Here is a 144,179-nt window from a genome sequence, read left to right on the forward strand (position 1 = left end):
ACTCTGCATCTTATCTCCAGAACATAGACCCTCCTTAACAGCCTTGGGTGTCAGGCCAGGCTCAGTGTGTAACTCATGTCCTTGGATGTCATGAGAGTCAGGAAGAGATAAGGAAGAGGGGAGTATAATTCAGCTTTAACAGCCTCAGGTGCCAGGAAGAAATCAGGGAGAAGGGAGTGACGACTGGCTCCTTAGCACAAGGCCATTTGGCTTGTCAGGGTGGGAGAGAGTGAAAAGCTCGCTTTCTCATGGTATGGTCTCCAACACCCAGAGGTGCACAAATGGGTAGGGCCTAACATTAATAGTCACTAATTAAGAAAATGCCCTACAATCTTGCCTACAGATTACTTTTGTGGAGGCATTTCTTAAAAATTATGGTTCACTCTACCGGCTTGTGTCAAGTTCATATATGGAAAGAGATAGATGAATAAATAAATAAATTTACCCAGGAAACCCTGGTTTCATACTCAATACCACAAAATAGGAAAGTAGATAATGGTTGACAAATATAGATTATAGATGAAAGTGGTGGATAATAGAAGACAGATGACCAGGTAGATATATTCATAGATAAATTATAGATAGATAGATAGATAGATAGATAGATAGATAGATAGCTCTCTACCTAGATTGATAGACAAGATGATAGAAAATAATGATATAGGTGATAGGTAAAAGACAATAGAAGAGAGATGGATGACAGATACGATACTATCTATAGATGATAGGGAATAATAAGGTACATGACCGGCAGATGAAGAGATAATAAAAGAGAAGACAGAGCTAGATAGATAATAAAGACAAGAGATAAATGAAATAGCCAAGCATGGTAGCCTGATTCTTTAATCACAGTACTCAGGGGCCAAAGTCAATAGGATGTTTGTGAGTTCAAAGCCAGCCTAATCTAAATACTGAGTGCTAGGATAGGCAGGGCTATTCAGAGAAAGCTTGTCTTGAAAAACTAAAAATAGGTGCGTGGGACCTGAGACTGCATTAGTTAGGGAAGCAGAAAACCGGCCTGAGTAGGGCCACAGGCCTCTTCCGGCCTGAACAGCACCGGGGTAGCTAGAGCGCAGGGTCGGCTGACACCCGCCAGCTACCCACGACACCCACCACAGGATTTTGAGACTTCTGGTGAGTGGAACACAGCTTCTGCTCCAGTCCAATCAAGCGGGACCTGAGACTGCTTTGGTTGGGGAGGCAGAAATCCGGCCTGAGTAGGGCCACAAGCCTCTTCCAGTCAGAAAAGCACCGGGGTAGCTAGGGGGCAGGGTCGGCTGACACTCGCCAGCTACCCACAACACCCACCACAGGATCTTAAGACTTCTGGTGAGTGGAACACAGCTTCTGCTCCAATCCAATTGCGCACAGGACCTGAGACTGCATTAGTTAGGGAAGCAGAAAACCGGCCTGAGTAGGGCCACAGGCCTCTTCCGGCCGGACCAGCACTGGGGTAGCTAGAGCACAGGGTCGGCTGACACCCGCCAGCTACCCACGACACCCGCCACAGGATTTTGAGACTTCGGGTAAGTGGAACACAGAGTCTGCTCCAATCTTTAAACAGTGACAACGATAACAACTAACCCCAGAGATTACCAGATGGCGAAAGGTAAACGTAATAATCTTACTAACAGAAACCAAGACCACTCACCATCATCAGAACCCAGCACTCCCACTTCGCCCAGTCCATGGCACCCCAACACACTGGAAAAGCTAGACACGGATCTAAAAGCATATCTCATGATGATGGTAAAGGACATCAAGAAGGACTTTAATAACTCACTTAAAGAATTACAGGAGAACATGGCTAAAGAGTTACAAGTCCTTAAAGAAAAACAGGATAACACAATCAAACAGGTAGAAGTCCTTAAAGAAAAACAGGATAACACAATCAAACAGGTAGAAGTCCTTAAAGAAAAACAGGAAAACACATCCAAACAGATGATGGAAATGAACAAAACCATACTAGACCTAAAAAGGGAAGTAGACACAATAAAGAAAACCCAAAATGAGGCAACACTGGAGATAGAAACCCTAGGAAAGAAATCTGGAACCATAGATATGAGCATCAGCAACAGAATACAAGAGATGGAAGAGAGAATCTCAGGTGCAGAAGATTCCATAGAGAACATCGGCACAACAATCAAGGAAAATGTAAAACACAAAAAGATCCTAACTCAAAACATCCAAGAAATACAGGACACAATGAGAAGACCAAACCTACGGATAATAGGAGTGGATGAGAATGAAGATTTTCAACTCAAAGGACCAGCAAACATCTTCAACAAAATTATAGAAGAAAACTTCCCAAACCTAAAGAAAGAGATGCCCATGAACATACAAGAAGCCTAAAGAACTCCAAATAGACTGGACCAGAAAACAAATACCTCCCGACACATAATAATCAGAACAACAAATGCACTAAATAAAGATAGAATACTAAAAGCAGTAAGAGAAAAAGGCCAAGTAACATATAAAGGCAAGCCTATCAGAATTACACCAGATTTTTCACCAGAGACTATAAAAGCCAGAAGATCCTGGACAGATGTTATACAGACACTAAAAGAACACAAATTCCAGCCCAGGCTACTATACCCAGCCAAACTCTCAATTAACATAGATGGAGAAACCAAAGTATTCCACGACAAAACCAAATTCACACATTATCTCTCCACGAATCCAGCCCTTCAAAGGATAATAAAAGGAAAAAACCAATACAAGGACAGGAACCACGCCCTAGAAACAACAAGAAGGTAATCCCTCAACAAACCTAAAAGAAGACAGCCACAAGAACAGAATGCCAACTTTAACACCAAAAATAACAGGAAACAACAATTACTTTTCCTTAATATCGCTTAATATCAATGGACTCAACTCCCCGATAAAAAGGCATAGACTAACAAACTGGCTACACAAACAAGACCCTACATTTTGCTGCTTACAGGAAACTCATCTCAGAGAAAAAGATAGACACTACCTCAGAATGAAAGGCTGGAAAACAATTTTCCAAGCAAATGGTATGAAGAAACAAGCTGGAGTAGCCATTCTAATATCTGATAAGATTGACTTCCAACCCAAAGTCATCAAAAAAGACAGGGAGGGGCACTTCATACTCATCAAAGGTAAAATCCTCCAAGAGGAACTATCAATCCTGAATATCTATGCTCCAAATACAAAGGCAGCCACATTCATTAAAGAAACTTTAGTAAATCTCAAAGGACACATTGCACCTCATACAATAATAGTGGGAGACTTCAACACACCACTTTCACCAATGGACAGATCATGAAACAGAAACTAAACAGGGACACAGTGAAACTAAGAGAAATTATGAATCAAATGGATCTGGCAGATATCTACAGAACATTCTATCCTAAAACAAAAGGATATACCTTCTTCTCAGCACCTCATGGTACCTTCTCCAAAATTGACCACATAATTGGTCACAAAACAGGCCTCAACAGATACAATAATATTGAAATTGTCCCATGCATCCTATCAGATCACCATGGACTAAGGCTGATCTTCAATAACAAAATAAATAATAGAAAGCCAACATTCACGTGGAAACTGAACAACACTCTTCTCAATGATACCTTGGTCAAGGAAGGAATAAAGAAAGAAATTAAGGACTTTTTAGAGTTCAATGAAAATGAAGCCACAACATACCCAAACTTATGGGACGCAATGAAAGCATTTCTAAGAGGAAAACTCATAGCTCTGAGTGCCTCCAAAAAGAAACTAGAGAGAGCACACATTAGCAACTTGACAACACACCTAAATGCACTAGAACAAAAGGAAGCAAACTCACCCGAGAGGAGTAGACGGCAGGAAATAATCAAACTCAGGGGCGAAATCAACCAAGTGGAAACAAGAAAAACTATTCAAAGAATCAACCAATCAAGGAGCTGGTTCTTTGAGAAAATCAACAAGATAGATAAACCCTTAGCCAGACTCACTAGAGGGCACAGGGAAAGCATCCTAATTAACAAAATCAGAAATGAAAAAGGAGACATAACAACAGATCCTGAAGACATCCAAAACACCATCAGATCCTTCTACCAAAGGCTATACTCAACAAAACTGGAGAACCTGGATGAAATGGAGAAGTTCCTAGACAGATACCAGGTACCAAAGTTGAATCAAGATCAGGTTAATGATCTAAACAGCCCTATATCCCCCAAAGAAATAGAAGCAGTCATTAATAGTCTCCCAACCAAAAAAAGCCCAGGACCAGATGGGTTTAGTGCAGAGTTCTATCAGACCTTCAAAGAAGATCTAATCCCAGTTCTTCACAAACTATTCCACAAAATAGAAACAGAAGGTACTCTACCCAACTCATTCTATGAAGCCACAATTACTCTGATACCTAAACCACAAAAAGACCCAACAAAGATAGAAAACTTCAGACCAATATCCCTTATGAATATTGATGCAAAAATCCACAATAAAGTTCTTGCTAACCGAATCCAAGAACACATCAAAACAATCATCCATCCTGACCAAGTAGGTTTCATCCCAGGGATGCAGGGATGGTTCAATATACGGAAATCCATCAACGTAATCCAGTATATAAACAAACTCAAAGACAAAAACCACATGGTCATCTCGTTAGATGCGGAAAAAGCATTTGACAAGATCCAACACCCATTCATGATAAAAGTCTTGGAAAGATCAGGAATTCAAGGCCCATACCTAAACATGATAAAAGCAATCTACAGCAAACCAGTAGCCAACATCAAAGTAAATGGTGAGAAGCTTGAAGCAATCCCTCTCAAATCAGGGACTAGACAAGGCTGTCCACTTTCTCCATACCTATTCAACATTGTACTTGAAGTCCTAGCCAGAGCAATTCGACAACAAAAGGAGATCAAAGGGATACAAATTGGAAAAGATGAAGTCAAAATATCACTTTTTGCAGATGATATGATAGTATATATAAGTGACCCTAAAAATTCCACCAGAGAACTCCTAAACCGGATAAACAGCTTCGGTGAAGTAGCTAGATATAAAATTAACTCAAACAAATCAATGGCCTTTCTCTACGCAAAGAATAAACAGGCTGAGAAAGGAATTAGGGAAACAACACCCTTCTCAACAGTCACAAATAATATAAAATATCTTGGAGTGACTCTAACTAAGGAAGTGAAAGATCTGTATAATAAAAACTTCAAGTCTCTGAAGAAAGAAATTATAGAAGATCTCAGAAGATGGAAAGATCTCCCATGCTCATGGATTGGCAGGATCAACATTGTAAAAATGGCTATCTTGCCAAAAGCAATCTACAGATTCAATGCAATCCCCATCAAAATTCCAACTCAATTCTTCAACGAATTAGAAAGTGCAATCTGCAAATTCATCTGGAATAACAAAAAAACCTAGGATAGCAAAAACTCTTCTCAAGGATAAAAGAACCTCTGGTGGAATCACCATGCAGGACCTAAAGCTTTACTACAGAGCAATTGTGATAAAAACTGCGTGGTACTGGTATAGTGACAGACAAATAGACCAATGGAATAGAATTGAAGACCCAGAAATGAACCCACACACCTACAGTCACTTGATCTTTGGGCTAAAAGGGAGCTAAAAACATCCAGTGGAAGAAAGACAGCATTGTCAACAAATGGTGCTGGCACAACTGGTTGTTAACATGTAGAAGAATGCAAATCGGTCCATTCCTATCTCCTTGTACTAAGGTCAAGTCTAAGTGGATCAAGGAACTTCACATAAAACCAGAGACACTGAAACTTATAGAGGAGAAAGTGGGGATAAGCCTTGAAGATATGGGCACAGGGGAAAAATTCTTGAATAGAAAATCAATGGCTTGTGCTGTAAGATCGAGAATTGACAAGTGGGACCTCATGAAACTGCAAAGCTTCTGCAAGGCTAAAGACACCATCAATAAGACAAAAAATCCACCAACAGATTGGGAAAGGATCTTTACCTATCCTTAATCAGATAAGGGACTAATATCCAATATATATAAAGAACTCAAGAAGGTGGACTCCAGAAAGTCAAATAACCCCATTAAAAAATGGGGCTCAGAACTGAACAAAGAATTCTCACCTGAAGAATACCGAATGGCAGAGAAGCACCTGAAAAAATGTTCAACATCCTTAATCATCAGGGAAATGCAAATCAAAACAACCCTGAGATTCCACCTCACACCAGTCAGAATGGCTAAGATCAAAAATTCAGGTGACAGCAGATGCTGGCGAGGATGTGCAGAAAGAGGAACACTCCTCCATTGTTGGTGGGATTGCAAGCTTGTACAACCACTCTGGAAATCAGTCTGGAGGTTCCTCAGAAAATTGGACATAGTACTACCAGAGGATCCAGCAATACCTCTCCTGGGCATATATCCAGAAGATGTCCCAACCGGTAAGAAGGACACATGCTCCACTATGTTCATAGCAGCCCTATTTATTATAGCCAGAAGCTGGAAAGAACCCACATGTCCCTCAACAGAGAAATGGATACAGAAATTATGGTACATTTACACAATGGAGTACTACTCAGCTATTAAAAAGAATGAATTTATGAAATTCCTAGCCAAATGGATGGACCTGGAGGGCATCATCTTGAGTGAGGTAACACAATCACAAAGGAACTCACACAATATGTATTCACTGATAAGTGGATATTAGCCCAAAACTTAGGATACCCAAGATATAAGATACAATTTGCTAAACGCATGAAACTCAAGAAGAATGAAGACCAAAGTGTGGACACTGTGCCCCTTCTTAGAATTGGGAACAAAACACCCATGGAAGGAGTTACAGAGACAAAGTTTGGAGCTGTGATGAAAGGGTGGACCATCTAGAGACTGCCGTATCCAGGGATCCATCCCATAATCAGCTTCTAAACGCAGACACCATTGCATACACTAGCAAGATTTTGCTGAAAGGACCCAAATTTAGCTGTCTCTTGTGAGACTATGCAGGGGCCTAGCAAACACAGGAGTGGATGCTCACAGTCAGCTATTGGATGTATCACAGGGCTCCCAATGGAGAAGCTAGAGAAAGTACCCAAGGAGCTAAAGGGATCTCCAACCCTATAGTTGGAACAACATGATGAACTAACCAGTACCCCGGAGCTCTTGTCTCTAGCTGCATATGTATCGAAAGATGGCCTAATCGGCCATCACGGGAAAGAGAGGCCCATTGGACTTGCAAACTTTATATGCCCCAATATAGGGGAATGCCAGGGCCAAAAGAATGGGAATGGCTGGGTAGGGAAGTGGGGGGCGCTATGGGGGACTTTTGGGATAGCATTGGAATTGTAATTGAGGAAAATATGTACTAAAAAATATTAAAAAAAAACTAAAAATAAAACAAAACCAAAATGCAGATGAAATAGATGACACATCTAGATCATAGAGGAAGATATCACAGAGATTGATTGTCATACAGGAGATCTGTAGTTAATAGAGACAGATACTAGAAGATAATTTTAGCTGGATAAGTAGATGAAAATAGAATGAATGTAAGGGAAGGTCTGGTAAGGGAGCATTGGAATTGTTAGACCACAGAATGAGAGGACAGCCTAGTTGGAACTGGGCAAGCATTCCACATTTGTCCTTTCATAAGGACAGCAGTCATATTAGTTACTTCCTATTGCTGAGGAAAAAACCCACCATGACCAGCAGTCGAGAGCTCATGTCTATCTTTTTCTCCATTTTTCCACAATAGTTTTCTTTTTTTTTTTTAAAGAAAATATTCGTTTTCATTGTAGTGCACTGGTATTTCACCTGCATGAATGTCTGTGTTAGGATGTCTGATCTCCTCGAGCTAGAGTTACAGACAGTCGTGAACTGCCATGTGGGTGCTCACCTCAGGATTCATTCCATCAACAGCAGCCCCACGTTATTTCAGAAGTATAATCCAAGGATGGGCTATAAACTCCAGCACACAGAATAGTCCAGCAATATCTCCCCTCAACACCTGTTGAGAATGCTGTGTCTTTTCTCATGGCCGGCCTAGACCTCTCCACTCTTGGATTGACATAGGTACAGTCCTCAGCATCTTTTCTCACCTACTGGTTGCAATGACCATGGTCAAAGCCATGATCATATCTTTGGATGTGATCCCGTGCCAGAGCTGCCATGCTGCTGAATTAAAATTCCTCTCCACATGTGTGATCGGCTTTGAACTCAAGTCATGCTTGCCCAATAAGTACACTTGCCCTGACCCCATTTTCCAAATCTAGATTCTGGGAGGCCTTATTTAGACCTTTAAAATTAGTCTTCAGGAGAGGAGCTCAGGTAGCTTGTATGCTTAATAGGATTTCCAGGATTTTCCATCAAACAAAATTCAGAAGCTTTATGTGGCAGTTAGGTGGAGAAGCTCAAAGCCAGAGTGTTGGGAATTTCTTTATGAGTGTAGGCAGGCATGGGGTCATTCTTGGAGGTAAGTGAGCAGTGAGCCCATTCCAGAGCCCACAATCCAGCAAACCTCTGAGGATTCATCTACAAAATAATGACTCAAGAACAAACATGGCCAAAAAGTAGGGAAAAACACTTGCCACAAAGCCTGGTGACCTAAGTTCAGTTCTCAGAACCAACATGGTAGAAGAGAGAACCAAGTCATGAAGAGTGTTCTCTATTTCCACATTAGTGCATGCTCACACAAACATAATGAGAAAAAATTTTAAGACCAAAAGTGTTCCCAGTGGAGCTGAAAGTGTCTAATATCCATGCTTGGATCACTCCTTTGCTCTTCTGGTATGTGTTTGAGGCAGAGGGATTTGCTTGTATGATTTTGAGCTACCTGTAAGTGGAAGCAATGCTCAAATCACAGAGGCGACCTAGTCCCTACAGACTGTTTTCTCAGTGCAGTGGAATTCCTAGTGTCTGATGCCCTGGGGTTGGGGGGCTCTCTTTGCAAAAAGCGTATAGATTGTTTTCCTGAGGCTTTTTGATTTGCTTGGAAAACTAACTCTAACAGCCTGAGGGTTGGGCATAATTCTCCCAGACAGCATTGGGGAACCAGGCACTTTGCCCCCAAACTTTCCCTTTTTTGTTAGTGCTTAAAAAACAGGGTTACATTCCTTTTCTGTTTGTTCCAGTACTCCTCTCCTCTCTCTCCTGACCTCTCCAACTCAGCTTGGGCTTCACAGCCAATGCTGATCTCACTGGCTGACTCTGCATTGCATTTTGGTGAGTCCCACTTACTAGTGCCAAGAAGTGAACGCAGAAGCAGCTAGCTCCTGTCCTGGTCAAAGTTTCCTAAGGGTTCCCAGCCTTCCCAGGGTCATGCCCTGAACCCTCCCATGGGTAGAACCCCTGAGTGTGGCAAAGAAGGTCCCTGCATGGGCCAGACCCGTAGAAATGTCTGGTTAGGCAGGCTCTCTGGGTCCCTCTGAGTAATTAGCTGGAGATCGCAGTCCAGCAAGGCCAAGACCAAGGGATTTGACATCAGGGTTGCCAGATGATCAATGTGGTCTTTGTTCCTTGTTCCAAAAAAGATAGCACAGTGATCCAGCCTGGAGCTTTTAGGAACAAGCAGCATCCCTGGAAGATGCTGCTCACTACTGTGAACCAGGAAGAGCACTGATGGCAAGCCAGGAATAACCTCCATCCTTCATGTCTCAGGGGAATCATCACACATATAAGCAGGCTACTCACTTGTCTGAAGTCTGATCCTACAGATCCTGTCCTGGATAGTTTTATGTCAACTTAACACAAGCTAGAGTCATCTGAGAGGAGAAATCTAGATTTAGAAAATGCTTCCATAAGATCCAGCTGTAACGCATTTTCTTAATGAAGAAATTAAGGCAATTTCATAATTAGATGTGGGAGGGCCCAGCCAATTGAGGGTGCTGTCATCTCTGGGCTGGCAGTCCTGGGTTCTATAAGAAAGCCGGCTGAGCAAGCCAGGAGGAGCAAACCAATAACTAGCACTCTCTCCTTCATGACCTCTGCATCAGCTCCTGACTCCAGGTTTCTGCCCTGCTCAAGTTCCTGTTCTGACTTCCTTTGATGATGAACCGTGAGGTGGAAGCCTAAGCCAAATAAGCCCTTTTCTCCCCCAAGATGCTTTGGTCATGCTGTTTCATCACAGTAATGGTACCCCTGACTTGAACGGGTCCCTTGTCAGATTAACTACTTGGTTCAGTAAAACATGTTGACTTTCACGGAGGTCCCAGTGGTTGCCAACCCACAGGGAGTGGACACTTCTCCTGCCCACTGTTCACTGTCTTTGTTCTTCTCCCTCTAGTTATCTAAGCAGAAGCTTCAGCACCACTTTCCGGGCTCTTCCTCTTCAACTAATGACAATCAGTTGGCAACGAATCCACGTGTCATTGGATTGGATATTTCAGTTTATTATCCACAGACATTGTAGTCCTGAGCTTTCATTTCCCACTGTGCCCTTATCCATTTCGGTCTCTACTCATCTGCAAGTGTTATTTTATAATAAATCTTCCTATCTCTGGGTTAATCAAGTTTCCAATCACCCTGTTTACTGGGTGTCAGACTCTTTCCCATAGTGACCCTTCTAAAAAGCAAATGTAGTTTTAAGTGGCTCAAAATCTTCCAGGGTCTCCCTAAAGTCTACGAATAAACCCCAAATTCTTCAATATGCTCTAAGAGATCCTTCATGGCCCAGAATGCCTGACTGTGCTGCCTCACTTCTCCTTCAACCTTGCTTGTACCCAGAGATTGAACCATAGTCTATTGACTCAGGCATTTCCTCATTCAGTTCCTGCTTTATTTCTTTTAAAGGTGTATCTACTTATTGTATGTATATGAGTACACTGTAGCTGTCTTCAGACACATTAGGAGAGGGCATCAGAATTCATTACAGATGGTTGTGAGCCACCATGTGGTTGCTTGAAATTGAACTCAGGTCCCCTGGAAGAGCAGTTAGTGCTCTTAACCACTGAGCCATCTATCAAGCCCCAGTTCCTGCTTTATTTATCATTACACAATTAGTGTTTGGGAGTTGGGGGGCTGGAGCATACATATTAGGGAGTGTGCATTTGCCCTAGCATGAGGTCAGAGGGCAACTTGCAGGAATTGGTTGTTCTATCTTCCCAAGATTTAGGTCACAGGATCAAACTCAGGTTGTCTGCTCATGGAAAGTCACCAAACCACTTCAAGAAGGTTTGCATTTTCAAAGTATCTTCCTGATTGGGAATGAAAGAACATTTTGAAATGCAGTCATAGTGGTACATGCCTTGAATCCCAGCACTTGAGAGGCAGAGGCAGATAGATCTCTGTGAGTTTGAGTCCAGCCTGATCTCCATAGTGAGTTCCAGGTCAATCGGGGCTACATAGTGAGACACTGTCCCGAGAAAACAAAAAACAAAAAAGAACGCCTTGAACCCAGATTACCACATGGTGTTCTGTGCTCAACAGAAGCCAACCAACCTTTCATCCACTAGGGCTGACTTCCACTTCAGTCTACCTGATGAATTCATTCCCACAGTTCAAAACTCAGCTTGCAAGCTTTAAAATTCAAGAGCACTCCTTCCCTTGCCATGTTGAGCATATCTGAGGCACTTCCCATAGTACCTTGTTCTATTATAGCATGTGGTAGTTTAGATGTGAAATGTCTGCCAAAGAACCAAGTTTTGAAGAATTGCTCCTCTAGGTGTGGCCTGAGGAAGAAAGTTAGATCACTGGGAACATGCCTTTGAGACACTGTTGGGACCTTGCTCCCCTTTCCTTCCCGGCTTCTCTGCCATGGTAAACCTGCTACAAGCTGCTACCATGATGCACTAAGTTGCTAGATGCCCAAAGCTACAGGGCCAAGCAACCATGGACTGAAACCATGAGCCAAAAACTAACTCTTTCCTCCTAAATTGATTCTTTCATTTCATCACAGTGATGTAAATATGAGTGACATACAGCACTCTCCACTCACAGGTCTGTCTTTGTCACTAGATGAGTTTGCAGCAGATCAGGTATATAATCCTTTCAGCTTCCCTAAAACCCAGCACTTGATTTAATTGTATCCTTTGAATGGATACATTTATACGTGTGTGTGTGTGTGTGTGTGTGTGTGTGTGTGTGTGTGTGTGTGTGTGTGTGGTGAGAGTACAGAAAGATCCTCCTTTAAATCATAGAAAATGCCTTTATTCACTGTCTTTCTCTACTGGAGGACACTGTCCATCTAAGTCCCAAAAATATTGTAAGGGATAGGTGGACCCTGTGTGTTGCTCAATATTCCACAAACAGGCTTCTACAGGAAAGGGGAAGAGGGTTTATTTTTATTGAGTTGGTTAGGTTTGGCTGCTGCTGTTGTTGTCCTGGGGAGTCAAACCCAGGGTCTTCAGCTTGCCAGACAAGCACTCTGCCATTGAGCTGTTCCTTAGCCCAAGGAGGGGGGGTTTTGAGCATTCTCCCAATATTGCATGATTTGGAATAGAAGTCTCTTGAACACAGACCTACATGAGAGGTGTAAACTCACAGTAGGCTTTAGTGAAGCAGGGCAAAAGGCCATGCAGACTGTGTCATGGAACTATGGGGAGGAAGGGTCCCCTTGTCCTTCACATTTGGCAAGATTGACCTGCAGATTTCCTGGGCTACATGGCCTATGGGTGACATTGGAAATAAGAGAAATAGATAAGTTTGCCATGATGAAAACAGCTCCCCATGGCCTAGACATAGTAAAGATTGTGAGGTTTGAAAACCAGAAGGTGTAGTTGGGTGAGAAGCTTGATTGAATTTGTGAGTAAATTCTGTCAGTCTTTAGTTGAGATTAATCAGTTTAGGAAGAAGCAGGTTGGGACTCAAACTCGAAATGCACCTAACATCTTTGCTGATGGATGTAAAAGGAAGTGTGATGTAAAAGGATGTAAAGGATGAAATGTAAAATGGATGTAAAAGGAAGTGTAAAAGGCTGTGGATGTAAAAGGAAGTGTGGTCAGAACAGTAAAGCTCATGGTGGAGGGAGCACTTGGTATCCAGGCTCTTAACTCTTTCGAGATCTGTTCAGCGAACAAATGCACGTCTGACTGACTGGGGTTAGAGCTCAGTTGGTAGAGTGCTCACTCAGTCCTGGCTTCAAGTCCCAGCACTGCACAATGTGGGAGTGGGGATGGTACAGGCCTGTCATTCCAGCCCTTGGAGGGTGGAGGCAAGTTCAAAGTTCAAGGCCATTTTCCTCCTTGCAGCAAGTTGGAGGTCAGCCATAGTTATATTGAGATCCTATTATTACAAACAAACAAATATAGAATACAGTTTGTATTTACATTACATACCAGGACTCCCCTGGGATACACTCCCTAGTCATTAGGGATCTATTTTACATGAAACCTGTTACCCTAGGCTCTCTACTGTTATGGATGCTTTAGTGTGGTCTATGGTGTTCATGTCTAAGGGGTTTGCTACCATTCAAATTTATTATGCTTTCAAAAGTACTTGGTAGATGGGATTGCTTTCAATCTTTTAATTTCATAGCTATCTTTTGAAAAGAGTTTAGCATATATAAAATAATTATACTAAGCAGCCTGATGATTATTCCTTCATGATAAACATCTGCTTACAAGGATCAGTTCTTGTATAGAGTAATGCTAAGTTTTCCATGTCTGGAACACAAATTCTCAGAAAGAAAAAAAAAAAGACGGGATTACTGGGTGACAAAATTTTTTGGTGCAAAAACATTGGTGTCCAAGCCTCTGTCATCAGGCTTACCAAAGTGCTGGACTCAAAGATGAAGAACAGTTGGCATGAGAAGTAGAAAGGAGCCTTCAGAAGATAGACCTGGGTCATTCAGTCCCACACCTGTTGCTGCTACTGTGAATGGTACTGATCTCTGACCCTAACCCAGAGGGCTGGATCCCAAGGACTAAGCTGAATAGCAGGAAACATGGTACTGGAATGCTGGCCAGAGGGCCTTTAGCAGGTGAACATTGTTGTAGAACACAGCCCTCTGAACAAAAGAGACATCATCTTTATCTTGCATTCTCCCTCATCAACCATGCATTCTCTCAGGGGACCATCAGAAGCAACCTGTGGAATGCTAGCCCTCCCTCAGAAAAGGAGTCCCTGGACCCTTAGGTGATATTCCAGGTTCTCCTTGCAGGCATTTAATTCAATTCTGCCCCAGTTGTACTTAGTCTGGGGCTTAGGGATTACTAAAGCACAATGGCTGAGGAGGGGATGTAGTTAGATGGGATGTATCAGATGTGCTGTGTGAAGAGTTTCCAGTGCGCCTTCTTAGGGGTCACCCGTGTACCTGCTTGTAACTCTTCACCCCCACACTGTAAGGAAATTGTTTGCTTCGTTTGTTTTCTATTGGTGGGATAGACTGCCATTAAAGGAAGTGACTTGGGGAGGAAAGGGTTTATTTCATCATACAGCTTGTAGTCTATCTTGACAGGTAGTCGGGGCAGAACTAAAAGCAGGGACCTGTAAGCAGGAACTGAAAAAGAAGCCATAGAAGTATGCCGCTTACTGGCTTGCTCCCATGGATTGCTCAACCTCTTTTCTTATGCTGTTCAAGAGCATGTGCTTAGGGGAACACCATCCAAGGTGGGCTGGGTCGTCCTCTCTCAATTATCATTCAAGAAAACCCTACAGATTTGCGTATAGTAAATCTGATGGAGGCATTTTCTCAATTGTGGTTCTTTCTGTTTGACTCCAGCTTGTGTCAAGTTGAGAAGAAACTAACCAGGACATAACCTCAGTAAACTCATTGGTTCTGCTGGATGATCCTCAGTAGAAACCTATGTTGGTTTGTCATTGGGGACTTAGGAGGAGGGAGTAGATGCTGCTTATGTTTCTCCAGAGAGAAACCAAGGCCTATCATTGCATATCTAGCCATACAGTAAAAAGGAGGAATTTCCAAGGTAATAAGTCTAAGCTGGCACACTAAGCCTCATAGAAGCAAAAATCTATGTTCTGTGTTTTTCCCCATCAATTCCTTAGAAAGCAGATCCCTTGGGATGATAGAAAGGGAAAGTGGGTTCATTGCTTTTCTGTTGCTATAACAAAACCCCTCACCAAAAGCAACTCATGGAAGACAGGGTTCATTTTAGCTCATAGCTACAGTGGGATACAAGTCTCCCATGGCAGGAAGGCACAGCAACAAGTGACAGGCACAGAAGGAGGAAGAGGAGGTTGAAAGATCACATCTTCAACTCCATTCAGAAAGAGGACAAGAGCAAAAGTGGAAGTGGAGAGCATTTATAAACTCTGAAAGCCCACCCCTATGCTATGCTTGCTCCATCAAAGCTATACCTCCTGAACTTCCTCTGACAGCACCAACTGGAGATTTGCTGTTTAAATCCCTGAACCTATAGGGCAGTGGTTCTCAAGCCCTGGGTGGCGACCCCTTGTGGGGAGTCACATGATCTTTTCATATGGATCACATATGAGATATTTACATTATGATTCACTACAGTAGCAAAATTACAGTTATGAATTAGCAGTGAAATACTTTTATGGTTGGGGGTCCCCACAACATGAGGAACTGTATTAAAGGGTTACAGTATCAGGATGGTTGAGAAGCACTGCTCTAGGGGATATTTCTCTTTCAAACCGCCACAGAAATGAAGTGTGGCCTGTGTTCTGTCATACTTCACCATTTTAACTATCTGAGAAGTAGGCTTTCCTCGCACACCTTACAAACAAGAGTCAGCTGGCTCTGTGAGCTAACATTACTTCAAAGTGGTGCTCGCCCTTCTGCAAGCACAGGAGCTTCCCTGCTGTCTGGTTGTCCTTCTGTGAATGTTCTATATAAGTCAGACTCTAAAGATCAGGGTCCATATGGAGGTGATATAACCTAAGCTAAAGGAATATGTCTTTTTAGGTTTCAAACTAAGCTGGCTGCACAGTGCACAGTGCACCTTCCTTGGCAAGGGAATAAAAACAAGCTGCTTAAATTAGATGGGAGAAGCCACAGCCTTATTTGGTTTGTCCATGGGAGGAACATGCCAGAAGCCTACCTGCTCTTGGAGATAGCACTTCAGAGCCCTCCTTACCATCTTGATAACTACCAAGAAGAAGGATAGTGATACAAAAATGCCACTTCTCCCAGAAAAAAAGTCAGGAGTAGGCCTGGCCTTGCAGCCTGGCCACCCCCACGGACCTCCCTCTTCCTAGCTTGAGCATTAAAGATTTCTCTGTGGAAGCTGGATGGTCAGTCAGTCCCACTGAGACTATTTACAGCTGCATGCCTGGGTTGACTAAAATAGAATGTGATCTCAAATAGGACTCAGCAACCAGCTTGCTCCATTGTCATGGTCACAAGGTGAAGATGTCCAGGGTTGCTCTGCAAAAAAAAGGACCAGCACAGGGCTCTGCCCACATCAGGGAGGTATTTGTTTCATCTCCTGCTGTTAAAGTTCTTTGTATAAACTGCTCTGATCACAGATGATTAACAAAAGCCACATAGGAGAGTAACAAGAGCCAAGGGCACTGAGGTCCCTCCACAGCCCACAGGAGAGACTTTGGGGGTCTAAGTGAGTTTGGGAGGTTTCCACAGAGTTGGCAGATCCCAGACTTGGGTCACCAGAGGGGTCTGGGCCAGGGATAGTCCAGCCAGAAAGACAGAATTAAAACATGGCAAGGTCTTTGCCAAGGGCACGCTAATAGCTCCCACCTATCACCCAGGGAAGGCAATGTCTGGGAAGAGATAATTGACTTTTCATGGAACAGATGAAGTTTTACATGCCATGCTTCCTGAGTGACAGCTTTGCCTTGGGACAGCAGCAGCATGCAGGAGGGAAAGCATGTCCAAACTCTCATCCTATCCTCAGGCTGGGGTCTAACTTAGACCTGCAAGGTTATTTCCATCACTTAGACCCCAAACTCCATCTGTCTTTGTAGTCATCCCAAAAAATGCAATGGTCCCCACATTCCAGTCCACAAATTGCTATTACTTATTGTCTTAGTTAGGGTTTTACTGCTGTGAACAGACACGATGACCAAGGCAAGTCTTATTAAAAAAAAAAACCCAACATTTAATTGGGGCTGGCTTACAGGTTCAGAGGTTCAGTCAATAATCATCAAGGTGGGAGCATGGCAGCATCCAGGCAGGCATGGTGCAGGAGGAGCTGAGAGTTCTATGTCTTCATCCAAAGGCTTCTAGTGGAAGACTGACTTCTAGGCAATGAGGGTGAGGATCTTATACCCACACCCACAGTGACACACCCATTCCAACCAGGCCACACCTATTCCAACAAGGCCACACCTCCAGATGGTGCCACTCCCTGGTCTGAGAATATACAAACCATCACACTTATATTTTCAGGTTTCTGTAAAAATGTGCTTACACATTTTGTACCTTTTTATTGCTACCCTATTAACAGATATGCAAATGGTATGCAATGAGTGACAAGATTTTATCTGGATTATGTGTAGGTAGACAAAATTGTGGCGGGCACTAATATGCCCTCTGAATTTCAGAAAGGCAAAGTGGCACACTCATTGTTGCAAAGCAAAGGTGGGCTTGACCTCATCCTTCAGTTCTCAAGCTCTGCCTAGACACTGTGCCCCAATTCAGCCCACAGGTAAGAAATGCCTCCATACCTGATGCTCAAGGGTCATGTGACAAAGCTACCTGCCCATTATCCTCAATGTTTGTCATGAGCTGCGGGAAGCAGGTACGGACCAGGCCCCATGAAACCCACTTGTTTACTGCCTTGCCCTAGCATGCACAGTGAGGCTGCATGAGTGGGCTGCCTGCCAGGCTGGACAGTTCCTGGTGATCCAGACATGTCAGCCTATCTGTGAATGACCTAAGCTTGTGCCTGGAGCGTGTGTGAATTCTGATTGGATGAGGTGGGGTGGGGCTAGAAGGAGGTGAGTTGGTGTGAGTAGTGAGGAGGTGTTATTTTAGCCCTTGCCCTAGGTAGAAGGCAGAAGTAGAGTAGTGAGTAGTTTTAGCCCTTGCCATGAGTAGAAGTAGTAGAAAGTAAAGAGGTTGCTGTGTGAACCCAACTTGGTGTCCATGTCGTTCGTGTCACTGCTGGCTCGGAGGACTAACGACAAATGGTGGCCAGTATGGGAATGGGGAACTCATCGCGTCGGTCGGCAAAGGTAAGTAAGAAAATTTTAGTAAGCAGAGGTAAGGAAATTTTGGTAAGAATAGCGATAGGAAAAACCTTAGTAAACAACAGTAGGAAATTTTAGTAAACAGCAGTAAGGAAACCTTAGTAAACAATTGTAGGAAATTTTGGTAAACAGAGGTAAGGAAACCTTAGTAAACAGCGTAAGCAACAGTATTTAAAGAAAGCACAGGCCTGTAAGTTTCCCTGGAAAAAGGGGACGAAGCATTAAGGTTCTCAGGAATAGAGACAAAGCATTAAGGTTCTCAGGAATAGAGACGAAGCATTAAGCTTCTCAGGTATAGAGACGAAGCACTAAGGTTCTCAGGAATAGAGACGAAGGGAATTTCGGAACTAAAGAAATCATAGGCCTGACAGGTTCCCTGGGAAAAAGGGGGATGGAGCACCAAGGTTCTCAGGAATAGAGACGAAGGGAAAAGCATAAGCCTAACAGGTTCCCCAGAAAAAAGGGGACAGAACATTAAGGTTCTCAGGAATAGAGACGAAGGCAATTAAAGAAAGCATAGGCCTGATAGGTTCCCTGGAAAAAAAGGGGATGGAGCACTAAGGACCTCAGGAATAGAGACAAAGGGAATTTCAGTAACATGGGTTCAACTCCGACTAAAATGAAAGTAAAAATGTTAGTCATCTGGATCTTGGTCAGGGCATGCTTGAAGGATGCCAGTGGAAAGTACAGTGGGTCTCTCCTGTCTTTTCCCGAGCTTGGTGAGGCACCAGATCACCCTACCTGTCCTTCCTGTCACCTTCCAACCTCACAGCTGGGCTCTCAGAGTCACCCAAAGGGACATTTATATCTCTGTTCAGACTTCTGGAACTCCTGAAGCTGGGCCAACCAGTCTGATTTTTCTAACAATAGAGGTTTTGCCTCTGTGTTACTGTAAGCACCTTATTTGGATAAGGACTTCACACAGTATCTTATATAATCAGCAGTAAACAACTGAGGATTAGAGGGTGTTCCTAGAAAGGACCACACTTGGAACAGGGACACAACACAGGGACACAGCATAGGAGCACCTAGGAGATGTGCTGGGTGACAGAACACATATGAGAATGTCCCTTTAGGCTCCAACACCTCCCAGGAGTCTCCTCTTCCTACCAGTTCACACTGCTCAGCATTCCACATACTGTCTAAAATCCCTCTGTATTAGTCAGGGCTCTTTCTGTTCTGAGAGATCAAAGTCCTATTCTAAGGGACTTAATTACAGAAACATATGTTGATTGGCTTTCATGCCTACCTGCCCACTAAGGAGTGCTGACAGGGGAGTCACAGAGAGGCTACCACATGCCTGGCTTCCTGAGGCAAGACCTAGGAGTTGCACTCAGTTATGGGGGAATGAAGAGGCAGAATAATAATAGGATGTGTGGCACTGATTGTTCTGAATTCTGGCTTTGATGTCATCACCACACATGGGCATGCAGGGCAGCCTACTGCTGTCTCTCTGGGTGGATCATCATAACATCCCCCCAGTGGATGTTAAGGACTTTCTATAGGACTTCCCTAGTTAAGGTAAGGAGAGAGGGAAACACTCCCAACAAGGAGAGGAGGTAAAGTGGTCAAGAATGCTCACCCAGAGCAAGTCATTTACAAGAAAACCCTCCTCCATGTGGATATCATTTTCTTCCTGTTAAGGAATCAAGGAGAGAGCTTCAGGACCAGGGCTGCCCTGGATAATTTACACTTGGGGCCAGATATCAGAGAACTGCTTCCTGTAATTTGTTGTGGCTTCCCCTTTGTCAACATGGGATTTCCCCCATTCAAAGAGGTTGATACAAACCAGCAGCATTTCCTAGAAAACCCATGGAAACCCAGGATAAGGTGATGAAACCAAGGTTGACATCCATTAGTCTGTGCTTGGCATGAAGTACTGTGGTTTACAGCTGATGTGTTCCTGTTGCCTGTGTGTATAGGAGGGACACATTTACCATCACTGTACATTCAGGCAGTATTCATCACAACAGATCAGGATGTGCTGGAGGCCCATAGAAACCTTGGCTGCTTCCTCTGCTTCTCCACCCAACCACTGCACACAGAGGGCTCCAAGCATGAGTGAAGACACTGCATCTTGCTGCCTGGTTGTCCCCACAGAGACATCCTCTATGTGACCCTGGCAAGTCTCTAACTCTTTCTGAGCCCTGGTTCTTCCTTTGGGAGGCTAGGAAACTTGGTGGTACAACAACACAGAAGTGTGTTGTACATAGACCTGGAGGCAGATGTTTAGGACATACCACTATCCCGATCAGCTCATGTTTACTGATTGTCTCCTCCAATAACAGTATCATCCACCTCCTACATTAGAAAGGTTAAGTGAAGGGCTGGAAAGAAGGCACAGTAGTCAGGAACACTAGCTGTTCTTTCAAAGGACCTGGGTTCAATTCCTAGCACCTGCATGGCCCTTCACAACCATCTGTAACTCCAGGTCCAGGGGATCCTATGCCTTCTTCTGACCCCAGCAGTCAGCAGACACTTGAGTGGAGCAAAGCCATACATGCAAGCAAGACACCCATCCACAAAAAAATAAATAAAATCTAAGTAAATTTTTATCCATCAGGTACAGTTAGAGCAGTGGCTCTCAACCTTCCTAATGCTGCCATCCTTAAATATAGTTCACCTTAAATACAGTTCCTTATATGGTGGCGACTCCCAACTATATTTGTTACTATTTCATAACTAATTTTTTCTACTGTTGCAAAATGTAGTGTAAATATTTTTGGATATAGAGGTTTGCCAAATGGGTAATGACCTGACCCACAAGTTGAGACCTGCTACTCTAGATAGACACTGCATCTTGCTGCCTGGTTGTCCCCACAGAGACATCCTCTATGTGACCCTGTCAAATCTCTAACCCTTTCTGAGCCCTGGTTCTTCCTTTGGGAGGCTAGGAAACTTGGTTGTACAACACACAGAACTGTGTTGTACATATAGTAAATGTTTCATAAGGGGACTCAGGATTATCTATTATACTGGTACAGAAAGTGATTTGCCTAGAAGCACAGCAGACTGTAGACACAGCATCTTTTCTAAATAGCCCTGGGAAAGCTCTTTCCCTTTCCCACCAGGGCCAGGCTCTTTACCACCCACCCTCACTCTGGGCCCAGGACCATGACACAAGATGCTAATGGGAAGATCAACTGGGAGCTTTGGGTGTGTTTCCCCTCATTGGCTTAAGTTAGATGGGCTGATGGCTGTTTGAGAAAATAACAGCTGCATTCTTCCTGTGTTTTCCCCATCAAAACATGTCTGTTTCTTTCTCTTTTAAAGGACACCCATGAGTCACTTAACAGGAACAAAGATGTCTCAGTCTGCGACTTCCCCGGCGATTCAGCTTCAACAGTGTGTGTGCATAGAATCTTTTAAGATCTGAAAACATGCCCCAGAGATTCCCACAGGCACCTGAGAGCAGGGGATGTCCTAACAGACCATGACAGAGGTGACATCAGAATTCTCAGCATCCTTTACTCACAGCTGTTGTCTGGCAGGGAAGCAGTCACAGGCAGCCTGCTTGTTCTGTCAGGGAAGAAAGACAGACACAATGTGTTTCCCCAGGCTAACTCACTGGGTAAGATACAATGTGTTAAGCTGGGCAGTGGTGGCATCATGCTCTCAGGATGGTCTCCACTCTTTTGGGGGAAAACTCTCCTCTCAGTCCCCAGGATTAATAAAGACACCTAAGGCAGATGGAATGAGAGGAGATAGAATAAAATCCAGACTGTTCCCTGGGCCTCTGATACCTTCACCCTATATATCTCAAGCAGGCTTCCAGTTGAGGGTTCCCTGGACACCTGTTCCATACTCCACTCGATCATGTATTGGCTGGGAGAGCCCAGAGGTCAAGAGCACAAGTTGGATGCTGGTTTTCCTCACTGACCTTATGATCAGACCCCGTTTCAGGGTTTCAAGAAAAGCACGGTCCCTTATCTGATACAGAAGAAGCTCAGAACAGAGGTTACATGCTGTTCTCAAGAGCATGTTGTCCTGACTGCCTCTACTATCAACAACAGTAACACCAACACCGCCAACACCACTAACACCACCACCACCACCCAATTTTTTCCTCCTCTTCTCAGCAATTGGAACTCATTCTCTGCTCCCTAAGGTCATGTGTATGCTGGTGACCTTATGTCAACTTGACACAGGGTAGAGTCATCCTTGGGCATGGGGTAACCTCCATTGAGAAAATGCCTCCATCTGTAAGGCAGTTTCTTAATTAATGATTGATAGAGAAGGGCCCAGCCCATTGTAAGTGGTAGCTTTCCCACAAGCTGATGGTCTTGGGATCTATAAGAAAGCAGGCTGAGCAAGCCATGAGAAGCAAGCAAGAAAGCAGCATTCTTTCATGGCTGCTGCATCAGGCCCTGCCTCCAGGGTTCAGATCGGTTTTTGCGTTCCTGTCTTGAATTCCTCTGATGATGAACTAACTACATGTGCCAAACAAACTCTTTCCTCCCCAAATTGCTTTTAGTCATGGTGTCCTAACCAGGACCATGTGTGATCTCATCTCCCTAAAACCATCAGGAAAATAACACAAGCGTCTGTGCATGGCTTACTGCACCTTCCATTCTCTGACTCACTTGCTCATTCTTTCACTGACTTACACATTTGTTCACAAAACTCCAGAACACGGTGAGGCACTGTGTTCATCCAAGGCAACAGAGCTATAGAATGTCCCTATCTGCCTCTTTGAGCTGAGGTGACACATTCTAAAGTACAAACTGTTATCTGTAGGATAGGTGATGGAGGGAGCAGGGCAGTAACCAGCAAAAGTGACCTGGATGGAGACTGAGCCTGGATCCCAGGAATCTCCTAGAGAGTGTCCTGAAGTTCTGCGGATGCCCATTGACTCCCTCAATCTTCCATACCTTATCCAAGGACTAAAGAACTATAATCTGTGCTCTCTATTTGGCACAAGCATCTTCCCTATTGAATCTTGCTGGCTCTTCCAGCCTCCCTGGCCTTTGCTCCTTCATCCTCACCATGGTCCATGCCCTCTGAAGCTCACCCAACCTACTCTAGAATCTTTCATTGCTTGCTTCCTTATGTTTCCTTGGTCCCTTGTCTGTCTCCACCAGACTGTGAAATCCCTGGGGGAAGGGACTGTCTCACTGGTGTCTGGATCCTGGGAGCTATACAGCCATTGTAAGGAGAGTTCTGTTCTCAGGAATTACTGACCCAATGGCTAAGTGGTCTGGGGGCAACAAGATTATTCACTGCAGGTTACACAGTTTGTTCTGGCTAAACCTAATTTTAAAGAGCAAATAATACAGTCTTGTCTCAGTTTTTGTTAATGTCCCTGGATCCCTCTTGAGAAATGAAGTATGTTGGGGATTTGTTGTTAGGCAAACCAGTGTGATTTTCTAACTATTCAGTAGCCAGGAAGCCTAGGCACAAATATCTCAATGAACAAGTCCTGATGAGAAAGAGACTCCTGGAATCACCTCTATTTGAAGATATATCTGCAGTCAATCCTAGTATGGTGGATTGAATGAAAATGGCTCCTATAGTCCCATATATTTAAATACTTGGGCTCCAGTTGATGGAACTTCTTGAGAAGGATTAGGAGGTGTGGATTTGTTGGATGAGGTGTGTTTATGGGGTTGGTCTTAAAGCTTCAGAAGTCTCCTGCCATTCCCAGTGTTTCTTCTCTGCCTCTTACTTGCAAAATCAAGATGCAATCTTCCAGCAGCTGTCTCAGTGGTCTGTTTCCATCCTTCACTCTACCAGCATAGCTTCCAACCCTCTATAAGTTGTCTTGGTCATGGTATTTAGCACAGTGATAGAAAGGTAACTAAGCCCCTTTAACAGCCAGCAGTGACATGGCTGCCAGGCCCGGTGACTTGCACCTGCAGACTCAAAACTTGGGAACCTGAAGCAGAAACATTGTCACAAGTTGAACGCCAGCCTGGGCTACATGAGGAAGTCCCACACCAGCCTAGCCTGGCTGCAGAGTGTAACTGTCTCAAGCAAAAACAAAAAGATGAAGCCTGGAGATTCTGTTGGTATTGATGAGACACTGCACAAATTCTGGGGCCTGTCTGCTTTCATCTCTGCAGAGCAGGAGACCCCAGCGAAAGGATAAAATCTAAAATTAACTAACGATCCTAGGAATCCTTGCCCACCATATATCCCTGTGCTCTGGAGCCAAACACTTCACATTCTGGCATTTCCCCAGTCTAGGGTATGCTTGTTATGCCAACTACACGCAATGCTGATGCAGGAGGATTGCAATTTCAAGGCAAGTCTAGGCAACATAGTGAGCCTTATTTGTCTTATTTATCTCAAGATAAATAAAAATGAGCACAAGGGTATAGCTCAGGGGTAGTGCACTTGCATAGTGCACATGAGGCCATGCGTTCATTTCCTGATACCACCAAAAGACAAACAGTGCCTGGATTTCAATTTCCTTTTCTGTAGCATGGATCAAGAGTCCTTTGAAGTGAGAGAAATCATCCATGCAAAGTGTATGTAATGACAACAGCTTGCTTTCCCTTGGGCTGCTGTGGCAGACAGGCCCTGGTTCCTCTAGCAAATGGCCTGTTCCCCAGGCTACTGTCACTCAGCTACTGAGAGCCGAGCATGGTGCTCACCAAGGGCCTCTGCTTACTCTGAGCCACTTTACATCCTCGTGATTATGACTCTAAGTCCATGATTTTATTATGCATCTGCAGGCAGTAAACCCGTGGTGTAAATAGTGTTATACAGAAGCAGCAACTTCATCTTAGAGCAGAGGTTCTCAATGCTGCGACCCTTTGATGCAGCTCCTCACATTGCGGTGACCCCCCACCCACCATCAAATTATTTTGTTGCTGCTTCATAACTGTCATTTTGCTATGTTATGAATTTGTTTGTTTGTTTGTTTGTTTGAAGACAGGGTTTCTTTGTATAGTCCTGGCTGTCCTGGAACTAACTTTGTAGACCAGGCTGGCCTGGCACTTAGAAATCAGACTGCATCTGCCTCCCAAGTGCTGGGATTAAAGGCAAGCGCCACCATGCCTGGCTTATGTTATGAATCTTGATGCAAGTATCTGATAGGCAGGATATCTGATTGGGGGTCATGACCCACAGTTTGAGCACCACCGCCTTAGATGAAAGAATGTGGACAGCTGCCTTTGAGCACTGATCAAGCCAGCCACCTCTCCAGCCATCTCTCAAGCCGTATCTCCATCCACCTCTTCAGCCATCTCCCCCTGTTCTTAGACATTTATTTTAACTGTAAATGCACATTTACTCATCTGGTCAGTGTGTTACCATGGCAATAGCAAAGTAACTACGGCACTGTCTTCTTCCCACAAGTGGTCATGGCCCTGGTTCCCCATTTGAAACTCCAGAGTGCTCACAGTGAGGAACACTTCCTTTTTGTCCCTACGAGGGATTCTCCTATGCTGACAACATTCAGATGACTGAGATGAGAGTATACTTTTGAAGTGAAAGATAATGTTGAAGACAGGTAGAGAGGACTGGAGCTATGGCTAAGCAGTGAGGAGACATTTTTTTTTCTGCTCTTGTAGAGGAACCAGGTTCAGTTCCCACATCCATATGGCAGCTCACAACTATTGGCCATTCCAGCTTCGATGAGCAGATGTGCTCTTCTGGCCTCCACAGGCACCAAGCACACACATGGTGCACATACATACATGCATCAAGACACACAGACACATAAAGGATTTTTTCCTTTAAAAGAGAGAGAGAGAAGAAAAGAAAATTAGCAGCTTCAGTCTCATATTTTTGTCTCTGTCTTCCTATGAGGAAACAGACTAGGGAACAAAGCATGGCTCCACCAGTATCCAGATGCTAACTAGATGCTAACTAGCTGTCATGGCTGGCCTAATGCAGTGTATGCACTTGGCTACTGATGAGTCATATGTCTCTTGGGGCATCTGCATGGCTGCAGTTTGGAAGCCCATCCTCCCCAATGCTGAATTAAGAGTTCCACGATGGATCTAGGTCCTATTTATCCATGGCAGGTTTTCAATTAGTTTCCATTTTTGAAAAATGGTCATAGCAGCTTGGGCCATTATCTTGATATGAAGCTTCAGAATACTTCCTTTCTAAAAGGAAGACTTGTCAAAGGAAAGTATCTGTGAAGATGGTTATGGATGTTGTCAGCATAGGAGAGTCCTTGTTGGGAGGAGAAGGAAGTGGTCTTCAACTCAGTGTCAAATGAGGGATAGGTGTCATGACCCAAGAAGACAATGTCCTAGTTATGTTTCCATTGCTGTGATAAAACATGGAACAAAAACAACTTAGGGAGGATAGGGTTCATCCAGGCTACAGTTTATTCTCCATCTTGAAGGGCAGTCAGGGCAAGAACTCAAGGCAGGAACTTGGGGGAAGAACTGAAGTGGAGACCATGGAGGAATGATGCTTACTGGCTTTCTCCCTTTGGTGGTAGTTTGCCTGCTTATACACCCCAGGACCATCTGTCTAGGGATGGGACTGTGGGGCCTTCCAATCAATCACCAATCAAGAAAATGCCCCACAGACTTGCCACAGTTAATCTGATGTGGGCATCATGTCAACTGAGGTGCGGCTTCCCAGATAACTCTAGCTTATGTCAATCAGAAAATTTGGCCCCTGTCAACTTGATAACCAACACACTACTATTAAGCCAGAACTCTTCCTTCCTTCTTTATCCTCAATATTTCATATATTAATGTCAATATTACAACATGACTAACTTTAAAAGTCCCACCATCTTTAACTTTTCCAAGACTTTTAGTCCAAAATCTTTTTAAAAATACAGCATTTTTTTAAAAGTTCAATGTCTTTAAACTGTAGACTCCTATGAAACAAAAATAATAATAATAATATTTTCTCATTTCATGAGAGAAGACCCAGTATTTAGCCACAGTCTGATCAAAGCAAAGCTAAACTCCAACCATGCAAATAACTCATGACCTTCTGGGCTCAAGAGATTCTATGCAACTCCACTTCTTGGGTTCTGACATTTTTTTTTTCTATTTGTCTTTCTGACTTTGCTTTATTCACATGACAGGAAGTTCCCCCAATGTCTTCTGTCTTCCTGCAAATGACAACATTTTGCCCTAATTCACAGCTACATAAAACCACATGGGGAAGTAGCACCACATCTCCTTTATCCATTCATCTATTGATGGGCACCAAGGCTGGTTCCCATTCTTTTTTTTTTTTTTTTTAATATTTTTATTACATATTTTCCTCAATTACATTTCCAATACTATCCCAAAAGTCCCCCATAGCGCCCCCCACTTCCCTACCCACCCATTCCCATTCTTTTGGCCCTGGCATTCCCCTATATTGGGGCATATAAAGTTTGCAAGTCCAATGGGCCTCTCTTTCCATTGATGGCCGACTAGGCCATCTTTCGATACATATGCAGCTAGAGACAAGAGCTCCAGGGTTCTGGTTAGTACATCATGTTGTTCCAACAATAGGGTTGCAGATCCCTTTAGCTCCTTGGGTACTTTCTCTAGCTTCTCCATTGGGAGCCCTGTGATACATCCAATAGCTGACTGTGAACATCCACTCCTGTGTTTGCTAGGCCCCGGCATCGTCTCACAAGAGACAGCTATATTTGGGTCCTTTCAGCAAAATCTTGCTAGTGTATGCAATGGTGTCAGCGTTTAGAAGCTGATTATGGGACGGATCCCTGGATACAGCAGTCTCTAAATGGTCCATCCTTTCATCACAGCTACGAACTTTGTCTCTGTAACTCCTTCCCTGGGTGTTTTGTTCCCAATTCTAAGAAGGTGCACAGTGTCCACACTTTGGTCTTCATTCTTCTTGAGTTTCATGCGTTTATCAAATTGTATCTTATATCTTGGGTATCCTAAGTTTTGGGCTAATATCCACTTATCAGTGAATACATATTGTATGAGTTCTTTTGTGATTGTGTTACTTCACTCAAGATGATGCCCTCCAGGTCCATCCATTTGGCTAGGAATTTCATAAATTCATTCTTTTTAATAGCTGAGTAGTACTCCATTGTGTAAATGTACCATAATTTCTGTATCCATTCCTCTGTTGAGGGACATCTGGGTTCTTTCCAGCTTCTGGCTATTATAAATAGGGCTGCTATGAACATAGTGGAGCATGTGTCCTTTTTACCGGTTGGGACATCTTCTGGATATATGCCCAGGAGAGGTATTGCTGGATCCTCCTGTAGTACTATGTCCAATTTTCTGAGGAACCGCCAGACTGATTTCCAGAGTGGTTGTACAAGCTTGCAATCCCACCAACAATGGAGGAGTGTTCCTCTTTCTCCACATCCTCGCCAGCATCTGCTGTCACCTGAATTTTTGATCTTAGCCATTCTGACTGGTGTGAGGTGGAATCTCAGGGTTGTTTTGATTTGCATTTCCCTGATGATTAAGGATGTTGAACATTTTTTCAGGTGCTTCTCTGCCATTCGGTATTCTTCAGGTGAGAATTCTTTGTTCAGTTCTGAGCCCCATTTTTTAATGGGGTTATTTGACTTTCTGGAGTCCACCTTCTTGAGTTCTTTATATATATTGGATATTAGTCCCTTATCTGATTTAGGATAGGTGAAGATCCTTTCCCAATCTGTTGGTGGTTTTTTTGTCTTATTGATGGTGTCTTTTGCCTTGCAGAAGCTTTGTAGTTTCATGAGGTCCCACTTGTCAATTCTCGATCTTACAGCACAAGCCATTACTGTTCTATTCAGGAATTTTTCCCCTGTGCCCATATCTTCAAGGCTTTTCCCCACTTTCTCCTCTATAAGTTTCAGTGTCTCTGGTTTTATGTGAAGTTCCTTGATCCACTTAGACTTGACCTTAGTACAAGGAGATAGGAATGGATCGATTCGCATTCTTCTACATGTTAACAACCAGTTGTGCCAGCACCATTTGTTGAAAATGCTGTCTTTCTTCCACTGGATGTTTTTAGCTCCCTTGTCGAAGATCAAGTGACCATAGGTGTGTGGGTTCATTTCTGGGTCTTCAATTCTATTCCATTGGTCTATTTGTCTGTCACTATACCAGTACCATGCAGTTTTTATCACAATTGCTCTGTAGTAGAGCTTTAGGTCCTGCATGGTGATTCCACCAGAGGTTCTTTTATCCTTGAGAAGAGTTTTTGCTATCCTAGGTTTTTTGTTATTCCAGATGAATTTGCAGATTGCACTTTCTAATTCGTTGAAGAATTGATTTGGAATTTTGATGGGGATTGCATTGAATCTGTAGATTGCTTTTGGCAAGATAGCCATTTTTACAATGTTGATCCTGCCAATCCATGAGCATGGGAGATCTTTCCATCTTCTGAGATCTTCTATAATTTCTTTCTTCAGAGACTTGAAGTTTTTATTATACAGATCTTTCACTTCCTTAGTTAGAGTCACGCCAAGATATTTTATATTATTTGTGACTATTGAGAAGGGTGTTGTTTCCCTAATTTCTTTCTCAGCCTGTTTATTCTTTGTGTAGAGAAAGGCCATTGATTTGTTTGAGTTAATTTTATATCCAGCTACTTCACCGAAGCTGTTTATCAGGCTTAGGAGTTCTCTGGTGGAATTTTTAGGGTCACTTATATATACTATCATATCATCTGCAAAAAGTGATATTTTGGCTTCATCTTTTCCAATTTGTATCCCTTTGATCTCCTTTTGTTGTCGAATTGCTCTGGCTAGGACTTCAAGTACAATGTTGAATAGGTATGGAGAAAGTGGACAGCCTTGTCTAGTCCCTGATTTGAGAGGGATTGCTTCAAGCTTCTCACCATTTACTTTGATGTTGGCTACTGGTTTGCTGTAGATTGCTTTTATCATGTTTAGGTATGGGCCTTGAATTCCTGATCTTTCCAAGACTTTTATCATGAATGGGTGTTGGATCTTGTCAAATGCTTTTTCCGCATCTAACGAGATGACCATGTGGTTTTTGTCTTTGAGTTTGTTTATATACTGGATTACGTTGATGGATTTCCGTATATTGAACCATCCCTGCATCCCTGGGATGAAACCTACTTGGTCAGGATGGATGATTGTTTTGATGTGTTCTTGGATTCGGTTAGCAAGAACTTTATTGAGGATTTTTGCATCAATATTCATAAGGGATATTGGTCTGAAGTTTTCTATCTTTGTTGGGTCTTTTTGTGGTTTAGGTATCAGAGTAATTGTGGCTTCATAGAATGAGTTGGGTAAAGAACCTTCTGTTTCTATTTTGTGGAATAGTTTGTGAAGAACTGGGATTAGATCTTCTTTGAAGGTCTGATAGAACTCTGCACTAAACCCATCTGGTCCTGGGCTTTTTTTAGTTGGAAGACTATTAATGACTGCTTCTATTTCTTTGGGGGATATAGGGCTGTTTAGATCATTAACCTGATCTTGATTCAACTTTGGTACCTGGTATCTGTCTAGGAACTTCTCCATTTCATCCAGGTTCTCCAGTTTTGTTGAGTATAGCCTTTGGTAGAAGGATCTGATGGTGTTTTGGATGTCTTCAGGATCTGTTGTTATGTCTCCTTTTTCATTTCTGATTTTGTTAATTAGGATGCTTTCCCTGTGCCCTCTAGTGAGTCTGGCTTAGGGTTTATCTATCTTGTTGATTTTCTCAAAGAACCAGGTCCTTGATTGGTTGATTCTTTGAATAGTTTTTCTTGTTTCCACTTGGTTGATTTCACCCCTGAGTTTGATTATTTCCTGCCGTCTACTCCTCTTGGGTGAATTTGCTTCCTTTTGTTCTAGTGCTTTTAGGTGTGTTGTCAAGCTGCTAATGTGTGCTCTCTCTAGTTTCCTTTTGGAGGCACTCAGAGCTATGAGTTTTCCTCTTAGAAATGCTTTCATTGCGTCCCATAAGTTTGGGTATGTTGTGGCTTCATTTTCATTGAACTCTAAAAAGTCCTTAATTTCTTTCTTTATTCCTTCCTTGACCAAGGTATCATTGAGAAGAGTGTTGTTCAGTTTCCACGTGAAGGTTGGCTTTCTATTATTTATTTTGTTATTGAAGATCAGCCTTAGTCCATGGTGATCTGATAGGATGCATGGGACAATTTCAATATTTTTATATCTGTTGAGGCCTGCTTTGTGACCAATTATGTGGTCAATTTTGGAGAAGGTACCATGAGGTGCTGAGAAGAAGGTATATCCTTTTGTTTTAGGATAGAATGTTCTGTAGATATCTGCCAGATCCATTTGATTCATAATTTCTCTTAGTTTCACTGTGTCCCTGTTTAGTTTCTGTTTCCATGATCTGTCCATTGGTGAAAGTGGTGTGTTGAAGTCTCCCACTATTATTGTATGAGGTGCAATGTGTGCTTTGAGATTTACTAAAGTTTCTTTAATGAATGTGGCTGCCTTTGTATTTGGAGCATAGATATTCAGGATTGATAGTTCCTCTTGGAGGATTTTACCTTTGATGAGTATGAAGTGTCCCTCCCTGTCTTTTTTAATGACTTTGGGTTGGAAGTCAATCTTATCAGATATTAGAATGGCTACTCCAGCTTGTTTCTTCATGCCATTTGCTTGGAAAATTGTTTTCCAGCCTTTCATTCTGAGGTAGTGTCTATCCTTTTCTCTGAGATGAGTTTCCTGTATGCAGCAAAATGTTGGGTCTTGTTTGTGTAGCCAGTTTGTTAGTCTATGTCTTTTTATTGGGGAGTTGAGTCCATTGATATTAAGAGATATTAAGGAAAAGTAATTGTTGTTTCCTGTTATTTTTGTTGTTAAAGTTGGCATTTTGTTTTTGTGGCTGTCTTCTTTTAGGTTTGTTGAGGGATTACCTTCTTGTTGTTTCTAGGGCGTGGTTCCTGTCCTTGTATTGGTTTTTTTCTGTTATTATCCTTTGAAGGGCTGGATTCGTGGAGAGATAATGTGTGAATTTGGTTTTGTCGTGGAATACTTTGGTTTCTCCATCTATGTTAATTGAGAGTTTGGCTGGGTATAGTAGCCTGGGCTGGAATTTGTGTTCTTTTAGTGTCTGTATAACATCTGTCCAGGATCTTCTGGCTTTCATAGTCTCTGGTGAAAAATCTGGTGTAATTCTGATAGGCTTGCCTTTATATGTTACTTGGCCTTTTTCTCTTACTGCTTTTAGTATTCTATCTTTATTTAGAGCATTTGTTGCTCTGATTATTATGTGTCGGGAGGTATTTCTTTTCTGGTCCAGTCTATTTGGAGTTCTGTAGGCTTCTTGTATGTTCATGGGCATCTCTTTCTTTAGATTTGGGGAGTTTTCTTCTATAATTTTGTTGAAGATGTTTGCTGGTCCTTTGAGTTGAAAATCTTCATTCTCATCCACTCCTATTATCCGTAGGTTTGGTCTTCTCATTGTGTCCTGTATTTCTTGGATGTTTTGAGTTAGGATCTTTTTGCATTTTACATTTTCCTTGATTGTTGTGCCGATGTTCTCTATGGAATCTTCTGCACCTGAGATTCTCTCTTCCATCTCTTGTATTCTGTTGCTGATGCTCGTATCTATGGTTCCAGATTTCTTTCCTAGGGTTTCTATCTCCAGTGTTGCCTCATTTTGGGTTTTCTTTATTGTGTCTACTTCCCTTTTTAGGTCTAGTATGGTTTTGTTCATTTCCATCATCTGTTTGGATGTGTTTTCCTGTGTTTCTGTAAGGACTTCTACCTGTTTGATTATGTTATCGTGTTTTTCTTTAAGGATTTGTAACTCTTTAGCAGTGTTCTCCTGCAATTCTTTAAGGGATTTTTGTGCTTCCTCTTTATTGTCTTCTGCCTGTTTAGCCGTGTTCTCCTGCATTTCTTTAAGTGTGTTATTAAAGTCCTTCTTGAAGTCCTCTATCATCATCAGGAGATATGCTTTTAAATTCGTGTCTAGCTTTTCCGGTGTGTTGGGGTGCCCTGGACTGGGCGAAGTGGGCGTGCTGGGTTCTGATGATGGTGAGTGGTCTTGGTTTCTGTTAGTAAGATTATTACGTTTACCTTTCGCCATCTGGTAATCTCTGGGGTTATTTGTTATCATTGTCACTGTTTAAAGATTGGAGCAGAAGCTGTGTTCCACTCACCAGCAGTCTCTAAATCCTGCGGAGGGGGTCGTGGGTAGCTGACGGTACCCCGGTGCTGGTCCAGCCGGAAGAGGCCTGTGGTCCTACTCAGGCCGTTTTTCTGCTTCCCATACTAATGCAGTCTCTGGTCCCGCGTGCAATTGGATTGGAGCAGAAGCTGTGTTCCACTCTCCAGAAGTCTTAAGATCCAGAAGTCTTAAGATCCTGTGGCGGGTGTTGTGGGTAGCTGGCGAGTGTCAGCAGACCCTGCGCCCCAGCTGCCCCGGTGCTTTTCTGACCTGAAGAGCGGGTTCTGACATTTCTAACACACACAATTCAACTCAACTCATAGGCTCAGGCCAGCTCCACTCTACAGCCTCTGCTCTTACGGGCAGTGGCCTCACCTTCCTTACATATCCATCTGCTGGGGCCTCCAAAAGCTGCACCTTCACATAGCCTCCTGGTCTCTCTTCAGGGACCCTGACCCTGACATATGGAGCCAAGCCTCAGACTCCCTCCATGACTCCTTCAGTCTTTGTGTTCCCACCATAGCTGAGACTTCACTTTCACAGATGACCTCTGCTGGCCTCTCAGAGTGCCAAGCTTCAGCTGTTTCCATGACCCCACAGTGTCTTCAAATCCATTAAATGTGAGAGACTCTGAATCATTACTGAGTTTGGCTAGCAGCATGACCTATGGGCTTGGCACCCTCTGAACAACAGCTTTAGTGTGCTTACTCTAAGGAAACACTCCCAAACCTCACCTCAACGATGATGGTCTCTTCTTAATCACCACTAATTTCTCAGTTCCAGCTACTTTTGTTCAGTTCTCTATTTTCCCAGTAAAGCAAAAGTTTCAGTTTAGTAGTACTGGTTTCTTATTAATCACACAAGATTTTTCAACTCCAATTGACAAGACCCACAGATTCATGAATGAAATATATCATACAAACTACTCTGATAGAATCTTCAAGGGATTCTCAAATATCTCTCTGAAACCCCACAAGCCAGGCCTCCATTGTCTGCATTGCTCTCAGTATTCCCTTCCAAGCTCCCATAGGACAGCTCACTAAGTCCCTACTACTTGATGGTTCTATTAAAAATACATTTTTATACATTTATTATTATTGTAAGATGTGTGACAAAATCCCTGTCTGATGTTTGTTTTTTGTCTACTTGACACAAGCTAGAGTCTTCTTGAGAAGAGGGAACTTCAACTGAAAAAAATGCCTCTATCAGACTGCCTATAAGCAAGACCATCAAGCATGTGCTTGATTTCAATTGATGTGATGCTGGGGGATATACAAAAGCAAACTGAGCAACCCAAGGGGAGCAAGCCAGGAAGCAGTCCACAACCCCCAGGTTCCTGCCTTGGGTTGGTGGCCTGACGTCCCTTCCAGATGGCCCATAAACTGTAAGCTGAAATAAACACTGTTTTTGGTCAGCATTATATCATACTAACAGAAAAGTAACTAAGATAGAAACTGAAATTGGTACCAGAAGTAGGGTAGTGTTAAGAGCTGGCCCCCTGTTTTGGGAAGGATTGTGGAAGGAGTTTGAAACACTGGGATAGAAAAGCTACTGGGTACTTAATGGGGCTAACTGAGATGTTATGTGGGGCCTGTTATGTGAGGTAGAGAATGGTCCTGAGCTGGGACCATTCACTGATTGAGCTTGGATAACATGTACTGCTGATTCTCATGGCTGTCACACCAGAACTCTGAGGTTGGGTCTCCTCTCCCTGCTTAATGTTTCTATGTTTGGCCTTAAGAAAATAAATGGCCCTGTAGAGCCTGTGAGACTGCCCAGAGATAAAGATACTTGCTGCACAGACCTGACACCCGAGTTCCATCTCAGAACTCACATGGTAGAAGGAGGGTACCTACTCCTGAAAGTTGTCCTCTTACTTCAATGTACCACAGTACATGCATTCACACATGTATACATGCATGCACAAAGAAACAAACACACAAATAGTAATACAACAAATTTTTAAATGGCCTTGAAAACTCAGAGGTAGGGAAAGGATGCTCACTTGATACTTTTTTTTTCTTTCCGAGACAGGTTTCTCTTTCCAAGACAGACTTCTCTATGTAGCCCTGGCTGTCCTGGAGCTCACTGTGAAGTCCAGGCTGGCTTTGAACTCACAAATATGGCTGCCTCTGCCTCCCAAGTGCTGTTATTAAAGGCATGCGCCACCAGTGCCCGGCTCATTTGATAATTATTGATAATAATAGAAACATTCACATATTTTAAATTCAATTCTTGGGCCATGTATCATGACATGTGCTTTTAATCCCAGCACTTGAGAAGCAGAGACAGGCAGATTTCTGTGAGTTCCAGGCTAGTCAATGTTCTATAGAGAGAACCTGTCTCAGAAAGAAATAAAATCAATTATTGAAAGGGAGTCAGGATGTAGTTAAATGGAGTGAATGCTAAGCATACCTGAGGCTCTGACCTCTACCCTCAGCACTGTATTTATAAGGCATAGTGGCCAGACTGGGTTATATAGACCCTGTCTCACTATAGATAGATAGATAGATAGATAGATAGATAGATAGATAGATAGATAGATAGATAGATAGATAGAAAGAAAGATAGATAGATAGATAGATAGATAGATAGATAGATAGATAGATAGATAGATAGATAGTTGGATATATACCTGCCACCTGTGTCTCCTACACAAACTCTAGGAAACCTTCAACTCAGAAGACAGTGACCAACAATCAGTGAGTGCAGGTCCCGGTTCCCCTTGTCAGCAGCTTGTTCAAACAGTACAGAGCTGAAACTTAGAACCTAGTCTTGTCACTGTAATCCTGGACTCCCTGAATGCACTCTGTGCTTACACCCAGAAATCATTTAACATCCTGTATTCCCCAGAGAAGAGCTATGAAGAAATTGGCCCTAGTGCCTTAGTGTGTTGCCTTATTTAGAAATAAGATCTTGGCTGAAGTGAGCACAGTGTGTCTGTCCTAATAGTATCCGTGCCTTTCTGAGAAGAAAAATTTGCCTTTCTTATTTTTCATTTTCAGTTTGGTTTAAAAGCCATTTCAATCAAGGACTTATAAAAATTAGTTTTTAATGTATGAGGCGGGGGTTATCTCACTGAAGTTGGTGCTAGGCAGGTGGCCAGTGCTCTCAGTGATCCTCATGTCTCCACCCACCACAGTGCTGGGCTTACAGGGCCACTCCTGGCTTCTTATGCTGGTCCTGGGAAAAGAATCCCAGACGTCAAGCTCCCACACCAAGCATTCTGTCCACCGTGTCATCACTTCAGCCTGCTCCATTTGTTTCATAGGAAAGGCAATTTGGACACAGCAGCAAATAGGGATAGAAGAAGGAAGACACAGGAAGATGGCTAAACACAAGCCAAAGAAAGGCTTGGGCAAATTTTGGCCTCCAGGCTTGTCTTATTTAGGGTTTCTATTCCTGCCCAAAACATCATGACCAAGAAGCAAGTTGGGGAGTTCAGGATTTATTCAGCTTACACTTCCACATTTCTGTTCATCACCAAGGAAGTTAGGACTGGAACTCAAGCAGGTCAGGAAGCAGGAGTTGATGCCGAGGCCATGGAGGGGTGGTACTTACTGGCTTGCTTCCCTGGCTTGCTCAGCTTCCTTTCTTATAGAACCCAAGACCACCAGCCCAGGGATGGCACCACCCACAGTGGATCCTCTCAACTTGATCCTCAACTGAGAAAATGCCACACAGCTGGATCTCATGGAGGCATTTTCCCAAGTGAATCTACTTTCTCTGTGATAACCCTAGCCAAGTTGACAACACAAAACCAGCCAGTACATGGCCTCACATGGAATCAACCCCTTCAGCACATTGCTCTTGGCCCTTAGCGTCTAGAATGCTAAGATGATACATTACCATGTGAGTCATCCTAACTGTTGACATTATTTTTCTTTTTTTTTAAATAGCCCCAGGATGTGAAGAAGACACTGATGAATGGTACAGTCATCTTAAACTAACTACTGTTATGGGAGACGCTGGGGCTTTGTGTTTGTTTGTTGTATTTGAAACAGAGTCTTATGCATCCCAGGCTGGTCTGATATAAAGATAATCTTGAGCTGGACAGTGATGGTGCAGGACTTTAATCCCAACACTCAGGAGGCAGAGGCAGCTGAATCTCTGATTTGCAGGCCAGCCTGGTCTACAGAGTGAGTTCCAGGATAGCCATTGCTACATAGAGAAACCTTGTCTTGAAAAACAAACAATAACAAACTGCTTGCAAGTGCTAGCATCAGAGGCATGTACCTCCAAACCCATTTTATATGGTGCTGGAACCCAGGGCTAAGCAAGAAGGACAGCAGAGTCTGGCTGTTCCCCACAAGCGTGACTACCAGCAAGGCCATTGCAAGAACAAGGTCCCTTGACTGCATGTCCAGTGCTCCCACTAACGAGGATCACCACCTACTCACTGATGGCTCTGTGACGGTGGATAATGATTGTCAACTTGATGGAATCTAGAATTACCTAGACTATAAACCTGTGGACACATCTGCAGGAGAATTTCTAGGTAACACCATATAAAAGGAAAAACTCACCCTAAGTGTTGGTAGCACCCTTCTGAGGTTTGGATTCCTGGGCTGAATAAAATGGAGAAAGCAACTGAGCACCAGGATCCATCTCTCTCTGCTCCTGACTACAGATGGGTTTAGGTTTGGCGGTCATGGTCAAGATTCAGCCCGTGGTTGACCCATCCTTGTCTCTTCTCAGCACACAACCCTTCCCCATATCTGTCCTGCAGTCTGGCAGCACTAGAGACAGAGTCCTGTTCTGGCTAGTGTCAGGGTCCCAGCACTTTCCCTATGTCGACTTGAAATTCCTGGTGAAAATTCCAGTTCTTTGGGGGTCCATTGTCACAGTCCTCAGAAAGCTGAAGGGAGGGCACAAGTGTGTCTTTAGAACAACCTTGGTATTGCCACGACAGTCACAGTTTCTTCCTGCTTTCCAATCTGATAACTCCCACAGAGTTTGCATCTCCAACCTGCCCTATCTACACAATGAACTCTGTGCTTTTCTAGTGGGGTGCAATCTAGAGTGATTGCTCTGGGCTCCCTCTTCTCAGAACAATGCTCCTGTCCTCTAGTATCCTATGGTCTCCACTCCCATCCTCACAAATCAATGGCTCTTGAATAAACCACTTGGCTATCCAGCTTCAGTTTTCTCATTGAAAAATGAAATTTTTTATGTTGGGAGACTTCAGTCTCTTCATTAGGAGAGCCCTGCCTTCTCAAGGACTGCTCCAGGCTTGCATTGAAGGCTAAGACCAGGGCTCTCAAGATTCAGCTCCCAAAGGAATTGCCGCAGGAGAGCTGTAGGAATCCAGGTGCCACTCCAGTACTGTGATGCTCTGGCCTGGGGCCAGGCCCAAGAAGCTGCATTCCAGGAGATCCAACCTCAGGCACATAGCTACCTCTCTGCCTACTGAAGACTGACAAGTCTACAGGCCAGGAGATGGGTGGAAGAACACCCAGAACCCTCCCTAGATCTGAGCATGCTCTTCAGACTGGCTGGTCCCATGAAGGACAAGTGTTTTTTTTTTTTTTTTTTTTGCTTTGTTATTTTGCTGCTTCCTCTGACTTCACAGCCAACGGGCTCTCTGTTCCAAGGAAGCAGCATCCTTTTTGGCTAATGGAAGTAGTATGGGAGTTTATTTGTGAGATCTGGGTGACTCTCAGATCTCCAGAGGGGCTCAGACTAGGTCAGGCACTACACAGCCAGAACCACAGTCCACTGTGTACAGAGGTGTTTGTCCTCTCAGGACCCTGCTGCCCAGCTGTGGCTTCTGAACATTCTCTGATGGTAGACGGGGGTAGTTAAATCTTTCTGCAGATGTCTGCTATCCCAGGGAGGATTCTTGCCTCCTTTTCACAATAACATCCCAGTTCAGGTCCAGGGCCAGGACCTAGGCACTGTACAAGGTGGCTGGGACCGTAGTTCTGGGATTCCAGTATAAAACCCAGAAGGGTTTTTGCTTAAACAATGAATCAGTGGCAGACAGATACAGGTACAGAAACGTCTGCTTTATAGGGCAGAAGAAAGCTTGTCACTAGCCCTACTGCCTCCCTTGACAGCAGAATCTACCTTCCAGAGTCCAGGCCCCCCTGCTCAGGGGGAAGACATGAGCACACCATCCAAGAATAGACTTAGGGTCTGTAGGAGACCAGGGAGGAGTGTTGTGCAGTGCCTGTGGCTCCTCCCAGCTCTCCCAGCATCCCTCAGTACTTATGGCTCCTCCCAGCTCTCCTAGCATCCCTCAGTACCTATGGCTCCTCCCAGCTCTCCCAGCATCTCTCAGTACCTATGGTTCCTCCTAGCACTTCTCATCTCATCCCCTACCCTAAACTTCTCTTTCCTGGGAGCTAGACCTTAGAATCCCTTCCCCAAGCCTGATTCCTGTATAACTCAGCCATTTGGTTTACGCTGTTCTCTTGGCCCTGGCCACCTCTCTTGGTCAGTGATTCTCTCTCTCTCTCTCTCTCTCTCTCTCTCTCTCTCTCTCTCTCTCTCCTCACATGGTTTAGTCTGTCCGCAAGTTCACTCTGTCCTCTTTCCTCTGTCTTCTGTCTTCCTTATAGCTACAATAAAAACCTTCCCCATGCTTTAGGAGTCATTAGGCCCCCTGTACTATTTAATTTTTCATTCAGATTGTGAAGTTGATTTTCATCCTTGAAGCCATACTAGAATTACCCAGATGATTTAAACATTCCCAGCATGTGGGGATTGGACCAGAACCTTGGGACCTGGAACCTGCCCATGGTATGTCTTTTTTTTTTTTTTTAACATTTTGCTTATGTATTTGTATACATGGGTGGTGTGCATGGTCAAAGGACAACTTGCTAGAGTCCCTTCTTTCCTTCCTGTACATTTGTCCACAGGATCAATTAAGCTTGGTAATAAGCTCCTTTGCCCACTAAAGCCATCTTGCCAGGCCTCATGAATATTCTTCAATATTCTACTTAACTGATCTTAGCTCACATCAGGGCTGGGAGTCATGTGTCTGAGTGTGAAAATCTATGTTGACTGTTCACTAGGGAAGGAGGATTAGAAAAGTAAGGGACTGGGGAGCAATGCTCCTGAGTTAGAAGGAAGAAAACAGCTGGGTAGGGCACCTGAGAAGGGGCATTGGGGTGGGCCTGTCTTTGCATTCCTGTGCCTGAGCCCCAGGTCCAAACAGACGCCAGTGAGAGCTATTTAGTTTCCCACTAGGTGGATCTGACTCAGCTTACAGAGTTTATACATTCTCAGGCACAGGGAACAGTCAAAGTTTTTTCCATGTTTGACAGAGACAGATTCAGTCTGGATATGGAAATCAGTGATCAGAGAGAGTCCTTGTAGCCTGAAAGAAACTTGTGATTTGCACCTTAGAAAGGGTGGCCAGATAGACCGGACAGACAACTGGACAGATAGAAGACATCAGCTGTACAACAGACACACATTCTGGGATTCTGACATCCATCGATATTTAGTCTGTGGTGAGTTGCAACACCCTGTAAGGGTTCCAGCTTGCTCACCTGTACAACAAGATTGATTCTCTTAGCTCTTTTATAGGGGGTATGCTGGTTAGTGGTTTTGACAGCTTAACATGTGTTAGAGTCATCTAAGAATCAAGAACTTGAATTAAGAAAATGCCTTTATCAGATGTCCTGTAGGCAAGTCTGTGAGACATTCTACTGATTAATGGTTGATGTGTGGGAAGGCCCAGCCACTGTGATTAGTGGGACTGGCTTGTATAAAAAAATGCTATCTGAGGAGATGGAGAGATGGCTCAGTGGTTAACACTGGCTGCTCCTCTAAAGGACCAGGTTTCAACTCCCAGAATCCACATGGTGGCTCACAAACATTTGTTGTTCCAGTTTCAGGGGATCTGGAGACCTCTCATGGCTGCTTTGGATATAGCATGTACATCTTATGCAGAGAAGCAATAAGTAAGTAAATAAATAAATAAATAAATGCACTAAAATAAGTAAGTCTCAAAAAAAAAAAAAAAAAAAAAAAAAAAAAAAAAAAAGCAAGCCGAGCACATTGTGAGGAGCAAGACCATAAGCAGCCCTCCTCCATGGTCTCTGCTTCAGTTCCTGCCTCTTGGTCCCCGCCTTGTTTGAGTTTCTGCCTTCTTTTCCTTCATAATGGACTGTGAGCTGCCAAATGAAATGAAATTATGCCTCCCCAAGTTGCTTCTGATCATAGCGTTGCAAGCAATTGAGTGCAGTGCACAAGGAAGGTAAAGAGGCAATTGGTTTCCTGGAGCTGGCCTTACACTTGGTTGGGAGCTGCCTGATGGAGGTGTTGGGAACTGAACTCCTGTCCTCTGGAAGAGCCTAAAATGCTGTTAACCACTGAGCCATCTCTCTAGCCCCTTCTCTTTGTTTTTAATCAAATAAACCCCATAGTTAATTATCATTGCAAAATGGTTAAAATAAAAACAGTGACACACCAAACACTGGCAAAGGTTCACAGTGACTGAATTTCTCATAAATTGTGGGTGTGGATATACAATGTCCCAGCCACCTGTAATGGCAGCTTTTGGTTGTCAACTTGACTTCATCTGGAATGAAGTAAAACCCAAGCTGCTGGGAACACCTGTGAGACCTTTTTTTCTTTGAAGTGGGAAGTCTCATTTTTAATCCAGGTTTTCCAAGGTGGGAAGACCAGCTCGTAATCTAGATCCTTTGAGATGAGAAGGTCCACCTTTTATCTGGCTACACTTTCCCATGGCAGCCTATAGAAAGAACATGGAAAAGGGAAGCTCTTTTGCTCGTTTCCTGCTTGCCCTTGCTCTCACTGGCAAGTTCATTCATTCACTGGCATTGGAGTCTATGTCTTCAGGATTCCAGAGTCTACTGAAGACCAGCTGAGAGGCCCATCATCATGAACTGAAAAACTACTAGATTCCTGGACCAGTAGACAGCCATTGTTGGACTAACTACACCACAGCCTGGAATACACTATAATAAATCCCCCTTTTATGTCTCTGTATAGGTTCGCTATCTGTTCAGGTCTCCTAATACACCCTCCTAGAAAACAGTTCAGCTGTTTTGTAAGAAACAAAACATAGCACACTGTGGGGACTAAAGGGGGGCAAGGGAAGGAGGGAGAAGGGAGGATAGCACATGTCCGGCCAGAGTTCCTCCTATGCTCTGGGCATGCAGACATGGGAGGGCTACCAGACGCTTTCCACCCAGACCCGGGTGGGCATCTAAGCCACTGACCCCACTCGAAGGGGTGTTGGTGGTGGTGGTGGATGAAAAGGGACAGCCCCTGACCTGGGGCCCAGGGACGACACCCTGTAGCACTGGGTTTATGGGAGTGAGGGCTGAGGGAGAGAGGTTCCAATGCAGGTGAGAGTAAGCACAGCAGGCCTAGATGAACAGAGACAGTCTATGGTTTTAGAGCTTTATTTTCGAAAGGCAGGGAGAATGAGAAAAGGTAGAAAGAGAGAGAGACCAGCCATGGCCAAGAGGAGAGAAGGGGGAAAAGGAGAGAGGGAAGAAAGTCAGAGTAAGAGGGAGTGAGTAAGAGGTTAGAGAGAGAGAAGAGAGGAGAGGAGAGGAGAGGAGAGAGAGGGAGGAGAGGAGAGGAGAGGAGAGGAGAGGAGAGGAGAGGAGAGGAGAGGAGAGGAGAGGAGAGGAGAGGAGAGGAGAGGAGAGGAGAGGAGAGGAGAGGAGAGGAGAGGAGAGGAGAGGAGAGGAGAGGAGAGGAGAGGAGAGGAGAGGAGAGGAGAGGAGAGGAGAGGAGAGGAGAGGAGAGGAGAGGAGAGGAGAGGAGAGGAGAGGAGAGGAGAGGAGAGGAGAGGAGAGGAGAGGAGAGGAGAGGAGAGGAGAGGAGAGGAGAGAGTAAGTTTAAGGGGAGTAAGAGCAAGAGAGCAAGAGAATGAGGAGGGGCCAAACAGCCCCTCTTATGGTATGCTGTTATCTTTACTGTTGCTAGGTAACTGGGGAGGAGTTTAACCTGAAAGTCAGAAGCTTGGGGCATTGCCTATTTGACTAAAGCCATGCTTCTCTTTTGAGGGCTGTGAGGGCTGTAACTTTGACAGGAGCCAGAGTTCCAGGAGACATGAGAGAACTTCTGTCCCATGTAAGTCAATTATCACCACTGGGTCCCGGGGTTACACCTCAGCTTGACTGGAGACCAGACTGTCAGTGTATAGCCCAATGCCCAACAGCACACAGGCTGGTAAGATGGCTAAGTGGGTAATGATGCTTGATAACCTGAGGCTAAAACCCAGGATCAATGTAGCAAAACTGACTCCTTCAATTTGTCTTCTGACCTCCACATTCATACACTCCACCTATGTAAGAAGTAAATGAATAAAATTTTAAAACAAACAATTGAGCTGAGCATACAATTGCTGTGAAGTCCAACCATCATGCTCCTGGACAGTTATCCCACATACATGGAAACTCATGTTCACAGATACACCTTTTTGTAAGTGTTCACAATGATTGTGTATAATGGCCATAAGGGCTGACCAGATGTCCTTCAATAGTGACTTGGTAACGCAGCTGCCATGCACTGGTGCTGTGGAATGCAGCTTAGCCATAAAGAGTTCTAGGGAATTCTATGGAGTGAAAAAAATATCCCAAAAAGGAAGAGAGGAAGAGAGAGAGAGAGAGAGAGAGAGAGAGAGAGAGAGAGAGAGAGAGAGAGAGAGAAGGGAGAGGGGAGAGGAGGGAGAAAGGGAACATTGGGCTGAAGTAAAGAAATGGCCCACTCATCCCATCCTATTTCCCGCCATGCCAACTGCTGGTCTCCAACACAGACTGGCCAGCAAGTAATGGAGGGAGAATCAGTCCCAAGAGTTTCTCAAGACATACTGAGATAGGTGCTCAGTGCTCTCACCTTCTGTCTGTCTGTCTGTCTGTCTATCTGTCTGTCTGTCTGTCTGTCTGTCTGTCTCTGTCTCTGTCTCTGTCTCTCACATTCACACACACACACACACACACACAAACACACACACACGCACAGGAGCCCATCTCACTGCCTCCTCTGCCCACTCGCCTACTCCAGAGTTGATAGTGAGGTGGGCCTGCCTGTCTGAGAACTGGGATCAGCAGAGGAGGCACAGCAATTGACTGTCTATGGGTTATGTATGAGAAAAGAGAAACTTTTGGTCTCAGAAAGGATGGCATTGCTAGGAGTACCGGGGTGGAATGGGCTCCCATCCTTGCAGGGACTATGGGGAAGTCACCTCCCTCAGGGTGGGGAGAGGGCCCTTAGGGAGCTCACCTGGGACTGCAGTTGTCCCTCTGCTGTGTGCTCTGAGGCCAGGTTGGAACCTTTGGGAGCTTCTGTTGGACACACTTTTCTCTTTTGAGCTACTCACTTGCAGCTGAGAAAGCACCTTTCTTCCCTAGTAGCAAGACCTAGAAGTGGGGTATTCCAAGACAGCAACATGTCCTTATTGCCATCATCAGAAAAGATTCAGAACACCTTCAACTAAACAAAGTGGCACAGACCTAGGTAATTCCCAGCTTCCACTTTCCCCAAAAAGCGAGCTCAGTGACATTTCCCAAGTGAGGAGGCAGGAGAGGAAGTGATGTCAGTCTAGACTAAACTGATGAATAGGCTATCTCAGCACACTCATGGCAGCATGTGTGGATACTGACATGTGGGGCTGCTTCTTGACATTGCCCCAGAAGATACAAGCCCCACAGAGCCTCACCCAAGAGCCTGAGTACAACTAAGTATTAACTAACTCTCTCTTCCTTACTCACAGATACAGCTCAGTCATGGGCAGAACAGACATGCTCATGGGAATTCAGGAGGGAAAACTGTTAGCAATGAGATTGGTCCTATCTTCATGAGGGAGCTGGTTACAAAATTCAGGCAAGACAACCTCTGAAAAACAAACATGTCATGCTTATGCAACAAGGAGAGACCTTGCCCTGATAGAGCCAAAGAGGATGTTTGGAGTAGGAGAGGGACAGAGAAGATAATAAAGAGACTTGTAGATGGGTATGCACAGGAACACCAGCAGCAAATACATCTTCCAGCAACTGATACATCTTCCAGCAGCAGATACATCTTCCAGCAACTGATATATCTTCCAGCAGCAGGTACATCTTCCAGAAGTTGATATATCTTCCAGCAGCAGATACATCTTCTAGCAGCAGATACATCTTCCAGTATCTGAAACATCTTCCAGCAGCAGATACATCTTCCAGTATCTGAAACATCTTCTAGCAGCAGATACATCTTCCAGCAGCAGATACATCTTCCAGCAGTAGATACATCTTCCAGCAGCAGATATATCTTCTAGCAACTGATACATCTTCCAGCGGCAGATACAACTTCCAGTATCTGAAGCATCTTCCAGCAGCAGATACATCTTCCAGTATTTGAAACATCTTCCAGCAGCAGATACATCTTCCAGCAGCAGATACATCTTCCAGCAGCAGATATATCTTCTAGCAACTGATATATCTTCCAGCATCAGATACATCTTCGAGTATTTGAAACATCTTCCAGCAGCAGATACATCTTCCAGCAGCAGATATATCTTCTAGCAACTGATACATCTTCCAGCAGTTAATACATCTTTCGGCAGCCAGGGATTTCAGAAAGAGGCGAGGGCAAAGAACAAGAACCCGTGCCTACAGTTCGTGAGGTACAGACATCCTTGGGGCTTTTGAGGCTGCAGGTGACTCTCAGAAACCATGTGTCGCTAACCCAGGTGGAGATGGAAGTTGTTGGGTAGAAATTTAGAAGTCCTCATTTGCAATAGAAGTGTCTGCCTTCTCACCACCCCTTAGCAGCCCAAGAAAGTTCTTCAGGCTCCAGCTTAGCAAGGCTTAAGCAACTGCTACTAATATGAAGAGGTTTATTTTTAAAGCAAAATCTCCCTTGTAGTTACAAAAATAAATCATATTCGGGCTGGCATGTAGCAAATTTGGTCGAGGGCTTGCCTAACTTTCATGACACCCTGGGTGGGGTACTCAGTGCTACATAAAACTAGGCATGGTTGCACACATCTATAGTCCCAGAACTCAGAGGTGGAGCAGGAGGATCATAAATTTAAGGTCATCGTCATCCTCTGAACAGCAAGCATGAAGTTTGGCTCTCTCTCTCTCTCTCTCTCTCTCTCTCTCTCTCTCTCTCTCTCTCTCTCTCTCTCTCTCTCTCTCTCTCTCTCTCTCTCTTTCTCTCTTTCTCTCCCTCTCTCAACGCAGTCCAGGTCTCTCTATAATGTAACTTTGGCTGTCCTAGAACTCGCTATGTAGATACAGGCTGTCAATCAGGCTGTATCTTTGTGTGCTGGGATTAAAAGTATATGCCACTGTGCCTGGTTTCTGCTTTTTTTTTTTAAGGGTTTGTTTAATTTTATGTGTATAAGCATTGGTCTGCATGTATGTAGGTGTGCCACATGAGTGCAGTACCTATGAAAACCAGAAGAGGGAGTCACTGGAGAAACTGACAGTTGTGAGATGCTGTGTGAGTGCTGGGAACCAAATGGGGTTGTCTGCAAGAGCAGCCAGTGCTCTGAATCACTGAGCCATCTCTCCAGCCTGTCTTATTTTTGTTTTAAATATTGTCTGTAAGTGTTGAAGAGCTCTTAGTGACTGTCAGCAGCCCAGGACTTCTCAGGAAGCAGTCACATTCCCCATGGGTCCCCACCGATGTGCCTTCAGACAGTGGACCTCCTCCCAAGGTTACCCTTAAACTCTTAGTGTTTGCTCTCCCAGCATTCCTGTCGCTCAGGAATGCAGTAGTAATTCGGCTGGTTCAAAATCTGGGCTGTGGCCAGGGCAGCTTTCTCTTTGTGTGTTTTCAGGTGGCACCTGGCAGGCCCTGGTTCTTGTGGGCTGTTGCTAACTGGGCCTCTTTATAGGGCTGCTAACACTGGCAGGTAGCCTCCCTCCTCATAATGAGTGGGCAATAAGTTGATAGAGACCAATTCAGGGGCCTGTTTTATCACCAGATCTTAGAAGTAACCCTTAGCTTGAGGTTGGAACCCTTGAAGACCCCTAAGGAGGTTGCCTCTCATCTCTCTCCTTTATTTATTTATTTATTTATTTATTTATTTATTTATTTATTTATTTAAGAAAGATAGGGTTTCTCTGGGTAGCCTTGTCTGTTTGGGAACTCACTCTGTCCACCAGGCTGGCCTCAAACTCAGAGATTCAGCTATTGCTGCCTCATGTTGGGATGAAAGCCATAATCTACCATTGCCTGGTGCCTTATTCTGATATACAGAAGCATGCCAAGCCTTTTCAGGTCGCTATTTAGATATATCTTAAGTCTTGTGACTATATGTAACTATGTCTGTGTATCACACATTCTGCATACTGCATTCCATACCCCAAAATTGCTTGACTGCATCTCTCAGGATTGATGTTCAGTTCTTGTGACAAAGAATGCTCTAGTGAGCGTTAGCCAGTCCTGTCTGTGTGGCTGAGGGAAAAAGCTCCGATGTCAATCTAGTCTCCTTCCTTCCTCCCTCTGACCTCTAACTGACCTGAACCCTGGCTCATCTCATAGCTTGTTAACAAATACCAGCAAGGCCCAGACAGTTGTCTCTCCTCCAACTCCTCTCATCCCCTCCCCTTTCCTTCCCCTCCCCTCTTCCTCCCCTTTCCCACCCTTCCCCTCCACTTTCCCTCCCCTTTCCTCCCCTCCCTTCCCACTGATCATCTTACCTCTATTTTATGCTTCTTGTTCTTCCCCTCGTTGCAACCTAAGCTCCATACCTCCCCGTACCAGCTTCAGGCAACCTGTATGAACATTCCAGGTCAAGCTGGGCATCTCTCTTCCAGGTCCCACAGTGACCTGAGCAGGGTTCCATTCAGAACTTGGAGGCTACCTCAGGACTATCTGCCATGTCTCTCTTTCTGGGCCTGGGAGATCTCTGAAAAAGTAAAACGTAATAACAAAATTCTAGGCCTTTAGGCCCAGGCTTGGGAATGTGACCTTTGTGATGCAATGCTCCAAGGTATGCTAATCATAAAACAGATAGTGACATCTCTCCATCCACCCGCTTCCTGGGTTCAAAGAGTGTTAATTCAAAGAATGTGCTATTGTTAGGGGCTCTTAGAAACTGTCTTAAGAGATAACCTGAACAATTACCAGGTATTCCTTGTGACACTTGTGACTTTGTACTTCCTTGTGACTCTTAACTGGTATCTTTGGTATTTTCCAACAATGCCTTCCCCACTTCCTTGAGTTGTGGTTTCTTCCTTTAAATACCCCCTTACCCAGCTACTTGGCGCACCACGGTCCTGTACTCCTGCATGGTGTGTGACTGTGGGCCCAAGAGCACTCTTGAATAAAAATCCTCTTGCTGTTTGCAGCAAGAACATTTCTTGTGGGTGATTTTGGGGTGTCGCCTCTCCTGAGTCAGAACGTGGGGGAATCCTCACGCTGTGGGTCTTTCATCTCCACTAGCAGGTATCAACTGAAACTTTGAATGGAAGCCTTGTATAGTCCTGGCCTTAGCTGCCATGCTCTGACAGCTAGTGCAGGAATAATGGATCAACCACACCTTGAACATGAACACTGTTGTTAACAGAGTTGCCTTTCAAGTCTGGAGACAAACATAGGGAACAGTCAGTTCTAAGTACTTGTGCAGAGTAATTGCATCTCTGGACTGTGGCTCTCTGACCTCCATTCCTTTTCCATGCAGCCCTGAGCACAATAGAGTTTTCTTTGTCCTTTGGTCCTCTGACATTAATTCTGCTATGGAGTCCAGGTTGTCCCAGAACTCATGACTTATCTGCCTCAGCCACCCCTTTCTGTGCTCTTATTTCTGCCCCTCACTGTACTCTCACATCTTGTGTGACATTGAGTTCTCCATTTGAGAAGACTCCCAAGGCTGGAGAGATGGCTCAGTTATTAAGAGCACTGACTGCTCTACCTAAGGTCCTGAGTTACAATCCCAGGAATCACATGTTGGCAGAGAGAGAGGGAGAGGGAGAGGGAGAGGGAGAGGGAGAGGGAGAGGGAGAGGGAGAGGGAGAGGGAGAGGGAGAGGGAGAGGGAGAGGGAGAAGGAGAAAGAGAAAAAGAGAGAAGTCTTCATAACTGGGCAGACACATCCATCCATCCTCTTATTCCCCATTATTTGAATAAGTGATCCTGAACTTGCTGTGTAACCTTCCCTCAGCCTGAAGCTGGCTGAGCCAGACCTTGACCTTGCTGCCACTAAGGAGATTACCTAGGGTGGAGTCTTCCTCCCTGGATCACTCAATTGTTCAGCCACTGTTGCTGTTCCTCTTCAAGATACTGCTACCTGCTGAGAATGCCCAGGAGCTATTCCAGAGACTATGCCCTATCCTGCACATAATCACCTGCAGCTGGTTTCAGGCTCCAAGAATGAATGGGTGGGAATGGGCCTACGCCCTCCTTTATAAGTGCATTTGTCATTAAACATTTGAACCTTGATCAGAACATTGTCTTGGCTCCATTTCTCTCTCATCCACCTAGTTTCCCTTTCTTTAAGTGCCGGCCGACCACTCAGGTGTACCCCCTCCAAGTGAACTGCTGGATGGCTTGCAAGATTGGTGGTTGACATTAGCCAAGACACATATTTGGCCCTGAGGTACTGCTTCTGTCCAATATCTAAAACACCTTCTAGCCAACAGCACCTTTCTCCTTGAGGTGAGGTGGGAGCAAAGACAATGTCTGGCCAATCTCAGAGTCTCCATTGCTCACCCAGGACAGGTGCTCAGTGGGTGCTTCCTGAACATCATCAGACGGTCTGGGGCTCAGACTACAGGTTCTGTGGCTTAAAGCAGGAGGGCCAATGGCCTTGCTGTGTGTGAAGCCCACTGAGTGGGGAAAGGCTGGCATGTACTCCTCTCTGACAAATTCTCGGCTGTTCCAGACATTCAAGGACTTTCCCCATGTCTACCACTTATCTCCTTCATCCCCACACTCACTGGAGAGAGAACCATGAACAGGGTGCTTGGGGCAACACAGGAAACTCACAGACCTTGGTTTATTTGATCATTTTAATATGCCAGGCCAATGGAAAGCAAGGACATAACACACAGGAACACCTGTGTTTGCAGGACAGAGGGCAGATGTCCACAGCCCTGGGCATGCATGTATCTCCTGTGTAATTAGGCAAATGAATACATAAATACCACAGCACAGCCAGACTTTGGGGTGGGGAGAATCACAGGTCACAGGGGACCATGCTATAAAGGTAGTCAGAGGCTTTAAATACAGGGGCTGAACCTTCTCACTTTATACAAAACGTATATATTAAAAGTAAGGATACCACGGTATATACATGCAAGCAGCTTTGGTCAGAGAAAATAAACAAGGGAGGTGGAGCCACGCACAGGAAGGGCTTGCCTGTCTGCTCTCCATGTTCTTCATCCTCACAAAGTCAGCTGGGATCATCGAATAAATCAGCTGGTCTCAGTAAGATACTGAAATGTCCTGTCTGGTGTCCTTAAGGGCCTCCAGGCCCTCTGTGGGCAGGAAAGGAGCCCTACAGCTGAGAACACTTGAAACCTTGGAAGGAACCAGCCTGGACTGGATGGGGAGAGACATCTATCAAATCTGATAGAGGAGGGAGCTGCATCCAGCCAGACCAGGTGAATTTGATGTGCTGCCTGAACCCAGGTCCCTAGAGAGCAGGAGAAATCACGGAGAAATCCACTTTTGCAAACAAAGCTGAAGATGGCAGGTCAAGCCTGTGTTTCTCACAACTGTGTAAAGCCCATTCCCCTCAGATCTGGCTAGCACTGCTGGGATCACACTGCAGCAACCGGACAATGGATGGGTCGCTCTTGGCACCTTTGTTGAATTCTTCCAGGGACATTTTGCCTGAGGAATGGAAGAGGGAGACTTAGGATTAGCCAGTGCTCTGGATAAGTCTGGAAACCTCTGGAAAATGGACAATGTCCAGTCTCTTCTCTCTCTCTCTCTCTCCCTGTCTCTCTACCTCCCTCCTTCTCTCCCTCCTTTCCTCCCTTTTGTTTTGCTTATTGAAACAGGGTTTCCTCTGTGTACAGCCCTGGCTGTTCTAGAACTCACTTTTTAGACCAGGTTAGCCCTGAACTCACAGAGAGCCTCCTGTCTCCTATGAGCTCCGATTAAAGACATGTGCCACCATGCCTGACCAGAGGGTATTTTCTTAACTAGTGATTGATGGAGCAGAGCCCAGCCCAGTGTAGGTGGTACAACTCTGGGCTAGTGATCCTGAGTTCTATAAGAAAGAAGGCTGAGCAAGCCATGGGGAGCAAGCCAGGAAGTAGCAACCCTTTCATGGTCTCTATATCAGCTCCTGCCTTCAGATTCCTGCCATGTTTGAGTCCTGCCCTCACTGCTTTTGATGATGAACAGTTATATGGAAACTGTGAGTGAATAAACCCTTTCCTCCCCAAGTTGCTTGTGGCCATGGTGTGTCATCACAGCAATGGAAACCCTAACTCAGACAACGGGGATGAAGCCTGAAGGTCAGAGGGTCTACTGACATGCCCATGGTTATAGAGTCCTAGGAAGGGTACAGGATGCAAGCTAGGCGTACCTGACCCTAAATTCTAGTCTCCCTCCCTCAATCAGAGCTGAATCAAGTGGGCTAGAAAAGGGCAAGCCTATATAGGGCAGAGGGTATATCCCAAACACCTCTGTGCCATCAACAGTTTCACAGGCTCATCTACTCCCCTCTCCCCACCTCACCCCCTCTCCCAATACCCTCTTCCCACCCGACCTGCTCACTCCTGCCATGTTTCCTACCATCATTGTTAGTGTCCATGTGCCTGAAGATCTTGTCTGTTTGCTTCTCGGGCATGGACTCGTCCCCAGGCATCTTCATCATGGAGGACACCATCTTGTAGATGGCCTGCAAAGGGGCATCTGTGAGTGTGCTCTGGAGGATGGAGGGTGGGTTATGGTCTTCTCTCAGCTAACCAAGAAGCATGGACAGGGCAGAGTCAGGACCCTTCTCTCATCAGAACAAGTTTCACAGACAAGGAGCTGGGAAAAAGGAGCCAGGAAAGTTTAAGTGACGTTCAAGAGCACAGGATACAGCTGGGGCATGGAAGAATGGAGGGCTCCTTGGTTCGGAGTAGAGGGGAGGTTGTGGGGCAAAGCGTCTGTCTGAAAGGAGGATCTTTGGTGGGGAGCTGGGAAATCCTGGAGGGAAGGTCTTAGGGGAAATACATTGAGCCCTGCCCACCCATGGGTCCTGAATCTGCAGATCCAACAAACTACAGGTGGGAAATAGTCTAGAAAATGAAACTGGAGGTACACAGACAGTTTCCTGTTATTTCCCAAATAATACAAATTTTATTAACATCTATAGCCATTGTATTAGGCACTGTATATAACTACTTTACTTATTTTATGGATGTATGTAATTATTTATTTGGGGGAGGTGATCTCATGTGGAATTCAGTGGACAACTTGTGGAAGCTGGTTCTCTTTTCCTACCATGTGGGTCTTAGGGATCAAACCCAGGCTGCCAGGCTTGGTAGCAAGCACATTTACCCACAGAGTCAGCCCACTGGACAAAATACAGAGATGGTTTAGAGCATGGAGCAGGAAGGGTGCAGGGTGCACATAAGCATCGCTCCTGTGAAGAACTGACTGCTGACTCATCCTTTACTGTGTCATTCTGATTTCTATAGGAAGCCCTATAGACAACTAATGTGTATGCAGATGAACACCCACCCGTGCAGAGGCCAAACAGGAAACCGGTGTTTACAATATTCCCTTTACCCTCTCACTGAACCCGTCTGGGGCTTACCATTTTATCTAGGTTGCCTGCTCAGCAAGCTTCTGGGACTCACTTGTCCCCTAGTTCTAGGGTTTCGGGCATGCTCAGCCACTCCTGACTTTTCCATGGGTGTTGGGATCAGAACTCAGGTCCTCATGCTGGGTATCAAGTCTTCTTCCCCACTGAGTCATTTTCCCAGTTCTTGCTTTGACAATTCTTAATCACCTATCTGAGCCTCATATCTCATTAGAGGTTAAAAAAAAAAGACCCAGTTTATAGAATTGTGTGAATAAACCTGATGGATGAGCTCAGCTGGAGCCTGATGTTCAGCATGCAATTCATAGATGCTTGGTTTTTATCTTTACTCTCTGCAAAGACATGCATTCCTTTAGTACACCCAGGTAGCAAGTGGGCAGAGGAATGACCTGGTGTATGGGGCCAAGGATGCGGGTCCTGGATCCCTGCACCCCCCATGTGCCAGGCCCTGTCAAGTGTAGGTACCTGCACTATCTCCACCATTTCACTGCTGCTGATGTAGCCATTGCTGTCTAGGTCGGACATGCTGAAGGCCCACTTGAGCTTCTATTCCAGCTTGCCCCAAGAGGTCAGGCTCAGAGCAATGATGAACACTCAGAAGTCGATGGTGCTGTCACTGTTGGTGTCAAAGGTGTGGAAAACCTGTTCAGCGAACTTAGAGGCTTCTCTGTAGGGGAAAAAATGGCCTATCTTGAAATTGTCCACAGTTAGGTGGCCAGTGGGACAGTCATTGAGGAAGCTCTTGTACCACTCCTGAAGCTCATGGTCGGTGAAATCCCTGTGTTTCCACATTTCCTGCAGCACCTCAGAACCCAGCTTGATGTTCTGCTTGCCCATGGCAGCTGGCAGTGGAGACTAAACCTGCAAGGCCAAGACACAAGGTGAGCTGTGGATACCTGAAACCCCAAGTCTGACTTCCTATCACAACCTAGCACCATGCTGGCTAAGCAATATCCTCTGTATGTCCAGTGACATCCATAACAGCAGTGGTTCTCAGCCTTCCTAAAGCTGCAACCCCTTAATACAGTTCTTCATGTTGTGGTGAACCCCCAGCTATAAAGTCATTTTTGTTGCTACTTCATAACTGTAATTTTGCTATGGTTCTATATAACATGGCAAAACCCAGAACACTCTAGGAAAGATAGCAAGAATATCTTTTTATGGCTAAATACAGTCTACTTGGAGCATGCATGCAGAATCATGGTATAAGAGGACAGGGAGAGACAACCTAAAATCAGTGGAATGAAGCTTTGTCAAATGTCCTGTGAGGCTTAAACAAGAGGCAGGATTGAGACAAAACCCTCAGCTCATCAGCTTGGGGAAAAGGGGTCTCGTGGACCCAATCCTGACTCTTCACTTTGAACAGCTCGTTCTTTTTCTCGTGGGGGACCCAGTGTGTTTGTTTCCTGGTCACAGATACATTTGCTGATGCTGTATAGTAAATTAATCCTGCCTGCATAGGCGGATGTCAGTGGTTCACATTCTTACCTAACACAGCTAGGGTAGATGTAGAACTAGGTTGACACCCATCCTGAGTGGACTCAGGGATGATACCAGAGAACAGGAACATGGCTTTGGCCCTTCAAAGTTCAACTTCATTTGTCAGCAACCCTAATTTTATAAATTACATTTAAAAACCCCATTCTTACCCAGATTTCTGGGTTAATCTGGGTAAGTAGGATTTCATGAGGACCCAGGTATTAAAGCTTTGAAGCATGTTGACAGGGGGCTTTTAGACCCCCCCCCCCCAAGACCTCCCTGTCCCCCTTCATATAATACTGGGAGAAGTTACCAGCACATGCCATGCTGTTTTAACCTTAGAAGAGACAGCTGGGGACCCTATGGGAGTCCCCACTCTTTATTATGCTTATGAGATATTGTTCTGCCAGGGAGATCTAGAATTGACATCAATCAGTTGGTGAATGTACATGTGAATGTTAACAGCTGAAACAGCCCCAATGGAAATTCAGGACTGTGCTTCATTGGCCAGCACACCCCACTGCAGTCTCCCACAAGGTCCAAGTGTGAGATCCTGCAGTGATTGGCCACTGGACATTAATACTCATTCACTTCCCTACCTCAATTTTGGTTTCTTTCTTTCACAGTAACACACCTGCATAGCTCAGTATTTTTGAAATGTGTAGAAGAACTAGTGTGGGTGAGTCTCCTCTACCCAAGTCCCAAAGGAAACCACTCTGAACTGCTCAGAGGCTTATGAATTCTAAGCTCTAGGTGCTAGGTCCTGTTAAGGAAGAGGAGACATGCACTCAGTATTACCTGCTACCGCCCTTGTCTTCTTCACCTCTTTCCCAGGCTGTTAGCGTTTTATGTACATATTTTATTTACTTATCTAGATGACTAGGAGATATTTAAAGTTCCTTGTTCAACACAGACATGTGGCAGCTTGATATTGCCTTGCAAAGCACACATTTACTTATCTAAACACGTCCTCCCCTTTACAAACAACCGACTCAAATGTCCACAGTATCTTGATCAGAAATAATCATCAAGTCAGGTAGCCGTGTGCCACACATCTGTAATTCCAGAACTGGAGGGTGGGGGCAGCAGGATCAGGAGTTCAAGGTCATCTATGACTATATAACAAGTTCATGGCGAGCCTGAGCTACATGAGAACCTGTCTAACAAAGTTATATTAGAAGAAAGAGAACAGGAAGGCCAGTAGTGGTGCATGCCTTTAACCCCAGCACTCAGTGACAGTGCAGACAGATAGGAGCTCAAGGAAGGCTACCCTGGACTACAGAGCAAGTTATAGGATAGCCAGGACTACACAGAGAAACCCTGGCTCTCTCTCAGAGACATACACACAAACACCACCCCCCCCACACACAAACACACAGAGAGACAGACAGAGAGAAAGAGAGACAGAGACAGACAGAGAGAAAGAGAGACAGAGAAAGACAGAGAGACAGAGAGACAACAAATGGAAGAAGATTATGCACAAGGGCATGTGGCCATTGCTGCCATCTGTGAGAACTGGTCAGATGGGTTTGTGAGTGGAGGCCTCCTGTGGAAGAACTTACTGGAAAGGTAAAGTTGACTGAAGTGGGGAATTGGCTGGATGGACCTTGTAAGATCTTTTGTCTTGTTTTCCTTTGTAATTTTATTTATTTGTTTTCTGAGATAGAGTCTCATGTAGCTTAGGCTGGCTTCAAACTTACTATGTAGCTGAGGACTAACCTCACCCTTACCTTCCTGCCTCCCCTGTCTAGCCGTCACAGGTGTGAGCCACAATGCCTGGCTCATTTGCAGGGTTTTTAGTTTGTTTTTTGTTGTTTTTGTTGTTTTTATTTTTTTATTTTTTTTGGTTTTTGAGACAGGGTTTCTCTGTATAACCCTGGCTGTCCTGGAACTCACTTTGTAGACCATGCTGGCCTCCAACTCAGAAATCCCCCTGACTCTGCCTCCCAAGTGCTGGGATTAAAGGTCATTTGCAGTTTTAAGTTGTCAAAATGTGTCCATGTGTTCTTTTCTTTTTTCTCTTTCAAAGCTTTAAGAATATTTATTTATATAGTATGTAACAAATGTTTTTCTTCTTATATAATACATTGTGAGATTGCCTGGTACCTGCAGAGGCCTGAATAGTATGTCAGATCCCTGGAACTGGAGTTACAGAAGTTGTGAGCCACCATGTGGGTGTAGGGAACAGGACTGAACTGGGGTCCTCTGCAAGAACAGCAAGAGCCCTCTCTCCAGGATCCCAGTCCCCTTAGATATTATTTTCTACTTAAAGAAGAAGCTTCCCCAAATCACAGTGTCCCAGCCTCTATCTCTTGACTGGTGGCATGTCTAAGAACCTCTGAGTTGATAGAACACTATAGGCTAAGCCCTGTCTGGGAGGAGCTTCAGGAACAAGAAATAGAGACAGAGCCTTGGTTCTGGCACACAGCTCTAATCCCAGCAGTCAAAAGGCAGAGGCAGCCAGATAACTTTGAGCTCCAGGCCAGCCTGGTTTACAGAGAGAGGACCCTGTCTCGAAAACAAAAAATCAACTGAAACACAGAACTAAGGTCCTGGAGGACCTGCATAGAAGGGCACAGGCTCTCTTAAGTCCCCCAGTGATGGCTGACTGCCAGATACTCTGTTTTCTTGCTACACTCACTTCCTACCTCACAGCCTTGGTTCTACCAAGGTTTAGTGTCCTCTTTCCTTATCACCTACAGCCTGGGCTTCAACCACGAGTCAGCCAACCTCTCCCTTGCTTACTGGACATTAAGCTTGGCAGGGTGGCCAGTGCTGGCCGGAAGTACCCCCAGAAGCTAGCTACATCCAGCTCTGAACAGAAGCCCACAAAATCAACTTCTCCAGCCACAGAGAGTCTGCCGTAAGAGGACAAATGTGACTACTGGTGGCTGAGGGGTCACCACAGGCCTAGGATAAGCATACAGATGAAGAGCTAGCTGCTCTCCATGGAGCCCACTACCCAGGGCTCTAATCCACACCCCAACACAGAGTAGGAGCATATCATGACTCTTTGGGAAGGGATAGAAATGCCCTAGTTTTATTGTAGGTAATTCATTTTGGAAACTCAATTAACCAGACATATGTAAAATTGAAACACACTGTGTTCCTGGGAACACAGAAGTGGAGGTAAGAATAGGGTAGCCAACAGTGGGAGGGTGGTACACCTGGTGATGGTTGGTCCATAGAATCCCTTAGTGGAGCAGGACAAGAGGTGCAAAAAGAGATATCTGGGGATAATCCAGGAATATTGATGGGGAAGGAAGGGAGGAAAGAAGGAAGGAAGGAAGGAAGGAAGGAAGGAAGGAAGGAAGGAAGGAAGGAAGGAAGAAGGAAGGAAGGGAAAAAGGGAGGAAGGAAGGAAGGAAGGAAGGAAGGAAGGAAGGAAGGAAGGAAGGAAGGAAGGAAGGGAAAAAGGGAGGAAGGAAGGAAGGAAGGAAGGAAGGAAGGAAGGAAGGAAGAAGGAAGGAAGGGAAAAAGGGAGGGAGGAAGGAAGGAAGGAAGGAAGGAAGGAAGGGAAAAAGGGAGGAAGGAAGGAAGGGAAAAAGGGAGGAAGGAAGGAAGGAAGGAAGGAGGAAGGAAGGAGGAAGGTGGCAATGAAGAAGGAAGGAAGAAGGGAGGAAGGAAGGAAGGAAGGAAGGAAGGAAGGAAGAAAGGAAGGAAGGAAGGAAGAAGGAAGGAAAAAAGGGAGGAAGGAAGGAAGGAAGGAAGGAAGGAAGGAAGGAAGGAAGGAAGGGAAAAAGGGAGGAAGGAAGGAAGGAAGAAGGAAGGAAGGGAAAAAGGGAGGAAGGAAGGAAGGAAGGAGGAAGGAAGGAGGAAGGAAGGAGGAAGGTGGCAATGAAGAAGGAAGGAAGAAGGGAGGAAGGAAGGAAAGAAGGAAGGAAGAAGGAAGGAAGGAAGGGAAAAAGGGAGGAAGGAAGGAAGGAAGGAAGGAGGAAGGAAGGAGGAAGGTGGCAATGAAGAAGGAAGGAAGAAGGGAGGAAGGAAGGAAGGAAGGAAGGAAGGAAGGAAGGAAGGAAGGAAGAAGGAAGGAAGGAAGGGAAAAGGGAGGAAGGAAGGAAGGAAGGAGGAAGGAAGGAGGAAGGTGGCAATGAAGAAGGAAGGAAGAAGGGAGGAAGGAAGGAAGGAAGGAAGAAGGAAGGAAGGAAGAAGGGAAAAAGGGAGGGAGGAAGGAAGGAAGGAAGGAAGGAAAGAGGAAGGAAGGAAGGAAGGAAGGAAGGAGGAAGGTGGCAATGAAGAAGGAAGGAAGAAGGGTGGAAGGGAAAAAGGGAGGAAGGAAGGAAGGAAGGAAGGAAGGAAGGAAGGAAGGAAGGAAGAAGGAAGGAGGAAGGAAGGAAGAAGGAAGGAAGGAAGGAAGGAGGAAGGAAGGAGGAAGGAAGGAGGAAGGTGGCAATGAAGAAGGAAGGAAGAAGGGAAGAAGGAAGGAAGGAAGGAAGAAGGAAGGAAGGAAGGAAGGAAGGGAAAAAGGGAGGAAGGAAGGAAGGAAGGAGGAAGGAGGAAGGTGGCAATGAAGAAGGAAGGAAGAAGGGAGGAAGGAAGGAAGGAAGGAAGGAAGGAAGGAAGGAAGGAAGGAAGGAAGAAGGAAGGAAGGGAAAAATGGAGGAAGGAAGGAAGGAAGGAGGAAGGAAGGAGGAAGGTGGCAATGAAGAAGGAAGGAAGAAGGGAGGAAGGAAGGAAGGAAGAAGGAAGGAAGGAAGGAAGGAAGAAGGGAAAAGGGGAGGGAGGAAGGAAGGAAGGAAGGAAGGAAGGAAGGAAGGAAGGAAGGAAGGAAAGAGGAAGGAAGGAAGGAGGAAGGTGGCAATGAAGAAGGAAGGAAGAAAGGAGGAAGGGAGGAAGGAAGGAAGGAAGGAAGGAAGGAAGGAAGGAAGGAAGGAAGGAAGGGAGAAGGAAAAGGAGGGCAGGGGAGGGAGAAGGGAACTGGAGTACCTAGAGAAAGGGACAATGAGCTGAGCCAGGAGGTGGCTACTAGGATGTTACTGTCAGAGGCAGGCCCTCAGGAGGCCCTCAGGCAGGAGACAAAACTGTGAAACAAGGTGAGCAGGAGACCCCAGAAATGAGGGTAGAGTTTGGGGTGGTAGCAAGTAAAAGGTAGAGAAGCCAGGCTGGACCAAGATGTGAGGTGTGGGGTCCCCTGCTCAAATACTAGTATTGGAGAGAAAAGACCTAGACCCGGTGAAGCCATGTAGCTCCAAGGCCCTCAAAACTGAACCATTCACACAGGGAATCTTACAATGTGTCTCTGGCCTGGGGTCCACTTAGAAATGTCACCCATCAGATATATCTTGCTAACCAGAGAACTGACCATCAGAGAGCTGCAGAACCTCTCCTAAGTGAGCCAGGACCTGACTCCAGGATACCTGGCTATGGAATTGTGCTGGTATGACAGTCCCAAAGAGGGCAATGTGGAAACAGCTGCATTGCCACCATAGCTTGTGGCTTGTGCTTGTGGCTCCTCTTCATGATCAACAGCCCTGGACCCCACAGCCTTGCCACAGACCCTTGGTTTGCAGCTCATGCACGCAGCATCCACTCACCTCATTGAACACACATCACTGCTGTGTCTGTGATTTGTCATCTAACAGATGCTACTAGAATGCCAAACTCCTTGTACCTGCTCTGCAGATATCTGCCAGGAGGAGGCTGCAGTGCAGACAGCCTTGCAGGTGTTGGAGGAGAGGATTCATTTCCCAGCTCCTTACCAAATATTTCAGAGGAGGGAGCTCCAGAACACAGGGCTGTGCAGCTGTCCAAACTTTGCCTCCTCCCTGGTATCAAGCTGCTAGGCAAAATGCATGCTTTGCATTCGTTTATGACATTCTTGCTGCTGTGTTGATAGTACACACACACGCACGTGTGTGATAGTACACACACACACCCTTGTTCCCAGGATATACTAATACTAATTTGGAGGCAGGAAGAACTTTGACATAGCCTCCAAGCAGATCCCGTGACCCTCTTTGGATGCAAAGAACAAGGCATAAGCATCAGGAGGATGGAGTTCACCCGGGAACCTTCAATCCATGTTTCAGGGCTATCCCTGAGGCGTTGAGGGTTCATAGGATGTAGAAAAGGGAAAAGGAAGGGTCTGAGCCTCGGGACCTGGTTCTGAGGAGCAATGGCTTGAAGATCTGTTCCTGCATGCAATGTCATTCAAAAAAAAGGGTGGTGACAATAGGAACGTGTCTGGCCATCTTAAGCACCTGGGACCAATGACATAAGCAGTATGAGATAATGAAGAAGAGGGGGTAGGATTGACCCTTTTCGGAAACTCCAGTAAAGAAGGGCTCTATGTAAAGAAGCCTCAGTCCTGGAGGGACTCTGTGGAGCATAGTCCTCCTGCTCTGCCATGTTCCACTACACCCAGATAGGAAAACACACCTTTACAATGCTAAGTGCTGCTGAGACTCTTGAATATCCAGCAGTTATCCCTGAGCCATAGGAACTCTCAGCCAGTGTAGTCAGTGACAGTGACCCCCCTTCCTCTCCAAAGGGGACAAGGATTCAGTACAGATGCTTGGGACAGAGAACCAACAGTCATAGAGCAATCTAGCCAAAGAACCCTGAGGGAGGACAAGAAAGCAGGCTCCCAGCAGCAGAAACCCCCCACCCCCACCTTAGCCTCCTTTTTGACAGATACACTCCGTCACCTGGGAGAGTGGATCACCAGAGAAGCCCATACTTGAGCAGGCAGTCAGGAACTGCCCCAGTGTTTTCCAGTCTCTTGGGTTCTTGAAGTATAGATGCTTGAGTCATGATGGATTGTGGTCCCTACTCTTGAGTGCTCTGCACTACAATGGCACATTCCTAGGCAGGAGAACTAGGTGCTCTGGCCAAGAAGATGGAATTTAGAGTCAAAACTGAAGGCCCGGAAGGGATGTTGGAAGAAGACAGAGCCTCCAGGGAGTGGTAAGCGGTCTCACATGGCTCAGCTAGGAGTTAGAAGAATGAGTCCCATCGAGAAAGAAAAGACCTAGGTTAGAGCTGGGCTCTGTCCTTTGGGTTTTGATGTATCCTGGGCCCCTTCCCTGCTAACATCCTGAGAGGCAGTGAGTTTCCAAGGTGTGTTTAGCTGGTACCCAAAGAAGCTCCTGGCCATTAAAGTGGCTTAATGCTCACATTCATGAAACTGCTAAGTGGAGCCCACAAATGCTGGCGGCCTCATAGATGCTTCCTGGGACTCGCCCGTAGATGTCTAACAGAGACCTGGATAAAATATTTAATATGAGAGATCTCATTTTAGCTCTTCAGAAGGCACTGAGACAGCAGCAAAGATGTGTGACGGGCTCAGTGGTACACACCCCGTGACCCCTCTGTCATTCATTAAGCAACCAAGCCAACCAATGTGATGTTTAGCTGTTTGGGAAAATGCTTGACAAAAAAAGAACGCTTATGCAGGGGCAGAAAAATCACTGTGCCTGCTCCCCTGAAGAAAAATACCAACCTAGCTCCAGCCATCAGACTAACCCAGGCTTCATTGATCAGACAACCCTATTTTCATCTTTTTAGTGGGGAGGAATGAGGGTCTCTTGGTTTCACATGGCAACCTCTCACTTCATATTCTTGCAGGGCTTAGATCTGACAGATAACAGCCTTGGAGCATCAAGGATATGTGACTTCACAGTAATGGGAATTGGGGGAGGGAGCTAACAGCCCCTACCCCTTCTCCCAGAGTCTGTTATGCTCTTATTGTCCTTAACACACTAAATTGTAAAGTAAAGAAAGAACAAACAAGTAGCTGGGGAGGGAGCTCTGTGAAAGTATTTAACCCGAGCTTGGTACTGCAAGTAAAAAGCTTTGCTAACAGCACAGTTGTGCTGTCGCTGGGAAAGGCCCTTGGGAGCTCCAGTGTCCCATTAACCACAGCTCAGTGCTGGCTAGGAACACGCGTGGTACAGTTCATCCCACCACGCAGCAATCTCATCAGTCAGAATGCCAAACCTCAAGGACTGATAGACATAGACCCTGGAGGGAAGGTGGTGGGAGACGTGGGTACCAAATCCCTAGGAAGTCCTGGACTCAGGAGAGACTGGGTGCATCCTCTGTGAATTTGAACTTCAACAGACCATCTGGACTTGGCTGATGGAGAGCCTGTTCCATGTCAGGTGGAACAGAAGGTGGCAGCGGGAAATCAGCCTCGACTGTGTTCTTCCTTACGGTGACCAGCAGAATATTGCTCCTCGTCCTCTTCCTCCTCATCCTCGTCTTCCTCCTCCCCCTCGTCCTCCTCCATCCTGCTGTAGGTGAAACTAAAACAGCCTTAGCCTCCACTTCAGTGCAGCCCTCTACAGAATGGCCATCAGCTACAGGATGCACCTGGAGCCACACAAGCTGCACTGAGGCTGAACGGACACGAGAGGGCGCAGGCTGGCAGATTCCCTTGCCCTCTGCAGATACCCCTTTCAATTTCTAAACTAGGCAAGAAAGCATAGTAGGTCTAAACCAGAGATTATCAATGGGTGGGTCCCAACTCCTTGGGGATTGCAGTACTCTTCATAGGGGTTGCCTAAAACTATCAGAAAACACATATCTATATTACGATTTGTAACGATAAAATTTACAATTATGAAGTAGCAATAAAAATAATTTTTTGGTTGGTGTGACCATGACATGAGGAACTGTATTAAAGGGTCACAGCATTAGAATTTGAGAACCACTAGCCCAAACTAAGTAAGTCCTTAGGGTAAAATAGACAGTTATTGGGCCCGCTTGAAATACAATGGGTTAAATCCAACAGGCTGTGAACATTGTTCACCCCGTTTCTCTTTCCTCTTTCCATGTGGTTGTAGGAAAATCTCATATTATATATGAATGTCATCATATTTCTTGGACAGCGTTGAGCAGTACCAAGGACTCTGGAGCTGATGCCACCACACAGGGATCCAATTAGCATCCTAAGACATCCGGTGATCACTTTACTCACTGATACCAGGAGTGAGAGATAATGTGTTGCCATCCCACAGTCCTCCTCAGGTCCACAGACCTATCCTGCAAGGGCTACCTTGGACCTCTCTGGAGAAGCCAGCTATAAGGGTCCAGAAGCCTGAGTCCAGCCAGGGAGGCAGAAGGCTACAGTGAGAGAGGTACCCTCCTCTTCTGAGTGGGACAATAGCCAGTCACGCAGTGAGATCTATGGGAGGGAGACTAGAATGTTACTGCAACCTCAGCCTGCCATCTGAACCATAGATCCCATGTCACAGTATTAGTCACTGCAAAACCATCCTGACTCCCAAGCCACATTCCAGGAGCGCACACTCCCAATTCCCCAGAGCCTCAATGACTGTTTTAAAAAAAAAAAAAAAAAAAGCAGAGCCATTGAAATAACTCCCTGGGTAAAGGCACCAAGCACCAAGCCTGATGACTTGAGTTTACGCCTGAGAACTCACGTGGTAGGAGGAGAGAACTGAATCCCAGAGGTTGTGTCCTCTGACCTACATTCACTGGATCACTTGCCCATCACACACAAACTAATCCATATGCATAAAACTTAAGCAACAAGGTAAAAGTGCAATGTAAAAGGAGAAAGAGGGGCAGCTGGCAAGGCTGCAAGGAAAGCCCCACCCCGCACTGTCAGACCTCTCTCCCTCTGCTCTTTCCCAAGACCCAGATGGCCCACAAGAGTTGGGGAAAAGAGGAGGTGGAGAAAAGAACAGGAAATCCCCAAGAATTTTTTTCTTAATGGAAACTGCTACTGTAACAGGAAAGGAGCCTTGTGGGTGACTCTCTTCACCAAGCTAGGCTCATCTGGGTCACACCCACTCCAGTCACCCAGGAAGCTCCTACTCACACCCTGCAGCCTGTTCAGACACAAACATCCCACCACTCCTTCGGGGCAGATTTCCCAGACTCCATGGTCACTTTCCCCAACATCCTGATTGGCATTTCTGACCTTTTGAAAAGACTTACACTTTTGGGACATCATTACTGTCATCATCATTGCTTTTCCCCTCTTTGGACCCTGGTAAGTCTGTTTCAGCCCCAGGGTTTCTGCATGTGCAGATCCTCCACCTCTCTGCCCTTCTTGCTGTCTGTTTCAGAGAGGTTGAGTCCTTGGGTGTATGTGCTTTCTCTTGGAAGAGGCCTCTAGGATTAGCATCAATTCTCATCTACCTTCAGACTCTGGTCCTGTTTTGTTCAGAGCACTTCCTCAGACCAGATACTGAACTCCCTTTTCCTGTGTGTGTGCGTGTGTATGTGTGTGCATGTGTGTGTGTATGTGCATGTCTGTGTGTGTGTGTGTGTGTGTGTGTGTGTGCATGTGTATGTGTTAAACACTATATTAGAGTTTTACTGCTGTGAACAGATACCATGACCAACCATGGCAACTCTTACAAAAGACAACATTTCATTGGGGCTGGCATACAGGTTCAGAGGTTTAGTCCATTATCATCAAGGAGGGAACATGGCATCATCTAGGCAGGCATGGCACAAGAGGAACTGAGAGTTCTACGTCTTCATCTGAAAGTAGCAGAATACTGACTTCCAGGCAGCTAGGATGAGGGTCTTAAACCCACACCCACAGTGACATGCCTACTCCCACAAGGCCACACTTACTCCAAAAGTGCCACACCTTCTAATAGTGCCAATCCCTGCTCCAAGCATATACAAACCATCACACACACACCCTCATGCACACACACATGCACCCTCATGCACACACACATGCACCCTCATGCACACACACATGCACCCTTATACACATACACACATGCATGCTTTCCCATGCAGGATATAGAGGTTGACAAGAGAATGTTTTTTCCTTCTTTTTGATTTTCTTTACTCTGCACTTCTCCCAAGACAGGGTTTCTCTGTGTAGCCCTGGCTATCCTGGAACTCACTCTGTAGACGAGGCTGGCCTCAAACTCACAGAGACCCACCTACCTCTGCTTCATGAATACTGTGATTATAGTTCTATGCTGCCACTGCCCAGCTATATTTTTTGTTTTAAAAAAGACTTTCAAATTTCTATTCACATGTATATCTCTGTGTATGTATGCTTAGAGAGGCGGGAAGAAGTCAGGGCTCTGGAACTGAAGTTCCTGGTGGCTCACAGAGCCAGATGTGGGTGCTGTGAACTGAATTCAGGTCCTCTGAAACAGTAGTAGTTGTTTGTAAGCGCAGAGCCAGGTCCACATGCCTCAGCGTCCTGCCCCTGTTTGTGAGTCAGGGCCTCTCTCTGAACCCAGAGAGTACTATTCACCATTTTGTCTAGACTAGCTGGCCAGAACGACCGGAGAATTGGTTCCTGTTGTCTCTATCCCACAGTGCCAGGGTCACAGCCAACAAGGACTTATGTGGTGCTTTACATGGGTACTGGGGATCTGAACCCAGGTCCTTATGCTTACACACAGGGAGCACTCCACCTCTCAGACGGCGGGGTCCTACATTTCTGTATTTAATAGTTTGCCACCGTGAACCCCCACAGTGCCCCCAAACAAGGCAGGGTACACACACTGTTTATAACTGTGAGTCAGGGCTGCATGACATTTCAAAGGCTCAGCGTGAGGCCCAAGAGACTCTTCCTATCCTGGAGGCTCAAACACTTTGTGACCTCCAGGGTTAGGGACTCAGGAAGGAATGTGAGGGTTGTGGGTGAATTAGTCTTCTAGAAAGCTCCATTCTGGCACAATAGTGACAGCAGAATACACACTCAGGAATGTGTCACACTAGGGGCTGTTCACTTGCCAGATGCTGATGTCCCTCCTTTTGGACAGCAATCCAGCTATGGGGTCCCAAGTAAGGCTTCTTGTTCCTTCCCAAGAGGTCATTATCATCAAAGATGCTCATCATCAGACCAGACCTTTTACAGGCCTCTGCTTCTGTATGGGACTAGCAGGACATCTGGGCAGCTAGTTCCCTGTGGTGGAGGAGGGGAAAGCAAAAAGCAATGTGTGGGTGTGTGCCAGGGCCAGAGCTAAGGAGAACTCACTGCCCTGCAGCACACAACAGCTGCCCAATGAGGAAGTGATAGTATCCTCACAGGGACAGAGGTGGGCCAGCTAACATGGAGCCCAACCAAGATGACCAACCCAAGCAGACTAGGAAGTGGCAATGGGGATAGCTGGAAAGACATGAAAGGCAGGGCAGATCCAAGCCCTCACGTTCCTCACCTAATGTCCAGCTTTATGGAAACCTTAGAGAATTAGCAAGTCAAAAATCTCAGGATACAATCGATGCTCAACTGCACAATAGAAGCTCAAGGCTGAGACAGAGGGGCAGACACCTGTGTTATACAAACAGTCTTCTTCCTGTGGGCTGAGTCCACACCCTGTGGTTTTGAGACAGGGTTTCTTGTATCGCAGGCTGCACACTGAACTCATTATATAAAGGACAATGACCTTGAACTCCTGATCATCCTGCCTCGATTTCCCAAGGGCTGGGGTTAGAGTCATGTACCACCACATGCATTTTGTGGTGCACTTAGGGATAGACTTTAGACTTCAGTGAATCTTAGGCAAGCATTCTACCAACAGTTGTAGTCAACTCCAGCCTATCCTCCCTCCTCTCCCTCCCTCTCCCATTTTCATGTGAGAGAGTCTTTTTTATTTTTTTAAACAGGGTTTTTCTGTGTAGCCCTGGCTGTCCTGAAACTTGCTCTATAGACCAGGCTGGCTTGGAACTCACACAGATCCATCTACCTCTGCCTCATGAGTACTGGGATTAAAGGAGAGCCTCACCACAATCAGGCTATGATAGAGTCTTTCTATATAGCCCAGGCCAGCCTTGAACTCAAGACACTCCTCAGTCAACTGAATTTACTGGAGCACAGCACGCCTTAAGTGCTCTTTTGAAGGATATGTAAGACATTGCTACAAGCAGGAGAGGGCAGAGGCCTCCAATTCATTCCCCAAATCCCTCTACTAATGGACGTCTTGTGCAGTCAGTCCTGGTGGGATGGAGTCAGAATAGGCTTCTCTGCCTTGCTGCTCAGCATCCAGGATCAGGTTGGAACGTTGGAACCAGGCTTGATGCAGCAGGTTCTTTTGGATCCCTGAGCCAGCTATGGAATAACTCACACATGGGCTCCTGATTGGCTGGGATGACAGGTCATATCAACTGTGTTCTGATGCTGCAGGCCAAGAAGCCAGCAATGGCCTTTCCCCAGTAGCCAGGGGAATGGCATGGGGCCTCTAGGACTGGTTCTGCATGGACAATGACTCAGGCTGCCCTGGCCAGTGGCCAGCACCCAACACTCCTGGGAGGGTCCAGCAGTAACCCAAGGGTGCTGAGCCAGGCCTAGCATAGAGCAGGGTAGAATATCTCTCATTGGTCCTGACTGAGCCTCTATGTGTCCCTCTCTAAGAGGAACTGTGGTTTATTGTGTCAGGCTGCAATGGGACATGCAGATTTGGTGGTCCCTGGGTCAATCCCTGCCTACAGCCTTCCCTTCTAGCCATATGTTCTTGCTACCTTGATTTCTCTGAGTCCTGTCTCCTTAGCTGTAATCCAAGAGTGAAGGTCCCTGTGTGTGGAGTTTACAGCCTATTTCTATGAAAGGAAGGGAAACAGAAGCTATGAGGAGACAGAGACAAACTGAACCACCAGGCAAATGCTCAGTGGGGACACTGGAGGACTTTTACTGTGAAAGACCACAGGTTTCCTCAATGAGCTCCATCTGAGTACTGCACCCTGTGAGGAGGGAAGCCACTGACCTGAAAAGCTTCTCTTGCAGGTCACACCTAGTGCAGTGGCATTAAAAACCGGGTTCTGTGCTGGTACAGAGCCTGGGGTCACTGTGATCTGGAAGCATTCCTGGGTAGGACCAGTGACATGCTAACTCCTGTACTTCAAAGAGGAAATGAGGGGAGGGAAGGAAGGATGTAGCCAGGCAAACATCAGGACAGGGACCGCAAAGGCTCCTGTTGCTGAGGGGCAGGTCTAGTACAGGGGCCCAAGAACCAAGGGCTTGCTAGACACAGGGGTGGGGTTTCAGGAAGAAGAAGGCCCCTTCTCTCATGGCAGCAGGTATCCTGGGAAGTCCATGCCTACTGCTTGGGAATAGGAGTGTGAGGGTTAGGGACCCTCAGGCAGTGGCTCACACTTCATACCATACATGTTGCAAAGTTTACAGACACACACACACCCCAACACCCCTCGCCCAACACAGAGATGTGTTACCTCACTGACTACTCAGAGGCTCCCATCCCTCCTGGCTCCAGTGATAGCCCAGGAGGAAGAGCTGTTAGAAGGAGGACTCCTCAGAGCACTACATAGGACTCCAGAAGATATCCCCCTTGGGAACTCGCTATTCTTACACACAGGAATACGAGTCTTTTGCTCATTCATTCATCCAGCCACCTTACCAAGTATGCATGGACTTGGCCTGAAGACGTGCTGAGCGAATGACCCTAACCTTGGGCAGATGGAGAAGATGCTGACTGGTGGACGGGTGTTGCGGCCTGACCGCAGTCCACAACACGAACGGTTCAACTGAGAATGGCAGTTCGCTGAAAAGAGAGGAATCTAGACGGGGCGGAAGAAAGAATGGAACTAAGACAACATCCTGATCAAAGCTCAATTTTACTATTTCCAGACACTCAGTTATAAAGGAAGGAGGAGGGAACCCAATATCCCGCCAAGTAACTCAGGGTCCAGTAGCAGGACGAACACGTGTGTGCCTCCAGGCAGCAAAGGCAGGTTCCAGCAGTGGGCGTGGCAGGACGAATGAGCCGGTAGCTCCACCCTTGAGCAAGCAGGTTCCAGGCTGGGGGAAGGGAGGCCACAGACGGGAAAGATGGATGCTCAGAGGAAGCCTCACTGTGCTCAGAGGTGAGTCACTATGACACAGAGAGAGCACGAACATGTGGGGAAATTAGGGAGGGAGGGAACAGGTCATTATCTATAACTGCAGAGCTGTCACTCAGTACACATTGAGCTCTGAGCTGCAGGCTGTGATTCATTGCACTCCCATCAGCCTGACTCATCTTCCCATCCTCTCAGGCCACGAATATCTCCACTGCTTCTGTATCCATCCCGATGGCTGCCACTGGGCCTTTGTTCCCAAACCTTCTTCAGGCTCTCTGAGCTCACATCTCTTAGCCTTCCTGGAATACTTTGACGAAAAGGGAAACCTCTACACACAACCTTCTAAGCCTAACCTCTTTCCAGCTTTACTTTTTCCAATATTATAATGAGTTCAAGGCCCAGGCTTTACTTTGCTTTTCTTTGCCATTAGAAGCCAGAGTCCTCAAGATCACTGGGGACAGAGAATATTCTCAATACATGCTGAGCACAGCCATACTGCCTGCCAAAGTAGACAGCTAGCAGCAAGGCTGTGTCCCAGACTTGTACAGGTTTTCATCCACAGGCAGATGGGCAGAAATGGAGGAGGTGCCCATCTTCAGAGGGATTTTTCTACTGATCATCCTCTGACTTCTGACCCCATAGCAAAATTCTGACATAAGATTAAGAACCATCTGACCCAGACTCTCCTCACTCAGTGCCGAGGTGTGTGTGGCTACAGAGGAGTCACTGGGTGTACACCAAAGCATCCAAGGGCCTCAGGATAAGAAGAGACACTATAGGCTAGAACTTGTACTACTATGACCTCTTTGTCTGCTCCAGCTTCCAGACATCACTTTCCAGGCTTGACTGGACCCTACCATGCACTTCTGCACTTATGGCACCTGGACTCGGGAACCCTGGGGATGGAGACATGTATGCAGGTGACATTCAGTCATATAGACTCAGGAACTGCTCTCTTAATCCCCAGGACTACACACGATATTCCATTGTGTATATTTTTGATTGAGGGGACCCAAAGACCCTCTTTCTGAAGACAAGGGCCTCTTTCTGGTTATCTCCTTCAGACTCCTGACAACCTGGAGAGAGTGTCTATGGAATGTGGGGAAGTGAAGAAAACGGCAGCAGGAGATATCCTCTCCCTCCAGAAGATGAAGGCCAGAAAGGAACTCTACCTACAGGAAGTCCTGAGGACACCCTGTGCCATGAAATTCCCTCTATGAATGCTGTAGGAGCTTGGTTGTCTGGGGCTGTGGGTAGGTGTGAGGAAGACCCATCCACTCCCAGGTCGGCTGGGAACTGCTGGTCTAAGTCTCTAGGGAATTAGCTGCATTTACCAGAAGCCAGGGACAGAAGTACTGCTTGACATTTGCCTCTGCATCTTGCAGACCTCATGAGGTAGCAGCCACTGGGATTAGAAAGAACCATGAAACATGCACAAACTCTGAAACAATGGTGGTGATGCTGGCCTCATGGTTAAGTAGGCCTGGCTCATCCTGGTACTTACAGGGTTCTTCTTACCTCTCAGCCTCCGTTTCCTGACCTGTCCTCGGAGATCACTGAAGAGACTGTCCCCACAGTCTCTACGAATGGCACCCCTCTCATCCATAGCTCTAATGCTCTGCAGGTCTATTGACCTTGGGGTGACTTATCTAGGACCAAGTGGAGGCCAAGGCAGAGCAGGATCAGAACCACTGGGGGATGATGCACAGGCTCAACAAGCTGCTAGGCCATGCCCGTGGAAAAGAAGACCACAGGTCACATAGGGCACTGGCACCTGGGTGAGCTCACAACATCCCTTCACTTGTCCCAAGTACCCAAACAAAGCTGATTGTGTGTGTGTTTACATGTGTATGCACGTGTGTACCATGTGTGCATTTGTGTATGCATGTTCTATGTGTGTGTTTGTGTGTGTGTGTGTGAATATAATTCCTATGATCCCCCATTAACAGAAGCCTGGTGAGATACTGGTCACCCTCAGCTGCAATAACATTGTCACAAAGCCAGTGTGGGTGACGGTCATAGCCATGGCTCTCTGGACTCAGAATATTAATTATAACTCAACTGGTGACTGGGCTATCCAGATGCAGCTGTGTGTTGCTCCTGGACCTTTTCCCTTCTGGTCATTAGGATGGTTGATGGAGCATCCTGGCTGGGCTTGGGAAGGCTCAAAGGAGCACCCAAGGTCCTGCTCTGGACCTTACTGGGGCTGATCCGAGCCAGACCTTTTCCTCAAAGCCCATATTGTCCAGACATGCTTCCCTGGCTCAGAAAATGGCACATAGAAAATACATACATGGAGTAAAAATATATCCCAACACAGACAGCACACAAGCCCTCACCAATCTGGGCAAAGATACACACAGTCAGCATCATGAATATAACTTAGCCCCCTGTAGAGCCAGCTCTGAAGGCCATCTCTTACATCCCTGTCTGCTCCCCACATGGGGACTGGAGGCCTCTTCCCAGTGAACAGTATTATGGGACAGTTCCTAAATAGTCTTGTACCTCACTCAAAGCTGTCATTGTCCCCTGAGATCCTCAGGACAGACCAAGGAGGGTGGCCCTGTGTTACCTCCATTTCCTTGAGAGGGAAAATGGGGCTCACAGGGAGGCTAGTAATTGACTCAAGAGCTAAGTGGAAGTCAGTATGGGACCTGAAAGTCCTGTCACCCGAGCACAACTTCTCTTCCTAGGCTACAGCACTGTCTCAGTTTCCCCTTATGGTGCAGAGTCTCTCCATTCACAGCAATGATCATACTTGCAATGTTCTTACTGAACCAAGCACTGGTTTGGCCCAGAGTCTGTTCTAAAGAGCAGGAGGACCTAGGACTTCCCTTGCTCTGCAGACTGGGGGTAGGGGTGGGGACTGTGTGTCTTCCCTCCTTCCACCCAGCCAGGTAGACTGGACACCATGAAGTCAAGAGGGCATCACTTCATTCATTACCTCACATCAGTGCCTAGCCAGGAGCTATAAACAAAGCAGGCACTCAATACTCAGTACTTTACAAAGGACTACCCCTGAATTCAGGCTCAGACCAAAAATCCAAGATCTGGACTAGAAAAGCCATGCACTTCCCTAACTGATATTTGCACATTAGGTTGTGAATATGCATGTTAGTGCAGGTGCCCGTGGAGGCCTGAAGAGGGCACCTCATACCCCAGAGCTGGAGTTACCAGTGATTGTGAGCCTCTCAACATGGGAGGAACTGAACTAGGGTCTGCTCAAAGAACAGTAAGAACTCTTAAACAGGGAGCCACCCCGCCAGTCCCCATATGTATTTTTTATTAGATATTTTCATTATTTACATTTCAAATATTATCTCCTTTCCTGTTTCCCCTTTGAAAATCACCTATCACTTCCCCCCTTCCTATGCTCCCTGACCCACACACTCCTGCTTCCTGGCCCAGGCTTTCCCCTATACTAGGGCATAGCACCATCACAGGATCAAGGGCCTCTCCTCCCATTGATGACTGACTAGGCCATCCTCTGCTACATATGCAGCTGGAGCCATGGGATTCTTTTTGGTTGGTGGTTTAGTCCCAGGGAGCTCTGGGGGTAGTGGTTGGTTCATATTGCTATTTCTCCTATGAGACTGCAAACTCCTTCAGTTCCTTGGGTCTCATACGTGTTTTTAACTGACTTTATTTTAGGGCAGTTTTAGATTCATAGAAGCATTGAGAGAGAGGCACAGAGACATTCCCTGGGCCCATCTGGTCAACACCCTCCACCAGAATGGGGCATCTGTAGCATGGACAATCATTGCCCTCGCTCGGTCTGCAGCCTACACAGCATTCATGCTTTGAGCTCCATGTTCTGGGTTCACAGATGCATGTCTTCTACAATGTATACAGACCAGCTTCACTGACCTCAGATACCCCGTGCTCCACCTTGTCCATATTTTCTCAAAGTGTTTCAAAGCCCCCAGATTCAATAGGTCCCACGAGTTCTGATTTGACATTCATGGGTTCAAAGTGCAGGCAGATGGTGGAACCTGTGGAAGGTCATCAGACACACAACCTGGTGGTTGCAGCAGAAGTCACCAGGCAAGTAGGTACACAAACAATGTCAGCTACTGATTTCCTCATCCTGCCTTCCCCACAACCTTGGCCAAGAGCCATGCTCCAAGGGGCTCACTGAGGGAGAAGAGACTCTGGGACATTCCATGTCACTCTTGGCTAAGTGGAACACCCACAATGCAAATTCCTCAGCCCAGGACCTGCTTTATGCGTTCACCCTTGTTAACCAAACTGATCACAGGGTACACATGACATGATTTCATGCAGTCAGGAAGAAAAGTGAAATCATGATACTTGCACAGAAACAGAAGGAACTAGAAATCATTGTTAAGCAAAATGAACCAGAATCAAAAAGGGAGGTGTGTGTGTGTGTATCTGTATGAATGTATGTATATGGTGTGTGTGTTCATGTGCTGTGTGGTGTATGTGTGTGAATGCAAGTATGTGGTGTGTGTGCATGTGTATGTGTGGTGTATGTGTATATGTGTGAATGAATGTATGTAGGATGTATGTGACTGTGTGGGGGTAAGTGTGGTGTGTGTATGTGTGAGACTATATGTGGTGTGTGTGCATGTGTATGTGTAGTGTATGTGTGTGAATGTATGTATGTGGCATATATGTGTGTGAGTGTTTTTGTGGGGGCATGTTTAAGTGTGTGTGTTTGGTATTTGTGTGGTGCGTGTATGTTTATGTGTGTGGTGTGTGTATATGTGTGAATGTATGTATGTAGTATGTGTGTGTGTGCATGTTTGTGTAGGGGTATGTGTGTGTGTGTGACCTTATTAGCAGAGAACGCAGAGGACTTTCTTCCTGTATCCCAAGAAAATAACTGTTGGCCATGTTTCTGTTTTGTCTGTTGGGTTCTTAGGTTACAAGTGTGTAAAACCTCATCTTACTTTCAATTGCATTTCAGTCATTGGGCACAAGCTGTTTTTACAGCCAACTTGTTTTGGTAAATATTACTTCTGGATTTCTTACCACCACATAAATTATAGAGGTATGAAATAATAATAATAATAATAATAATATGAAGAAGAGAAGAAATGATAATAAACTAATGATAAGAAATAATATGAAATAATAAGAATATGAAATAATAATATAAGAAATAATATGAAATATGAAATGATAATAAAATAAGAAATAATATTAAATAATATGATATAATAATATAGTAAATGATAATGTGAAATAATAAAATAATAATTATTAATAAGTATTATTATAAGCATTAAAGCACCAGCATGGGGCAGGTACCATTCCTCTATGGTAATTTCTCTAGTTCTTTACTAAGAACTGTGAGATATCACTTGCCATGTTCTTTTTTTTATTTATTTTTCTTATTTTTTATTTTTTTCGAGACAGGGTTTCTCTGTATAGCCCTGGCTGTCCTGAAACTCACTTTGTAGACCAGGCTGGCCTAGAACTCAGAAATCCGCCTGCCTCTAGCTCCCAAGTGCTGGGATTAAAGGCGTGTGCCACCACACCCAGCTCACTTGCCATATTCTGCCCAGGCTGCTCACACTCTCAGGCTCGCCCTCCTGGCCATGCTCTCCCAATCCATCCACCCATGGGACCTTTTTCCTGCTTCTTCTTCCCTCTCCGTCATGGTCTCTTCCAAAGACACCAAGGCCAGGAACTGAAATGCCATCAACCTTTCTTCTTGCCAGCTGCAGGCATTAGATGTGTTTACTGATTGATCACAGGAGGTAGGAATGATGTAATCATAATCCCCCAAATTATCATAAAATATGGGTCCAGAGGCGAGGATCTGGTATTAGATCAAATGTTACTCATACTGTTTCCTCTCAGGCTGAACATCTGAACCCTAGAAAATAACAGTCCTTTTAGGCAAGGCTACATCAAGCTAAACATATGGATAGACTTATAGATGGATAGATGGATAGATAGATAGATAGATAGATTTATATATATACATATATGTGTATATGTATATATAAATTTTTAGATATATAGATTTTGTATATAGATTTATAGATATATAGATTTATAGATAATATATAGATATATAGATGATATATTTATTGATATATGGATAGATAAATAGGTGTATAAATATATACAAATATATAGATATGTAGATATATAGATTTATAGGTGATATATATAGATGTATAGATTGAAGATAAATAGATGATATATAGATATATAGATGAATAGATAGATATAGAAATATGTAGATCGATATATCCATATATTGTTGTAGGTTGAAATGTTACATAAGTACAGGTCACTGTACTGACTTAAGGGGGTGAAGAGGATGGCAACGCGATAGGAAGAACAAAACTGTGACCTAACCTGGACACTTCAGACCTCCCAGCCAAAAACCAAGGAGCATCCAGGGGCTGACTCATTGCCCCGGGCACATATGTAGCAGAGGACTGCCTTGTCTCTCTGTCCACAATGGGACAGAAACAGGATGTACTTAAATAAATATAAAAAATTATTTTAAAAAGGAAAAATGAAACATAATTGAATATATAGATGTGTGTGTGTGTGTGTGTGTGTGTGTGAGCATAGAGAGAGAGAAGCTATCTGGCAGGAAAAAAATGGCATTAATACAATACTCTTTGACCTGGATCCTGTGTGCAATATCAGTTGCTGTAACCTGTAACATGACACACAACTACAGCCAATGGCTTGTGTCACAATCATCTGAGCTGACTAAACCCTGAAGGTGCATTGGACATATCTCCAAAGTAAGAAACTCAATATTGCTTGGACCAAGCTAAAGTCCCCAATTTACATATCTATCAATCTGGTCTGACTTCATGCACAAGACATGAATAAATACATGCTAGAAAATTTCAAAGTCGCTCACCCTATCACCATCAGGTCTTTTTTTTTTTTTTTTTTTTTTTTTTTAATGGTGACTCCAAGGTTAGTGATAAAAACAGGTGTCTCACAAAAAGGACCTCTTTCAAAAAGTGCCTCGCTTGGCTACCCATCCAGTTTAAGGAGAAAGAACAACCTTGGGATTAATCACACATCGGGTTAAAGTTAAACTGAAAAATTACCATGCCATGACATTGGTACTCGATAATGTAATAAGGACCAACATTTATCACTCTCTTGTTAATGACTCTGAGCTCATTTATATTGTCAAACAAGGTCTTAAATATTCCAACAAAGCTAAATTACAAGAAAAACACTCTAACCCCAAATGTATGGAGATGACAGAGTTCCTTAAAGAGGAAATGACCAAATCACTTAGAGAAATCCAGGAAAACAGAAAAAAATTGGAGGAAATCAATAAATTCCACAAAGAAGGCCAGGAAAACACAAACCAAAAAATAGAGGAAGCCAAAATTCCTATAAATAAAGCCAAGAAAGAACTTACCAATGTGTGAAGTAAACAAAACTATTCAATACAAAAATTAGAAATAGAAGCAAAAAAGAAAACTAAAACTTAGGAAATAATGGAAATAAAAATTTAGGACTGCAAAAAGGAACTACAGAGGCAAAGTTCACCCACAGAACACAGACATGGAAGAAAAATCTCAATCATTGAATAAGCAATATAAGGAATGGGTAAATCAGACAATGAAAATATTAAGTCTAAATCTTCCTGATATAAAATATCATGGAAATCCAGGACACTGTAAAACGACTAAACATAAGAATACTTAGGAAGAGAGGATGGAGAATCCTCCCTCAAAGTCTCAGAAAGTATTGACAACCAAATCATAGAAGAAAAACTTCCTAACATAAAGAAAACACAAGAATCATCAAAACACCAAACAGAAGGGACCAAAAAATAAAGTTTCTTCTCTGTGTAATAATCAAAACATACAGTTCAAGGAAAGAATACTAAAAGCTTCGAAGGTAAAAAGCCAGAAAAAGCAAAAAGGAAGATCTATTAAGATCGCAGATGTCTTCTCCTTGGAGTCTGTAGATGCCAGAAGGGTTTGTACACATGTGCCGCAGAAACAATAGATGCCTGGATTTGTACACATGTGCCGCAGAAACAACAGATGCCTGGATTTTAATATGTAAAAAAATGACTATACTGTAAATGGAAAAAATTAAGATAGTCCATGATAAACTCAAATTTAAACAACCTCTCACTAAACATACAGACCTACACAAAGAGATAGAGGTAGAATCTAACCCGAGGAAGTTAAGGACACACATGAAAACATGGATAGTAAATAATCTCTTACTGTCTACAAAAGAAGGGAAAGCACACACACACCCCAACACCAACACCACCCCCAGTGGCAACAACAACAGCAACAAAATACAAGGAGTAAGCAATCACCATTTATTGACTCATTCAATAGAAATAAGTTTTGATTTGGGAGAAAATGTAGCTGTCAGTTGGCCCAGGACTTTGAGGTTTTTGTGTTTGAAAGCTATACAACTTTCTCTTTCAGGTTGGGTGTGGGCGGGGAGGTTTTGAAGGTAAACTTCTGAGTATACTTTTGTGTCTCTCACTGATCAGTAGTGACTTAATTCCAATAAATTCTTTTTTCTTTTTTCCTTTTTTTGTTTTCCCAGACAGGGTTTCTCTGTGTAGCCCTGGCTGTCCTGGAACACACTCTAGGCTTGCTGGGCCTCAAACTCAGAAATCTGCCTGCATCCACCTCCTGAGTGCTAGGATTAAAGGAGTGCACCACCACCACCCAGCCCAATAAATTCCTATCCTTTGCATTGTCCTGGAGTGTGAGTTGTGTTGAACCTGACTGGACCCAACAATGTAAAGGCTTTACCACACTGCTGACATTCATAGCATCTGTCACCAGTACGAATAGTCTCATATAAAGAAGAATATCCATAAAAAGAAGCTCAATGAAAAAGCTTCACCATACTAAATAGATTCACAATGTTTCTACCCAGCTCAAATTCTTCCATGATGAAGATGACTACAAAATTGTGCAAAGGCTTTCCCATATTAAATATACTCAGAGGGTTTCTCCCTCAGCCTTTCAATGGCTAGGAACAGATCTCATGACCAAACCAACTCTCAGAAAAGCAAACATTTAAATTGGGGTTTCTCTGCCTTGCAGTTTGTCTTGTGTATGCCTAAAGAACTATGACATGCAAAGGCTTTACTACGTTCATAACATGAACGTGGGTTCTCACTTGTATGTGATCTTTTATGTCATCGTAGATGACCGTGACATCAAATGCTTTACAACACCGATTACCTTCCTAGGGTTTCTGTCTTCTATGTGTTCTTTAAAAATAATGGAGACTATAGAGTTGTAAAAAGTCTTTACCACACTGATTATTTTCATGAGGTTTCTTTCCAGTGTGGAATCTTTTATGTTTTGAAGATGAGTGGGATATACACAGGCACACTGAGTACATTCATAAGGTTTCTATCTAATATGGGTTCTTTTATGATTATAGAGACAATAACTTTGTGAAAAGGCTTTTATTACATTGATTACATTTCTAAGGTTTCTCTCCATTATGGGTTCTTTTATGATATTGGAGACCATTGTGACTTGCAAAGTCTTTACCATATTGATTACATTCATAGGATTTCTCTCCAGTATGTTTAGTTTTATGACGTTGGAGATGACTGTGACATGCAAAGGCTTTACCAATTACATTCATAGGGTTTCTCTCCAGTATGTGTTCTCTTATGACACTGGAGATGACTGGGTCTTGCAAAGGCTTTACCATGTTGATTACATTCTTAGGGTTTCTCTCCAGTATGTGTTCTTTTATGATATTGAAGATGACTGTGTTGTGAAAAGGCTTTACCACATTGAATACATTCATAGGGTTTCTCTCCAGTATGTGTTCTTTTATGACATTGGAGATGACTGTGACGTGCAAAGGCTTTACCACATTGATTACATTCATAGGGTTTCTCTCCAGTATGTGTTCTTTTATGACATTGGAAACTACTGAGTAGTGCAAAGGCTTTACCACATTGATTACATTCATAGGGTTTCTCTCCAGTATGTGTTCTTTTATGATATTGGAGACTAATGAGTTGTGCAAAGGCTTTACCACATTGATTACATTCATAGGGTTTCTCTCCAGTATGTGTTCTTTTATGATATTGGAGCCCATTGTGACTTGCAAAGGCTTTACCACATTGATTACATTTATAGGGTTTCTCTCCAGTATGTGTTCTTTTATGACAGTGGAGACTACTGGGTTGTGCAAAGGCTTTACCACATTGATTACATTCATAGGGTTTCTCTCCAGTATGTGTTCTTTTATGACATTGGAAACTACTGAGTAGTGCAAAGGCTTTACCACATTGATTACATTTATAGGGTTTCTCTCCAGTATGTGTTCTTTTATGACATTGGAGATGACTGTGACCTGCAAAGGCTTTACCACATTGATTACATTCATAGGGTTTCTCTCCAGTATGTGTTCTGTGATGACATTTTAAACTACTGAGTTGTGCAAAGGCTTTACCACATTGATTACATTCATAGGGTTTCTCTCCAGTATGTGTTCTTTTATGACGTAGGAGAAGACTGTGTTGTGAAAAGGCTTTACCACATTGATTACATTCATAGGGTTTCTCTCCAGTATGTGTTCTTTTATGACGTTGGAGATGACTGTGTTGTGAAAAGGCTTTCCCACATTGATTACATTCATAGGGTTTCTCTACAGTAGTTGTCCTTCTATGACGTTGGAGATGACTGCATTTTTTAAAGGCTTGACCACATTGATGACATTCATAAGGTTTCTCTCCAGTATGGGTTTTTTTATGATATTGAAGATGACTGGGTGTTGGAAAGGCTTTACCACATTGATTATGTTCATGTGTTTTCTCGCCAATTTTTCTTCTTATACGACATTGGAGATGACTGGGACATGAAAAGGCTTTAGAACGTTCATTACATTCATAGAGTTTCTCTCCACTATGATTACTTACATACCTGCAATGAAAATTGCACATGTGATATGTTTACTACATTAATTTCCCTGTTCAATCATTTCATCAAGATGAATAAAGTTTACAAATTGGTCTACTTATAAAGATGGACCAGATCATCTGCTTCTATCAATTTATATGTTCATGGTGTTCTCCCTCATTATGGGTTGTTTTGCATCTTTCGAGATAACTGTGATGGTTATTACATGGCTGACATTTATAACATCCTTTTTATATGGGATATTTATATGATGTATTTCATCTATGAGGAAAATGGAACAACTCAGAGCTTTATAACACTAATTGCTTTCATAATTTTTCATGTAGCATGAATTATACCACATTTGACTGTGAACCAGGACAAACAAAAGAATTTCCAAATTCCTAGTACCCATAAAGATTTTCTACAGTGTGAGTGTGGCGAAGTTCCCAGTAAAATTAGAAAACCAATTGATTGCAACTTTTCTCATATTCAGAATGTCTACCAAAGGATAATCTGACATATTTTCTCACTGTTCTGGGATAGAAAGCAGTACATTGCTTCTTTCAATATCCCTATGCTCACATGGCTTTCATCCATTGTGACACATGATATATACATTAAAAGAAAAATAACAGATGAAAGGTTTCCACATTGCATTCACACTGTTTGACTTTTTGTTCCTCATAGACATGTAATACATGAATTAAGGTTTCTCCTATGACAATACTCTTGACTCTCATAAACTGTACCCTAAACAAATGATCAATTTCACTATAAGAGTATGAGTATCACCAACTTTCCCATGGATTATTTGCTTATCGGAAGGTTTTGGATATATATTTATCACTATTCGATGTGCAATATCTAAGTCTTATAAGTCTATACACATTGTCAGATCAGTATAGCTCTAATAGAGCTACAAATCGAATAAAGGTATCTCTTAGGGCAATGTTTCCTTGTCTTTTTTTTTTTTTTTTAAAAAGAGGAATGCTTTGATAGATAAATCAGAAAACTACATCGAGGCAGTACATTTTTTTAAGAATATTATAATTAGGGCTGGCGAGATGGCTCAGTGGTTAAGAGCACAGACTGCTCTTCCAAAGGTCTTGAGTTCAAATCCTGGAACCACATGGTGGCTCACAACCATCAGTAACAAAATCTGATGCCCTCTTCTGGAGTATCTGAGGACAGCTACAGTGTACTTACATATAATAAATAAATAAATCTTAAAAAAAAAAAGAATATTGTAATTATAGTTACTCTTGAAGTGTTGACATTTTACACTCCCGCTTTTCTTTAGAGCTTCCATAACATAGTAAAATTTCTTCAGAGGCATATTTGCATCAGCTTGCACATGAAAATTACCTTTCATTTCTTCTTGAACTTTGACAATGTCCTTCAATATGTTGGTTTTCCCAAGTGTAGCCTAAAAGACAGTACCAGAAAAATGAATGATGCAGTATTGGAAATAAGGCAAAATTCAAGGTACTGTGAATTTTCACATCACTGGACACTATTTATTCAGCTCAGTCTTCCTTGTTCTCAATTGAAATAACAGAGCATCATCACTCACCAAGAGACACATCTTCCCACTATTATGAAAAGCAAAAGAAAATTCACAGTCATACCTATAACAGTGAGGTTCCAGTAGGTCTCCAGCATCACATCTTTGTAGAGACTCTTCTGGGAAGGATCCAGCAAATTCCACTCTTCCCCAGTGAAGTTCACATGCACATCATCATAAGTCACTGCATCCTAAAATATCCCATACATGTGTACATCACAAAGCATGGTACTGACATCACTGTAAAGTAAATGTACGCTTCCTTGACCACATATTCATGTAATTCTGGTGCTTCCTCCACTGACTTCCGGAAACAGAAGTTATAATCTAAGTACCATAACATTTTAAAGGAAATTGAGTTGAAGGTTCACCTGTGTTGCTTTTGAACATTTTAAATAAATAGGAAAAAGTCTTTTGAGAGGAATTTCAATTGAGAGAGAGATGTAGGGTGAAACAGATCAACAGTACTGAGGACACATCCCAGAAATTATAAGAAGAATCACTAACAAGAAAAATCATTGACAAGCAGGGTGTATTTGTTCATGTCTTTAATCCTAGAGTCATGGGCAGGTATACGTCATTAAGCTGGATCCCAGTCTATTTTATGTAACACATTCCAGGACTGCAAAAGTTACATATTAAGACCCTTACACCACTGCAAAAATCAACCACGGAGACAAAAATGATAGAAAGAACTCAGTTGTTTACTACAGTTCCTACAAAGAAGTATACATTCCCTGCACTTCTGTACTCATCTAGCAGAAACAGGAAGTGTACCGCTTTAAACTGCAACATTAGTAAAACTTTATTAGCAATCAAGGCACATTTAATGGACCAATGGACAGATGAAAATATTAGTAATATAAGTGTTGAACATAAAAAGCAACATGAGGCATGAGAGAGCGCTAATTCAGCCATGGAAAGCTCTTGCTGGTCTTCCAGATAACAGTGGTCAGTTACTAGCATCTACGTGACCCATGGCTTTATGAACAGGAGTTCTGAGTCCACCTTCCGCCAACACTAAAGATGAGGCGCACATGATATTCATATATACACACACACACACAGGCAAAACACTCCTATTTATTTAAAAAATTCAAAACAAACACAAGAGTTTGAGGAAACGTCAACACCCAGAATCCAATGACTAGAACCCTCAGGCAGTATTGATGTCATGAGCATATGCCATCCTAAACAATAGACTATAAACTATGTGCCCAGGGGATAGACAGAGGGCCCCAACCGTGCTCAAAGGAAAAACAGAAGAGATTGGGAGGAGGAAGTCTGTGAAGGCAGGGACCTAGAGTAGGGACAGTGATCAGAGTGATAATGAATATCTAAATTATAAGATAAACAGAAATGGAAAGAAAGAAAAATGAAAATTTTGAGTGAATATACACTTTCATCTTCCTCAAGATGAATCTAGAAAGGCTCCTGCACTGTTCAAATGTCTAAAGTCTCTGCTGACATTCAAGACAATATCTTGACAGCCATATCTTGCGAAATCAGAAAGCAAGTTATATCTTTCCAACATAAAATGGCACTGCCACAACCTGTGGTCACAAAATGCAACTCAGGCATCAACCTCACTTCTTAAATGCGAGGAACTTTCACAGAATCTTCCCTGGAATCCTGACTTTGTCAAAAGATGGCTGGAGTGGTGCTAAACTGAAACCATAGAGAAAGAATCTATGACCATGGTATTTTCATCTTTCATCTTTCAGTTTCCAGAAGCGGCACAATGTGGATGATCCTGTGAAGTATGGCTTCTAAATTAATGGACGCTGCATCCCTTGGACCACATTTGCAGCAGGTTTTGTTTAAGGTTCCATCCTGGGATGAGGAAACATTTTGAATACTCCTCCCATTAATTTAAAACACAGCAAGCAGGAGGAAGTGCTACACTTAGGGTACCTTCATAGGCACATACCCACAAGGGCATTTGCTCCACTAAGTTCATAGCCACTTTATTCATAACAGTTAGAAACAGAAAATAATGCAGATGTTTCTCAACTGAAATGTGGACACAAAAACCATGTTTCATTTACAAAATGGAGTGCTACTCAGGTATGAAAAACAAGGACATCATGAATTTTGCTGAGAAATGGGTACAACTAGAAACTAATATCTGGAATGAGGTAACTCAGGCCCAAAAGGACATGCATGTACGTACTCACTTACAAGTGAATAATAACCATAAGTACAGGATACCCACACTGCACTTCATAGACGGAAAGACACTAAACAAGACAAGGCACAAATGAGCATGGTTAAATCTCACTCAGAAGGAGGTATGAAAGAGACAGAAGAGGCAGATGGAAGGGAGATAAATGGATGGGACAGTAGGTAAGAAAGCAGAAGGGGAGTGTTAGGAATAGATGAGAGACAAGGGAAGGCCTGAGAGCCAGGAAAATGAAATGAAATCAGCAGATGCTGGGAGGGATGGGGTTAGGGTGGGGGCATCTGTTGAATATGCCTGAGACTATGAATGGGAGGGCACAAATGCGGCTCGGGAGGTGATCTTAGCTGAGATAGATGGCATTGAGTTATGGACCATGAAGAAGTGACATCTTGCAGTCAGGCAGAACCTCCAGTGAAGTGTTCAGTACACCAAGAAAACCAAAAACCTTTCCTCCCAAAATTTGTTCTGTCTGCAAGTAAGGCAGGCACAAAGTTGAAACAGAGACTGAGGGAATGTCCAAACTATACCCTGCTCAACTGGTAACCCATCCCATGGGCAAGCACCAAGGCTGGCATTACTGAGGATAATTTGTTATACTTGCAGATAGTAGCTTAGCATCATTGTCCTCTGAGCGTCTCCATCCAGCATCTGACTGAAACATATGCAGAGACCCATAGCCTAACATTGGACAGGACTCAGGGAGTATTTTAAAAGAATTAGGGAAAGAATTGCCAGCCTCTGAAGGAATAGGAAGTCCATGAGAAGACCCTCAGAGTCAACTAACCCAGAACCTAGGAGACTCTCAGAGATGGAGCCACCAACCAATGAGCACACACAGGCTGGGACGGTGCCGCAGACCCTCAGTGTCCCTTTGTCTGCATGAAACGGGTCTCTGGTCACAGGTGAGCAAGGAGTTGGCAGGAATTGAATGACAGACTGATGCACACAAGAGAGGTTGTGTAGAATCGGAATGTAATTTGTCAAATTGAGCAACAAACTTTTTATACAGAAGAAAATAGGGAAGTTAGGTGACACATCGGCAAGGTACAAATGAGGTTACTGGATGCTTAATGACTCTTACACAAAACAGAGGAATGTAAACACAAAGACTGGCAGGAACTAGGCAATAAAATAACTGAGACAAAGTCAGCCCTATCTAAGGTCAGCTATAGTCTTAGAAGCCAGATGTGAGGTCTTTACACTCCTAGGGAAGGGCTTTCACACCCAAGTCATGGTTCTAATTAGGGAGTTCCGTTCTAGCTAACCATCTCATGAATAATGCAATACTCTAAAACCACAGCCTGATCTACTTCCTAAACCATTGTAAATTCCTGTATATGGGAGTGACTTGGCTTTTATTCTAAGTGATAGTGTAATACCAGAGGCAATTCTGAATGTCACTGAATAGGCAACATTCTTACTGAATTCCAAGCCCATGGTCAGCTCAAGGACTTTCTAGGACGTTGGAACACTGGTGAAGGCTTAGTTATGTCAGAATTCAATCTTAAAAGGCACTTATAATAAGATAATACTAAAAGAAAGCACGTGGATCCATACACCAGACTAACTCGGGAATAGGGTATGAGTATATGGGTTAATGAGAACGCCAAAATTCCAGGAGGTGAGCTTCCATGAAACTCTGCCTCTTGAGCGCTTCCAGGCCTCTCAGCCTGCCAAGAAGACTTCACCAGCGTGTGCGTGGCAGCACAGAGGCCCACACCATATATGTAGTGGATGTGCTGCTCAGTCTTCATGGGGTCCCCAACATCCAGAGCGGGACATGTCCCTTAAGCTGTTCCTGTCTGTGCAAACTGTTTCCCTAACTGGGCTGCCTTGTCTGACCTCAGTGGGAACAGATGTGTCTAACCCTGCAGAGACTTGACATGTCATAGTTGGGGGATACTTAAGAGGTTCCCAGCCTCCCTGGGGAGATAAAAGGGAGTCAGTGATGAGGGACTGTGGAAGGTGGAATGGGATGGGCGTACCGATTAGAATGTAAATTGAATAAAGAAATAGGAAGATTGAACAAATACTTATCAATAGAATAAAAATATTCAAATCAGGCAATAATTTTTACTCAATACTCAATAATATCTCAGGGCATAAGCCAAGTACAAAAGTTTGTTTTTTTTTTTTTTTTGGCAAAAATATCACAAAAATGACCTCTTCCTAAAGTTTTCAGTCTATTTTCCACTGAAATAGTATGACCTCAACTTCGTGTGGCTGCATTACTGTCAACACTCCAATCTTCCAGACCCTATGGGAAGAACCGATAAAGCTCCATGTACAGCTTTCTATGACTTTTACCATCTCAATTTCTGATATTTTCCATAATCCTTAAAAAGAGACCATAGATTCTGTCCAGCAGCAAAATCAGCTTTTGAAACAATTGCTGTTGTTGTTGTTGTTCTACCTTGCAACTCTGCTGCTGTGATGGTTTCCTCTGAGCAGAAGCATCTCAGGTAATAAATGTTTGTTTTACATGGTTCTGTCGGATCACAGCCCACCATACTGGGAGCTCAGACTAGAAACTGAAGCTAGAAAATGAAGGCAAAAACATTTGACAAACACTACTTCCTGCTTTGCTTTCTTGCTTGGTCACTCTCTCATGCTCTGTAGCCTCCCTCAGCCTTGAAGCAGGCTGATCCAGACTTTGACCTTGCTGCCACTAAGAAGGAGATTACCTAGTGTCTTAGTCAGGGTTTCTATTCCTAAACAAACATCATGACCAAGAAGCAAGTTGGGGAGGAAAGGGTTTATTCGACTTACACTTCCATACTGCTGTTCATCACCAAGGAAGTCAGGACTGGAACTCAAGCAGGTCAGAAAGCAGGAGCTGATGCAGAGGCCATGGAGGGATGTTCATTACTGGCTTACCACCCCTGGCTTGCTCAGCCTGCTCTCTTATAGAATCAAGACTACCAGCCCAGAGATGGTCCCACCCACAAGGGGCCTTTCCCCCTTGATCACTAATTGAGAAAATGCCTTACAGTTGGATCTCATGGAGGCATTTCCTCAACTGAAGCTCCTTTCTCTGTGATAACTCCAGCTGTGTCAAGTTGACACATAAAACCAGCCAGTTCACCTAGGGTAGAGCCTTCTGACCTTGATGGCTCTATTTGCTCTTCTCCAAGACGCTGCCTCCTGTTGAAAGGTCCTTGAGATGTTCTGGAGACAAGCCCTGTAGATCGCCAATGAACTGGCTCCAGGCACCAAGAATGGGCTGGCAGATGATGGGCCTACCCTCTTTATAAGCATGGACTCTCAGTAAACTTCAGAGGCTTTGAACAGAAAGGTTTGTCTTGGCCTTGTTCTTTCTGTCTGGTCTCTTTCAGCCCCAGCCCGCCTTTCAGGGGAACCCAGTTCACATGGCCACAGGCAGCTACAATGCTCACCTAGTTCTCTCATCCAACCCATGACCACTTGCTTCCCAATATTGCCATCCTTCATGGAAGAGTCTTCCTATATCAATTATCAACACTATCTCTCAGAGACATAGAAACCAGCCATTCTGATGAGGGCACACCTGCAACTGAAGCTCCTTCAGATGACTGTAGTCAGAAATGTTGAGTTAAAGCAACTATGACACAGAGACAATAATGAATGAGAAAGTTGTAAAATTCCAAAACCAATAATCTAACCATATCAATTACAGGACCCCTGCCACCACATGAGGGAGTTGGAGTAGTGTCTGAGCCAGGATAAAATGGGAAGGGCTCCTTGCTCAGAGCATGGGAAGATATATTGGAATGGGGAGAAGAGAGGCTGCACAGCCCTGGGGTGAGGTGTCCTTAACCCTGGATTCCCAGGCCAGGGAGACCAAAGAGGTGGCCAAACAGCTGGAAGGTGAATGGAGGAGCAGATTGCCCACAGACCTGGAAATAAGACTGCTGGTCTAAGGAAGAGATGCTAACTTTGCTGGAAGGGATGAAAAACAACCTCCCATATACTGATAGCTCCAAGTTCAAAACTACAGAGTCACATATAGACTGAGAACAGGGTTGTTTAGAAGGGGGCAAAAATGAGGTCTTTGTCCTTTCCGCCCTGTTTTGCAGAGTCTGATTTTGCCCTGAATGCAGTCATAAAGAGCTCTCTGTCAGGGGCAATTTAATGGGTACAGGTCCTCTTGATAAGAAGGATTTAACCCAAGGTGCAGGGTGAGTAACTATATCAATTGGGATAGAAGCAGTCTCACTTTTCTCTCTCAGTAAGAGAACACTAAAGTGCCACACACATAATAGAGGGCCACGAGGGGGCGGTGAAAGCTAAGCAGCAGATTCCTCCACTTATACAGAGGAGAAAATGAAGACAGGATGGCAGCTGTGAGCCATGGAGCAGGGTTCCAAGACTACTGTAACTTCCCAGAAATTAAGGCCAGGGGCACACGACCCCTGTTCCAGGGCCTGGAACATCTTCCTAGCCCTTTGTAGCTAGGACTCTCCAGCATTTCCACTTCACTGGAGTTCCACATTCACTATGTTCATCTCACTCCACAAGTACTCAAGAAAAATCAAAAAACCAAGGTACACAGACACATTTCTGACAGACAGGTCACGGACACAAAGAACAGCAATGACACATCCTAACAGCTGTCTTTCAAACCTTCAGATGGGAGTCCTGAGGGTCTTGGGGTTCCAGTCAAAGCATCAAGGTTTTATGCCTAACTCACAGAAACTGCAATGACCAGCACAGAGCCTATTGCAATGCAAACACACAGAGGCCTTTTTTATGAGCTCAGTAACAAGGACTCTCCGCAGTCAAACTCCCATTAGGTACAAACTGAGAGATCAAGTCTAGAGGTTTTGAGTATTTATTGTAGTTACACCAACATTGGGGGGTTTACAAAAATAGAGAGCTGCTATAGCTGGTGGTCCATGTATATAAAGCACGCCTGACAACAGACACAGGGGATGGAGGCAGGAAATGACATAAGCAGTTGCTAAGTCCCAAAGAGCAGGACATGAAATTACCTTGCATACAAATCAGCATTGTAATATTTTAAAAACTGTATGTCTGGCATAATGTGCAGGAACCAAGCAAGGGGGGGGGAAATCTGACAACCATGATGGGTAAGCTGGTTTTGGTTTTGTTTTCTATAGGAGGTCTTAGTTATCTCTATGTAGCTTGACCCTGCTGATGTACCTTAACTGGCTGTTGATAAGGGGATTTTGTCATGGGATTTTTGCTGGAATGTACAAATGTACATTCTCAAAAAGCAAACTGTTTGAGCTTGAAAAACTCATCTCTGATCCTGAGTCCCTGATTATCGACAGAAACTCCTGGTTAACCACAACCATGCCTGTCTGTAGACTAGACTTTGTCCAAAGACCTACCTCACTATCTGTTACTGCAGACCCTAATATCAGCTGCCCTTAACACTGGAAAAGAATGACAGTGGAAATTTCCTCTCCTCCTGTGCAAGACTCCTATAGATACCGTAGACAATCCCCACCTGTCCATCCATTCCTGCCTCATCCCTGTGTCTCAGCCCCCACTTGGGCAGATACTCCCTGTTCAACCACATTCCATGCCTGAAAGGACACAAGGTAAGCTTCCATAGATCAACTTCATGATTGATTTCTTACCCCAGATTCAATTTTCCCAGTTGTTCCAACATTGTATTAAACACCATGGGCTGCTTGACCTCTGTCCTGACTATGGCTCCTTGTGGATTACTAAGATCTTCTGTTCCTGCCTGCCTCTTCTCCCAGCTTTTAATATCACAAAGCATCCCCTGTTGACCATACCCACCAAACAGGTCTGTAAAATAGGAAATTGTCAGTGAACACTCTCTTTAAATCCATGCATCAAAGAGTAACCCAGGAACAAAACTCCCACCCAAAAAGACAAACCCAGAGGCCAGTACCTAGGTCAATAATCACCCAAACAGAGATGGCTACACACCAGCATAGCAACATAGAGAGTAACAGCCAGGAACAATTGCAACCAAGAAATCCAAGCTATCCCATCACAGCAGGTCTGAGAAATTAAAGCATGCAACAGATAAAGTGCAAAAGAGGTTGTTTGGGGGAAGGGAGAGGAGTGAGAACCTGGGGAAGGGATAGAAATACACAAGAGGACCTGCAGACAGACACACAGACAGGGAGGAGAAAGAGAGCCATGAGGGGTGAGACGACAGAGAGTGTGCATGTGCAGAGAACAGAGACAGGGAACAAAAATAGAGAGCTGCTATAGCTGGTGGCTGATGTATATAAAGCACGCCTGACAACAGACACAGGGGATGGAGGCAGGAAATGACATAAGGAGTTGCTAAGTCCCTAAGAGCAGGACATGAGATTACCTGTACACTGACAACTACAGAGACAAGGTTCACCCACAGAACAGAAAAGAAAGACAGAATCTCAGGGATTCAAGACGAAGAGAAAAAATTGATATTTCAGTTAAAAAAATGTGGATTCTAAAAGTTTCATGGCAATAAACAACTGGGACTTCTGCAAAATATGTGAAGGCAAAAATTACAAACCATTGGAATAGAAGAATATCAGCTCAGAGGTCTATCATTTTTCAATAAAACCACAAAAAAAATTCTGAAATTATTAAAGTCCCTTTCCCAAATAATAATAAACTCACTAAACATGTGATGCAAAAAATATGAAAAAACTGCAACAGAACAAAAATTAACAAAACCTAAACAAAACAAAAACAAGTATAATGTATGAAATCAGACCTATTAGATTTTTACCTGTTTTCGTAATGTATACTAAAAGACAAAGGGGTTTGGACATGTGTGCTACAGACTCAAAGAAACCACCCTTGTTTTCACAAGCCAGCCTAACTAAGGTCCAAAGGATTTGGGCAATGATAGGGAAGTTATTCAGAGGTCACCCCCGATGGAGCAAGTGAGGAGCAACAGGAGAGACTTCACAGGTGCTCACATATGGCTTATACTTCCCATCCAGCCCCAGAGAGGACTCACCACCCCAGCTTCCACTGCTCAGCACCCTGCCCCTACCCTCTGTGAGCAGTAACCCTGTGCTCACCATGCCTGGAATTCAGAGCTTCCCTGAGGTCCTCTAACAGCACCCAACAGCAGAGCTCAGAGCAGGACACAGAGAACCATTCAAGCCTGCACAGATACAGTGAACTTGGGGAAAGGCACCTGGAAGATCCCGCCTCCTGACTGACTGACTGGCAGGTCTGCCTGGAGACCTTGAGTGGCCAGTGGGTCTCACCCCTCCTCAAGGTTAAAGCGTGCTTCTTGTCCAAGGCCAGACCTTTTCCAGATCTCAGGTGAGGTTTGCACTACATTAGCATTTGAGCCTGATCTCCAAGAGGATTCTCACCCCTCCCATCCCTGGGGGAGATCTCACCATTTATGTGGGGCATTGGGCTATGCACAGACAGGCAGGTCTCCAGTTGAGCTGAGGTCTGAACCCCAAAAGGGTGATAATTCACCTATGTGACAAGGAAGGCATTCATTCTCTCATGCTCAAGGAACTCTGGCCCCTCCCTAAGTTACAGCCCCACCCCTCTCCCACAGCCACCACAAGAGAAGCATAGCTAAAAGTTGGCAAGGTCCCAAGCTTCTGACCTTCAGGCTAAACTCCTCCCCAGTTACCTAGCAACAGTAAAGACCATAAAAAGGGCTGTGTTCCCTCTCCTCTCCTCTCCTCTCCTCTCCTCTCCTCTCCTCTCTCCTTTCTCTTTGTCTTCTCCCTCTTACTCTCTTTCTATCTAGCCTTTCCCCCTTCTAGCCTTCTAGGGGGCCTCTCTCTCTTCTACCTTCTCTCTTTCTCCCTGCCTTTCTATAATAAAGCTCTAAAACCATAGAATGTCTCTGCTCATCAAGGCCCACTGTGCTTGGGCGATGGGATAGGCTTTCTAATCTCCCCATTGAAGGCCTTCATGTGCTCCAGTCAAGATCAACTGTGCTCACTCTCACAGGTGTGGGAACCTCTCATCCCTCATCCCTCTCTCCCATAACCCCAGGGCTTTAGGAAAGTAGCCCCAGGCCTCCCTGGTTGGGCTGCCCCTTGTTCACACCCAAAGAGTGGGTCATAGGCTTGGATGCCCACCCAGGGCTGAGCAGAGAGTGTATGGTAGCTCTCCCACATCTGCCTATCCAGAGCATAGGTGGAACTCTGGCAGGGCGTGGGCCTTCCTCCCTTTCCTTTCTTCCCTTGGGCCCCCTTTTAGTTCCCAACACATTCCAGCTCAGGCTAGTCAGCTGCCTGCTCCTGCCCTCTGTGAGTGAAAGAAAGATGAAATTTCAAGACCTGTAAGTCATATAAAGAACTCAGAAATTGCTGGTTGTTTGTGAGCCTAGAGGCTGCCTGGGGCTGAGAATAAAGAAAAGCAAACCTGGGTATGCCCTGTAGTTAAAACATTCCTGGGAACAGCTTAACCTATAAGATAAAGAGGAATGTGAGGAGAAGCAGGGCTATCTTGTCTGGGTCAACACCACCTGGCCGGAACCTCCCCTCTATCTACTGCCCCTTGACGCCTGGTAAAGTCATACATCAACTGGTTGCTATGTGAACAAAGATAAACCCCCAGCCCACAGGAACAAAGTCCTGATGCCCTGTAATCTTTCTGTTAATGTTTGAATAAGCCAATAGAGTGTTACTATGCTGAATTCCACACCCCTAAGCCCCTTACCCCATAAAACCCCCTAGCTTTCGAGCCTCGTGGCCGACATCCATTATCTCCTGTGTGGGATACATGTCGGTCCGGAGCTCCGTAATTAAACGTCCTCATGTGTTCACATCAAGATGGTCGTCCGTTATTGATTCTTGGGTGCACGCCTAATTAGGAATTGAGTGAGGGTTTCACCACTAGGTTCTTTATGAGCAATGATCCTGCATTACCAGGACCTGACTTCAACCTTGCCTGAGCTTGCCTCACAGCACTTGCCTTCTTCTTCCTGAAATCCAGGGGAAGAGCTTGCATAGCCCATTACCCAAGATGCAGTGGGGTTATCAATCTGAGTGGGAGGGAGCTCAGGCAATGAACATTAAAGAGGGATTTTAGGAAACAAGAGTTTTGTTTGTGGCTCAGTGCTGGGCTCAGGGAGACTGCAGCTCCCTTTCACCAGATGATACCAAACAACCCTGGGAGGAAAGCCAGAAATGTAAGGGAAACACTGTTGAGCCCTCTTGTTAGCCAGCACATCTCCATCAGTGGCAAAGTAGAGAAAAGCCATAGTTGTATTAGGACAGGTTCTCTAGATAAACATATCTCAAATCAGAATGAATTTCTCTATGGATATAGAAAGGAAACTTAATGGAATATCTCTCTAATGTCTAATATAGAAAGGCTCTCGGCCAAGGGAACTTAGAAAAATCAAGGACGGGTTATCTCATGTTGCAGGATATTACAGATGATATTCAGTATGTACCAGAATTCTGAAGAAGTACTTTCCAATGCCAATTTTAAAAACCAAACAAGCAAATCACCTTTTCTAATATACAAAAATAGGGCAAGTATAAAAAATGAACGAACAACCCTGTTCATTGTCTTTTATGTATGTAGGATGCCAAAAGAATCTATTGCCTAGATTGAAGGTGGATTTGACCATCTCAAAAGATCAAGATTAAGAAATGGTTTCTCGCCGGGCGTGGTGGCGCACGCCTTTAATCCCAGCACTCGGGAGGCAGAGGCAGGCGGATTTCTGAGTTCGAGGCCAGCCTGGTCTACAAAGTGAGTTCCAGGACAGCCAGGGCTATACAGAGAAACCCTGTCTCGAAAAACCAAAAAAAAAAAAAAAAAAAGTAGAAAAGAAATGGTTTCTCACCTCAAAAGGTATAATGAACACATTTCCCTCGCAGTAAACAGGGTTAGACTTAAGGTTCGGCTATTAGAAGGCTACGGTTAGGATTAGGGTTCTTACTGTTAGGGTTGTTACAGGCAAGGCAATGGTCAGGAAGCTGGGGTGAGCTGGACTGGAAGGTTTATTATTTATTTGTTAATTTATTCTTTGACAATTTCATATGTGCACATAGTATATCTTGATTGTTTCTATCTCTCATTCCTCCCTCTACCTACATCATCTCCAACACTTCCACCTTCATGTCTTCATTGTGTCTTCTTTTTCCTCCTAGTTCCCCCATTTCTCCTCCCCCTCCATCCCCTCCATCCCCTCCTCCTCCTCTCTTCTTCTTCTTCTTCTCTTCCTCCTCCTCCTCTTCCTCCTCCTCCTCCTTCCTCTTCTCCTTCTCCTTCTTCATCACCATCACCATCGTTACTAAGGTCACTTAGTGCTGCCTGATGGAATATTACTCAATATCTGTTAGGCTGGATCTTTGCATATAAATGGAATGGCACTGCCCAGGGTGCAATGGTCACATTATATCCAGAAAGCAAGTGTTTTACCAAATTTGTCCCTTGATGCTCTTTGTACCCCCTCTTCTGCCATGTTCCTGTGGGTATTAGTTTTGGAGACTTTTTCTTTGATCTGAGAAGAATGGATCCTGATGATTAGGACAGCCCTAATTAGAAAGTCTGTCCCTAACAGTTACCTTAATTGGCATGGTTTAGCTTGTGCCACTCTAAGAAGCAGCAGCCACCACGCACAGATCTCCTGGCCTGGAAGACACACCCTGAGTCCGTTCACTATGAGACCTATGTACACAACCCAGATGGTTTTCTGGAACCCACAGCCCTAAGGGACCAGTTGTATTATTTGACAACTCACTCTGTGGCAGTGAAGGCCTCTCAGTAAACGCCTCTAGAGGCTACGGAGGCAGCTCAGTTGGTAGAATGTATGCCTGGCATTCTAGAGGCCCAGGGTTTGATCCCTGGCACCACATAAAACAAGCATGTGTTAACATGCTGTAATTGCAGCCTTCAAAGGTGGAGGCAGAGGCAGGAGGATCTGAAATCCAAGGTCATATTTGGTACATAGAGTTCAAGGCCACTCTGAGGCCCTGACTCAAAAGTAAAACAAGAAAAGAAAAGCCTCTAAAAAAGGGCCTCTAATGCTACTTGTCTCCCCAGGGGTTAGCACTTGATATCAATGGAGTTGTCAGTCTTGGCTCCTCTAAGTTGACAACAATGGAAGCTGGCCTGCACAGACTCAATGGACACCAGCTTGCACTAAGGAAACCCACCTCTGTACAGTGAAAGGAATTGAAGAACCAACCAGAGTGGTCAGAACTCCTGTTTTGTCAACTGCTGAAACCCAGAGTCACATGACTCCATTGTGCCTATATGACCTCTCTCAAAAAGGAATAATCTTAAATAAGCCCATTTAATGCTTTCTTACTTTACAATTACTTTTCTTTATTTTTTGAAATTGTAATATAATCTTATTATTTATATTCTCCAAACCAACACACATATCCCTGCTTGCTCTCTTTCAAATTCATAACCTCTCTTTTCATTTGTTATTTTATACATATATATATATGTATAAATATATATATATGTATAAATATATGTATAAATATAAATATATATATATATGTATATATATATTCCCTAGATATATAAACACAACCTGGACAATCTGTATAATATTATTTATATGTCTGGATTCGGTGCTGACAATTTGGTATTAGGCAACCAACTGGCAAAAGCACATTTTCTTAACATAGAATTAAAGCTCATAAAAATACTGGTTATAGCCAGGCGTGGTGGTGCATGCCTTTAATCCCAGCACTTGGGAGGTAGAGGCAGATGGATTTCTGAGTTCTAGGCCAGCCTGATCTACAGAGTGAGTTCCTGGTGACATCAAAGTTAGGCAATGCCCCACTCCCCTAGAGCTCTTCTAAACACCTCTACTATGTCACCAGGTAACAGTGGCTCAGCCTGTGACTGTTCTCAGCTAGACTCCTAAAACCAGTTCATGACACTGACGATAGTTATACAGTCTGGTTTATAGAGTTTGCAAAGAACTAGCCATCCAAAGTCAAATTCGAGACATCATCCCATCAAACCTGGAATCTTTAGCATGAATTTAAGAGGTTCATATACTACTTGGATGAGGGGGGAAATGGATGTGTGGACACATCATAGCATCTAACTGAAATCCAGCCTTTCTTCAACTGGGAATGAAAGCAACACATCCCAATTAGTGTTACTGTTACCCGGGCCTCAGATAAAAGGTGCCACAACCCTACATTGTAATTATTAGCAATGTCACACCATATTATTTACACTCATAGTACTCCACAACTGAAGTACCTATTCAACCCAATAATAAATCCTGGCATCACTTTTAAAAACTCACATGTCAGTAGGCATATCTCCTTTTAATGTTTTACAAACTGAATTCAGCATAATTGGTTCCATTTGAAATCTTTATTCTACATGTCAACCTCTTTCTGCAGGGTACCTGGAATAATACTCCCAGCACTCAGAGGGAAAGGGAGCACCAAAGGCCAGCCTGGGCTACATGGCAAGCTGACGGAAAGAACAAGAGAAGTACACAGTCCTTCTAAAAAGAGGTATGATGTCAAAGAGGTCCATGCACAGAATAGAAAAAGTTAAAACTCATATACAACCTGCGGGTCACTCTTCAGCAGGCCTGTCCTCTTTCACAGCCCAGGCACTTGACAGTGATACTACATGACAGGTACCTAAATATATATATGAAGACAAAGAGTCACCCAAATTCCTTTGGAAGAACAAGCACCATCATAAAGACACTGGCTTGGAAGCCGGACGTGGTGGTGCATGCCTTTAATCCCAGCACTCGGGAGGCAGAGGCAGGCGGACTTCTGAGTTCGAGGCCAGCCTGGTCTACAAAGTGAGTGCCAGGACAGCCAGGGCTACACAGAAAAACCCTATCTCGAAAAACCAAAAAAAAAAAAAAAAAGACACTGGCTTGTAGGCAGCCGATGCCTAAAAGATGGCGCTGGTTTCCAGTACACCGTGGCTGTAAACACCACCACTGCAAGGATGCTAGCCCGAATCTGGCCCCAACCCCTCCCAAGCAGGTGCATGCAAATTAAGGTGCTGGCAGACTGACCAATCCCAGGAGGACACAAAGCTTTTCCCTGTGCTGGGGTGTATATGAGGAGTCCTCCCTGGGTGCCCAGGGTTCCCGTACCATCAAGGTGTTCCTGCAATAAAGCTGTTGAGAAGAATCCAACCGTGCTAAGTTTTCCTTGCCGGATGAGGTGGGCACAACAAATTGGTGGCTTGCACGGGGACCCGAGGATCTCGTGGATTCAGAACTCTTCAGCTGAGGAACAGCAGTACCAGTAAATCTCCCAAATTGATCCCTGGTTCAAAGGGGGGATATGTTTTTCTCACCCGTGGACCCAGTGTGGGGAGCTCTTATCCTTGTTGTTTCGTTTTTTGTAATTCCTGGCCTCTGCTTTTGTTTGATAGAAGCAGTTAAGGCAGGTCAGAAAATTCTTATGGAACAACAAGAAAGTATGTCAGAGGAAGATAGGAAACTCATAAGCAAAAGAAAGAAAAGGGGCGAAAAAGAGAGAGAAAAGGAGAAGGGAGAAAAGGCAAATTCAAAAGGAAAAGGAAATAATGAGAAAGAAAAGGAAATAGCAAAAATATATCCCTCACTAAAAGACTTAACAATAAGTTCAGCAAGTTCTGACTCCAGTGACTCAGAGCTTGATAAAGATGAGGAAGCTGACCTAGAAGAAGAGGCAGCTCGGTATGAGAGGGATAGGTATGATCCAGATTGGTCATACAAAACCAATCCTTTAAAAAAGGGGGGGGGGGGGTTGGCTGGCAAAAGAGTAAAATCGAAAGTGCCGAACACTCCATCTTTTAACCCTGAATATACAGGAAAAAAGGAATCCACAAAAGCTGGTAAACAAGGTACCTCATTTTGCCCAGAGGTTTGGAAGGAAGTTGGACTGACTTTCCCTGTCTTCTTAGGTGACCAGGGACGACGGTATCATGAGCCAATAGATTTTAAAACTATTAAGCAACTGGCTGAGTCAGTCTGTACCTATGGGGTGAGTGCAGCTTTTGTAGTTGCACAGGTCGAGGCGCTTGCTAGATATTGCCTCACCCCGGGGGACTGGAATAATATTACTTGGGCTTGTTTGTCGTCCGGACAGTATTTAGACTGGAAGTCCTTGTCCTATGAATATGCAAACAATCAGGCAGCAGCAAATTTAACCACAGGACAAGATCCTCAGAGACACTGGGATGCAGACATGCTTCTGGGTTTAGGACGTTTTGCTTTAGATCAAACAAATTATCCTGAAGCAGTCTATGCCCAAATAAATGAGGTAGCTACCAAAGCCTGGAAGGCATTGCCGAACAAAGGCACAGTCTCAGGCAGTCTTACAAAAAGCTTGCAGGGTCCCACAGAAACACTTTCAGATTTTGTAGCATGCTTCATTGAAGCAGCCGCTAGAATTTTTGGAGACCCAGTTACAGCTATGCCTTTGGTGAAGCAGCTAGTATATGAGCAATGTACTAAAGAATGCAGAGCAGCTATTACACCCTATAAACATAAAGGTTTAGAAGTATGGATGAAGGTTTGCAGAGAACTAGGGGGCCCGTTAACCAATGCAGGCCTAGTGGCAGCCGTAGTACAGTTGGGCAAGTTTAGCAATGATGCTTGTTATAAGTGTGGCCAAGATGCTCAGTCAGCTATTGGATGAATCACAGGGCCCCCAATGGAGGAACTAGAGAAAGTACCCAAGGAGCTAAAGGGATCTGCAACCCTATAGGTGGAACAACATTATGAACTAACCAGTACCCCAGAGCTCTTGACTCTAGCTGCATATGTATCGAAAGATGGCCTAGTCGGCCATCACTGGAAAGAGAGGCCCATTGGACTTGCAAACTTTATATGCCCCAGTACAGGGGAATGCCAGGGCCAAAAAGGAGGAGTGGGTGGGTAGGGGAGAGGGGGGGACTTTTGGGATAGCATTGGAAATGTAAATGAGGAAAATACTGTATTAGTCAGGGTTCTCTAGAGTCACAGAACTTATGGATAGTCTCTATATAGTAAAAGAATTTATTGATGACTTACAGTCGGCAGCCCAATTCCCAACAATGGTTCAGTCGCAGCTGTGAATGGAAGTCCAAGGATCTAGCAGTTACTCAGTCTCACACAGCAAGCAGGTGAAGGAGCAAGAGCTAGACTCCCTTCTTCCAATGTCCTTATATTGTCTCCAGCAGAAGGTGTAGCCCAGATTAAAGGTGTGTTCCACCACACCTTTAATCCCAGATGAAAGGTGTAGCCCAGATTAAATCTCCTTAAACTCGGAGATTTAATCTTCTGGAATCCATAGCCACTATGTCTCAAGATCTCCATACCAAGATCCAGATAAGGATCTCCAAGCCTCCAGATAAGGGTCACTGGTGAGCCTTCCAATTCTGGATTGTAGTTCATTCCAAATATAGTCAAGTTGACAACCAAGAATAGCCACTACAATCCACCCCTTGTCAACTTGACACAAATAATATCCCATGTTTACATGAAACAATAACAAGGTTGTGAATACGCCTAACATGATATAACTATCCCTCGTACAATCGCAAACGCATTTGTAAATTTACAATGGGGCATTCATATTACTTTATAATCCTCGTTTCTGCAACTGGTTACGTGGCCTTAATTGGTATTTATAACTACCTTCCTCTACTACCCATTCTGTATTTCCTTCACCTTCGGCCAGCACCTCAGCAGGTCTTGGCTCTTTTCCTGGAGGATTGACCCATACCTTCATTCCTGATGGGTCTGCGTCCTTTGTCATCCTGCTTGGATTAGGCTGTTGTAGTTTCCCATTGACTTTAATCACAGGACATGGTAGTACGAGGAGACGCCCTAAGGGATCTCCTACACTCCAGACATAATCTTGCTTACCTCCATTGTGAAGAGGTAATCCAATTTCCCCATGGTAATCTGGATCTATCACTCCTCCTAACACAGTTATTCCTTTTTTAGCCTGTTGGTTTAAGGGCATTAGAAGCCCAAAATGACCAGGGGGAAGTCTGAGCTTCCAATTCAATGGAATGTTTGTTGTAGCTCCTGGTAGGAGCACTCCCCTCTCTGGAGCCAAAACTTCTAGGCCAGCAGAACCTAGAGTTATGGGGACAGGAAGCAAAAATTTTCCTAGAGGGTCACTAGGAGTGATAGTAAGTGGAACTATTCCCTTTTCCACCCCTTGATTCCTGGACCCATGAATCCTGGCTATGGGTGAAACTGTACCATATATCGAGCGCTGATTCAAAGCATATACTGCCTTCTGAAGAACTCGACCCCAGCCTTCCAAGCTGTTACCACCTAATTGGCGCTGTAACTGCGTCTTCAAAAGGCCATTCCATCTTTCTATCAGGCCAGCTGCTTCAGGATGATGGGGAATGTGGTAAGACCAGTGAATTCCATGATCGTGGGCCCACTGTCTTACTTCTCTGGCTGTGAAATGAGTTCCTTGGTCAGAAGCAATACTGTGTGGAATACCATGACGATAGATAAGGCATTCTGTCAGTCCGTGAATGGTGGTTTTAGCAGAGGCATTATGTGCAGGAAAGGCAAATCCATAACCAGAATAAGTATCTACTCCAGTAAGAACAAAACGCTGTCCTTTCCATGAAGGAAGTGGTCCAATGTAGTCAACCTGCCACCAGGTTGCTGGCTGGTCACCTCGAGGAATGGTGCCATATCTGGGGCTCAGTGTTGGTTTCTGCTGTTGGCAGATCTGGCAATCAGCAGCAGCTGTAGCCAGGTCAGCCTTGGTGAGTGGAAGCCCGTGTTGCTGAGCCCAAGCATAACCTCCATCTCGACCACCATGGCCACTTTGTTCATGTGCCCATTGAGCAATGACAGGGATGGCTGGGGAGAGAGGCTGACTGTCCACAGAACGGGTCATCTTATCCACTTGATTATTGAACTCCTCCTCGGCTGAAGTCACCTTTTGGTGAGCATTTACATGGGACACAAATATCTTCACATCCTTTGCCCATTTGGAGAGATCTATCCACATACTTCTTCCCCAGATGTCTTTTTCACCAATTTTCCAATTGTGATCTTTCCAAGTCCCTGACCATCCAGCCAATCCATTGGCTACAGCCCATGAGTCAGTGAATAATCGTACATCTGGCCATTTCTTCTTGCAAACAAACTGTAATACCATGTGTACTGCCCGAAGTTCTGCCCACTGTGAAGATTTCCCTTCACCTGTGTCTTTCAGAGTTGTCCCAGAAAGGGGTTGTAATGCTGCAGCTGTCCACTTCTGGGTGGTGCCTGCATAACGTGCAGAGCCATCAGTAAACCAGGCCCTAGTCTTTTCCAGTAGGCCATCTTTTGATAAACACCTCAGCCAACCATTCAAACAAACTTTTGACACCTTTTTTAACCATGCGAGCTTCCGTATTAAACCTAGAATCTCTACTCAGAGGGCCCATATCAATAAACTCAGCCTGCTCTAGTTTTATGTTCCTTCCACCCTTATCCCACACCCTTAAAATCCATTCCCACACATATTCACCATGTTGCTGTTTGAATGAATTAGCAAACTCATTAAGTTCCTTAGTAGTGTAGCGAATTTCCTCATGGACTACACTTTCTACCTCCCCTCTAGGAGCCTGTTTTGCTTTGAGTCTGGTTACAGGTCTAGAAGAAACTATTGGTGGGCCTTGAGAAACATCAATAGTGAAAGTCATTGCTGGTTTATCAGACTCTGCAAAATTAATTTCCTCATGTGGGGAAGGCATTATTTCAAGGGGTGGGGCTGAGGGTACTACTTCCTCAGGTGGGGCAAACCCTTGAGAATCTGAAGATTCAAAATTCTCAGCTTCAACATGGTCTTCCCACACATCCCCGTCCCAAGTTATAGGATCCCATTCTTTGCCAATTAGTGCCCTTACTTTAACTGTCGACACATTCTGAGGCTGAGACTTAAATTTTCGCTGTAGTTCAGCCAACCTTACAATGAGGGTTTCAGTTTGATTTTCTGCAACTTGAGCTCTATTGCTGCAAGAGAGAAGATTCTCTTCAAGGACACACTTAGCAACTTTTAGATCGTTTACTTGTGTCTGGAGCCTTTCGATTTTATCACACAACTCCTTCCTTTCATTCATCATTTTTTCCCCAGATACTAAGAGCAGCCAGCCAGTAAAATCATTTTCTGATTTTTTCCCCATCTTGTAGAAAGCTTTGTGCACTGAATCACCTAATTCATTAAGAAAATCAAGGGCATTAGCTTCTTTAAGTTTGAAATATAGTTTCAACCATGGGTCTTCAAAATTCTCTGAGCTCCCAGGAGGGAGAGAATCTGGAGAGGTTTCAGTAGTTGAAAGTGCTGGTGACTCAACAAGCCAATTCCAGTATTTTAAAAGATTCATCCTTGTACTTCTGTTACTCTAGAACCACTCCTGGTACCAAATTCTGTATTAGTCAGGGTTCTCTAGAGTCACAGAACTTATGGATAGTCTCTATATAGTAAAAGAATTTATTGATGACTTACAGTCGGCAGCCCAATTCCCAACAATGGTTCAGTCGCAGCTGTGAATGGAAGTCCAAGGATCTAGCAGTTACTCAGTCTCACACAGCAAGCAGGCGAAGGAGCAAGAGCTAGACTCCCTTCTTCCAATGTCCTTATATTGTCTCCAGCAGAAGGTGTAGCCCAGATTAAAGGTGTGTTCCACCACACCTTTAATCCCAGATGAAAGGTGTAGCCCAGATTAAATCTCCTTAAACTCGGAGATTTAATCTTCTGGAATCCATAGCCACTATGTCTCAAGATCTCCATACCAAGATCCAGATAAGGATCTCCAAGCCTCCAGATAAGGGTCACTGGTGAGCCTTCCAATTCTGGATTGTAGTTCATTCCAAATATAGTCAAGTTGACAACCAAGAATAGCCACTACAAATACCTAATTTAAAAAAAACGATAAGATTTACTGAATAATTGCAAAAGCCAGTATTGTAATTATTTGTTGATATCATTAAATATCATATGCTATACATAAAAAAAAAAAAAAAGTGTGGCCAAAGAGTACATTTCAGAAGAAACTGCCCTGAAAATGAAAAACGGGCCGCATTAGATAAACCTCGACAGCCAGGCTTATGCCATAAATGTAGGAAGGGAAAACATTGGGCTAATGAATGCAGATCTACAAAGGATATAGAAGGCCAACCATTACAAGCAGGATATGGTGGCACCAGGCCAACAAACGCACAACGGGGCCCACGTCCCCAGGGCCCTCAAATATATGGGGCTCTTCAGAAAGACCAGACAAAACCTTGGCCATCTCTCCATCATCCGAGAGACCACGGAGAGCCACTACTGGCTCCGCAGGATTGGACCTCCACTCCACCACCAGACTCGTATTAACCCCACAGATGGGGGTACAGCCCATAGATACAGATTTTAAAGGCCCCCTTCCCAAAGATACTGTAGAACTATTGCTTGGCCGCTCATCTTCTGCTTTAAAAGGATTACAAATTACCCCTGGAGTGATTGATCCAGATTATACGGGGGTTGTAAAAATCTTAGTGGCCTCCCCCAGTGGCATTTCAGCTATCTGCCCAGGAGATAGAATTGCTCAATTATTACTGTTGCCAAGTTTGCATAAATATTTTCCAGCAAATAATAAAATAAGAGGAGAGAGTGGACTAGGTTCTACAGGTTCTCGGTTCACTTTCTTATCAATGGAATTAGGAGATCGTCCCATGTTAACTTTGGAGGTTGAAGGACGATCCTTTCTGGGGTTGTTAGACACAGGTGCAGATCACAGCATCATCTCCACTCATGATTGGCTGCCAAAATGGCCTTCACAAACTTCATCTCAAAGCCTCCATGGTCTAGGTTATGAGACTTCTCCCCTTATAAGTGCTAAGGAATTGACTTGGAAAAATAAAGAAGGTAAGTCAGGGAAAACTTTTCCTTATATTGTGGATATTCCTGTGACCCTATGGGGTAGGGATGTCTTAACCAAAATGGATCTTAGACTAACTAATGAGTATTCCCCACAAGCCTGAGAAATTACGTCTAGTATGGGCTACACTCCAGGAAAAGGGTTAGGAAAGTCATTACAAGGCATGACTATGCCAGTGCCTGCAAAGTTCAAACAAGATAAAAAGGGATTGGGTTTTTCCTAGGGGCCGTTGAGGGTGGTATACCCATTACTTGGAAACAGAGGAGCCTGTATGGGTTCCTCAATGGCCTCTTTCCTCTGAAAAATTAGTAGCTGCCAGAGAATTAGTAGAGGAACAATTGAAATTAGGACATATTAAACCTTCCCAGTCACCTTGGAATACACCCATATTTGTGATTAAGAAAAAATCAGGCAAATGGAGGCTCCTGCATGATCTTCGAGCCATTAATAATCAAATGCAGATTATGGGCCCCATACAAGAGGGGTCTGCCCCTACTTTCTAGTTTGCCCAAAGAGTGGCCTATTATAATCATTGATATTAAGGATTGTTTTTTCTCTATTCCCCTTGCATTGTGTGATAGCGAGCGCTTTGCCTTTACTCTTCCTTCTGTGAATAATGAAGAGCCTGATAAACGGTGTCAGTGGATAGTTTTACCTCAAGGGATGGCAAACAGTCCTACTATGTGTCAACTTTTTGTAGGAGAAGCCCTACAACCTGTCCATAATGCATTCCCAAAATTAAAGATAGTACATTATATAGATGATGTCCTTCTTGCCTCAAAGAATAAAGAAAGTTTAGATGAAGCCTATATTAAGCTAGTAAAAGAATTAGAAATGAAACAATTATTTATAGCTCCTGATAAAGTTCAAATGGGAAATTTAGGAGAGTTCTTGGGTGCTCGAATTACTCCACATTTTATTACACCTCAAAAGATAGAATTAGGTAAAGATCATTTCAAAACATTGAATGATTTCCAGAAGTTGTTGGGAGATATAAATTGGATTCGTCCATATATGAGGCTATCAAATTTTGAATTAATCCCTTTTTAATATATTGAAGGGCAATCCACAGCTTTCATCACCTCGTGCTCTCACCCCTGAGGCCCGAGTAGCATTAGAAAAGGTAGAAAGGTGTTTAGGAAAGGCCAAGCTGTATAGATGGAAAGAAGGAGAGGACATCCTCCTATGTGTTTTGAAGACATTCCATCAACCAACAGGAGTTTTGTGGCAGTCAGGTCCTCTCTTGTGGATTTATCCTCATGTGTCTCCCAATAATACCCTTGAATATTATTCCATTGCTGTAGCTCAATTAGCAATTTTGAGCATTAAATCGTGTATTCAACATTTTGGAGCACCCCCTCAGAAAATCATTACACCTTATAATGCTAATCAAATACAGATCCTAAGTTCTTTGATAGATGATTGGGCCCTATTGTGCTGTAGTTTTGATGGGGAATTAGATAATCATTATCCCAAAGATCCTTTGCTACAATTTTTTAGTGAACATCCCGTGATTTTCCCCAAAGTCACAGCATCTAAACACATATCGGGTGCATTGGATATTTATACAAATGGTTCTAAAACAGGTGTTGGTGCCTATGTAGTTCATTCTCAAAAACACGTACTTTTTCAATACAATCCTGGCACCCCACAACTTACTGAATGTAAAATTGTGTTGGAAGTATTCAAAGCTTTTAAGGAATTATTTAATCTAGTCTCTGATTCGGCTTATGTAGTAAATGTAGTGCGTGCATTAGAAATTGCAGGACCCACTAGACCCACCAGCCCTGTGTGCACCATCTTATTAGAGTTACAAAAATTGATTTGGAAAAGAACACATAAATTCTTTATTCAACATATTCGAGCTCACTCTACCTTGCCAGGCCCTATGGCTGAAAGAAATGCCTTAGTGGACGCTAGCACTCGCATGGAATTTATTTTTCACACCACCCCATTGGAGCTTGCAAAAGATTTTCATCAATTGTATAATGTTCCTGCTGCCACACTTCAGCAGAAATTTGATATCTCTTGAGCCTCAGCACGAAATGTGGTGTTACAATGCCCACAGTGTGTGCAATTTCACCACCCTCCTCATATTGGTATTAACCCTTGCGGATTGATTCCTTTAAAACTGTGGCAAATGGATGTTACTCATGTCTCAGCATTTGGAAGATTAAAATATGTTCATGTTTCAATTGACACCTGTTCAGGTGTCATTTTTGCCTCCCCCATGTTCAGTGAGAAATCCCGCAATGTGATTGGCCATTGCCTAGAAGCCTGGGCAGCTTGGGGAAAGCCAGATAGTTTAAAAACTGATTATGGCCCCGCATATACATCAAAATCATTCCAAACCTTTTGCAAAATAATGCAGGTTAGTCACTCTACTGGCCTTCCCTACAACCCACAGGGCCAAGGCATTGTGGAAAGAGCACATCAAACCTTAAAAGAACTCTTACAAAAACAAAAAGGGGGAATCGCCAATGGCCGGCCACCCAAAGAACAATTATCTTTAGCCCTTTTTACTTTAAATTTTTTAATTCTGGATGAACATGGTCGTTTGGCTGCAGATAGGCATGCCATGACCTCGCCTATCCTTAAACAGGATGTCAAATGGAAAGATGTCTTAACTGGAAAATGGTATGGACCAGATCCCATTATTGGAGATCCAGGGGAGCTGTTTGTGTTTTTCCACAGGGTCAAGAACACCCAATTTGGGTACCAGAGAGGCTGACGCGAAAAATTGCTCCCCCCGACAGAGATATAGATTGTAATAGTTCCGGAAGGACATGTTTTTTAGCAGAATGTTGGCAGGGTATACTGCTGTGGTTGTGAAACTTTGGGCCTATAGTAGATTTTGAAATATTTGCCACCTATGCTTATTGGTGTTACTCACTGAGTGGTCCAATTTGAGCCTCTTTTCCTCAAATCTTTGCTTCTGTTTGAGAATGAGTTCATTCACCAAGAAATTAGGATAGAGATGGTCAATATTGTCCACAACATAATTACACTTGGGACATCTATTATTGTCCTCCAAACTCTGATGAATGCACTTGTAGCAAAAGCTGAGGCCACATTTTGTCATGTATGCCTCCTCAGTCATATCAAAGCAGATGGGACTCTCTCTTATTTAATAGACTTAGTTCAAGAACAGATTGAAGAATTGTATAAAGTTGTACAAGCTAATTTCTCTCAGTCTCTTGAACAGAGTCGCCTCTTCTTGGAGTACCTTAAAGGAAATTGGTCGGCTAAAGCGGAGCAGTTGTCCAGAAAGCTGCTCCTCCAGATTGCCAAACTCAACAGCACTCGACTGACTTCACCTCCTGGATCACCAATGCCTTCTCATTCTTTAAGGAATGGGCGGGAATGTTGGCCTGGGGGACAGTGGTCCTCCTGGGTTGTGTCTTTTGTATCTGGCTATTGTGTCGACTCAAATGAGAGCACGCTCTCATTTGGCAGTGGTGTACAAGCATTGATGGCGATTAAAGATGGCGCATCTCCTGATGTTTAGCTGGCTCTTTAAAAAATTAAGAATTCGCCCTAGGTCGTCTGGCAGTTGTAATCACACAAATCCACAGTATCCAGTGACAGGCAACTTTCCTTATGCACAGACCAACCTAAGACACGGGGCCTGGAGGCGATAGGGTAACCCTATGACGGGTAAGGCTGTGACATGAAAGGATTGACCTAAGACAGGAGCCGTGGCCAATGGATAGACTTGCCCAGACCTAGTCCAGCATCATATTATTAAACAAAAAAGGGGTAGATGTAGGCAGCCAATGCCTAAAAGATGGCGCTGGTTTCCAGTACACCATGGCTGTAAACAACAACACTGCGCAGGCACTAGCCCGAATCTTGCACCAACCCCTCCTGAGCGGGTGCATGCAAATTAAGGTGCCAGCAGACTGACCAATCCCTGGAGGACACAAAGCTTTTCCCTGTGCTGGGGTGTATATAAGGAGTCCTCCCTGGGTTCCCAGGGTTCCCATACCATCGAGGCGTTCCTGCAATAAAGCTGTTGAGAAGAATCCAACCATGTTGCATTTTCCTTGCCGGACAAGGTGGGTGCAACACTGGCTCAGCATTCCAGTTTCAAGCAGTGATCTCTTTATCTGGCAGCATCACAGACACGCTAAAACCACACAGGCAGAAAAGCAGCAAGCCATCTACTTTGAAGCCCCAGTCAAGGAATCACATTAGGGAAACCTGTCTAAATGAGCTCATCTCATTTCAGTACAGAGAGAAGAATTTGAGGAGCTGGAAAGGAGAGCGTGAGCCAAGGAACAAGGATCACCAGTTAACATCTACCCAAAAGGACAGCAGCAGCAAAGGCCTCCTCAGCACCATCCATACCTTGTTCAGAGTCTGCAGTTAGACTGCTTTCAACTGGATGGTGGAGGTGCACGCCTTTAATACGAGCACTTGGGAGGCAGAGGCAGGGCAGATTTCTGGGTTCGAGGCCAGCCTGGTCTACAAAGTGAGTTCCAGGACAGCAGGGCTATACCGAGAAACCCTGTCTGGAAAAACAAACAAACAAACAAACAAACAAACAAACAAAAGACTGCTTGCAATACAAGTCCTCCAGCCAGCCAATCTTCACGGTAGACCTGGTCTCTACCACTAAAGCATGCTGGACAGTGCCACTTTTACCTTGGGGGATAATAGGAGACCCATGCATCAAGTATCAGGGAATGACCCCCAGTTCAAAGGACACTTCTGCACTGCCACCATTGCAGCACCCAAATGAACCCCTACTCCTTTGTTGGTCTCCCCACCTTTCTCCTAGGCCTAGGAACAAGCACTGAAATGTCTTTAAACTGTGAAGCAGTGACTGGAGAAATGGTTTATTGTAAGAGAACTTCCTGCTCTTCTGGAGGTTCCAAGTTTCATTCCCAGCACCCACAACCAAGCAATTCACAGCTGCCTACAACTCTGGCTACATAAGCTCTGAGGGCATCTGCACTCCAAGTATCACACACAGATACAAATCGATAAAAAGTAGATCCTAAAGAGGAAATCAGGCTATGGGAGTCTGAGCCCCAAACCCTCTAACAGTTTTGTGCCACTCCACAGCCAACGTGCAAATTCTCTCCCCAAGGTAAAGCCCAGTGCTATCTGGACCTAAGCCACTCCTCCACACAGGCCCCCCTGTCTCCCTCACCTCTGACCAGAGGCCTTCTGTCTGCCCTGATACTCACATCTCAGTCCTTTTCCAGGACTCCTCTATGCCTAGGTCTTTGCAAGCAAGCAGCCTCTACATTCCAGACTGCTCAAAGGTCACCTCTGCAGAGATGCCTGCCTTGACTTCAGTTTCCTCCCTTCCAAAACCACATCCTTTCCTCATGTTATGCATAACCTTGACTTATCACTTCCTGGCACACAACATGACATAATCACCTGTCTATCAGTGATTATCAACTAGGGAGGAGCCTTTTACAAATATAAAAGCTCCAGGCCTCACCCAAATTATATGAAATCAGAATTCAGGAGAGCAGAACCAAGTTCTTCCAGTCCACAGACACACCCTCGCCCACCCGTTAACTCTGAACACAGCAAGGACTCAGGGCAGCCTGCAACAGTACTTTCAAACCCTGGTGCACACACTGCTCCTGAGAGTGCTGTGAAAATGCAGACTCTATTTCCACAGCTCTGCCATGGAACCCGAGGCTCTGCAAGTTCCACACCACACTGACTTGTGCTGTCAGGTGAAGCATTTTGCAGTTGCAAGGACCTAAAACTGTGCTCATCAACAGGACTTCCTGCAAGTATGTAGAACAAAGTCCGAAATCTACATAATGCAACAGAGTGGCCACCAACCCATGTGGCCACCAAGCATCTGAGACAGAGTAATGTTAGCAAAGAGCTGACTTCGTTCTTAAGCTACAACACTGACCAAAAGCCAAAAGCACAGCAATGTATGTCCCCCACCATGAAAGGCCTCTGTACATTCTTGGCCTAAGCAGCCTTCTGCAGCCTGGATGGATATGAAAATTCCACCAAAGGCCTAGTTGATCACCAGCCCAAGAGTGGATAAAAATTTCCCTAAGGTAGGGACACAGATATGGAAGACTGGATTAAACCACCTTGGAACCTCTTACACGAGGCTTCCATTCAACGCCCTTTCATCCACATCCCTGATCAAATATAAGCAGTCCCAGTCTTCCTGTTCTCTATATCATCACCATAGATGCTCTGATCAACATGTAAGTGGTCCCAATCTTCCTGTTTTCTATATCATCACCATAGATGCTCTCGCAGACATGACCTCACGTCACTGATCTGCCTGGAGAATCAGTTTCTCACCATGGAACCACAGATTCTTTCAAAGAGAAGAGATGTCTAATCCCTTCACCTAACACACAGCAGCAGGTCCCAAATGAACCACAGCAAGAGCTGGGGTACACAAGGAATGGTATCATAGTAACTGCACTACTAATCATAAAAGATAAATTGAATTCAGCTGGAGGGAAACCAATTCCACCCTAACTGATTCACGACATTCCAGAGACACCAATTCAGATTTAGGGCAGCATAAAATGATAGCCTGTTAACCTACTCCCTTCCAAGGATACACTGGGAAAAAGGAGGCATCCTTCTGACCATAGATTCAAAATCTGTTAGCCTGGGATTCTGAAGGAGCTGGTTTACAAACAAGTAACAAAGGACTACAACTCAGAATCAAATGCAAGGCCAGTTCCCACTGGAACTGCTAGGCGGAGCCTGGTCCCATGAACAGCATCCCCTGGGAATCTGTACAGTCCAGATGTTCATTCTCCTTTTGCAGTTAGAACAGCAAAGCGATTTCCAAGGTAACCAAGGACAACCGAATAAGAGACTCATGGCCATGGAAGGAAAAAGTTAAATTTTAATACTTAAGAGTCAATATCAAATTTATTTTTAAAACTATATCAATGCCAAATAAGCAGGGTAGGAATGAATGGAGCTATGAAGAAGCCCTAACAAACAACAGGAGTGTCCCAAGAAAACACACAATGTTTCTCTGTTTTCAGAGTATTTTGAAGTAGCCAGAGGCTTAAATAAACTAAGATATAAAAATCAAAGCTGGGAAGGGGTGGGGGATGTCACAGCTCAGTTTTCAGATTTATGCCACAACTACTTCTTTTCTCCCTTATTTCCAAAGCACAAAGCTGACACCAGTTGCACTCTGCACTTTGCAGACTGTGCAAAGTAAGTCACCCAGAGAAAGTCATCAGGAAGTGAAAAGTTTCAAACCACCTACACTCTCAACCTTTTATGAAGACAATAAGTTCCTTAGAGAGAATGCATGGGGGCTGGGAAGGCAGCTTAGGGGGTCTGGTGCTTGCTGCACAAGCTTGTGAACCTGCATGGGGAATCCCAGGATTCAGGGGAAGCAGAGGCAGGCGGTGGGGAACTGATTCAGGAAAGCATCACAAGATCAGCCTCTGGCCTGGGACAACACAGTACCCTTCACACACACACAAACACACACACACACAGAGGCACACACAGGCACATCTATGGGGAGGGACAACAATTTCCATTTATATGCACACCTTCATCCATTCATCCATTTTCTCCTCCCCTGCTCCATTCTCATTCCAGGGTCTATATATTAACTACAGTGAAATCTGGTAAAGCAGCTACCATTTACTAAGTCTACTGGGTACTGTACCAGAACCTTCAGAAATAGACATGATTATCTAGATTGTGAACTGGACTGAAAACGGTAAAAGTGTGTGTGGGCAGGGAGGGTCTCATCCCAATTCATACGACTGGAAAGTGATGGAGCCTGACTTGGAGGTGGCTGATCTAGATATGGGCAGTTTTTTAGAATGCACCATCACTAAGCATTAGACAAAGTCATACAGTTTGTGAATGCAGTATCCAGCCAAGTTCAAACTCCACTTGCTGTGTCTATAACCTGAACTAATCTCTTACCCTCAAATTCCTTATCTGCACATCAGGGATAGATATTAAACACAACAGTTTGATACCTGTAATACAGGCCAGGCACTGGCTAACTACTGACATTCTAGCTACAGGTGTGCAAGCCAAGAAAGCCTATTTCAGTCAGAAAAATGACAACTAGACATATCCTCCATTGGGAGCAATCAGGTTTGCCAAAGTTAATGAGATAAGTTTACTAATTCCATAACTCATCTAAGTAGAAGACCAGGGACTAGTTTATTTAGTAGTATTTCTATGAAATTCATAACATTTTGTATGTCACAAAATCTACTCTAATGTCTCATTTCACCATAAAAAGACATGTGCTTAAAGTCCAAGTATTATGAACATGGTGTGTTATTTACTACACTAGAGAGAGAACAACATTTTGTATTGGAAGTGAACATTAAATAATGTAGGAGGAGAAAGAAAATATTATTTTAAGGAATCCACACTAAGTCCTTTTAGCCTTCAAATTAGTTCTTATACACTATTATCTTAGAGCAGATGCTGCCTTCACTTAAAATGAGATAAGTCTGCAAAGATTTCAGGTTTTCCCTGTTTTCAACCCAAATCCATTTTCTACTTAGGAGGCTGAGTGAAGCCAGCCTGCAATTTAACAGAATGAACTAATCCAGTCTCTCTTTAATCTACCCAGTAACTGAGCTCTTGGGTAATCTCCTGCACTGCATGGAAAAGCAGCTTTGGGTTCATCCACTATAAACTAAAATTAATCAGAGAGAGGCCATGCCAACTTTAATTGCAAGTTGTATTTTCCTGGCTTTCCAACATCTGCCAGTATTAGTGATACCTAACTGATTCAATACAATGAGAGAAGCGTCCTAACTTTATAAACATGAGCTTTCTTTTAAGGACATCACACACAAGTGTCCTTTCCACAGAGGGAATCCTACCTTTTTTGATGTAATCATTTTCATAAGCATTAATGATGTATTTTCAAAACACTGTGACTATCTTCCTAGTGCTTTTCAAGGCCCTCATGGGGGAGGGGCTCTCATCCCCCTCATCCCCCACCTGCCTCATTAAAGGCATCAGTGGCACCTAAAGACCAGGCTGACAAAAGTGGACAAAAGCAATCTGCTCTCACTGAACTCGCTGCAAAACATTTACAAGCAGATCTTTGGGAAGAGAGGTGAGAGAAAAGAAAGGGGGGGGTGTGAATGAAGGAGAAGAACGGATACCCTAGCTCACTTCCAAGAGCAGGATGCTGAACCTAGTATTTTTCATTGAGTCTAGTCCTGACTGTGTAGGTCTACAATGACAAATATTTTACATGAACGAAAAATGGTCTATTTTTTTTTTCAGGCGAAGCCTAATAGCAAATGCTTTTTTCAAGCAAGGGGAAAGGATGTAATGACATAGCTTAATTTGAAAGCTCTCTGAACACCAACCTCTGGCACAAGTATTTTAAAATATCTACCCCATCTTAAAATTCTGAGCAAAGGAAATGTAGTCAATGGTTCACTATTGCTACACATGTGTGTCTCGTTCTCCAGCTACCTACTGTGAGTCCGGCTGGACGCACAAAGCCTACAGAGCCGAAAACAGGAAACTCTAAATTCTGTTGGGGAGGTAAAGAGAATGATGTAAGTGAGGCTATCCCAAGCCAAAGCCAGCCTCAGTCCTTGCATGAACTCACACAGCCTCTTCCAAGCCTGCTTCAGTTTTCAACTCAAGCTGTTTCCTTCTCCCACTCCCTCTACACCAGGATCTGGAGAGCTCGCTGCTTAGCCACTCAATAGGATGACTATGCACCTTGCAAAGGAGCTGACCATACTGTCAACAGGCACCACACAGGTAGCCCAGAAATGGCTACCAAAGACCTTTTGGACCTCAAAGCGCTGGTTCTCAGAGACATCCCTCGACAGCGCTGCTCTGCGGCACTTAGTGGGAACTGCCAGGCCTCCCAAGATGGGATGGGCACCCATGAATAAGTAGCTTGCAGTCCCCTGGATCTGCTGTGAATGTTGGCTCAGAATGCAGAGCTGCCCCCGCCGGGCTACTTCCGGAACAAGTTGGAGAGGTCCCCGCAGGGAGACCCATCACTCCGGGGCCGCAGAGCTCGCAGGGGTCCCCGGCTCGCAGCCGCCACGGACTCTGCAGCCGAAGTTGACCTCTCCGAGGATGGGAGCAAAGGACCTGAAACTCTGCGAGGGAAATGGGAACAGACAGGAGCGTTCCCAAAAAAGACCCAAGGTGGCCAAGCAGCCTCTCCCTAGAGCAGGGAACAAAGGGCTTCTGTGTCGGGCACTGCTGGCCCGGCTGCATCCGGCTTTGGGGGACCAGAAACTTTTCCCGGGTGTGGACGCAGGCGGAGGGCACTGGGTATCGGTCACCAGGCGCGGAAGCCTACCGGGTGCCCAGGGCGCAGCGGGATCCCCGCGACCCTAGCCTCCCGCTTGGCGCGGGCTACGCTACCGCTCACCTCCTCGATGGCCGCCACGGTGTTCCGGCACTGGGCGGTGCGCGTGGTGAAGCTAGAGGCCGTGGGCGCCTTGTAGTCCTCATGGGTCTCGGCCACGAATTCCGACACAGAGATCTGGTCCGGCATCGCCGCGGCGCTGGGGCGCGGACTGCCGCCGCCTCGGTCGCCCAGGGCGCGGGCTCCGATCCCCGGGACTCGGACAAAGTGAAGCGCGGGCGCGGAAGTCGCCGCAGGGCGCGGGAGCCACCGTGGGACGCCCGGTGGGAGCAGTGGCGCGCGCAGCCCGCAGCTCTACCCGCTGTGCTCCGGGAGCCGCCGCCGCCGCGGCCTCTACGATCGAGCCCTGACGCGCGCGCGCACAGCCGGCGGGAACTGCGGGCCACCAAACCGCTGACCCGCACGCCTCCCGCGGAGAGTGGTGGGCCGGGCTGGGGAGGGGGCGGTGGCCGAGCGGGCGGGGCGGGGCAAAGGCCTGGCTGCCACTGCGCTGCCCGGAATCAGGGGCCACAGGAAGGAGGGTGATGTGTGCTCCAGGCCTGTCAGCGGCTGAGGGCCGCCACATTGTGTCTGCCTTCAGGACGTGATGTGGTTTGAGGGCTGGTCCTCTCCCGGGCTATGGTGCCCGGCTCCCACCCTGCACTCTCCATGACCTCTAGCAACATTACCCAGAGGGCATGGAGTGGAACCGGGGATACTGGCTTCCCGGCTGGAGGGGAGCCCACCCTTTTGCTCCCCAATCCCACCCTTGGGCTCAGAACCCCCTGAATTCCCCACCAGAACCTCAGGGAAGGGCCAGTGAGACAGTGTGGTAGCTCGCCGCCTACAGGACAGTGAAATCCTCCAGGGCACTTTAGCCGGACAAGATGTAGGGACAGCTTGGGATACAATGATAGGGATCATGTTCTGTGTGTGAGCCTTCTCACAGCCTTAAGAAGCCAGGGATAAAGGCAGGTATTTTGCATAGGGAGTTGACCATGGTACAAGCCGAATGGGAATTCAAACCCATGACCTTCGACTTGGAAGAATACTCCAACCCCTAGTAAGCATCGTGTTCCCTAAGCTTGTACAATTAGGGACACTCCCAGTTACCTGAAGACAGTTTTAGGGTGGTAGGGCAGGCTTCACCCTGAGAACATCATAGAATGCACTTATGTGCTGTGGGAAGTGGGGGATACCCAAGAGAACCAGAGGTAGAGCATGGGGGGAGGGGTGAGGTATTGTACCTGATGGGTCTCAGAGAGTACTCCAACCCACAGCTGACTGATCACAGACACAACTGGGCCAATAAATCATCTGAATTAGGACATTTTCGTCTATATCTCATTCAGAAATTCTCAGCTGTATTTTAAAAACCCAGAGGTTCTGAAGACCCTAGTCAAAAATCACACCCTCTATCTCCCTAGGCAAGAGGCATGGTTACTGGTACTGACAACAATACAGCCTAGAGAAACTTTACAAAAACCTTTTGTGGGTCTGAAAAGGAGAGAATGTGAGGGACATTGTAAACCCAACACGGGAAATAAAAGTGGTCTCCTGCTGCCATAGGACAGTAGACCAGTCAATCTTTTTAAGGCTCCCATGTACAAATCTGCTGTATGAGGTGGCAGCTGGGGTCAGACATTATGTATGGCTTCTGGTATTTTACCAGCACTGCATGTGAATAAGTTCAGCCTTCAAAAATAACTGTGCCACTGGGTAGCTTTTATTCCTGTGCAAGGGAATAAATTGCAATCCCAAAACTCTGCAACTCTCTGCCACTTTCCACCGTTGTGAACATCCTTCCACTTAGTGTCTCAGGGACACACCTATCTCAGCATGTATAACTCGAGGGTATTGTGTTATAGTACAGGCTCTCCTGCACGAAGCAATTTTCTGATCTCTCTGCCCCTCTTCCCACCTATAAGTCCTTTTGTTCTTCTCTGAAATTGAAGAATATTCCCTGTAACTTTTCAAGGGTTTATTTTTGGAGACATGGTCTCTGTGATGCCTTGGGAAGTAAAAACAAAGTAGTGTTTTACCTTGGCCAGTACCAGTCAAACGAATCAATGTGTCTAACACACACACAGACATACACACACACACACACACACACACACACATACACACAGGCACATACACATGGAGACACACACACAGACATATACACATACATACAAGCACAGGGACACACACACAAACATATACACACACAGACACACACACACCCAGACATGAACATAATTTAAAGTTTAAATGTTGAACAGAAATCAAGAGAACACTACCCACTCCTTTGTATGTGGAACTGAGGATTGAATCCAAGGCCTTGAACCTATAGGCAAGTGCTCGAACACAGAGTTACTACCTCAGCCCTCATTTACATATTTTAATGCATCCAGAAAAGAAGATGCTGATATTACCATTAGAGACATGGACACCACTAAGTTTGTTTTTCGTTTTGTTTTGTTTGTTATTGTTGTTGTTGTTTTGATTTTTTGAGACAGGGTTTCTCTGTATAACCACGGCTGTCCTGGAACTCACTTTGTACACCAGGCTGGCCTTGAACTCAGAAATCCACCTGCCTCTGCCTCCCAAGTGCTGGGATTAAAGGCGTGTACCACCTTGCCTGGTTAAATTTGTTTTAAAAAATACCTGAAATACCTATTTTTAAAAATAATTCTTGTTGGGCATGGTGTCACATCCCTTTAACCCCAGCACTCAGGAGTCAGAGACAGGTGGATCTCTATGAGTTTAAGGACAGCCAAGTCTACAAAGTGAGTTCCAGGATAGCCAGGGCTCTATACAGAGAAACCCTGACTCAAAAAATATATAATAATTCTCAAGAATAAAATTGTCCTAAAACTGAATTGAGGCAATATACAATTTCACTTATCCCATACCATACAAACATTTATGTTTTGCTGTAAAATATAAATGCCTTTGATCATGCAGTATTCTTTTAGACCTCACTAGGGGCTGGTTCAAAATACATACCATGTAAAATTATGTTACTTTTAAAGTCTGAGAAATTATGAATCCATATATATTTGAGCCTATATTTTTCATATAAAAAACTATAGTCCTATTTTTTTTTTTAACTTTGGGTGTACTGTTCTGTTTCTGTTGCTCTAATATACCTGAGGCTGAAATTTTTGAAGAAGAGGAGGTTGGCTAGGATGTTGCCCAAATGGTACATTGTTAGTGCTTGTCTGGAGTATATGGAGCCTGTGGGTTCATCTCGACACCGGGAGAAAATAAGAACAGCAAGGGGAGGGGAGAGGGGAGGAAGTTAGATAATGGTTTTGGAAGCTGCCCTGGTTAGTTTTGTCAACTGGCACAAACCTAGATATAACAGGAAGGGAAATCTCAGTCAAGGAATTGTTTCCATCAGATTGGGATTAAGACATGTCTGTATGACATTTTCATGATTATTAATTGATGTAGATGGGCTCAGTCCACTGTGGGTGGCACAATTCCACAGCCAGGACTGTGTAAGAAAGAGGCTAAGTAGATCAAGGAAGGCAAGCCAGTAAGCACCATTCCTCCAAGGTCTCTGCTTCAGCTCCTGCCTTCAGTTCCTGTCTTGGCTTTCCTGAATGATGGTCTATAACCTGTAGCCAAGTTAAACCCTTTCCTTCCTCGAGTTTTAATCAGTGTTTTATTACAGCACAGAAAACAAACTAGGACAGAGGTGTACAGTCTAAGATCAAGCAGCCCCTTCCATAATGTTGACATTATTTACTTGTAAGATTGATCACAGGCTGGAAGCAGAAAAACAGACATCAAACTCCCTACTTTAGAACTCGCTTTAATGAGAACTAATGGAGGTTCCCAAGAAAACTCCCTTAATTGTTTCCAAGGATAGTACCCTCAGTGCCTTAACTCCTCCTAGTCCCCACCTGAGCCCCACCATGACACCAAGGCCAAAGCTCCAATACGAGGACCATTAGGGGACAAACCACATCAGAGCAGTAGCAGAGAGGAAAAGGGTTTGTTATCCCAGAAGTTGGGATAAGCAAGAACTATGCGTAAATTCATACAAGTTCACTTCAGATCAGTTTTATTTTGTTTTTGTTTTTGTTTTTTGAGACAGGGTTTCTCTGTGTAGCCCTGGCTGTCCTGAAACTCACTTTGTAGACCAGGCTGGCCTCTAACTCAGCATCCTCTCAACAGTGCTTCTTGAGGTAATGGAAGCTAGCAGACAGGCCTTTGTTGGGGAAGTGTTACTAGATCTTTTCAGGGAAGAGAATACTGCAAGTCTGGCTTCTATCCTCTCTCTGATTCCCCTCTGTCCTGCTGTGAACATCTCCCCTACCCTGCATTGTTCCACCACGATGTCTTCCCTCACCTACAGGCCCCAAACAATCAAGACCAAAGGACAGAAACCTCTGATCCTGTGAGCCAACTAAAGCTTCATCCTTTGCTCCATTCATCTAAGGAAACCAAAGGAAGAAGGATAGAAAAGCCCATGCCTGGTGCCCAGTAAGATTGGCTAACAGCCCATTTTCCAGAGGAATGTTCTGCCTCTAGTAATTCCCAAGAACCTGAGATTTCTCACTGTCCAGCCAAGGGAAAAGGTAATGTTCTCAGCTCCGGAATTTTCCGGAGGCTTGTGTGGTTTAACACAGACATTTCCAGTTTGCTTGCAGTTAACTTGTAAATTATTCCTCTGGGAATGAACAGATCTGAGTATTAAAGGAACTTTGTGGTAAACAATGCAATAAAATAGGGACACCCACAAGGACCCGTGATGTGAACAGGGAAATTTCACTGGGACTTTCTCCTCCACCTCATAGAGTACCTACCCCCAGATAATGTTGTGAAAGCAAGCCATTTACACCCCAAGGTGAGAGACAGCCACATGTATGGGTCACTCACCTCATGGTTTGTGCTTTGGGGACAGAGGCAGGGAAGGATTTGGCAGCACACATTATAACACAGATGGAAATTTAGATCTGGTGGTCAATTTTTTGCTGCTGTGCCCGAAGACCTGAGAGGATGTCAGATCCCCTTGAACTGGAGTTTTGGGTTTTTGTTTTCTTTTTTTTTCTTCGAGACAGGGTTTCTCTGTGTAGCCCTGGCTGTCCTGGAACACACTCTGTAGACCAGGCTGGCCTCTAACTCATAAATGCACCTGCCTCTACCTCCCCAAGTGTTGGGATTAAAGGCATGTGCTACCACTGCCTGGCCAGATAGTTGTAAGCCACCATGTGAGAGCTGGGAACTGAGCTCCATTCCTTTGGAGGAGCAACAAGTACTTTTAACTGCCGAGTCATCATTTCTCCACCCTACCCCTATCTTTAAAACACACTCACACGCATGCACACACATGTACAAGTGCACACATACACATGCACACACACATGCACAAGTGCACACATATACATGCGCACATACACACACATTTTAAAGTTTTTGTCATTGTATGTGGCTGTTTTGCTTTTATGTATATCTGTGTACCACATGCATGCAGTGCTCTCAGAGACCAGAGAGGGCATCACATCCCCTGGAACTGGAATGACAGATGATTGTAAACTTCTGTGCTGGGAGTTGAACCTGCTCTCAACCTCTGAATCATCCCCCCTTTAAAAGGTGTTCTTCCACTGAGCTATGCCCTAGATGTGCTCATGTCTACACCACAGGTCTCTGCTCTAGTGTTCACCATCCCATTATCCATGTTTTGTGTTTGTTTCTGCAAAGAAAGAAAATACCTTAGCAAGCTCATCCCTGGGCCCAGACACTTGTGTTTGTTCTTATCTTTTGAGACAGGGTCAACTTTGTAGCCTAGATAGCCTGGAATTTTCTTGTAGACCAGGCTGGCCTCAAACTCACAGAGATTTGCCTGCCTCTACATTCCTGAGTTCTGGGATTAAAAGTAAGTGCCACCATGCCAAGTTTTGGCCTCAACATTTGAAAATGTGTGTTTTCTGGGTCACCTTTATGACTGACTTTAGAAAATGAATGACAAGCAGATCTATCCTCAGTTTATTTTACAGAACAGCACACAAAGACTGTTCATTTTATCATCTTAATAAAATCTATAGACTCTCCGTGCTAAAATAAAGTAGACAGTCCTAGATAAAGGAATCTTAAACTGGAGTCTGTGGGGGCTAGTCAGGTGAGCTCTGCCACACAGTCAGGAAAGCTGGGTTTGGGAACTTGTGTATGAGGTAGAAATACTACATGGTGGTATGTCGCTGTGCATCTCTTCCCAGTTCCATAGTCTGGCAGCTTGAAATTGCTTTGTAGGAGTACTTACACCAGAGAAATGGGAAGCCGCTGATCCTGACTGGACTTCTTGCTTAACTGATTGTCTAAGCCAAACAAGGCAGGGGAGTGGTGGGACTTTGTTGAGGATTATATTCACAGGCAGGCACATCTGAGCCACTGTATTGTGAGTAGCAAAGATGTTTGTGGAAAAATGCTGCCAATCCTCTATGTTATAGCAAGGAGTCCACAGGTGACATGGGCAGATGAAGTTACACCAGACATCTTTACCAGCCTTGCTTGCCCATTAACATAAACAAATGCCAACTGACATTGATGTAGGAAAGAGACTCATCTATCAATGACAACAGCTACTTCTTTGCTGACTGTGTTGGATAATAAGCATTTCTTCTACGTCTTATTTTGTCCAGGCATGGTTAAACTGCAGACTGGGTATTGATGCAAGCACTTGGCAAAAATTAATGGAAGCATCTATGAGAATCAATTAGCTACACGGGCTTCACTATAGAGTAGGAGATATCGCTGAATGCTTTGCAGGCTGTGTGCTGTCCAGTCTATAAGTCAGCAAACATAAAGTAAGTGTATTTATGGATATACACACACATCTATTTTCAGAGACTAGACTTTCAGTATTTACCAGCCCACTTTGAATACAATTCTATCTTTCCTGCCAACGGACAGAGCAGTGGCCCTCCCAACTCTGATTCATGCTCCTGGAATTAAATACATATAGGATTAAAACCCTGATACACTGAAATTCAAGCAAAGGCAACTAGTGTTATAAATATTATTTGTCTTTCAGCAAGTAAGAGAATGTCATTTGTTGTTTTCTTCCTCTTCTCCTTCTTCTTCTTCTTTTTTCCGAGACAGGGTTTCTCTGTGTATCTGTGGATGTCCTGGAACTCACTTTGTAGACCAGGCTGGCCTCGAACTCAGATATCTGCCTGCCTCTGCCTCCGGAGTGCTAGGACTAAAGGTGTGCGCCACCAAGCCAGGCTTCCCACTTGTTGTTTTCAAGCACTTAGAATAATACAAACAAGTGCCAGGGGAGGGCAGGGTTTGCTTTCATGGGAAAGCAAAATAAACCAAAAGAAATAAGAGTTTAATTAGCACTCCATATGCAGATAGCTTTTGCTAAAGCTTTTAAAGAGTGCTTGCATACTTTATTTTTTTCTTAGATCACAGCACTCTCTTCATAGCTGGGTGTGGTGGTGCGTGCCTGTGATCCCAGCACCGGTGAGGCTGAGTGCGAAGCTTAGGAATTTGAAGCTACAGATTCTGGGCAGCAGAGCTGATTTGAAGCCAGACCTAGTAAGATCCTATTTCTAGAAAACAAAACAAACAAACAAAAAAATCCCTCTTCCTTCAGCATGTGGATGCATTCATAGGTTTCCCTCCCTCTCCTTTAGATGGGGCAACCATTTCTCCAGTGTTTTCCTATTGTCTATGAAATAAAAGTGAAGCTCTTGATTCTACTCTAGCCTTTCCCCCAATCCTTCTCCCAGCTACCCTCTGACCTCTAAGCACCTCCAAACCCTGCCTGCCTGTGTAGGGGCCTTCCACTAAGAATAACTTTGACAGGTTCTGTGGGACTCAGCCATGAATGACTGGGAAACTGTTTTTATTACACATTTCATAATATGTGCATAGTATATAATATGCTGCATAGCCTTCTAACAGGAACAGATGACCACAGCTGAGTGATTTTTCTCATCAGCCTGGAAAACACTTCCTTAGTCAATGTTCTCCAGGCCCTTGGGACTGAACTTGAGCAGCTCTGTTTCCTTGCCCCTGTTGGTGAAATTGTGGATGTATGCAGTGGACATCCCAGGGATGATCAATCACACCCCCATAAAGGCGAGGCCAGAGAGAATCTAGAACCACAACTCCACACCATTACTCACACTCCAACCTGTCACTGGCTTCTCAGAAGTGACCCGGCTTTACCTCTTTTCCCCTGAGAAACTTTCTTTTTTTCGTTTTTGTTTTTGGTTTTTTTTTTTTTTTTTTTTTTTTTTTTTGAGACAGGGTTTCTCTGTATAGCCCTGATAGTCCTGGAACTCACTTTGTAGACCAGGCTGGCCTCGAACTCAGAAATCTGCCTGCCTCTGATTCCCAAGTGCTGGAATTAAAGGCATGAGCTACCACGCCCAGTCTGAGAAACTTTCTTGACCACACCATTCATTCACCTGTAGAGAGTTGAGAAGTTGCAACACTTAAGGACAGGTCACTAAGTCCCTACTACTCGATGGCTCTATAAAGATACTTTTTTATACATTTATTATTATTGCAAGATATGTGACAGAATCTCTGTCTGCTGTGTTTGTTTTTTGTCTACTTGACACAAGCTAGAGTCTTCTTGAGAAGAGGGAACGTCAACAGAAAAAATGCCTCTATCAGACTGCCTATAAGCAAGACCATCGAGCATGTTCTTGATTTCAATTGAAGTGATGCTGTGGGATATAAAAAAGCAAACTGAACAACCCAGGGGGAGCAAGCCAGGAAGCAGTCCACAAACCCCCAGGTTCCTGCCTTGGGTTGGTGCCCTGACTTCCCTTCCAGATGGCCCATAAACTGTAAGCTGAAATAAACACTCTGTCCTCACACTGTTTTTGGTCAGTGTTTTATCACACTAACAGAAAAGTAACTAAGACAGAAACTGAAATTGGTACCAGAAGTAGGGTAGTGTTAAGAGCTGGCCCTGTGTTTTGGGAAGGATTGTGGAAGGAGTTTGAAACACTGGGATAGAAAAGCTACTGGGTACTTAATGGGGCTTACTGCGCTGTTATGTGGGACCTGTTATGTGAGGTAGAGAATGGTCCTGGGCTGGGACCATTCACTGATTGAGCTTGGATAACATGTACAGCTGCTTCGCATGGCTGTCACACCAGAACTCTGAGGCTGGGTCTCCTCTCCCTGCTTAATGTTTCTATGTTTTGCCTTAAGAAAATAAATGGCCCTGTAGAGCCTGTGAGACTGCCCAGAGATAAAGATACTTGCTGCACAGACCTGACACCCTGAGTTCCATCTCAGGACTCACATGGTAGAAGGAGGGAACCTACTCCTGAAAGTTGTCCTCTTATTTCAATGTACCATAGTACATGCATACACACATGTGCACATGCATGCACAAAGAAAACAAACACACAAATAGTAATAAAACAAATTTTTAAATGGCCTTGAAAACTCAGAGGTAGGGAAAGGATGCTCATTTGATACTCCCCCCCCACCCCTGCCCACCAAGTCAGGTTTCTTTTTCCAAGACAGGCTTCTCTGTGTATCCCTGACTGTCCTGGAGCTCACGGTGAAGTCCAGGCTGGCTTCAAACTCACAAATCCTCCTGCCTCTGCCTCCCAAGTGCTGTTATTAAAGGCATGCTCCTCCAGTGCCCAGCTCATTTGATAATTATTGATAATAATAGAAACATTCACATGTTTTAAATTCAATTATTGGGCCATGTATCGTGGCACGTGCTTTTAATCCCAGCACTTGAGAATCAGAGACAGGCAGATCTCTGTGAGTTCCAGGCCAGCCCGGCCTACAAAGTAAGTTCCAGGATAGTCAAGGTTCTATAGAGAGAACCTGTCTCAGAAAGAAATAAAATCAATTATTGAAAGGGAGTCAGGATGTAGCTCAATGGAGTGAATGCTAAGCATACCTGAGGCCCTGACCTCTACCCTCAGCACTGCATCTACAAGGCATAGTGGCCAGACTGGGTTACATAGACCCTGACTCACTATAGATAGATAGATAGATAGATAGATTGTACTGGCTATTTTTGTGTCAACTTGACACAGCTGGAGTTATCACAGAGAAAGGAGCTTCAGTTGAGGAAATGCCTCCATGAGATCCAACTGTAAGGCATTTCCTTAATTAGTGATCAAGGGGGAAAGGCCCCTTGTGGGTGGGACCATCCCTGGACTGGTAGTCTTGGGTTCTATAAGAGAGTAGGCTGAGCAAGCCAGAGGAGACAAGCCAGTAAAGAACATCCCTCCATGGCCTCTGCATCAGCTCCTGCTCCCTGACCTGCTTGAGTTCCAGTCCTGACTTCCTTTGGTGATGAACAGCAGCATGGAAGTGTAAGCTGAATAAACCCTTTCCTCCCCAACTTGCTTCTTGGTCATGATGTTTGTGCAGGAATAGAAACCCTGACTAAGACAAATTGGTACCAGCAGAGTGGGGTATTCCTGTGACAATCTGACCATGTTTTGGGGAGGACTGTGGAAGGACTTTGGAACTTTGGGCTTGAAGATCCATTCGTTGTTAAGAGCTCTGTCAGATGTTGTGTAGGAGCTTGGAAGATAATGCTGAGAACAGTGCAGAAGATGGAGGCCTGGTTTGTGAAATTTCAGAGGGAAAATTAAAGACTCTCTTCAGGGCCATTGCTGGTTTTATTGTGAAGTTTTTGTAGTTCTGGTTAGCTGGGGCTGAAGAATCAGCTGTGATTAACAAGATACCAGAACTACTAAAGCAAAAACTTTGCATTACTGGGACTATTGATGCTGGTTAGCTGGAGCTAAGAAATTAGCGGTGATTAAGAAGAGACCAGCATCGTTGAGGTGACATCTTCTGGGAAGTGTTTTCTGAAAGCACAAAGAGGTTGTGTTCCAGAGATAGGCAAGTTTGTACTCCTTCTGCAGTGGAACTTGGTAATGTGTAAGGGTCACCCAGGTGGTACTGGTTTTGAAGGCATGAAGGGGTCACACAGCAGTTCAGGCTCGGCACTGTGAGAGGCCATGGAAGGCCATTGGTGAAGGTGCAGCCCCAGTTGTAATTGAAGGCCCAGGACTGAAGGGGTCACGCAGTGTTTTGGAGATGCCAGTACCACGAGATGACCACCAAGAGCAGCAGCAGCAGTGGAGTACAGGCATCTGGAGCCCAGAGGACGACGTGTGTGCTACAAAGGGCATGGCTGGAGAAGTGACCCAAGCCCTTGGAGGAGCCCAGAAGATCGTGAGTTGGATCCCAGACTTTGGACGGTTGGAGATTGATTTTTGCTTTGATTGTGACTGTGCCCTGATATTTTCCCTCTTGAAGGAAGAAACTGTTTTGGTGGAGCCCACAGTTAAGAGACTTTTAATTGTAAAAAGACTTTGGATTTTAAAAGAGACGGATATTTTAAAGAGATTGAAATTTTAAGAATATGTAAAGACTGTGGGACTTTTAAAGTTATTTAGATCTTGGGGATGAATAAGAATGTAAAGGTTGAGGCTTACTAGTGATGTGTTTGTGTGTCAAGTTGACAAGGGGTCAATTGTACTGGCTATTTTTGTGTCAACTTGACACAGCTGGAGTTATCACAGAGAAAGGAGCTTCAGTTGAGGAAATGCCTCCATGAGATCCAACTGTAAGGCATTTCCTTAATTAGTGATCAAGGGGGAAAGGCCCCTTGTGGGTGGGACCATCCCTGGACTGGTAGTCTTGGGTTCTATAAGAGAGTAGGCTGAGCAAGCCAGAGGAGACAAGCCAGTAAAGAACATCCCTCCATGGCCTCTGCATCAGCTCCTGCTCCCTGACCTGCTTGAGTTCCAGTCCTGACTTCCTTTGGTGATGAACAGCAGCATGGAAGTGTAAGCTGAATAAACCCTTTCCTCCCCAACTTGCTTCTTGGTCATGATGTTTGTGCAGGAATAGAAACCCTGACTAAGACATAGATAGATAGATAGATAGATAGATAGATAGATAGATAGATAGATAGATAAACAGACAGTCAGACAGAGAGGAAGAAAGAAAGAAAGAAAGAAAGAAAGAAAGAAAGAAAGAAAGAAAGAAAGAAAGAAAGAAAGAAAGGAGGGAGGGAGGGAGGGAGGGAGGGAGGGAGGGAGGGAGGGAGGGAGGGAGGGAGGGAGGGAGGGAGGGAGGGAGGGAGGGAGGGAGGGAAGGAAGGAAGGAAGGAAGAAAGAAAGAAAGAAAGAAAGAAAGAAAGAAAGAAAGAAAGAAAGAAAGAAAGAAAGAAAGAAAGAAAGAAAGAAAGAAAGAAAGAAAGAAAGAAAGAAAGAAAGAAAGAAAGAAAGAAGTTACCAAGCACTTCTTATAGAAATCACACAAATCAAGGGTGGCAAACCCTTGCCATCTTATGCCTGCCACCTGTGCCTCCTGCCCAAACTCTAGGAAACCTTCAACTCAGAAGACAGTGACTAACAACCAGTGAGTGCAGGTCCCAGTTCCCCTTGTCAGCAGCTTGTTCAAACAGTACAGACCTGAAACTTAGAATCTAGGCTTGTCACTGTAATCCCGTGCTCCCCGCATGCACTCTGTGCTTACACCCGGAAATCATTTAACATCCTGTATTCCCCAGAGAAGAGCTATGAAGAAGTTGGCCCCAGTGCCTCAGTGTGTGGCCTTATTTAGAAATAAGATCTTGGCTGAAGTGAGCACAGTGTGTCTGTCCTAATAGCACCCGTGTCTTTCTGAGAAGAAAAATTTGCCTTTCTTATTTTTCATTTTCAGTTTGGTTTAAAAGCCATTACAATCAAGGACTTCTAAAAATTACTTTTTTAATGTATGAGGCAGGGGTTATCTCACTGAAGTTGGTGCTAGTCAGGTGGCCAGTGCTCCTAGTGATCCTCCTGTCTCCACCCACCACAGTGCTGGGCTCACAGGGCCACTCCTGGCTACTTATGCTGGTACTGGGAAAAGGATAGCAGACCTCAAGCTCACACAGAAAGCACTCTGTCCACCTTGTCATCACTTCAGCCTGCAAGGACTTTTGCTCCATTTGTTTCATAGGAAAGGCAATTTGGACACAGAAGCAAATACGGATAGAAGAAGGAAGACACAGGAAGATGGCTAAACAAAAGCCAAAAAGAGACTTGGGCAAAGTTCAGCCTCCAGGCTTGTCTTAGTTAGGGTTTCTATTCCTGCACAAAACATTATGACCAAGAAGCAAGTTGGAGAGGAAAGGATTTTTTCAGTTTATACTTCCACATTGCAGTTGATCACCAAAGGAAGTCAGGACTGGAACTCAAGCAGGTCAGGAAGCAGGAGCTGATGCAGAGGCCATGGAGGGGTGGTACTTACTGGCTTGCTTCCATGGCTTGCTCAGCTTCCTTTCTTATAGAACCCAAGACCACCAGCTCAGGGATGGCACCACCCACAATAGGCCCTCGCCACTTGATCACCAACTGAGAAATGCCTCAAAGCTGGATCACATTGAGGCAATTTCCCAGCTGAAGCTCCTTTCTCTGTGATAACCCTAGCCAAGTTGACAACACAAAACCAGCCAGTACATGGCCTCACATAGAATCAAACCCTTTAGCACATTGATCTCGGCCCTTAGCATCTAGAGTGCCAAGATGATACAGATGAGTCACCCTAACTGTTAACCTGTTTTTTTGTTTGTTTGATTGTTTTTTTTTTTTTTTTTACAATAGCCCCAGGAAATGAAGAAGACACTGATGAATGGTACAGTCATATTAAAGTAACTACTGTTATGGGATGTTAGAGACCATACCGTAAAAAAGTAGGCCTTTCACAGCTTCCCACACTAACAAGCCAAATGGCCTTGTGCTAAGGAGCAGGTCATCACTCCCTTCTCCCTATTCCCTTCCTGGCACCTGAGGCAGTAAAAAGCTGAATTATAGTCCCCTCTTCCCTATCTCTCCCTGACTCCCAAGACTTCTAAGGACATGAGTTACGTGGTGAGCCCAGCCTGACACCCAAGGCTGTTAAGGAGGATTCTACATTCCAGAGATAAGACTCAGAGTGTCCGTCACCTGCAGCCTGAATTCGGCTTTCGTATCCCCTATGCTCACTTCTTTGTTCTTTGTTAATTCCCCCTCAACCCCTCCCTATTTTCCCCTTGCTGTGTGCTTAAAACCTGGTGTTTCAGCCTAATAAACTGAGACCTTGATAAGAACCCCTTCTTGGTCTCCGCACCCACAAATAACTAGGTCCTGCTGAGCGGGACAAGTGGCACCTAACGTGTGGCTTGAGGTTCGGATCATTTTGCCTTAGGTGAAGATGATGGAGTTTTGACTCCCCCAGAGAAGTTCCTCGCTACCCCAAGGAAAAAAAAAAAGAAGTGAAGGACCGCTTCCGCTGCTCTCTCAGGAGAAAGAAGTCCTTGGTGAGTGATCCATCTCCACTCAGAAAATGGGAAATAAGTTTTCTTAAGAGACAGCCTTCATTAAAGGCTTAAAGATAGCTCTCAGGGAAAGAGGAGTTAGAGTTAAAAAGAATGATTTGATAAACTTATTTATTTTCATAGACCAGGCATGTCCATGGTTTATTATAGATGGAGCAGAGATACACTGTAAAAAATGGCGAAAGGTAGGTAGAGATTTAAATGATAAACTAGCTAATGAGTGTCCTGATGTGGTCCCTGCAACCGTCTTTTCTTATTGAAGAGTAACTATCAGAAGCTGCCACTGTGTCTCCTCTCCCTTCTCTGGCAGAATTCTGAGAAGAAGGAGATAAAGAATTAGAGTCTGAACATGAGAGAGAGAAAATAAGTTTCAGAAAAGCAGTTATCCCCTGTTTGGGACCTTTTAGCAAAAAAGAGGGAAAATGAAAATAAGCTATTTCAGAGCTCTCCTAGGGACAGAAGGAAATCAGGAGACATCCTGCTTCCTCTCTGGTTCCTATGGAGATATTCTTAGTTCTGGTTAGGATATCTGGGTCCCTTTGAGAAATTAAGTTCTATTTCCTCTCAGTCTACTGTCTGTCCTTGGTGCACCATTTGTCCATATGTCTGTCTATTTATGTTTGCTTTTGTTTTGTTGTTTGAATGATTATTGTTCTGTTTTATGTTGAAAAAAATGGTTAAAACTTTATCTGCTGGATGTCCATCCTTTGATTTAGTTTAACTTGTTTAAAAAGCAGTCACAATTTGCACAGCAGAAACTGGTAAGTTACACTGCACTGTGACTGGGAGTCAAGTACAGCTGGAAAGGCCCTGCTGGGCAAACAGAGCTCTTAAAGGGGCAGGCAGCCTTTTGCTTGTAACAGAAAGTTAGCTTAAAATTAGGAACTCAGGGTTGGAGTCATTCTAAACAACATGCAGCATGAACGAACCCAGGAAAACAGGTCTTTAAGGATACTTCAAAATAGGGATAATCTTTGGGCCAGGACTCTGGCAGAGTGCTCAGATTGAGAAATATATTGCGTTTGGGTTGATGCTGAGCTCGGAGGGGAGCAGCCTCAGAGAGGCTTGTGTGGCACTTCTTTTGTGACTAGGGAAATTCCTGGGACTTCAGCTCTCCCTCCTTTCCTTTTAGCTAAAAGGGCCTTGTTGCAGACCTAGCCAGATGTTGTTCTAAATAAAGTTTAAATTCAAAGTTTATAAAAGGTCAATCAGGCTGTGGAATTTATCAGGACATCGCGATTTGACTTGGCTATTTTATATAAAGTTATAGTGTACAGAGTTTGCTTATATGTATATGTATATTGTTTCCTAAGTGAAAAGTATTTTAGTTACTAATGCTTTTAAGGGGAAATTAACTTTAAATCCTTACTCTCACACAATGAGCTTTTGAGTTCTGGGGAGTAGCTGTAACTCCAGATAAGAATCAGAAGCAATATCTTTTAATGCTTAGGGTTTTTTGTTTTTAGCTATATTAGAAAATTGTGGTACAGAAAAGCTAAGAAGGAAAATTTTATTTTCAAAAGCTTCTAGGAGATGTTAACTGGCTAAGACGTCACCTTGAGACCTTGAAGCGACTTAAACTTTTGTTAGGTGTTATCTAGTGAAATTCAAAATTACTGGTGAGAAACAAAAAGGTTTCACAGAAAGCAGAAGAAACTTCTGTGATCAGTTGTTATCAATTATAATCTATGGTAATTAAATATTACCTGCTCATTTTATTTATGTGCCCACAACAAATCTTTGGCAAGAGAAAACATTGTTGAAAAAATCATCCTTCTTCACCTCAAACTAAAATTTTAACAACCTATAAAGCCACAGTGATGCTAATAAAGAATTGTAAGATAAATTCATATATTTTTGAAAAACTATAAGAAAAATTGTGTCTTAAGAACCTGACTAAGTGTCTGTTCCTTTTTCCAAACAGCCATTAATTTGGTTATTGATGTTTGATCTATTGCATACCATCATTTTAAATAAAATTGATAATCATTATCTCAAAGATAAGTTAAAAAATGTTTTTATACATACTTCTATATCTTCTATAAATTCATGCATGCATGCATCCCATTTACTGTTTTAAAAAAAAACAGCCTTTCTATGAGAGAAAATATATGTAAATTGAATCACACACTTAATCTTTTGAGTTTTCTCCTGCCTCAGCACAGATAATTAAATTGTGTCCTGTAGATGGTGTTTTAAAATGTTGAACAATCAAACTTTTAAGTTGTTTATTAATAGTCAATATTATATCTCAGAGCTTACAATGCTTAAATTGTTCATCCCTCGAATGCTATTAATTCTCAAGCTTGCAATTGCTTATACAACGTATAAGAGAAAATAGTGTTCCTTTAAGAAGACTGTTTTTGGGCAGTTAAGAAATTGTCCTGGGTTACCTGGAAAAGACCCCCAGAATTTGCTTTTGTGTTATAGAGGTTTACATAAAGCTTTAACTGATAAAGATTACAGATAGCTCCTGAAAGGATACAAACTCAGGATCCTTATAATTATTTGGGTTTTAGACTTACTAATCAAGCTGTTTTTCCCTAGAAGATAGTTCTTCGCAGAGACAACTTAAGGACTTTGACTGATTTTCAAAAATTGTTAGGTGATATTAATTGGCTTCGCCCCTATTTAAAGCAAGGGTGTTGAAACCTTTGTTTGATAGTCTTAAAGGGAGTTCTGATCCAACCTCCCCTAGATCTTTAACCTCAGAAAGATTGCTGGCCTTACAACAAGTGGAAAAAGCTATTGAAGAACAATTTGACACTTATATAGATTACTCTCTGCCTTTACATTTGTTAATTTTTAAGATGATTCATATGTGTACAGGATTGTTATGGCAAAAGTCTCTTCTAATGTAGATACATTTGAGGATTTCTCCAAAACGTAATATCTTGCCATATTATGAAGTAGTAGCTCAAACGGTTATCTTTGGAAAGAAGCAGGCACTGACTTATTTTGGCAAAGAGCCAGATATTGTAAAACAATGTCCTAAATGTTTTACATTATCTCCAGTGCCACATTTAGGAGTTAATCCATGAGGTCTTATGCCTAATCATATTTGGCAAATAGATGTAACTCATTATGCAGAGTCTGGAAAATGAGAATATATACATGTTTGTATTGACACTTGTTTAGGATTTCCTTTTGCTTCTCTGCATACAGTAGAGGCCTCTAAAATGTAATTGATCATTGCCTATAAGCCTTTAATGCCATGGGATTGCCTAAACTTATTAAGACAGATAACAGGGCATCCTATTCTAGCAAGAATTTTACTTCATTTTGTAAAGAATTTGGCATCAAACATAAAACTGGAATTCCTTATACCCCCATGGGACAAGGAATAGTTGAACGTGCTCATCGTACTTTAAAAAATTGACTATATAATCTCGTTCTTTATATATTCAAAATAGTAATGATTTAAGATAATATTTTGGTATTTTTAGAGAATGTACATGTCAAATTGTAAAAAAAATTTGCTCTGGTGTCCTCAGTTCCTACCTGTTTCCACATAATGGTATTAATTCTTGAGGACCTATACTTAATCAATTGCTTCAAATGAATGCTCTATTTCTGATTAATAAATAAGTAAATTATGCACATGTGAATATTAACAACTTTTCAAGCATTCCAGATACAACTGCTCTTCAAGAGAAACAATTGAAAGTGTAATTAGTCACTGCCCATGTTATATTAAAACTGACTATAGGGCTGGAGAGATGGCTCAATGGTTAAGAGTACTGACTGTTCTTCCAGAGGTCCTGAGTTCAATTCCCAGCAACCACATGGTGGTTCACAACCATCTGTAATGGGATCTGATGCCCTCTTCTGGTGTGTCTGAAGACAGCTACAGTGTACTCATATAAATAAGAATAAATAAATCTTTTTTTTAAAAAACTGACTATAACAGTCAAGTATTTGAGATGTTTTGTCAACAATTTTATAATTCTCAAAGACAAGGTATTGTGGAACTTTAAATCTCTATCTTCTTAAAAACAAAAAAGGGGAGAAAGAATACCCCCCGTGCACATTATTTAAATCATACTTTTATTTTTAAGAATTTTGAAATTTAGATGTCAAAGAACTTAATAAATGCCTTATAGTATCTTAAAACTAGACATAATCATGTCTAGGTGAGATGAAAAGGATCCATTTATTGACACATGGCATGATCCTGAACAGAAAGTTAATATGGGGAAAAGGGAGCGGTGTTTCTCTTTTTTCCACAGAATGCTACAGAAGCATGCTAGCTTCCAGAATGATTTGTGTGACAGACTGACCTGTGAGTTCATGAGTGCCCTGGCAGTGATGACAAGAAAACTGTGTTGAGTGCACAAAGAAAGAGGAATCAGGGATAGCAGCCACTTACAAACAAGATGAAGAAACTTCCTATCTCCACCTTTGGGCAAGGAGAGTTGACCTGGTGTCAACTTGAGGACAACTATAAATGATGACCCGTGATGAAGAGGGACTGCTACAGTGTATTTAACAAGATTTCATCATAGACACTGTTTTTGGCCATTTAGGCCAACTCTGCTAGAGCTGTGAAAGCTTGTATACCTTACCTATATGTTATATTGTTAGATAATTTTAAGAGTTAAGATAACCAAACTTGACAAGTCTTTTCATATTCATTGTAGTTGTTGTCAATTAACTAATTGTGTGGATCCTAATTTAGATAAGGAATCTGCTGTTATGGTTTTGTTAGAGAGACCTGCTTATGTTTTGCTGCTTGTTAGAGTTAGGAAATGATCCTTGCTTTAAAAATCTGGGAATGCAAACTTGGAAAAGGTCAAATGAGCAATTTTAAGATTTACTGCTTTAATTGCAATTTTAACTTCAATATCTACCACAACTTTAGATCAACAGCTGAAAACTACTCATTTTGTTAATGATATGCACAAGAATATTAGCAACTTATTGTAGATAAAAATTGGAGGCAAAGGTTAATGTCTTAGAAGTAATGGTCTCAACAATAAGACAGGATATAAGAAATATTAAAGCTACAAAGATAGAAATTTCAGATATTAGAAGATTATTGTTTTTACTCTGATAAGACTGGCTTAGTTCAAGATAGCATAGACACAGTTAGAACTAGTTTAGAAGAGAGAAAACATAACAGAGAGAAACAAGAATATTGGTATCAAAATTGGTTTTCTGCTTCTCCTTGGGTCACCACATTACTTCCCAGCCTTTTGGAACCTTTCATGGGTATTTTGCTGCTTTTATCTTTTGGCCCCTGGGCCTTTAAAAAAATGAACCAGTTTTGTTAAGTCACAGATTGAAACTGCTTTAAGTAAGCTGATTGCAGTTCACTACCATCAACTGGATATCCGAGACTCAGACGAAGAAGATCTCCCTTCCACCGATGCAGAAAGAACAGCTGCTGGTCTCCAGTTTTCCACCCTTGCTGCAAATGCAAGGTCCCCTTGGTTTCTCAAGCCATGGAGACAATAGAGATGAGGAAGGGTGACCTCCAGCACCTAATACAGCCTAAGAGCCAATATTTGTGGTGTTACAATTGGCATAATTCTTGTAGAAGCCTTGCTGAATCTGAGGTTGACAGTTCTCCTTTGGGAGCTGCACAGGACTCAGAACTGTGCATACTGGTTCATGATAATACGAATCCAGTATGGGCACCAGCGTGGGTACGAGGCTAAGCACTGCAGGGGAAGGTCAAACTAGACCGTTTCTGAGTTCCCTGAGAGACACACCCCGTTTGCATGGAGGTTGGTATCTAGTTCCAGTTACAACCAAAGAATCTTTCTAAGGCTCTGTCACCCCTCCCCAAAAGATACCAAGAGCCATCAGTGTGGGTCATGACAGCACCCACAGGAGGAATCAGGTCAATGTTCCCCCAGCCATGGTTAATGCCCACTCATCCAAGGATGAGAAGATCATTTGATCACCTCAGTTAAGTGTGGCCTTATTAAATTAAGTTCAAAGGGGGGAGATGTTAGAGACCATACCATAAAAAAGTGGGCCTTTCACAGCTTCCCATACTAGCAAGCCAAATGGCCTTGTGATAAGGAGCAGGTCATCACCCTGCCTCCCTATTCCCTTCCTGGCACCTGAGGCAGTAAAAAGCTGAATTACAGTCCCCTCTTCTCTATCTCTCCTGGACTCCCAAGACTTCTAAGGACAGGAGTTACGTGCTGAGTCCAGCCTGACACCCAAGGCTGTTAAGGAGGATTCTACATTCCAGAGATAAGACTCAGAGTGTCCTCTGCCTGCAGCCTGAATTCGGCCTTCGTGTCCCCAGATGCCCCCTTCTTTGTTCTTTGTTAATTCCCCCTCAACCCCTCCCTATTTTCCCCTTGCTGTGTGCTTAAAACCTAGCGATTCAGCCTAATAAACTGAGACCTTGATAGGGACCTCTTCTTGGTCTCCGCTTCTCCTTTCCTCCCTCTCATTTTCTCCCAGGTTTGCGGTCCCCCTCATATCCACAAATAAGTAGGTCCTGCTGGGCAGAACAATAGGAGACGCTGGGGTTTTGTGTTTGATTGTTGTCTTTTGAGACAGAGTCTTATGCATCCCATGCTGGCCTGATTTAAAGATAATCTTGAGCTGGGCAGTGATGGTGCAGGACTTTAATCCCAACACTCAGGAGGCAGAGGTACCTGAATCTCTGATTTGCAGGCTAGCCTGGTCTACAGAGTGAGTTCCAGAATAGCCAGTGCTACACAGAGAAACCATGTCTCGAAAAACAAACAATAACGAACTGCTTGCAAGTACTAGCATCACAGGCATGTACCTCCAAACCCATTTTATATGGTGCTGGAACCCAGGGCAAAGGGAGAAGGAATTCAGAGTCTGGCTGTTTCCCACAAGTGTGACTACCAGCAAGGCCATTGCAAGAACAAGGTCCCTTGACTCCACATCCAGTGTTCTCACTAATAAGGATCACCACCTACTCACTGATGGCTCTGTGATGGTGGATAATGATTGTCAGCTTGATGGAATCTAGAATTACCTAGATGATAAACCTGTGGACACATCTGCAGAGGAATTTCTAGGTAGCATCATAAAAAAGGAAAGACTCACCCTAAGTGTTGGTAGCACTCTTCTGTAGGTTGGGATCCTGGGCTGAATAAAATGGAGAAAGCAACTGAGCACCACGATCCATCTCTCTCTGCTCCTGACTACAGAGTGTTTATCTTTGGGAGTCGTGGTCAAGATTCAGCCATGGTCAACCCATCCATGTCTCTTCTCAGCACACAACCCTTCCCCATATCTGTCCTGCAGGCTGTCAGCACTGGAGACAGACTCCTGTTCTGGTTAGTGTCAGGGTCCCAGCACTTTCCCTATGTCAACTTGAAATTCCTGGTGAAAATAACAGTCCTTGGGGTCCATTGTCACGGTCCTCAAAAAACTAAAGGGAGGGCACAAGTGTGTCTTTAGAACAACCTTGGTCTTGCTACAACAGTCACAGTTTCTTCCTGCTTTCCAATCTGATAGCTTCAACAGAATTTGCATCTCCAACCTGCCCTATCTACACAATGAACTCTGTGCTTTTCTAGTGGGGTGCAATTTAGAGTGATTGCCATGGGTCCCTCTTCTCAGAACAATGCTCCTGTCTTCTAGAATCCTATGGTCTCCATTCCCATTCTCACGAATCAATGGCTCTTGAATAAACCTCTTGGCTCCCCAGCTTCAGTTTTCTCATTGAAAAATGAAGGTTTTTATGTTGGGAGACTTCAGACTCTTTCCATTAGGAGAGCCCTGCCTTCTCAAGGGCTGATCCAGGCTTGCACTGAAGGCTAAGACCAGGGCTCTCAAGATTCAGCTCCCAAAGGAATTACCTCAGGAGAGATGTAGGAATCCAAGTGCCATACTCCAGTACTGTGATGCTGTGGCCTGGGGCCAGGCCCAAGGAACTGCATTCCAGGAGACCCAACCTCAGGCACATTGCTGCCTCTCTGGCAACTGAAGACTGACAAGCCTACAGGCCAGGGGATGGCTTGAATAACACCCAGAACCCTCCCTAGATCTGAGCATGCTCTTCAGACTGGCTGGTCCCATGAAGGAAAAGTGTTTTGTTTTCCTTTTTTATTTTCTCCTTCCTCTGATGTCACAGCCAATGGGCTCTATGTTCCAAGGAAGAAGCATCCTAATTTGGCTAATGGAAGTAGTAAGAAAGTTTATTTGTGAGATCTGGGTGACTCCCAGATCTCCAGAGGGGCCCAGACTAGGTCAGGCACTACACAGCCAGAACTACGTTTCAACTGTGTACAGTGGTGTTTGTCCTCTCAGGACCCTGCTGCCCAGCTGTGGCTTCTGAACATTCTCTGATGGTAGAGGGGGGTAGTTAGATCTTTCTGCTGATGTCTGCCACCCCAGGGAGGATTCTTGCCTCCTTTTCACAATAAAATCCCAGTTTAGGACCAGGGTCAGGACTTTGGCACTGTACAAGGTGGCTGAGACCTTAGTTCTGGGATTTCAATTTCTAAAAACAGAAGGGTTTTTGTTGAAAGGAAGAGTTAGGGGCAGGAAGTTACAGGTACAGAAACTTCTGCTTTATAGGTCCAGAAGAAAGCTTGTCACTAGCCCTGCTGCCTTCCTTGACAGCAGAATCTTCCTTCCAGAAGACAGGGCCCCATGCTCAAGGGGAAAATGTGAGCGCACCATCCAAGAACAGAACACTGGATTGTGTCTCTTCTCTAGGAAACTGGGGAGGAGTGTTGTTCAGTGCCTGTGGCTCCTCCCAGCTCTCCCAGCATCCCTCAGTACCTATGGCTCCTCCCAGCTCTCCCAGCATCCCTCAGTACCTATGGCTCCTCCTAGCCCATCACTTCTCACCCAATCCCCTACCCTAAATTTCTCCTTCCTGGGAGCTAGACTTTAGATTTCCTTCCCCAAGCATAATCCCTGTATAACTCAGCCATTTGGGTTATGCTTTTCTCTTGGCCCTGGCCACCTCCTCTCTTGGTCAGTGATTCATATTCTCTCTTTCTCTCTCTCTCTCTCTCTCTCTCTCTCTCTCTCTCTCTCTCTCTCTCTCTCTCTCTCTCTCTCCCTCCCTCCCTCCCTCCCTCTCCCCTCCCTCTCTTCTGTCATGGTTTAGTCTGTAGGCATGTTCAGTCTGGCCTCTTTCCTCTGTTTGCTTTCTTCATTATAGCTACAATAAAAACCTTCCCCGTGCTTTAGGACTAGTTATGCCCCCTCCTATTATTTAATTTTTCATTCAGATTGTGAAGTTGATTTTCATCCTTGAAGCCATACTAGAATCACCCGGATGATTTAAATATCCCCAGCAGACGGGGATTGGACCAGAACCTTGTGAGCTGGAACTTGCCCACAGTTCTCTCTCTCTCTCTCTCTCTCTCTCTCTCTCTCTCTCTCTCTCTCTCTCTCTCTCTCTCTCTGTCTCTCTCTCTCTCTCTGTCTCTCTGTCTCTGTCTCTCTCTGTCTCTCTCTGTCTCTCTCTGTCTCTCTCTCTGTCTGTCTGTCTGTCTCTCTCTCTCTCTCTCTCTCTCTCTCTCTCTATCTCTCTCTCTCCTCAACATTTTGTTTATGTATTTGTATACATGGGTGGTGTGCATGGCCAGAGGACAACTTGCTAGAGTCAGTTCTCTCCTTCCACCACATTTGTCCACAGGATCAATTAAGCTTGGTAATAAGCTCCTTTGCCCACTAAAGACATCTTGCCAGGCCTCATGAATATTCTTCAACATTCTACTTAACTGATCTTAGCTCACATCAGGGCTGGGAGTCATGTGTCTGATTGTGAAAATCTATGTTGACTGTTCATTTGGGAAGGAGGATTAGAGAAGTAAGGGACTGGGGAGCAGTGCTCCTGAGTTACAGGGAAGGAAACAGCCAGGTAGGGAACCTGAGAAGGGGCATTGGGGTGGGCCTGTCTTTGCATTCCTGTCTCCAAGCCCCAGGTCCAAACAGGAGCCAGGGAGAGCTATTTAGTTTTCCACTAGGTGGATCTGACTCGGCTTACAGAGTTTATTACGTCCTCAGGCACAGGGAACAGTCAACAGTTTTTCTTTGTTTGACAGAGACAGATTCAGTCTGGATACTCAAATCAGTGATCAGAGAGAGTTCTTGTAGCCTGGAAGAAACTTGTTATTTGGACCTTAGAAAGGGTGGCCACATAGACTGGACAGACAACTGGACAGGTAGAAGATGTCAGCTGTACCACAGATACATATTATGGGATTCTGAATCCATCGATATTTAGTCTGTGGTGAGTTGCTGGGTGAGTTGCAACACCCTATAGGGGTTCCAGCTTGCTCACCTGTAAAACAAGATGGATTCTCTTAGCTGTTTGATAGGGAGCGTGCTGGTTAGTGGTTTTGTCAGCTTAACATGAGTTAGAGTCATCTGAGAAGCGAGAACTTGAATTGAGAAAATGCCTCTATCAGATGCCCTTTAGGCAAGTCTTTGAGACATTGTATTGATTAATGGTTGATGTGTGGGAAGGCCCAGCCACTGTGATTAGTGGGCCTGGCTTGTATAGCAAATGCTATCTGAGGAGATGGAGAGATGGCTCAGTGGTTAACACTGGCTGCTCCTCTAGAGGACCTGGTTTCAACTTCCAGAATCCACATGTGGCTCAAGACCATTGGTTGTTCCAGTTTCAGGGGATCTGGAGCCCTCTGGTGGCCGCTTTGGACATAGTATGTACATGTTTTGCAGACAAGAAAAAATAGATAGATAGATAGATAGATAGATAGATAGATAGATAGATAGATAGATAGAAATAAATAAATAAATAAATAAATAAATAAATAAATAAATAGCGTTGATATGCTTAAAAGAAATGTCTCTTTAAAAAAAAAAAAAAGCAGGGCACATTGTGAGGAGCAAGACCATAAGCAGCCCTCCTCCATGGTCTCTGCTTCAGTTCCTGCCTCTTGGTCCCTGCCCTGTTTGAGTTTCTGTCTTCTTTTCCTTCATAATGGACTGTGAGCTGCCAAATGAAACGAAATCATTCTTCCCCAAGTTGTTTTTGACCATAGCGTTTAATGCAGCAATAGGAAGCAAAGTAGTTCAGTGAGTTAGATGTTGCTTTTATTGGCATTTGGGGACCATTAAGAACCGTGTTCAGATAATACCAGAGCAGAGATTATCCTCCATAGATCCACTCATGACCATTTGGGTGTCTGAGGGTGCCACCTCAAGGCAACTAGATGCCTCACTTTTTTTTTTTTTTTTTTTTTTTTTTTTGGCTTTTCGAGACAGGGTTTCTCTGTATAGCCCTGGCTGTCCTGGAACTCACTTTGTAGGCCAGGCTGGCCTCGAAATCAGAAATCTGCCTGCCTCTGCCTTCCCAGTGCTAGGCTTAAAGGCATGTGCCACCATGCCCCGTGCCTCCCTCTCATCTCAAAGCTAAAACTGTCTTCAAGGAGATCAGCAATAACTCGAGGGGGTGGGGAGCAGATGAACAGAGATGGTTTAGTTTTATCATGAATCAACTGAAAAATGTCTTGCATTGGCAGGGCTTTACTCCCGGCACCTCAGGGGACTGGACCCTAAAGATAGAAAGTTAAATGTAACCTGAAAATGAAAGAACCTAAAGAAAACTAAATAAACTAAGAAAACTAAAGAAAGCACCCGAGCATGCAGATAAAAGACAAGCTTTTTCAGCCAGGCTGTGGTGATGGTTGTGGCTGCTCTCTCACCTTTAATCCCAGTACTTGGAGTGTGGTGAAGAGGCAGACAGATCTCTGAGTTCAACGCCACCTTGGTATACAGAGAGAGTTTCAAGACAGCCAGAGCTACACGGAGAAATGATGTCTTGAAAAACAGAAACCCAACCAACTAACCAAAAAACAAACACAAAAACTACAACAAAAAAAATCCAGAAAAACATACAAAAACCAACAAGCTTGCTAGGCGGTGTTGGCACATGTCTTTAATCCCAGTACTTGGGAGGCAGAGGCAGGCAGATTTTTGAGATCAAGGCCAGCCTGGTCTACAAAGTGAGTTCCAGGACAGTCAGGGCTACACAGAGAAACCTTGTCTCGAAAAAACAAAAAACAAACAAACAAACAAAAAATAAGAAAAGAAAAGAGAAGGGAAGGGAAAGGGAAAGGGAAAGGGAAAGGGAAAGGGAAAGGGAAAGGGAAAGGGAAAGGGAAAGGGAAAGGGAAAGGGAAAGGGAAAGGGAAAGGGAAAGGGAAAGGGAAAGGGAAAGGGAAAGAAAAGAAAAGAAAAGAAAAGAAAAGAAAAGAAAAGAAAAGAAAAACCAACCGGCTCTCCAGGCCAAGAGAGATGGATATCAATGAAAATCTTTGTTTTTCTTGCAGAGGACCCAGGTTTGATTCTGAAAGAAAGATGAAATTTCACGACCTGTAAGTCATATAAAGTACTCAGAAATTGCTGGTTGTTCGTGAGCCTAGAGGCTGCCTGGGGCTGAGAACAAAGAAGAACAAACCTGGGCATGCCCCATAGTTAAAGCATTCCTGGAAACAGCTTGACCATAATGATAAAGAGGAATGTGAGGACATAACAGGGCTATCTGAACTAAGGCAACAACCATCTGGCCCGGCACCTCCCTCTGCCCATTGCCCTTTGACACAGTTTAAAGTCATAAATTGACCAGATACTCTGCTAGCATTGATAAACATCCAACTCACAGAACTCTGACACCCTGACCCGCACTTATTCTTTTACTGATATGTAATCTTTCTGCTGTTTGTCGCTATGCTGAATTCCCCACCCCTAAGCCCTTTACCCCATAAAAACCCCTAGCTTTTGAGCCTCAGGGTCGAATCCACTGTCTCCTTCATGAGATATGTTTTGACCTGGAGCTCTGCCATTAAACTGCCTCATGTGTTTGCAGCAAGAAAGATTCTCATGTTTCTTTGGGTGCACTCTCTCTCCCGAGACTAGAGTGTGGGTCCCCAAAGGGGGTCTTACAATTCCCAGCACCTGCTCACAACCATGGTAACTCCAGTTCCAGATGAGGGGGGTGGGGTTCATGCTCTCTTCTGAACTCCACAGGCAACAGACACACATGCACTGTACACCTCTAGCATGAATGCATTAAAAACTGTTTCCCTGGACATTTTACATCAGTGAATCAGTGCCATGACTAATGCAGGATATTCAAGATATCCTCCAGGGAGTAGACTATGAAGAGATCGCCCTGGAGCAATTGGGAAGTAGATTTTACTGAAGTAAAGCCAGCTACGTATGATAATAAGTATCTTTTAGTTTTTATAGATACCTTTTCAGGATGGGTGGAGGCCTACCCAACAAAAAAAGAAACTGCTAATGTTGTAGTTAAGAAAATCCTAGAAATTTTTTTCCACAGTTTGGAATACCTAAGGTAATAGGGTCTGACAATGGACCAGCCTTTGTTGCCCAGGTAAATCAGGTACTGGCCATCCAACTGGGGATTGATTGGAAATTACATTGTGCTTATAGACCCCAGAGTTCAGGACAGGTAGAAAGGATGAATAGAACTCTAACAGAGACCTTGACTAAATTGACCTTGGGAATGACTGGACAGTCCTCCTTCCCTTTGGCTTGTTCCGCATTAGGAACACACCAGGAAAATTTAAGCTTGCTCCATATGAAATCCTGTACGGGGGCCTCCCCCGCTCACTGAAGTAGGGAGAGTTTTAGATTATATAGAATTTAAGCCTGGTAACTGGGGAGGAGTTTAATCTGAAGGTCAGAAGCTTGGGGTATTGCCTATGTGACTAAAGCCATGCTTCTCTTATGGGGGCTGTGGGGGCAGTAACTTTGAAAGGAGCCAGAGTTCCAGGAGACATGAGAGAACTTCCATCCCATGTAGGTGAATTATCACCACTGGGTCCTGGGGTTACACCTCAGCTTGACTGGAGACCGGACTGTCTGTGTATAGCCCAATGCCCAACAGCAAACAGGCTGATAAGATGGCTAAGTGTGTAATGGTGCTTGTTAACCTGAGGCTAAAACCCAAGATAAATGTAGCAAAACTGACTCCTTCAATTTGTCTTCTGACCTCCACATTCACACACTCCACATATGAAAGAAATAAATGAATAAAATTTTAAAACAAAAGCCGGGCATGGTGGTACACATCTTTAATCCCAGCACTCAGGAGGCAGAGGCAGGCGGATTTCTGAGATCGAGGCCAGCCTGGTCTACAAAGTGAGTTCCAGGACAGCCAGGGCTATACAGAGAAACCCTGTCTCAAAAAAAAAAAAAATTAAAACAAACAATTGAGCTGAGCATACAATTGCTGTGAGGTCCAACCATCGTGCTCCTGGGCAGTTATCCCAGAGACATGGAAACTCGTGTTCACAAATACACCTTTTTGTAAGTGTTCACAATGATTGTGTGTAATGGTCAGAAGCAGCAGTCCAGATGTCATTCAATAGTGACTTGGTAACCCAGCTGCCATGCATTTGTGCTGTGGAATGCAGCTTAGACATAAAGAGTTCCTAGGAAATTCTATGGAGTGAAAAAATATCCCACAAAGGAAAGGAAGAGAGAGAGAGAAAGAGAGAGAGAGAGAGAGAGAGAGAGAGAGAGAGAGAGAGAGAGAGAGAGAGAGAGAGAGAAGGAGAGAGAAGGAGAGAGGGAGAGGGAGAGAGGTGTATGATTATTAAAAGGCAATGGGAGGCTCCTGAGGGGGGCTGGAACCATCTGGAGAATTTGGGGGGGGTGAGACAGAGTTTCTCTGTATAGCCCTGGCTACCCTGGAACTCACTCTGAATACCAGGCTGCCTTCCAACTCAGAAATCTACCTGCCTCTGCCTCTGCCTCTGCCTCTGCCTCTGCCTCTGCCTCTGCCTCTGCCTCTGCCTCTGCCTCTGCCTCTGCCTCTGCCTCTGCCTCTGCCTCTGCCTCTCAAGTGCTGAGATTAAAGGTGTGTACCTCTACTGCCTGGCTTATTTGAATTTTTACAAGTGTCATTTGTTTGTTTGTTTGTTTGTTTCCAGGATAGGGTGTATATAGCCCAAAGTGGACCCAAACTTCATGCTTGCTGTTCAGAGGATGACGATGACCTTAAATTTATGTTCCTCCTGCCTCCACCTCTGAGTTCTGGGACTATAGATGTATGCAACTGAAAGAAAGAAAACTAAATTTAAGGCTTCAAGGCCCTAGTCAGAAGGTTTATTCAAGGCCATAGTCAGAAGGTTTATTCAAGGCCATAGTCAGAAGGTTTACAGACTTAAAGCCATAAAGATAAGAGAGTCTGGCTGACACAAAGGCTGTAAAGTCATCCCAGGAACCAACCTGCCATTAAGATAAGAAAGGCACACAAGGACAATCTCTGGACAAGCTCAGATGAGTCATTACTCATCTGGTGATATAGTTTGAGTTTAACCAGATGCTCTGCCAACAAAGATAAACACCCTCCCTTTAGAGTTACTGTCACATACTGCTTGCTGATGTTTAAACTGCCCAATTGTGTGTAACTGTGCCAATTTTCCCTATCCTCCCCCAATCCTTTCCTATATAAACCCCTAACTTTTGAGCCTTAGGGTGGACTCCTCTGTCTCCTGTGTGAGATATATGTCAGCCCGGAGCTCCATCATTAAACTGCCTCATGTTTGCATCAAGACGGTCTCTCATGATTCCTTGGGTGCGCGCCATCTTGGGACTTGAGTGGAGGGGGGTATCCCCACTAGGGTCTTTCACAACCATGCCTAGTTTTATGTAGCACTGAGTACCCCACCCAGGGTGTCATGAAAGTTAGGCAAGCCCTCGACCAACTTGGCTACATGCCAGCCCAAATATGATTTATCCCTCCTACAAGGGAGATTTTGCTTTAAAAATAGGCCTCTTCATATTAGTAGCAGTTGCTTAAACCTTGCTAAGCTGGAGCCTGAAGGACTTTCTTGGGCTTCTGAGGGGTGGTGAGAAGGCAGACACTTCTATTGCCAATGAGGACTTCTAAATTTCTACTCAACAACTTGCATCTCTACCTGGGTTGGTTACACATGGTTTCTGAGAGTCATCTGCAACCTCAAAAGCCCCAAGGATGCCTGTACCTCATGAGCCATAGGCACATGTCCATGTTCTTTGCTCTGACCTCTCTCTGATATCCTTTGTTCCTGGAAGATGTATCTGCTACTGGAAGATGTATCAACTGCTGGAAGATGTATCAGTTCCTTACAGATATGTCTGCTGCTGGTGTTCCTGTTCATATCCACCTACAGGTCCCTTTATTATCTTCTTTGTCCCTCTCCTACTCCAAACATCCTCTTTGGCTCTATCAGGGCCAAGTCTCTCCTTGCTGCATAAGCATGCCATGTTTGTTCTTCAGAGGTTGCCTTGCT

General features: G+C 44.3%; 1 protein-coding gene, 1 long non-coding RNA gene and 1 pseudogene across 2 annotated transcripts; all 3 read right to left on the minus strand.

The window, feature by feature from the left end:
• Positions 1-21,360: 21,360 nt before the first annotated feature.
• On the minus strand, positions 21,361-47,806 carry LOC147001204 (uncharacterized). Its single transcript, XR_015045107.1, has 3 exons — positions 47,607-47,806; positions 44,197-44,333; positions 21,361-21,523 (listed from the first exon to the last, which is right to left on the minus strand). It is a non-coding gene; the product is annotated as an uncharacterized LOC147001204 (long non-coding RNA).
• A 2,837-nt stretch (positions 47,807-50,643) lies between these two features.
• Positions 50,644-53,196, minus strand: LOC147001205 (hippocalcin-like protein 1 pseudogene; annotated as a pseudogene).
• Positions 53,194-113,783, minus strand: LOC147001206 (zinc finger protein 124-like). The gene is made up of 4 exons (XM_085830125.1): positions 113,658-113,783; positions 81,395-81,521; positions 81,132-81,192; positions 53,194-53,532 (listed from the first exon to the last, which is right to left on the minus strand). The coding sequence occupies exons 1-4, from the start codon at positions 113,781-113,783 to the stop codon at positions 53,379-53,381; spliced, it is 468 nt and encodes a 155-aa protein (XP_085686251.1). The 3' UTR covers positions 53,194-53,378.
• Positions 113,784-144,179: the final 30,396 nt, after the last annotated feature.

Source organism: Mus caroli, unplaced genomic scaffold (assembly GCF_978045245.1).
Source record: "Mus caroli unplaced genomic scaffold, Mus_caroli_1 scaffold_14, whole genome shotgun sequence".
Classification (NCBI taxonomy): domain Eukaryota; kingdom Metazoa; phylum Chordata; class Mammalia; order Rodentia; family Muridae; genus Mus; species Mus caroli.

Excerpts from the sequence above, each read along its gene's own strand:
- LOC147001206 (XM_085830125.1), bottom strand. The coding sequence starts at position 113,783 with ATGCCGGACCAGATCTCTGTGTCGGAATTCGTGGCCGAGACCCATGAG. Across the intron at positions 81,522-113,657 it reads CCGTGGCGGCCATCGAGGAG|GATGCAGTGACTTATGATGA; the intron begins GTGAGCGGTAGC and ends GGGATATTTTAG. Across the intron at positions 81,193-81,394 it reads CTGGAACCTCACTGTTATAG|GCTACACTTGGGAAAACCAA; the intron begins GTATGACTGTGA and ends ACTGTCTTTTAG.